This window comes from Hypanus sabinus, chromosome 4, assembly GCF_030144855.1.
Source record: "Hypanus sabinus isolate sHypSab1 chromosome 4, sHypSab1.hap1, whole genome shotgun sequence".
NCBI classification, from domain to species: domain Eukaryota; kingdom Metazoa; phylum Chordata; class Chondrichthyes; order Myliobatiformes; family Dasyatidae; genus Hypanus; species Hypanus sabinus.
The window spans coordinates 167895847-168022823 of NC_082709.1; the positions used below are offsets into that span (position 1 = coordinate 167895847).

Genomic DNA, 126977 nt, shown 5'->3' on the forward strand with positions numbered 1-126977 from the left:
CAGCATGGCTTTGTGAAGGGCAGATCGTGCCTAACAAGCCTGATAGAGTCCTTTGAGGAGGTGACCAGGCATATAGATGAGGGTAGTGCAGGGGATGTGATCTACATGGACTTTAGTAAGTCATTTGACAAGGTTCCACATGATAAGCTTATTCAGAAAGTCAGAAGGCATGAGATCCAGGGAAGTTTGGCCAGGTGGATTCAGAATTGGCTTGCCTGCAGAAGGCAGAGGTTCGTGGTGGAGGGAGTACATTCAGATTGGAGGGTTGTGACTAGTGGTGTCCCACCAGGATCTGTTCTGGGACCTCTAATTTTTGAGATTTTTATTAACGACCTGGATGTGGGTGTAGAAGGGTGGGTTGGCAAGTTTGCAGATGACACAAAGGTTGGTGATGTTGTAGACAGTGTAGAGGACTGTCGAAGATAGCAGAGAGACATTGCTAGGATGCAGAAGTGGGCTGAGAAGTGGCAGATGGAGTTCAACCCGGAGAAATGTGAGGTGGTACACTTTGGAAGGACAAACTCCAAGGCAGAGTACAAAATAAATGACAGGATACTTGGTAGTGTGGAGGAGCAGAGGGATCTGGGGGTACATGTCCACGGATCCCTGAAAGTTGCCTCACAGGTAGATAGGGTAGTTAAGAAAGCTTATGGGGTGTTAGCTTTCAGAAGTCGAGGGATAGAGTTTAAGAGACGTGATGTAATGATGCAGCTCTATAAAACTCTAGTCAGGCCACACTTGGAGTACTGTGTCCAGTTCTGGTCGCCTCACTATAGGAAGGATGTGGAAGCCTTGGAAAGGGTACAGAGGAGAATTACCAGGATGCTGCCTGGTTTAGAGAGTATGGATTATGATCGGAGATTAAGGGAGCTAGGGCTTTACTCTTTGGAGAGAAGGAGGATGAGAGGACACATGATAGAGGTGTACAAGATATTAAGAGGAATAGACAGAATGGACAGCCAGCGCCTCTTCCCTAGGGCACCACTGCTTAGTACAAGAGGACATGGCTTTAAGTTAAGGGGAGGGAAGTTCAAGGGGGATATTAGAGGAAGGTTTTTCACTCAGAGAGTGGTTGGTGCATGGAATGCACTGCCTGAGTCAGTGGTGGAGGCAGACACACTAGTGTTGTTTAAAAGACTACTAGACAAGCAAATGGAGGAATTTATGGGGGGTTATATGTGAGGCAGGGTTTGAGGGTCAGCACAACATTGTGGGCTGAAGGGTCTGTAATGTGCTGTACTATTCTATGTTCTAATCCTCCAATTTAATCCTAGCCTAATGACCAATTAATCTCCAACCGGTACATCGTTGGGTTGTGGGAGGAAACCAGGGCACCAGGAGGAAATCCACATGGTCACACGGAGAATATGCAAATTGCTCACTGGCAGCATTAGGAACTGAACCCGGCTCACCTGTACTGCAAAGTTTTGTCCTAACTTCTACACTGCTGTGACACCCCATCACCTTTAAATGAACAGGAATTAATCTAGAGAATAATATTTCCAGGGATAAGGGATTGTAATATCTGAGCGACCATTGCAAAAGGACATTTGATACACTTTTTTATGGCATCAGTAACTACAAGGTGGGGATTAATGTTACCTGGAGGGAGGAAGAATTCTTCCAGTGGGGTAGCCTCCTGACGCAGGGAACTGCTGTTGCTTATTTTAAGGGAGATGCACCAATGAATGGATTTAGAAGTTCAGCTTATTTTACAATGAGTTGAAGGAGGGTGAAGGCACGACTGCCAAGGGTGAAGCAAGGAAAATAAGTCGGCACTGTACACAAGGCCAGGATTGCAGGAGTACGGTACAGAAATCCAATAAAGCAGTAGTGACGGGGAGAGGGAAGGTTTGTCTGAATCGCTTTGACCAAAACCACACGGAAAGAGGAGGATAACTGATAGGGTTTTCTACGACAATCCTGGTCATGGTGTCCTTCCCGCATCATCCGGGTTACTGTTCCTACTTCATCAGTAGTTGTCGAAAGGCTGGTAGTCCGGGCCAGTGGGCTGAGCAGAGAGGCTGCGGCCCCATCGGGTGTACACAGTCATCAGAACCGCAGATATCACCACAAGCGTCAGGCAGAGGAGAATTCCGAGGCCCACCACTGCCTTCAGTGCCATGATATTTTCATCCAATTCCACCACGGGCCTACCTTCTGTTAGAAAATAAAAGCACAGATATTTTCAGCAGTTCAATAACACGAATATCACTATGGACGAGAAAACTGTCCTTGAAGTAATAATGCATTCACTGGTGCTACAGCAATGTATGTATTAGTAGCACAAGACTGGTGAAATGCTGGCTTTATTCCTGTTTGGGTGATTTTGGGGTTTAGCTCATTTAGCAGATAACTTTGGCCACCAATCTTCACATCTGAACGTGGACTGTAGATTTGATTTTTAATGCAACTCTGAACAATAGGATCACAGACCAGGCAGACCAGGAAACAGGCATTTCACTGATCATCTGCATATGTACGAGTCCAATCAACATTCCATTGCATGGAATCGACACTTGGTTTGTGTGTGATAGTGGGAAGATTTTAAATAAGTATCTGTTTGAATGTCTTGAATTTTCTTTGATCTTTAGCACATAAAACATGTGTAGTGCTGGGCACAGGCAGACCTTTCCACCAAAATGATGCCTGCCGTACCTTGTTTTGTCAAATGCTTCATTTCTACCAGTACTGTTCTCTGGTAACTTCATTCACACAACAATTCCAATAAAATGTTTTTCCTCTTTTTCCCCATATAACAGCAATAAACCAATTCCAGTGGAAGCTCCTGCAGTTCCAGTCCAAACGCATTATTGCTGTGTCATGTCTGCATATTGTTTGACAGCAGCTCTTGCACATCGAGCCTGATATAATTGAATGGAGTTAGATGGAATCCTGCTGAAGAAATACGTACTCCCTCAACTACGCCAAACAGTGTACGTCTCAGTTTCTGACTGGTATTGGTGGCAGATGCCTTGGACTATTTTAGCAGCATTAAGTGTCTAACTTGATCTGACAGCAAAGGTCATCGTTGTCCCCCACTGTGTCCTGCCTTTGACTGGAATGTTTGCTTTGGGCAAGACAGCTCCTGACTCTTGGGAATCCACCGTCACTTACCATTGCTATATCTGCGATGCAGGGGCCCAAGTGACACAGTCCTCTTTGCAACAACTTCAGCATCCTTGATCAAATGAGAGCCGGTGCATGACTGGTTAAAAAAGACAAACAAAAAATTAATGAGAAGCAGCTCAGCTCCATTTGGGGAGTTTACCTCTGTCCAGGACAGGCAGCATATTCCCTCCCCCACAGATGTACCATGGCCAAAGTATCTACAAATACACTGCAGCCATTTGCCACGACAGCTCCTCCCAGACTCATAATCCTATCCACATTAGCATAGCACGAATACAGTGCCAGCAACACAGATTAAATCCTGCCGCTGTCTATAAGGAGATTTTACATTCTCCCTATGACTGCATGTGTTTCCTTTGACTGTGTCGATTTCCTCCCACATTCCAAAGATGTGCAGGTTAGGTTTAGTGAGATGTGGGGCATGTTATGTTGGTGACAGAAGTGTAGTTGATATTTGCTGGCTGCCCAGCACAATTCTTGCCGATTGGATTTGAGACAAATGATGCACTTCACTGTATATTTCCAAGTACATTCGACAAATAAAGCTAATCTTTAAAAAGGTTAGATAGATAAATAAATACATTGATAAAAATAAATGCAAACATACATAAATAAATGAACAAACAATCAGGCACAAGGACAAGGACAGCAGGTATCTACGGCCTTACCTGTGGTTTCTTCCAAAGCCCCCTACCACCCTGACTGGAAATATATAATGAAAAGGGTAGATGGGTGGGATTAGCGTGTTTTTTCAGAGCCTCTGGAGGTTTGTTGGACAGACTGCCCTGCAAAATTCTTTGACAATGATTGGCATCCATTTCACTAGTTTAACGCTTCACATTTCAACTTAGGTGCAAGAAGAAAAATAATGCACTGCAGCAACGCCCCAAGCTGGCTTCAACAGCGCCTCTAAACCTCCTGCTTTTCCCAATTGCAAGCATTTCTGGGGTCTGGAGCTGGACATAATGAGGAGAATCCAACACTTTCCTTGAAGAATATGAATGAAAAGGTATGAATTTAAAAGTGCAAGCTGCCTGCCAAGTCAAATTTATTGTCATGTGTACAACTACACATACGCACAGGAGCAGTGAAATACTTTCCTGCTGCAGCAGTACAGCGACCGAGCATTAAAAGCAAAACATTCAGAAAAGAAACACAAATTAAACAAGGACTGTACAAGAAAGAACACAACTTGAACCAAAGATTGTTCCTTGAAGTACAAATTGTTGCTATACTTGTGCAGTGATAAGGTTGTGCAGGTTGGTTCAAGAATCAAATGGCTAAAGGGAATTAATCGGTCCTGAAACATGGTGGTGTGGGATCTCAGACTTCTGTACCTCTAGACTGAATGCTGCTGCAATAAGACAGCATGACCCAGATGTTGGGGGATAGAAACTTCAGATGTTGCTGTTTTGAGGCAGTGCCTCATGTAGATACTTTCAATGGTGGCGAGGGATTGGGCTGTGAGGGACTGGGTTGAGTCCACTACTCTCTACAGTTTCTTATGCTGCTATCTATTCAAATTGCCATTCCCGATCATGATGCAACCAGTCAGGATTCTTCCAACATTCATCTGTAGAAGTTTGTTAGAACGTCCAGTGACATGTCAAATCTCAATTTTCATTTTTGTTCCTCATTTGGGAGACCAGCCATCTTAGTCCCAGACTGCTTAAATAATCTAAATTGAATTCTATGAATGCAGTGGGACTTAAATTCATATCTTTAGTTTCTTTAGTCCAGACCTCTGAATTAATTGTCCATGTATTTAACTGCTCTGCTGCCACTCCCAAGTATGAAGATTTTCATGTGGAGATGAACTTGCTTTTGGATAGTAACTTTTATATCCCAAAGCACTTCAGAGCCATTGACTTACTTTTGAAATCTGACCACATTTATACAGCTGCCAATTTACACCCAGGGCCCCTCGAGTAATGAGTGCATTACAGTCTAGAAAATCAGCTGCTCAGGGTAAGATTTGTACAGGATCACTATGAGGAATGACTTTGTTATTGGTTCTCTGAAACAAATTCAGTACCACCCAAGACTCAAATGGGCCAAAATTGTCCAAATGACTGGTATGGTTTCAAAACAATCAAGCCCCAGTCTACGATAGCAACTGAGCCGAAAACATCAACTAATTGTGGTCTAACTTGGAGGCAAGATTGTGTATATCGTTCAAATGCAAGTAAAAGGCAATTCGACATTTTCGGAAGGTGATCCCATGCAAAGAAGTGGCCCAAGGAAACAAGGAACTAGACTTACCGGCCGGCAAATAGATCCATTTGCTTCCAAGCAGACTTGAGTATGGCAGTGTATATAGACAAAAGGCATGCTAATGAATGAAAATACTTTCAGAGTAAAATTTGCACTAGTGGAGTTTCCGTTTTCAGACATTTTTATCTGTGATCCTGGAACTGGGCATCTGAAATAGGAAAAGGCAAGAGAATGTATTCAGAATTAAGCAATTAAAATTTATTAAATAAGACTCAGTGCTGGGCCTGGACTTCAGCTATTTAGCAAATTCATAAGTTCTGCAATGGTGAAGAGGAGGAATTACATCTTGTTATTGAAGAATAGATCACCTTGACATACAGGGATAAGAAAAGTCTTATCCACACCACCTGGTATATGCCTAGTGGACTGATTACTGTGGCTATAAAATGAACCTATTTGCCCTCATTGCATGGAAGGAAAATAATAGTTATTCCATCCCATCAACATTATACTGATGATGTTCCCTGAACAGATGACCTGGATGGATGATTTAGTCAAAAAAGGGATCTTTGAGGGTCTTCCCTCAAAGGAGAAATATTGGCAGTTCTCTCTCTCTCTCACACACACACACACACACACACACACACACACACACACACACACACACCAGGCAAAATGCCCAACAGTCCAGCTGCCCATCTGAACAATGTTGCAAGGACTGCCTTCAAGCTAGAAGAAGATGACTAAATCAGAACACAATAAATAAATTATATTTCAGTACATGAGTTCAAACCTTGATTTAATAGATAAAAGATAATCTTTGGTTTAATGTGGTCTTTCACGTTAATATATAAAACAAGCTACCTGGCATAATTTGAGCATTTCCCCATCTCCTGTCCCAAACCTCAGCCAATATCATCCAATAATATCCATCTCTCTCCATCCCCTATGTGCTTTTTGGCATCTGTCTCTTACCCGTTTTTGATAATACTGTGCAAAGAGTCGCTAGTTGCATTGTTGCTTAGCGTTGCCCAGCACTCCGCGAGGACCAACTTGGCTCTGTTGTCTGATGTATCAATCGAAATTTGTATGGACACTTCATCATCAGGATCTAGAAGAGGGTTCTCCAATAATGTTTGGTTTCCATTGAAGGTTTCAATGCTGGCTGTGTAGTTTCCAGTTCCTTCCAGGCTTATGCTATTTCTCCTTGAAGCAGAAAGTAAATTGTTAGGAGTCTACAAGGGAATTTGAACTTTTAAAAAAGTGTTCGGGTTCTAAATTAATGTATGAAGTCAGCTATATTTCAAAAGGACCACCAGTTAAAGAGGGTAAAGTCAAATTGACGCAAATCAAACTTGGCCTTAATTCAGGAGCATTTTCTTCAAATGCCTTCAGTGACATTCTTACAATAATAAATAGATGGAACTAAATACAAAAAGGTGGAAATTCAACCTGATTGAATATTGCTAAACATGGAGTTTATGAAAGTCTGCTTTGAAATTTGAAGTCCGTTGAACAAATACCATTGATATTACATTGAGCCATAGAGTCAGAGAATTTGAGAACATGGAGAACAGACACTTCAACCCAACTCAAACATGCCAAATAAGTTGTCCAACTGAGAGAGCACCAATTACAGTACCTATATTTGGTCTATAGCATGTTCTATCCATGTACCTATCTAATTGTCTTTTGAACATTGTAAGTGCTTACTAGAGATGATAAGGTTCTACTTTGGCTATTTTGAGGATCTTTCACAGCTACTTATTGACTGCAGCTTTGTCTGCAAGGCCATAATTCCAAGCAAACTCGATTCCTAACCACCAAACCTGACACTCAACAACTCCTTTGAAACTAGATCCTTAATTTCCCAACCAATAGATCAGAATATATAAGGATTAGTAGCAACACCTCCACTACGATTATCCTCTACACTTATGCCCCACAGGACTATGTCTTCTGCTCTACTACCTGTACACTTACATTAAAAATCCAAAATAAAAACAAAGTTCTAGAAACACTCAAGAAGTCAGGCATAATTTTTGTAAAGAAAAACATAGGGTTAATAGCTTAGGTTTGTGATTTCCAATTTTACTCTACAGGTAGTGCATGACCTGTTGAGTATTTCTACCACTTTGTTTCAATTAGGAAGATTTCATTATGGACCATGTGCAAATAACTAGGAGTAGTATCGATCACACTGCTACAATGACAGGCATGTGCTATAATGAGAGATTGGACAAAGCTGGGTTGTTCTCTCTGGAGCAGCAGGGGCGAAAGGGAGATCTGATAGAAGTTTGCCAGATTATGAGAGGCATAGAAAGAGGAGATAGACAATATCTTTGTCCCAGCATTGTAACACCTAATACGGGTTGAATACCTCTTATGCGAAATGCTTAGGGTTGGAAGTCTTTCCAATTTCAGATTTTGGAATATATAATGAGAATAGATTGGGATCACCATCATTTCCAACTCTGAATTTATGTGCTACCTGTCTTACACTTGTTCATCACGCATATGTACTGATTCAGCTGTTTGGTGTGTTAGATTTTCATGGCAACTGCCTTGGCAAACTCATCAATGAATCTCCCTGCTGCTTTTTGATCAGTAGATCCATTATCACCACCGATCTGTGCCTTTTCCTAAATTTCTGCAATCAGCCTGCTGAATATTCACCATTCCTTTCAGTTTTCAGTTTCTTGTGATAGATCTTAGCTTGTTTTATGATCAGCATAGGTTCATTCTGATGTTGATGAATCCATTCTTTTAATTCATGATTCAGATTGTCATTTTTTGTTTTATGGAGTGATTTTCTATTTCTGATTAACTTCTGTTTATTACATATGTGAGCGCTTCGAAGAATTTCATATTTCAGAGGTTTTTGGATTTTGAAATTTCGGCTAAGGTGTACTCAACCTGTACCAAAGGATATGTACTCACGGTGAGAGGCAGTAAGATCAAAGAGATGTAAGGAGTAAGTTTTTTTTTAAACACAGAGTGGTGGATGCCTTGAAATCACTCCCTGGGGTGCAGATAATGGCAGATACATTCATGAGTTTTCAGAGACCTTCAGATAGTCACATTAATGTGAGGGAAATGGAAGGGTATTTACATTGTTATTAGTTTAGCTGATATTTGACTACTAATTTATTGAATTGAATTGATGATACTTCTAACATCCTTCACATACATGAAGAATATAATCTTTATGTTATATCTCTGTCTAAATGTGCAAAGTGCACATCATAGTAATTTATAATAAATAGAATTGTCAATTTACTATAGAGTACATTCAGATCAGCATGAGTTAATCAGTCTGATGGCCTGGTGGAAGAAGCTGTCCTGGAGCCTGTTGGTCCTGGCTTTTATGCTGTGGTACTGTTTCCCAGATGCTAGCAGCTGGAGTAGATTGTGGTTGGGGTGACTTGGGTCTCCATTGATCCTACAGGACCTTTATACACGCCTGTCCTTGTGAATGTCCTGAATCATGGGAAGTACGCAACTACAGATGCACTGGGCTGTCCATACCACTCTCTGCAGAGGCCTGCGATTAAGGGATGATTAAGGATTTAATTGGTTCAGCAGGACATTGTGGAACGAAGGACCTGTCCCTGTGCTGTACTGTTCTATCTTATCAGTATGGGTAGGGTGGGTTAAAGAACCTGCTTCCGAGCTTTGTGACTCTGCAGGCCTAAAAGTCTCTATCTTAGCAGCCAGTTATTTAATTCTAATGGGTAAAGCAGCAAGAGCAAAACTGGAGACTACTTTAACAAAACAGCCGAGTTGGGTAAACTGAAAGGTAAACTCAGTTGGAGTAATTAGCCTACGTCATTCACAAATGTCCTGGCATGCTGTAATGTCTTCTTCTGTGTGTCCAACTAGTTTGGATTAGATGGGATGCCAGGGCAGAAAATACTGTAAGTTACAAACTGTGTGCCAAGTCAAATTTTGGATTACTGTGGCTCTTGACACCATAAGTGAAAGATTCAGTCATAAGGATGGGATGCAACTAATGGCATGGAGTCATAGAACACTACTGCACTGATACAGGCCCTTTAGCCCATCTAGTCTGTGACAAACTATTATTCTGCCTAGTCCCAACAACCTGCACCCAGACTTCTTTCATCCTTTCATCCATCTACCTATCCAAATTTCTCTTTAATATTGAAATTAAATTTGCTAGCAGTTCATTCCACATTCTCACCACTCTCTAAGTGATTACTTTAAATGAAGTTTGTGCAATTCAGCATTTCCGACATGACTTAATAAGATGTTAAGCAATCTAATGGACTTGTCACAATGGTTCTGGGGATTTTCTAGATAATCCCAACTCTCAAAGAAAAAAAAATATTGAATGAATACAGCTACTCCTGGAAATACTCAGCAGGTCAGGTCACATCTATGAAACAAAGTCAGCATCTCAGGAGGGGAGCCTTTTGATAGATTTGGAAAGCAGACAAAAGAAGCTTGTTGAGCTCCAGGGAAGGAGGACGTCTCTGACTGGATGAAAACATGGTAGCCATGGAGATAAACTATAAACAGTTACCTGATCAACGAGTGAAAGATAACAGAGATTGGGAACACATGCAAAGGAATGTGGGAGTTGCAAAATGTAGAGCAGGAGAAAAAGCCCAGCAGGTCATGAACTAAATTCCATTTTCTATCTGGACACGCAGCAACCTCTTCACTCCATTTTGAATTGTAAAACTTCAGGTATTTGACTTTTTCAGTCTAAATCTGTAATATTAACTGACTTTTTTCACCCCCCCCCCCACCACACTTTTTCCATTTGTTTTCTTTCTGGGAGAGGAAGACATGCCGGGCCTAACCTGGTGATCTACATTTCACAGCTCCATTCTGTTATCTGGGTGCCAATTCTCCGAGTGTTGCAGTTCTCTCACCCCCAAGTAATCTGTTTACAGTTTATCCCCATGGTCATCCCAGTTTCACACTATAAGAGACATCATGCCCTATCAGAGGCCGTGGGCTGGATGGTGGGGGTTAGGGCTCAGTCTTCCTGGTCCCAGAAAGTGGTGGATTCAGCCCAGTCCATCACAGACAAAACCCTCACCACCAGTGAGTACACTTACATGTATATTTACAGTGATTGAATGGCGCTTTGACCAATCAGCTAGTAAGGATGCTGTGTTAGTCCAGCCTACCAGTGACGTGGCTGAAGTCACACTGCCTGATAGGATAGGGACACCTGGAGGGGTGGGACCATGGCCAGGCCATATCTTTAGAGAAGGGGGGAATGCTGCTGAGGGTGAAGACTTCAAAGACCAGTTCTGCGAAGTTGGGGAAAGGAGTTGTCTGAGGTGAAAGGTCTAGTGGACCCTGCAGTTGTTGAGTTAAGTTCTGAGCTGGTTTTGGCTTTTACATCACTGGCTGATCAATGCCAAGGTGTACCTGTGGAGAGCCACAGTTATCATAGGCTGAGAGTGTTCTCTGGAGTCAAGCTCACTCCCAATGGGGAAGAAGAATATGAGGCTTGGGATAAGCAGATATCTCAGCTACTGGATAAATAGAGTGCTCAGATAATATGAAAAAACAGATAGTGGTAGAGAGTTTACAGGGTCTGGTGGCTGATACAGTGAGGTTCCTGAACGTAGAAAGTTCGTTAGCCATGTCATTGACACAAACAATGCATTTCCCTTTATGTTTCAAAGTACTGTACATGTGACAAATATAAAATCTTTATTAATTGGAGACGTGACAGTTTTTACCTGCCAGCATGTACTCATCCCCTCCCCCTTCCTCTTTATTCTGGCTTCTGACCTCTCTCCTTCTGGTCTTGATGAAGGGTTTCAGCCCAAAACGTTAAGTGTTTCTCCCCTCCTTAGACACTGCCTCACCTGCTGAGTTCCTCCAGCACTTGGGTGTGATGAATAATATTAAAGCAATTTATGACGTGTCGTCTTTTCATTTAAGCCTCATGGAATTAAAGCCAATAAGCAAACCTAAGTTTAATACGAGTCCCTCAAATCAGATTGAAATGGGACACCTTACCCATTTGGAGCATAGCCATCAGGAAGCAAGAGGCTGTTGTCAAACGTGCAATTTACAGGGACCGCAAGATTATCACCAGCAGAGACTGTACTTGAGGAAACAATGTTCTGTAGTGTCGTTTTCACCACTGTGTGAGTGTCATTCTGGAATAAGTGAACACAGTAATCAAACAGTTGTGCAGAAATTAAAGAACGTCACTTCATTTAACACATTTGCGGAAATTAAATGTCATAAGGCATTTAATGGGGGAATTGTCACATGGAAATTGATACCAATTTTTATAAGTGGAACGGATGTTCAACAGTTCAATCAAAAGGACATAATATAATATGAAGAAGCAGGGAATTTTAGGGAATGGATTCTGGCATGTAGATTCTAAAGATCTGCAGCATGGACATTGGTGGTGGAACTAGGAAAGTGCTAAATACCAGAATTATAGAAATCACAGGTTTTATAGGCATTTTTAGGCTGATAGGAGTCTATTAGCTGAACCGCTTGAAGAACAGAACAATGATAAGAAACTTGTTGAATGTCACACACATCCCAAGCCAGCAACAATACAATCCTACGCTTAGTCCCACAGATAAAGAGGGTGCTGTAGTAGTCTGGTGGACTGTCTTCTACCTTACTGAGGCCCATCAACAACCGACAGACACCTCCTCCTACTTACCCCTCGAACAGGACCCACTAAGGAGCAGCAGGCCCCTGTCTCCTACACCATCACTGACCTTATTAGCTCTTGGGATCTCCCATCCACTGCCACCGACCCCATAGTTCCTGCACTCCACACCTCCAGTTTCTACCTCGTACCCAAGATCCACAAACCTGTTTGCCCAGATAGACCCATTCTTTCAGGTTTTTCCTACCCCACTGAACTCATATCTGCAGACCTCAGCTCCGTTTTATACCCCCGGTTCAGTCCGTTCCTACCTACATCCATGACATTTCACACGTTCTGGATCTTTACAATGATTTCAGGTTCCCTAGCCACCATCATCTTATTTTCACAACTGATGTCCAGTCCCTATACACCTCCATCCCCCACCAGGAAGGCCTCAAAGCTCTCCATTTCTTTCTGGACACCAGACCCAAACAGTTCCCCTCTACCATCTGCCTAGCTGAACTTGTTCTCACTCTTAATAATTTCTCTTTTGTCTCCTCCCACTTTCTGCAAATGAAAATTGTAATCATGAGCACTCACATGGATCCCAGCTATGCCTGCCTGTGTGTCGGCAATGTGGAACAGTCTATGTTCCAAGCCTCCATTTTCCCTACGCTACATCGACGACTCCATTGGTGCTGCTTCCTGCACCCATGTGGAGCTCGTCGACTTCACCAACTTTGCCTCCAACTTCCACCCTGCCCTCAAATTTACCTGATCTACTTCCAACCCTCTCCTTTCTCAATCTCACTATCTCTCTCTCTGGAGACAGCTTATCCACTGATGTCTGTTATAAACCCATGGACTCATAGCTACCTGGACTATACCTCTTCCCACCCTGTTACTCGTAAAAACGTCATCTCCTTCTCTCAATTTCGTTGTCTCCGCCAAATCTGCTCTCAGGATGAGGCTTTTCATTTTAGAACAAAGGTGATATCTTCCTTTGTCATAGAAAGGGGCTTCCTTTCCTCTATCATCAAGACTGCCCTCAACCACATCTCTTCCATTTCATGCACATCTGCTCTTATCCCATCCTCCTGCTACCCTACCAGGGATAGGACTCCTCTTGTCCACACCTACTATCCCACCAGCCTCCGCATCCAGCACATATTTTTCCACAACTTCCACCATCTCCAACGGGGTCTCACCACCAAGCATGTCTTTCCCTCCTCCCCATTCTCTGCTTTCTGCAGGGATCGTTCCCTATGCGACTCCTTTGTCCATTCATCCCTCCCCACTGCTCTCCCTCCTGGCACTTCTCTTTGCAAGAAGAATAAGTGCTACACCTGCCCCTACACCTCCACCCGCACTACCATTCAGGGCCCCAAATAGTCCTTCCAAATGAGGTGACACTTTATCTGTGAGTCAGTTGGGGTCATGTACAGTATCCAGTGCTCCCGGTGTGGCCTACTGTATATTGGAGATACCCGACATAGATTCGGAGATCATTTTGCCCAGCACCTACAATCCGTCCACCACAAAAAATAGGATCTCCCAACGGCCACCCATTTTAATTCCACTTTCCATACTCATTCTGATAGGTCAATTCATGGCCTCCTCTACTGTCACGATGAGGCCACACTCAGGTTGGAGGAGCACCATCTTATATTCCGTTTGGGTAGCCTCCAACCTGTTAATATCGATTTCTCAAACTTCTGGTAATGGCACCCCTGCCCCTTTCCTTCACCATTCCACTTCCCTTTTCCCTCTCGCATCTTATCTTCTTGCCTGCCCATTACCTCCCTCTGGTGCTACTCCCCACTTTTCTCTTTTCCATGGCCCTCTGTTCTCTCCTATCAGACTCCCCCCTTCTCCAGAGCCCTGTATCTCTTTCACTAATCAACTTCCCACCTCTTTACTTCATCCCTCCCCCTCTAGGTTTCACCTATCACCTTGTATTTCTCACTCCCCGCCCCCAACTTTTAAATCTACTCCTCATCTTTTTTCTCCAGTCCTTCCAAAGGCTCTCGGCCCAAAATGTCGACTGTATGTTTTTTCCATGGATGCTGCCTGGCCTGCTGAGTTCCTCCAGCATTTTGTTTGTGTTGCTTGGATTTCCAGCATCTGCAGATTTTCTCTTGTTTGTGATTTGACTACTCTAGTCTTATTCTCTCCCATTGTTTCATCCGTTATGAATGAAGGTTTTTAGTTCTGCCCATTTCTGAATCCGTGGGAAAATTAACATTAGCAGCTGTCAAAGAGAAGTTGAACCTTTAAAGAGCAAACATGAGAAAATCTGCAGATGCTGGAAATTCAAACAACACACACAAAATGCTGGAGGAACACAGCAGGCCAGGCAGTATCCTGACAAAGGGTCTCGGCCCAAAACATCGACAGTGCTTCTCCTTATAGATGCTGCATTTCACCAGCATTTTGTGTGTGTTGCTTGAACCTTTAAATCTCCTTTTGGTACCTTGACCAGTGAGTACTAGACTAATGATGCCTTCTGTTCAAGTTGAGGTTGTAAGCCTGATTATGAATTTTAGATCATAATCAAGGATCAAATTTATCCACTAGATGCATTCTCGTGTTAGGAATTGTTACAGTATGTTGACGTGACATGCAACAAAAATAACAGTATTCAACAATTATAAAGAATAAAGAATCATATCAAAATAATTATGCATAAAATAGTCAATAAAGTTTGAGTTTAAAGGACAGATATGGAATAAAGTATACATAAATAAATAAACACCAGCATGTGTTTAAAATGTAAACATCATTATAAAAAGTGGCTTAAGGTGTCTACAGTACAGTATAGTCACTAAAATGGTTGATCAGATTTTTAAGCTGCCATTAAGTTTTTGTTTTAATAGTGCTCTAATACTTTCCAGAAGGGAATTTTTGGATAAGGCAGTTTGCATGGTGCGTAGTGTCCGCAATGATTTTTCTCACCTGTTTCTTTGTCCTGGTCATATAAAAGTCCTGCAGTGATGGTAGACTGCAGACAAAGACCTTTTCTAACAACCTAAGTTTCCATGTATTGTGAGTGGTTGCTGGACCAGAGTAGACAGTAATGGCTGATGTGAGGATATTCAGCAGGATGGCAGAAAAATATTTCTCAATGTTGAGATTACTTTGTGAAACTGGGAGGGACTACTAGACTTCTGTGCATATTCAGGTTAACGTCAAATTCCCAAGCTGCTCCTGTGAATCGTTCATTGCAATGTCAACATTATCAGACATGATATAAATTATTGATTAAACCTGCAGCTAAATTCTTTGAAGATCTTGTTTGTAATTCCATAAAGATCCAAATGACTATTTAAGTGTTCTAAACCATAAGTACTGCTTAGAAAACTGTAATTGCCAGAAAGTCTATATTACAAAACTGGAAAGAAGTAAATCCTCCTACCACATCTCAGTGGTTTTCTCAAACTATTTCTTATCTGAGTTTGGAAAAAATTAGAAGCACTATTTTTGATTCATCAATTAAATTTGAAGAAACCTGGGGACCGTTCATTCGACATTTTCATATGAATTAATTTGACCTTTTTCAGACCTTCTTTCTGCTTATTCTTGTTCAGGTATGGAGTTCCGGAGTTTTTTCTTGACACTATCACATACTTATAAACTGTTATTATTGCCCATGTTAGTTTAGTTTAGTATTTTTTTTCAATATATATTTTCTTTTATGTATTTTCAAATTTTTTTTCTTTTGATGATTATTTTTGGTTTTTTTTCATATATATTTATATAGACTTGATTGATTAATGTACCTTTTGTTTGTTGATGTTTAATAGGATATTATTATCCTATTACTAATGTAATTTCAAGTCTATTGAATTTATAACCTATTCATTATTATGTTATGTTTTTTCTTATATATATATGAAACTTAATAAAAAGATTGAAAAAGAAAGAAAGAAAAGAAAGAAAACTGTATAGCCCTAAGCAAAATGTACTTTACTGCATGTTCTTTGTAATTTCAAAAAATGGAATATTCCAAAATAAAGGGAATTATGTCTTAAATGTTTGCTTTTGATACTTCACTTTCTAGTTAGATTGAATGTACGTTTTATCTGTAGTTAATACACTATCAAAAGATTTTGAAAGTAAGTTTAAAACTACTTGTCCTTCCTATTGTCCATCTGAGAATTCTTCACTGTGGTTGGACAATAGATAATAGACAATAGACAATAGGTGCAGAAGTAGACCATTCGGCCCCTCGAGTCTGCACCGCCATTCTGAGATCATGGCTGATCATTCACCATCAATACCGTCCCTGCCTTGTCCCCATATCCCTTGATTCCCCTATCCATCAGATATCTATCTAGCTCCTTCTTGAAAGCATCCAGAGAATTGGCCTCCACCGTCTTCCGAGGCAGTGCATTCCACACCTCCACAACTCTCTGGGAGAAGAGGTTTTTCCTCAACTCTGTTTTAAATAACTGACCTCTTATTCTCAATCCATGCCCTTTGGTACTGGACTCTCCCAACATCTGGAACATATTTCCTGCCTCAATCCTATCAAATCCTTTAATTATCTTAAACGTTTCAATCAGATCCCCTCTCAATCTCCTCAATTCCAGTGTGTACAAGCCCAATCTCTCCAATCTCTCTGCGTAAGACAGCCCTGCCATCCCAGGAATCAACCTAGTGAATCTACGCTGCACTTCCTCAATTGCCAGAATGTCCTTCCTTAAACCTGGAGACCAAAACTGTACACAATATTCCAGGTGTGGTCTCACCAGGGCCTGTACAAATGCAAAAGGACATCCTTGCTCTTGTACTCAATTCCCCTTGTAATAAAGGCCAACATTCCATTTGCCCTCTTCACTGCCTGTTGCACTTGCTCATTCACCTTCATTGACTGATGAACTAGGACTCCTAGGTCTCTTTGCATTTCTCCTTTACCTAACTCTACACCGTTCAGACAATACTCTGCCCTCCTGTTCCTGCTTCCAAAGTGGATAACTTCACATTTATTCACATTGAATGACATCTGCCAAGTATCTGCCCACTCACCCAGCCTATCCAAGTCTCCCTGTATTCTCCTAACGTCCTCTTCGCATGTCACACTGCCACCCAGTTTAGTATCGTCAGCAAACTTGCTGATATAGTTTTCAATGCCCTCATCTAAATCATTGACATAAATCGTAAAGAGCTGTGGTCCCAATACAGAGCCCTGTGGTACCCCACTAGTCACCTCCAGCCAGTCCGAGAAACACCCATTCACTGCTACCCTTTGCTTTCTATCTGCCAACCAGTTTTCTATCCATGTTGAAACCCTGCCCCCAATGCCATGAACTCTGATTTTACTCACCATTCTCCTATGTGGCACCTTATCGAATGCCTTCTGAAAAATGCCTTCTTGATACTTGTAGAGTGGGATGTCACAACAGTCAAGCATTTTCTTGAATTTTGATAATTCTAACAGGCATTTCAGAAAGGGGAAATTCTCAATTTGATATCTTAGGGCCAGGAGGTTTTCTAGGCAGTATTTATGGCTTAAAAATGATTCAATATTTAGACCATAAGACTAAGGAGCAGAATTAGGCCATTTGGCCCATTGAGTCTGCTCCACCATTCAATCATGCCTGATCCTTTTGCTTTACTTACTTGGATCTCAGGTCATCAATAATAAAATTTTCAGTTACAGAGATAAACAGACCTTGTCAAAAGACTTTCATCAAGAACCACCAGCAAGGGATATTACTTTACCACTTAAATCAGTTCCTTAGCTCTTGTTGACACATAAGGTCTGATTTTCAGCAAATACCAAGGGAAAACTGTCTTTAGCACTTACATTTGAAATTTGAGTTCCACACTCAGTCCATCCGACCTTCAGGGCAACGTGGGTCAAGTTTCCAAAGCTCCCATTGCAGTGTGTGTTGCCCAGGTAGAGTGACGAGACCGGTATGTGCCTTGCTTCCAAAAATGATCGCTCCATTGTGACAGAGATCTCATGGAGGTTACAGTCTACCAGGATTGATTCAGCAGCTGCTACAGTAATGACGGGGCTGGCCACGATGGGTTCTAGGTTGAACGTTGGAAGGAGACATAGAAAATTAAAGATGCTTATCAGAAGTATTTACACAGATATCATGCCAGCTTCAGGGCTGGTTATATTGTATGGAAATAGGTTGGCGATGTAAATATTTATATAAATAATTTGGATAATGATGAGTTTGCAAATGACACCAGTATCAGACGTGTAGTGAACACTGAAGCTTGTCTAGGGTTTCTACTACAAAGGAGGGCAAGGGCCTGGCAGACAACTGCGAAGTGATATATTTTGGGATCGTGGACTTTGGGAAGGATAAGGTGAAGAAACACATACCAGTCCTCATAGAGGGGTCAGAAGTGGAGAGACTAAGCAGTTTCAAGTTCCTGGGTGTCAATATCTCTGAAGATTTAACCTGGTCCTAACATATTGTTGTAGTTATAAAGGCAAGACAGCGGCTATACATTAGGAGTTTGAAGATACACTCAAAAACTTCTATGGAGAGTATTCTGACAGGCTACCTCACTGTCTGGTATGGAGGGACTACTGCACAGGAGCGAAAGAAGCTGCAGAGGCTTGTAAATCTAGTCAGCTCCATCTTGGGTACTAGCCTACAAAGTACCCAGGACATCTTCAGGGAGCGGTGTCTCAGAAAGGCAGCATCCATTATTAAGGACCTCCAGCACCCAGGACATGCCCTTTTCTCACTGTTACCATCAGGTAGGAGGTACAGAAGTCTGAAGACACACATTCAGTGATTCAGGAACAGCTTCTTCCCCTCTGCCATCTGATTCCTAAATGCACATTGAATCCTTGGACACTACCTCCCTTTTTTTTAAATATACAGTATTTCTGTTTTTTGCACTTTTTCAAAAATCTATTCAATATACATATACTGTAATTGATTTACCAGTTTATTTATCATTTTTTTTTCTCTTCCATATTATGGATTGCATTGAACTGCTGCTGCTAAATTAACAAATTTCACATCACATGCCAGTGATAATAAACCTGATTCTGAAGTTAAAAGGACCTGGTACAAGACCGAGAAGGAGATGCAGGGAATTTTAGAGAAAAATTTCCGGAGTGCAGACTGGAGAGGTCTGCAGCAGGAGACCAGTGGTGGGACTAGGAATGAGTTAAATATCAGAATTATAAAAATCACAGGTTTTATAAGACGTTTTTAAGATGGTAGGAGCCTATTGGGTGAACTGCTTGTGGGCCAGAACAATGACTTCCCACACAATTCAAGCCAGCAGCAAAGTGCTTCAAAGCTGTTTCACTCTCTCCCATTGTCTCACCAGGGCACAGTGAATAGCAGGGCCCTGGGAGTTTCACACAGAGGCCTTGGAGCTCAAGTACGTTGTTTCTTGTAAACAGGGGTGGTGAATAAGGTGGGCAGCATGCTTGCCTTCATTGGCCAAGGCACTGACATCGATCCCAAGTTTGGATGCTGTTGTTGTGGAACTTGCCTGTTCTCACTGTGACCACACAGATCTCCCCTCACATTCCAGCATTTTTGCTAGTACATTAATTAAACGTTGGAAATTAGCCTTAATGTTTAGATGCGTAATGGATCCCATTAGAAATCCATCTGGGTCAATAACTTCCACCAAGGGAGGAAGGAAGTTATTAAGAATAACTTGCAGACAAATTAATGGTATGGATTGCTCTGAACTAACCTATTAAACTTGATTGGATGAAATATATATCCTTATTCCAGAGACAAGTGTTAGTGGCATTGGAAAGGACTATACAAATTGGACAGATTTTAACAACCATGATCCTAGGATATCTAAACCACAGAGATTTTCTAGTATTTAAAAGACAACCCTAATGGTGCTGCAGATGAGTTCAAAGATGGACCATATTGTAACACAAAAGTATCAAAAAAGATCATCTCAAATTAGAGAGAACCTGATCATTTGTGCTTGATATTTCATGATATTAACATCACTAACCAATGTCCTGAAGGTTACCATTCATCAAAAACTCGATTGCACCATCCACCTTAATACTGTGGCTGTGAGAACAGGACAAAGGCAGGGTGTTCGATATTGACTGACTCACCTCCTGACATCCTATAGCATTTACATGAGCCAGAAGTCAGGAGCCAGACTGAATGACCTCCAAATGCCAGGATGTGTGCGGGCCAACAACACTCGAGAAACTTGCCGCCATCCAAGGCAAGGTAGCTTGCCTGGTCGCCACCCCGTGCCACCCACCCCCGCCCCAGCACCCTAGGCATCTCCATTCTCATTCCCTTCACCGTCAACCCATCACAGTCACCCTGCACTGATTTTGGTCACCCAAACTGCCCATAACACCATAAGACATAGGAGCAGAATTAGGCTATTTGGCCCATCAAATCCGCTCCATCATTTCATCCTGGCTGAACTATTTCCCTCTCAGCCCCAATCTCCCTGCGCCACCTTCCAAATGGTGACTTCTATCCCCAAAAGCTATGGTAGCTGCACTGGGAAGCACTGCTAATGGTAGTTTCCTCCCTACTCTGTTCCATGTTATGGCTTAGAAATCATAGGATAATACAAGCTGGAAACAGGCCCTTCAGACAACCACAGCATCTTCTCTGCTAGTTCCAGCTGCCCCTTTCATTCCATTATACTCCAAGCACCTCTCTTCCAACTACCTATCCAACTGCCTCTTAAATGTTGCAAAAGTACCCACCTTGACCTCTTCCAGGTACACACCATCCTCTGCGCAAAGAATTCATCTCTCATGTCTCCTTTACATCTCTCCCCTCTTCTTTTGTATCTGCGTCCTAGAGAGATGGGCTTCAAAACTCTGGGGGAGAAGATGATGACCATCCAACTTATCCATACTCTACGTGGTTTCATAAACTTCGTTGAGATCACCCTTCATTCTCCTGTGCTCCGGAGAATGAAGATCCAGTGTGGCCAAGTTCTCCCTATATCTCAGGCCCTCTAGTCCAGGCCACATCCTCATAAATCTATTCTGCATCCTCTCCAGTCTGCATCCTCTCCAGTTGACAGTGTCTTTTCTAAACCAGAGTGACCTAAACTCAAAACAATACTCCAAATGTGGCCTCACCAATGATTTATAACTGCTATCCTTTCATGAACTAAAGCCTTGTAACTTCCTGTTTAAAAGCACTGTGGGTGCAGCTCCCCACCCATTTCTTTCAGGCACATTCAGGGATGGAAAATAAAAGCTGTTCTTGCCAATGATGCTCAGGTACTGAAAAGAATATTGATCTTTAAAATAAAACACAAGGCAGAAACTGATGAACCATTTCCCCTCTCACAGCTGAGTAGTCAACTTCAGTTGAAAGTGGTGATCAATTACAGGGAAATTAAAATAAAACCATATGTTTTAATAAACTTCTTTGAGGTCTCCCCTTGTTCCCCTATGCTCCAGGGAATGAAGATAGAGTATGGCCAACCTCTCCCAATAAATCAGGCTCTCTAATCCAGGGAACTTCCCGTAAATGCATCAGATGGACTTCCTGAAAGTTTTTAAACCTGATGGATATTCAATGCCAATATTTGAGCTTCATGGATGCCATTTCCAATACAAGCATTTAATTGCTGATTTAATTAATCACTAGGGGAAAGCGTAGCACCTGCTCAGCTCCCAACCACCCAATCAGGTTCACGTGAAGACATGGGAGCAGGTGCAGGATGGTTGTGTGAGCTGCTGGTGCACATCACAAGTCCTGGTTATGCAACCACTGATGCCAGGTAGACAGTCTCTGAAGAGGTTTGATAATGGCTGGGGTCACCAGTCTTGTAAAGATACTGCCCAGATGAAGGCAATGGCAAATCACTTCTACAGAAAAAATTGCCAAGTACAATCACAGTCATGATCATCTACATGACATGACATGGCATAGCACTTGATGATGATGGTGATGGTAATGACTTAATCACATAAATTATGTGTCAACCATCATGTGGGATGTGGGATGTTGTTACATCAATGGACTTCTGTGTACTGGTCAAAGTGTAGTCTGCCTGCAATTATAAACAAAATGAAATGGCCATTTAGCCGTTAGAGAATCTCACTGTTTCTGGATTAAAAGATTTACCTCCACAGATTCTACCAGGGTGAGCAGGATTGGCATCCACAAAACCATCAGAGCAACTACAAGTGTAGGACCCCTCCGTGTTGATACACTTGGCATTGAATGAACAGTCGTTGTCTTCCAGTGAGGCACATTCATTGTAATCTATGATAAAAAGAAGCAAAAGGAAAATGGTTACCAGTCGTGATCTTACACCTATAAAGTTATAGAAGTGAATCTCTAGTCACAAGAATGGTGCAAATATGGTGGAATTACATAGATTGTACTGAAATCAAGCTTAATCTGAGGGAAATTCATACCTCTGTGGATAGATCCTTAAATTGACCTCTCTGTTCCCTATCGGGGGAGCAAAATGATTTCTAAATCATTTCCAGGTCTCCTTCTTCAAAGAACAGGTTTTCCCTTCCTCCACCATTGATGCTACTCTCACCTGCATCTCCTCCACTTCCAAGACTTCTGCACTGACCCTATCTTCTAGCTGCCTTAACAGTGATAGAGTTCTCTTGTCCTTACCTACCATCCCATGAGCCTCCACATCCAACACATCATTCTCCACAACTTCCATCTTCTCCATACACATCATTAATCTCCCCACTCTCCACTTTCCACAAAGATCGCTCACTCCATGATTCCCTTGTCCATTTATCCCTACCAGCACTTCCAAGCAAGCAGCCAAGGAATTATACTGCCCACTCACCCCCCTTCAGAGCCCCAGAGAGTCCTTTCAGGTGAGGCACCATTTCACCTGCAAACCTGCTAAAGTTGTCTATATTGTCCAATGTTTGCAACATGGCCTCCTCTACAGGTAAGATCCATTGTAAATTGGCTGGTTGCTTTGTCAAGCACCTCCGCTACAGCCACCAAAAGTGGAACTTCTCAGAGACCCAACGTTTAACTAGGTTTCCCATTCCTGTTCCACATGGGCAGTCAATCGCCTCCTGTGTGTCACGATGTGGTCACTCTCAGTTTTGAGGATCAGCACCTCCATCTGTTAGCCATCTAGTAGCATTTCTCCTTCCAGTAAAAAAAAATCCTTCCCCCTTCCCTCTTTTCCTATTCCCCAGTCTGGCCTCTTACCTCTTCACTACCCGCATATCATCTTCTCTTTATGCCCCTTTCTCCTATGATCCACTCTCCTCTCCTCTCAGATTCCTTCAACCTTTTTACCTTTCCCACCCACCAGGCTTCACCATCTAGCTCTCCTTCTTCCCCTCCCCCCCCCCTTCTTATTCTGGCATCTTTCCCCATCCGTCCCAGTCCTAAAGAGGGATCTTGGCCTGAGACATCAAAAGTTTGTTCATTTCCATGAACCTTGCCTAACCTGCTAAGCTCTTCCAGCATTTTATGTATGTCATTTCAAATCCTAGGTCAAAATGCCTTCAAAGAAGCACTTCAGCTGTCTAGATTCTCACAGAGGGAATGGTTTTCATTCCTGGAAAACCAAAAAAAAAGTGGATAGATAGTGGCAAAAAGTGGGAATAAAGGGATCCTTTTCTGGTTGGTTGCTGGAGACTAGTGGTGTTCCACAGGGGTCTGTGTTGTGACTGATTCCTTTTATGTTAAATGTTGATGATTTAGATGATGGAATTGATGGCTTTGTTGCAAAGTTGCAGAAGATAGGAAGATAGGTGGAGGAACAGATAGGTTTGAAGAAGTATAGAGACTACAGAAGGACTTAGACAGATTAGGAGAATAGGCAATGAAATGTCTGATACAATACAGTGTTGGGAAGTGTATGGTTATGCACTGTGGCAGAAGAAATAAAAGGATTAACTAGTTTCTAAATAGTTCAATAAACTGAGGTGCAAACGGCCTTGGGAGTCCTTGTGCAGGATTCCCTAAAGGCTAATTTTCAGGTTGAGCCTGTAGTGAAGAAGGCAAGTGCAATGTCAGCATTCATTTCAAGAGGACTAGAATATAAAAGCAAGGATGTAATGTTGAGACTTTATAAAGCACTGGTGTATTGTGAATGGTTTTGGGCCCCTTATTGTAGAAAAATGTGCTGAAGCTGGAAAAGGTTCAAAGAAATTGCACAAAAGTGATTCCAGAATTGAACGCCTTGTCATTTGAAGAGCATTTGATGGCTCTAGGCCTGTCTTCGCTAGAATTCAGAAGAAGGAGGGGTGAACCCATTGAAACCTTACGAACTGTGAAAGTCCTTGATAGAGTGGATGTGCAGAAAATGAGTCTTATGGTAGGAGAGCCTAAGACCAGAGATCACAACCTCAGAGTAGAGAGACGTCCTTTTAGAACGGAGATGAGGGGGAACTTCTTTAGCTAGAGTGGCGAATCTGTGGAATTACTTGCCACAGGCAGCTGTGCAGGTCAAGTCTCTATGTATATTTACGGCAGAGGTTAATAGATTCTTGACTGATTGGGACATGAAGGGATACAGGGAGAAGGCAGTAGATTGGGGCTGAGGCGAATTTTGGATCAGCCATGATGAAATGGCACAGCAAACTCAATGGACCAAATGGCCTAATTCTGCTCCTATATTTTATGGTCTTATGGTACGTAATTTCTTCATTAGTTGGGAGATTAAGTTCAAGAGACATGATGGAGTGCTACAGCTCTCTATAATCCTGGATAGACCACACTTGGAGTGTTATGTTCAGCTACAGTCATCTCATTGTAACTTTAAAGAGGATGCAGAGGAGATTCACTAGGACACTGCCTGGAACAGAGAGCTTGCCTTACGAGGATAGGCTGAGTGAGCTGGGGCCTTTCTCTGTGGAGGGAAGGAAGATGAGAGGTAACTTGATAGAGGCGTATGTTGATAACAGGCATAGATAGAATGGATAGGCAGTGACTTTATCCCAGAGTAGACATTTCTATACAAGATGGCATAAAGTATAGGTGGGGGATGTTAGAGGTTTTTTTTTTACACAGAGAGTGGTCGGTCCATGGAATGTGCTGCCAGGAATAGTGGTGGAGGCAGATACATTACAACATTTAAGAGAACCATACATAGATAAAAGAAAAGTAGAGTGCTGTTTGGGAGGGAACAGTTGATTGCAACATCCTGAGAGATGTCCTAATGTCACAACATAAAATGTAAAAAAACAACAGAACTTTCTTTCCTTTCTGTTGCAGTGAATGCTGTGGAGGCAAGCTGGATCTTGCTTTGAGCATTCCAGATACACAAAACAAAATCCAGTATTTGACTGGTCCATCATAAAAATGACTCACCTACAATAATAAAAATTGCTTCACGTAACAGGAGATGAATTAATGAAGGTACAAATGGAATAGAGAGGTAGTGATTGAGTTCTAGGCACAAGTAATTGATACCAAACATGCATCAGGTTAAGATTCTGTGTCCCAATTTGGCACCTGATGCTCACTGTTTAATGAAATGTTATCTCACCGTAGGTGTTGTCTGACACACAGGGTATTTTCTGTTTTCTTTCTAATTTCCAACATTTACTATTTTCTGCTTTTCAATTACCTGAAATCCCTGTGCCGTCAGGGTCAAAAATAAAGTCTGTGTCATCCTCTAACGAAGCCACAAGTTCCGAGACAATTTTGGAAATATTTGCTGCCAGCTCTTCATCAAGGACAACTTGAAACGCTACATTCACACTTCCTTCTTGAAGAGATTTAATCACAATCTTCAATTTTTCAGAAGTTAAAAGGTTGGCAGTGTATTTGGGCAAAGATTTCAAGATCTGCAATCATAGATAAAATACTTTTATCACAAAATCAATATTTTCTGCACTCCTAGAAGTATAGAATGTGGCCAATACAAATTCAAGTTCAAGTTTAATTGACATTCAACTATACACAAATACCCACAAATACAGCCAAATGAAACAGTGTAACTCTGGGGCCAAGATACAAAACTCAATACCTACAGTCATACACAGCACAAAGCACATACTGTACAGTATAGCACATACAAGATACAAATAAAATACAGTCAGACAAAAATATATCATCCAAGACCCTATGAATGCTGCAGAAATCTGAAGTGAAACACAATACAGCTTGTTGTCTGCTGAGTGAGCTTTGTTGGGCAGCACTGTCTCCTGCTTGGATGCTGCCACACCACCTCCGGTGGGCTGCTCTGACTCCAGTGCCTCTTTCCTGGCTGTAAATAGGTGACACTGTGCCTCGAGGCCTAGTTCTTGCTACGACCGACGCCACACACCTCCCCTGCCATCTGCCCCAGCTGTCCGCCAATACATCAGTGAATCGCACTTGTAGCATTCCACCTTAACAATGCCCAGCAGGACCTTGCAATCACAAGAAAAGCAACTCATGGGATGGTTCTTAATGTCCAGTAAGGTCATGCAATTATAGAAAATACGTTTTAAAAAGGCAGTAACTCCTTTAGCTGACCCCATAGAAGCCATTGTGTCTGAGCACACCACCATGTTACTGGAATCCCAATGAGACTGTGCTAAATTGTTTGACTTATCATCTTCGCTTTTTGGTCTGCATTTATTATTCAACCAATTGATTATCTCATCATTACAACCTTGTGAAAGCTTGCTAAATACAGATTGCCAATCTTACTTATTCAGTACATGTGATTAACTTTCTTACCCCCTTTGAAGTGATTGGACTTCATTCTCTGTAAAGCCCTTCGAGAAGTCCTGAGGCTATCGGTCCAAACTCTTCCATCACTGCAACTGGGAACAGAGCTGTTCTTGTTCAGTCTGTTATCTGAGGCTACATCCACACTGGACCGGATAATTTTGAAAACGCCAGTTTCGTGGAAAAGCGATAGGCATCCACACTATGCGTTTTTGAAAATATCTCTATCCACACTGAAACTGAGATTTCGGTGAACCTCCTCCTCCTGCACATGCGCAGGACACATCTACCAAAAGCAGGCAACATGTTTGGTGTCGAATCTGGCCGTAAAATTGCACGTTTGTGTAGTTACAGACTAGAAAAACTTAAAACGACGGACAACTGTTGGCTCTCGCGCAGGAGAACTTAAAGCTAAAAAACACAAATACTGGAGCGTACGGCGGCAACTGACAGGGAGTTCACGGACTGTATGACCCGGCTGACGACGAGCATTGAAAAACTGACTCATTCTGTTGCATTAATAAAGCACCTTGTTAAATGTATAAAACATGTCTGCATCAGTGTTACCTTGCATTTCCATACAATGTTACATTAGGCTGTTACACATTTGTTGTCAGAGAAGTACTTGCATAAATAGGTAAATCATCTTCATACGAGCAAGGACAGAAAATGTCAAAGTGAGTACAGTATACTTATTTATTCAGTAAATTATGGGTCAAAGTATTTGGTGAGAACATTTCTAACTCTTCTGGCTTCAGTCTCGTTGCCGTCTGTTCTGAAATTGTAAGGTTGCATTCAAGAAAACAATGAAATAATGCACTGCCGTCTGATAGCATTTTCGGAAGTCTCCAGTTACGCTGTCCACACTGATCTGCCCGAGCAGCATTTTCAAAAATATCCACCTTGGAAAGCGTTTCTGAAAAGCTCTGGTTTTGGGGGATGAAAACGCCATTTTAGTGTAGACGGAGGGTAAAAACGAAGAGAAAAAGCTTCAGTTACGGATTTATCCAGCGTAGTGTGGATGTAGCCCGAAATAGTCTTTGCCAGTGAGGCCCAGCATGACAGTGAATGGATTCAAGTTCAAATTTATTGTCTTTCAACCATATACAGATATAGCACCAAATGAAACAATATTCCTCTGGACCAAGATGAACAACACAGTATATATAACACATAAAGTAAAATTACCACAAATAAATTAACAAATAATAAAATATATTCCTGGAGACTGACATTTAGCATAAGGTCCATTTATGACACTTCATATGAAATGAGACCTAGGTGGTGGCAGGGAGTTCAGTAGTCTTACGGCCTGAGGAAGAGGCTGTTTTCTACTCTAGCAGTCTTTGCCTTAATGCTATGGTACCTCCTGTCTGATGGTAGGGTGTCAAAGAGACTGTGGGACGAACTAGAGGGATCCTTCACGATGCTAAGGGCCCTGCATATGCGGTACTCCTGATAAATAACTCAGATGGGTGGTGCCCAATTTCAACTCATACCAATACAATCTATTCACCCTGTATCCTCTGTTCAACCTTCTACAGAGAGTGCTAATTGGTATCAAGCTACCTGTAACAGAAGCTTCATCTCACTAATTATCCTTCTTTTTAAGTTAAACCTATAGAGTATTCAGAATATGGAACAAAAAGAAAATTCTTATTTCATACAGGATCCTTCATAACTTCAAGATGATAAAGTACAAGTACAACAATTGCAGTACTATTGCAATGAGGTAAATTAATTATGGTCTCAAAAAGACCAGAAATCCAATGAGTGATCATAATAGTTTCAGTGATTTTGCTTGAGGGATAAATTGGAAAATCCACATTGCATTTAACTCAGAAAGTGCCAAGAGATCTTTTAGATCGATAAGAGAAGAAGGAACAAGGCATCAGTCTGAGCCCAACTACAGAAACCTTTGGCCTGTCACAACTGCAGCGAACATTCATCCACATTAATCCCACTTTCCTTTCCTCTTGCATCCCCATTAACTTCACCCCACTCCCAGTCTTCTGCCACCCACCTTCACCAGAGAGAATTTGCAGTAATCAAACAGCACACCTTTAGGAAGTGGGAGGAAAATAGATCTCCAGGGTTGTGGTCATAGAGAGAACATGCAAACTCCACACAGACAGTAAAAAGCAAATCCAGTACCAACAGACAACTCTGCTGCAAATTGTCAGCATACCTGTGCAATGAATTGCTCCGTAAAGGCCTTGAACTGGTCACTGCTGCTGTTTCTCAATCCTTCGTTGAATAGTAAGTTTATTATTTTTGCTCTTCCTTCCAAGACATGTGCAGCTGTCATTTGGTACAAAAGTCAGTAAGTGCAGGCTCTCAGTTTACACTGGTTAGTTAAATAGAACATTCAGTATGGTGAAGAGTGAGGGAATGGACTTGGGGAACACAAACAAGTTAAAGGGAACTAGAGGATCCTCAAAAGCAGGCCCATAGGCTCAGAATCAGAATCAGGCTCATTATCACTGTCCTACTGTACACGATGTGAAATGTGGTGTTTTGTGGCAGCAATACAGAGCAAAGACATAAAATTACTGTAACTTACAGAATAAATACATAGTGCAAATGAAATGGAATAACAGGGTAGCATTCATGGAGCATACAGAAATCTAGTGGTGAGGGGAAGAAGCTGTTTCTGAATCATTTAGTCTGAGTTATCAAGCTTCTGTGCCTCCTCCCTGATGGTAGAATGAGGAGAGGGTCCTTAATGATGGATAGAGCCTTCTTGAGGCACCTCCTCCTCAATGGTAGGGAGGGTTGTGTCTGTGTTGGAGGTGCCTGCGTCTACAACACTGTGCAGCCTCATGCAGTCCTGTGCACCACAGGCTCCTTACCAGGCTCTGATCCCACCAGTCGGAATGCCTGCCACAGAACATCTATAGAAATTTGCAGGTATTTTTGCTGTCATACCAAATCTCCTCAAACTTGTAATAAAGTAGAGCCACTGGTATGTCCTTGGTATGTCTAGGTGGTGGTATGACTGTATCATTATGTTGTGTCCTGGACAGATTCTTGGGGATGTTGACAGCCAGAAACTTAAATCTGTTCATCCTTTCTATCTCATCAGGATAGGTCGATGAAGTCATTCAGAAAGAAAATAACTGGGCTAAGATCAGGGAAAATCACATGGAACTGTGTGGCACTAATTCAGCCAGTTAGAGAGAGAAACTTGTGCACTTCGGGTCTCAACAGTACAAAAGCGATGCGATAGAACTAGAGAAAACACAATGAAGAAAGATGCAAGCAAAGATTTACTCGATTCTGGTTTCCTTTTTTTAGAGCAGAAAAGGCTGAGGGGGAAATTAATTGAGATATATCTAATTATGATAAGTTCAGATTGCATCAATGGAAATTACTTATTCCTCCAAGGGAAGTGGAGGGGCAGGTACTTTTGAGGAAACAGGGAGGCTGCGCAAGGGCTTAGTCAGATTAGAAGAATGGGTAAAGAGGTGGCAGATGGAATACTGTGTCAGAAAGAGTATGGTCATGCACTTTGGTAAAAGGATTAAAAGCATAGAGTATTTCCTAAATGGGAGAAAATTCAAAAATCTGACATGCAAAAGGACTTGGGAGTCCTCGTGCAGGATACCCTAAAGGTTAATTTGCAGGTTGAGGTGGTGGTAAGAAAAGTAAGAGCAATGTTAGCATTCATTTTGAGAGGACTAGAATATAAAAGCAAGGATGTAATGTTGAGGCTTCATATTGTACTGGTGCGGCCTCACTTGGAGTATTGTGAGCAGTTTTGGGCCCCTTATCTAAGAAAGGATGCACTGACATTGGAGACGGTTCACAGGAGGTTCTCAAGAAAAGAAATACTTATGAGGAGCATTTGATGACTCTGGGCCTGTTGTTGTTGTCCCTTTTCACATCTGATGGCGCATCAGGTGGCATTATTTTGCCATTTCCTTAGCATTTGCCTTGCACAGATAGAAAGTGTGCAAGGAGCCAGCTGGATTCAAACCTGGGACCATTACCTGGCCTCTGTCCAGTGCTGATGCCACTACACCACCAGCCAGCCGATCTAGGCTGTACCCAATTCAATTTAGAAAAATGAGGGGAGATGGATTTCATTGAAACCTATCCAATGTTGAAAGGCCTTGATCGAGTGGATGTGAAGAGGATGAAGAGGATGTTTCCTATGGTGGGGGTGTCTACGACCAGAGAGCACAGTCTCAGAATAGAGAGATGTCCATCTATAATGAGATGAGGAGGAATGTCTTTAGGTAGAGGGTAGTGAATCTGTGGAATTTGCTGCCACAGATGGCTGTAAAGACCAGGTCACTGGGTGTACTTAAGTTGAGGTTGATAGGTTCTTAGATTAGTCAATGTGAGAAAGGGTACAGGGTGAAAGCAAAAGAATGGGGTTGAGAGGGCAATGGCTCAGGCATGAAGAAATGGTGGAGCAAACTCAATGGGCCGAATGGCCTAATTCTGCTGCAGTTTTATGGTCTTAAGAATGGAAGTTAGTGACAATTGGGTTTAGATTTACAGTGATTGAGGGAAGGGATTTATGGAGAATTAATGGAGAGATATCCAAAGGACCTTTGAAACAGCAATCTCCTGGAATAATTTGGCATCCTGATGTAGGGTTCTGACCTGAAAGGTCAACAATTCCTTTCCCCCCAAAGATACTACTCAACCCATTGAGTCCTTCCAGCAGATTCCAGCATTTGCAGTCTCATGTCTCCAAAGTATCATTGGATTCTGTACAAAAGAGTGGTGAAGAGGGAAGCCACCATATTTGAAATCTACCCATCACTGATTCTCAATACGACTTTGCCTTTAGAGCAGCAGGTTGAATGTCTCAATGGGTTTCTCGAACTATGATGGCCACAATGTGCCAAATTGCCCCTTTCTGTGGCACAAATTTCTATATGATTAAATCTGCCAAGGTGTGGAAACCGAAGTGTTCTGATCAAATGGAGTTAAAACTTTTGGTTTAATTTATTGGAACGAAGTCAGCCTAAAGTGAGACTGAACAAAAGCAAAGCTATTTGTGAACCAAAGGACTGTTTCCAAACCTACACAATTTCTCCCAAGTATGAAGGAACTAGAATTGAAAATATTAAAAAATGCAGACATTGGGTTGTATCTTTGGCAAACAAAAGAATAAAGATCTGGAATAGCAAACCACCCTCACTAGACGAGTCTTCTGCTCTTACATTGAGTATCAGAACACAATCAGAAAAGATATTTAAGGAATTGGAAGGACAAGAAAATAATAACCGAGAAAACAATTCTATAGGAACATAACACTTTATACCTGTTTTGATTTCTTGTACTTTGGCTTTGCCCTCTGTCCCACAGAGCCAAGAGACAACCCTCACAGTGTACAGCATTCCTGCCTCCAAGTCTGACACAGTCCAGCTTTGTTCCTTGGTTTTTGCTTCAACCACTAGCTGCTCATCCTTCCACAGTTGTACAAGAAACTCTTGATCGATTGCAGCATCGGCTTCCCAAATGACCTTTAGACTGTTGCTCGTGACATTAAGAACAATGACGCTTTTGATCAATGAAGGAACTAGAGGAAAAGTGGTAAGTGCTTTATTATTATCACAGGTTCTGAGATACAGTAAAAAGCTTTAGTTTAGATGTCTTCCAGACAGATCACTCTATACATACAAGTACATTGAGTTAGTACAAAATGAATCATAACTGATCAATCATGCAGTGGATCAGCTGGACCTCCTATGTGCAGAGGACTCTCTCTCTCTCTCTTTAGGGTGCAGACTTTAGAATGAGCATGTTTCTCCATCTTGGTGTGCCCAATTCATCACTCCTGCATTGTATGTTGACCAGTTTGTACTGTTACTAATATAACACAATAAAAACATGTAATCATACTATTCTGTTGTTGTTCTTGCTCCACACAAAAGGGGAAAGAAAGCAGAATGCAGAACATAGTTTTACAGTAACAGAAAAAGTGAAGTGCAGGTAGACAAAGTACATGGGCCATGGATGACAAGGTAGTCTAGGAGATCAAAAGTTCTTTATTATCAGACAAAGAGGCAGGCTCAGGACTCAGGATAGAAATATCCTTGAGCCTGGTGGTTTGTGTTCTCAAGCTTTTGTGGCTTCTGCCGATCGGAGAGGGGAAAAGAGTGAATGACCGGATGGGAGTGGTCCTTGATTGTGATGGCATCTTTCTCGAGGCAGTGGGAAGGAGAGAAGACTGGCTTGTGTGACGGCAGAGCATGTCTACTGGTTAAAATTTAAAGTTGAAGATTTTTTTAAAATTCTCTAATAATTTATCTTAAGTTACAGCACCATGAAGCATATTTAAATCTAAGTAAAGGAAAAGAGCTGAGCTTACCACAAGTTGGAGGTCTTTGTGTGGAAGGTGAAGTAAATGTTTGCACAGTGCTGGACATGAACATATCCAAGTCATCAGATAAAGACATTCCTGTCACAGTCTTGGTTGAACTAAGAGCTGAAAAACCAGGATGGTGATTAGTTCTGCAACTCTTACATACAATTAGAGTCATAGAGGATGGATAGAACATGTCTCCCAGATACCTAATTTGTGCTCCCCCCCCCAAACAGATCCTTTACTCCCAATGAAAGGAAGGTCAGCAAGCCCAAAGAGAACATCAGAACCGGCCTGAAGAAATTCAACTTTACATCTAAGACTGGGGGAGACATTGCACTCAATAGATACACCGGGAGAAAATCCATTCAAGAGGGAGCAGCACCAAATGAGAACTTCCACTGTGCTACAGAGAATAAGCAGCTGCTGTGTAACCAAAAGACCCAATTACTTACTACAGCCACCAAGTACCCTTGCCCACACTGCCCCAGAATACCCCAGGTTGGTCTCTACAGCCACCTAAGGACCCCACAATGAACAATCCCTGAGGAGAACATCATACTTGACGAATGATCGCACTATTACTACCCCACAGAGAAAGACCCTTCAGCCCAGCTGGTCCCCAGTCCTAACTAGACTAGTCCAAATTAACTAGCTCCATGCATATACCATTTGGAAGCTTTCACCTGATCTGCTATCTATTGGCCTCTAGTAAAATGGTGGCACTATGGTTAAGTAACTGTACTAATGTTCCAAAGGCTCTCAGTCAAATCCACCATGGCAACCGTGGAATGTAAATTTCATTAGTGATCTGGTACTCATAAAAATGAATTAATCACAGAAATGAAAACCAAACACTGCAGGTGGTGGGGTTTGAAGAAGAATTACTGAAAGCACGAAGCAGGTCTGGCAGCATCTATGGAAGGTGAAACGCAGTTAACGTATCAGGTCAAAAAACTGCTTCGAATTGCCTTCTGCCCAACATTCTGCAGCATTGACATTCCTTTGCTTTATATTTTCTCTCCAGCTATCCACACCACATTACAAGTTCAATCCTTTGCTTGTGGAGCTTTTAATTTCCCTCCATTGATCTATCAACCAAATTGCCTCTAAAGATTATCCCTGAGCACAGTAAGATCAAGACAAGAGCAGCCCTGAGCACAGTGGATCAGAGATGCTCACTTTATCCCACATCACCTCCTCTCTGCAGCTTAAAACTAACTTGTTTTCTCACTTCTCCAGTCCAGGTTTAGAACATTAACTCAGTATTTCTCCCCCAAACATGCTGCCTGTACATTTTCAGAACTGCATTTTGCTCATTTCAAAATGATGACCATTGAATCAATTAGATTTCTTCTTTGGTCTGTATGTGGTTCGAGACAAAATGTTGTTGATGGTCTCATACCCTCTAACCTAATAGACCATTCAGTTTAGCAATGGCCATCAGGTTGAAACAGAAGGACCACCTGGTATTGACCTTGGCACTTGTAAAACTCCTCTTCAAAAACATCAGCAAACAGGTATCAAATCCATATTCACCACACCACCTTCATCAATGTGCTTTGACACATCCTCAAAGAATTCATTCAGAATCATGAGGCATGACCTGCCCCTCACAAATCTACGCTAATCAGACTATGCTCCTCCAAATACTCATAAATCCTGTCTCTAAGAATCCTCCCCAAGAATTTACCCACCACTGAAGTATGACTCTCTGGTTTATAATTTCCAGGGTTATCCCTACTCCCTCTCTTGAACAAAGGACTAACATTTGCCACCCTCCAATCATCTGGTACTGCTCCTATGGCCAACGAGAATGCAAAGCTATGGCACACTAATCTCTTCCCTCATTTTCTGTAGCAATACGGGGTATATCCCATCAGGCCCTGGGGACATATCTATCTTAATGTTATAAATGTTCCAGTATATCCTCTTTCTTAGCATCCACATGTCCAAGCATATCAGCCTGTTTTACGCTGACCTCATGATCTCACAGATGAACAATGAAGCAAAGCATTCATTGAGGACCTCCCCTACCTCCTCTGACTCCTGGCAGATGCTTCCTTCACTATTGCTGATCAGTCCTACACTCACTCTGGCCGCCCTCCAGTTGGTTTTTCCTTAATCCTACTCACCAAGGCCTTCTCATGCCTACTAGCCCTTCGAAATCCATTCTTCAGCTCCTTCCTGGCTACACTGTAACTCTCTAGAGCCCTACCTGATCCTTGCTTCTGAAACAGTAAGTAAGATTTTTTTCTTCCTCTTGACTAGATGTTCCACATCTCTTGTCAACCATGGTTCCTTCACCGTTCCATCCTTTCCCATCCTCAGAGGGATAAAGCTAACCAGAACTGCCAGAAAATGTTCCCTAAACAAGCTTTGCATTGTCCATTTTCCTGAGGACAACTATTCCCAATTTATGCTCCCCAATTCTTAGTTAATCCTATTATGGTTCACCTCCCTTAATTAAATGCTTTTCCATACCATCTGCTCCTATCTCTCCCCAAGGCTACATGTGAAACGACTTTACTTTCCTTACCAAAGGGCTACAGCTGTTCTAGATGTCAACTCAGTTCTTCTATAAAGCAGTAGGGAATAGGAAACGAACCAGCAATACTCAAGTCATTAAGAAAATTAATAAAAATATATTTTAAAAAGTCCATGACCAAGTTATTTGTGACAAAACCTGTGCTGCCAATGTGAGCTCCCCTGCTTAATGATACGTATCAGGTTTAAAACCAATATTTTTTAAAGGCTGAGCAAGCACTTTGACATTGTTGGTTATCAATAAGAACAGTCTCACTTTGTCACCTATGACACAAAGCTGCTCAGCATTGAACTGACCAAGCCCTGAAGATCTGGGTCAGTAATGAAGGGTGACTGTGACACCATTGCAGATAATCAAACAATCAATGTCTTGGCTCTCAAAACTTGACTGTTTGCAAGTTACATTTGTTTTAATGAGGTTGATTCATATCCAGCTTCTGAGATGGCCTAGCCAAGCAGTTTTGTTTGAAGGTGATTACTGCTGGCCTTAGGTGAATGATTAAAATGAATCACAATCCAGTGTCATTACCTGTTCTCACATTCATCTCTGCAGTAATGCTCTCTTGCTCACACACTCTGGACACCACAGTTACGATGTACTCAGTCCCAGACTCTAGTCCTGATGCGGTCCACTCCAGTTCCTGTGTCTCTGTCTCACGCACAATGATATTACCCTTCCACACCTGCACCACATACGCCTGCTCTTCACTTGTGTCCGTTGTCCAAGTGACTCGAAAGCCACCACTGGTGATGCTGGACACAGCCAATTTGGTGACCGCAGATGGAGCTGCAAATTGAAGAACTGGTTAACGTAGTGCCTTATTGGAACAACATTTATTGCCCATTCCTGACTGTTAGGATGCAGTAAGACCATAAGACATGGAACCCATAGAGTCTACTCTACCATTCCATCATGGCTGATTAATATCCATCTCAATCCCATTCTCCTGCCTTCTCTGCATAACCTTTGATGCCTTGACTAATCAAGAACCCATCAACCTCCACTTTAAATATACCCGATGGTTTGGCCTCCACAGATGTCTGTGGCAATGAATTCCACAGATTCACCACCCTCTGGTTAAAGAAATTCCTCTATGTCTCTGTTCTTTAGGATGCCCTTCTATGCTGAGTCTGTGCCCTCTGGTGCTAGACTCCACCACTCAAGGAAGCAGCCTCTTCACATCCACTCCATCCCAGGCTTTCATTATTGAATAGGTTTCAATGAGATCCCCTCATCCCCCACCCATTCTCCTTAACCCAAGTACAGGCACAGAGCCACCAAATGGTCTCATACATTAACCCTGGGATCATCCTCATGAACCTCCTCTGGACCCACTCCAATGCCAGCACATCCTTTCTAAGATAAGGGGCCTAGAACTGCTCACAGCACTCCAAGCAACACACACACAAAATTCAGGAAGAACTAAGCAAGCCAGGCAACATCTATAGAAATGAATAAAGAGTCGATGCTTTGGGTCGAGACCCTTCATCCGGACTGGAGAAAAAAGATGAGAAGACAAAGTAGGAAGGTGGGGGAGGGGAGAAAGAAATACGAGGTAGTAGGTGACATGCTGGAATGGGAAAGGGAAGTGGAATTAAAATGGGTGACTGCTGGGAGATCCCGCTTGTTCTGGTGAACGGAGCATAGGTGCTCAAGAAATGGTCTTCCAATCTACATCAGGTCTCACTGATATACAGGAGGCCACACCGGGAGCACTGGACACAGTGTATGACCCCCCAACAGACTCACAGGTGAAGTGTCACCTCAACTGAAAGGACTGTTTGGGGCCCTGAATGATAGTGAGGAAGGAGGTGTAGGGGCAGGTGTAGAACTTGTCCCACTTGAAAGAGTAAGTGTCAGAAGGGAGATCAGCGGGGAGGGATGAATGGACAAGAGTGTTGCATAGGGAGCAATGTCCGTACAAATGTTTTTAGGTAGCCTCTTGTTCTCACCCACCACCCCACTAGCCTACATATCTAACTCCACTAAGTTCTGCCATTTCCAACAGGATCCCACCTCCAAGCACATCTTTCCATCCCCCCCCCCCCACCGACTTTCCACTTTCCACAACCATCACTCCCTACACAATTCCCTTGTCCACTCATTCCTCCCCACTGATCTTCCTCCTGCCACTTATCCTTGCAAGCACAACAAGTGCTTCTCCTGCCCCTACACCTCCTCCCTCACCACCATTCAGGGTCCCAAACAGTCCTTCCAGGTGAGACCACACTTAACCTGTGAGTCTGCCGGGGTCATATACTGTATCCAGTGCTCCTGGTGTGGCCTCCTGGTCAGTCCATGGCCTCCCCTACTGCCACAATGAGGCCACACTCAAGTTGGAGGAGCATCACCTTATTTTCTGTCTAGGTTCCCTCCAACTTGATGACATGAACATCAGTTTCTTGAACTTCCGGTAAAGGCTCCTGCCTTCACCATTCCCCATTCCCATATCCCTCTCTCATCTTATCTCCTCACCTGACCGTCATCTCCCTCTGGTGCTCCTCCCCCTTCCCTTCCTTCCATGGCCTTCTGCCCTCTTCTAGCAGATTCCCCCTTTTCCAACCCTTTATCTCTTTCACACATTGACTTGCCAGCTCTTTATTTCACCCCACTCCCTCCCAGTTCCACCTGTCACCTGCCATTTTGTATTTCTTCCTCCCCTCCGTCCAGCTTCTTACGCTGATCTTATCTGTTTTCTCCAGCCCTGACAAAGGATCTCGGCCTGAAGCACCAACTGTTTACTCTTTTCCGTAGATGCTGCCTGGCCTGCTGAGCTCCTCCAGCAGTTTGTGTGTGTTGCTTGGATTTCCAGCATCTGCAGATTTTCTCTTGTTCACTCCAAGTGCAGTCTGGCCAATGCTTTATAAAACCTCAGCATTACCTCCTTGCCCTCTTGAAATGAATTGTGTTTGCCTTCCTTAGCGCCCACTCGACCTGCAAGTTACCCTTTAGGGAATTCTGCACAAGGACTCCCAAGTCCCTTTGCAGTAGTAAAGTGAGTTAGTTTCCTTAATTTGTTTACGAGAAGGCCAGATTTGTTGCCAATTCCAATTTAACGTGAGACAATGGGGACACAGTCCTTTAAGTATCGATAAGGCATTCCTATTGAAGACAAAAGAAGGCCAGTAGAAGTCCAATGCAAACAGCATTGACGGATGCAGAAATTTAATCCGATGGTGATGAGTAAATAGATTTATCTCAGAACATAGAAAGACTTAAGCTTTCTAAGAACAACAAATGACTGACAGCAACCTTGAAATAAAAAACCACAACTTGCATAGCAACATTTTGGTATTGCATAGAAAGTTGTTCGCTCTGGAATGCACTGCCAGTGGAAGCATTTGCCAGTACTCAAAGGGGGGCTGGATAAATACTCAAAGGAAAATAAAAAATAACAAGTCTATGGGGAGAGGGCAGGAGAATGGGTTTCATTAATTGCTCTTGCTTAGAACCAAAACTCAAATTGGGTTTGCCAAATGGCCTCTTTGCATGCTGTAACTTTCCTGTGATACCTGTGAATTATGCAGGTTTCTTAAGATTGTCATGACCGTGGGAGTTAATGGGGATAAACTCCCACTACCTATTAAATACTCCCAACGGCGTGCATCTCAAATAGCCTCTGACAACCAAGTCCAGTTTCTGGCCTTCATGTGTGGCTTAGTACCAAGCCTGGCGGAACAGTTTCTACTGACAGGAGATGGGACAAAGGTGGGTTACTGATGCCTTAAAACCTGTCACTTCGGGCAGATGGGGCTCCTGAGCCGAGCCTGGTAGCTCAACTAGGAGAACGAAAAATCTGATCTCAAACCTCCACTGCCTTCCGGCTATACCCACACATGGGGAAGGCATCAGGAGTAAACCCCAAGGAAAAGTCCAAAGCTGGAGTCCCTAAAGCAATCCTACATTGAATTTATTGGGTGACTAGCCTGTGCCTACAACACTGCAGGTGCCAAACCGTATTGGCCTCTGCCATTTCTTTGCACTCATCATTAGCATGGAGAGGGGGAGCCTGTTGCATGGGCAACATCTTGCTCTCCGTATTGTACTGCCCTGGCTTGTATATCTAGACAGCTAGGATGCAACATCCAGGGTTGACCTCTTCCAATGGAGGCCCCAAAAAATGTGAATTATGCAGGCACGGAATTCCTAAAGCTGCCTCCAGGCAGTCACGGCAAATACTGTGCAGGCAACTTCACGAACATTACCACTGCAAATACCAACATAAACACAAGAGATTCCACAGATACTAGAAAACCAGAGCAACACACACAAAATGCTGGAGGAACTCAGCAGGTCAGAAGGCATCTGTGGAGAGGAAAATACAGTTGATATTTCAGGTTGTGACCCTTCATGTCTTCCTGAGTTCCTCCAGCATTTTGTGTGTGCTATTCTACAGCAACAATTATTATTATCGAAACTAGCAAATGTTACCACATCAGCACACACTCAGAATGCTGGAGAAATTCAGCAGGCTAGGCAGTACAGTGCAGTTGATGTTTCGGGCTGAGACCGTTCAGCAGGGCTGTTATCACATGACATCTTGAAGTTACTCTGTTCACATCTCAAAATCTAATAACACGGAAACACACACACACTCCAGCACACTGTTACACACTCAAAAAGAATCCATGAATCAGTGAAATTGATATGAAGAGACATACAGCATAAAGGCATGTCCGGATATGGAAAGTCCGCTGCAAATCCCGGCCTATTCAAATAGACAGTCATTGAAGAGACAAAATCCACGGAAGACCGTTTTGATCTGACGTTTGTGGTTTCTGCTGAGCAAAAACATGAAGAATTCCCATTCATTCCAAGGCAGGTAAGGGCAGACAAGGAGATTGGAATCAACCACCTTAATATTTATTGGGCTTGCACCCAATTCTTGACCACGGCATATTTATGAGCATTCACACTCTTACCACCAGGCTACTTCAAGGGTTGTGCAAAAATACGCAAGTCCCATAAGTATGTACGAAAACCTTCATTTTAGCCGTTCTATTATATTATGCATAACTACGAATTTTACCCACCCCAGCTGGAACATAATTGCTCAAAATGTAAAACAATCAACTACAGCTGAAGTGAGAAGAAGCAGGCTGGTGCAGATTAGATTGCCCTCTCACTGACTTTGTGGACATTTGGGCATTGTGTTCTGTGGGCAGCCAGTTCAAAGATCCATTTTGTTATCAAGGTATGCATGTAGAATACAACTCTCAGATCCGTCTTCTCCAGCTAGCCATGAAATGCATAAAAACTATGACTTTCCTCTTTGGAGTGAAGTAGGATGAGTGGTGACTTGATAAAGGTGTACATTATGATAAGAGGCACAGTTCAAGTGGATAGACAAAGATTGTTCCCCCCCCCCAGGAGGGAAATAACTAATATGAGGGAGCAAAATTTGAGGGAAATTTTGAGGAAAGATGGGAGTGTTGTTAGAGGCAAGGTTTTTTTAAGAGTGTGGTGGGTGCATGGAACATACTGCAAGGGTTGATGCAGATACATTAGGGACAGATAAGAAGCACATGGTCTCTGTAGGATGAAAGGGTCAGCTTGATCTTGGAGAATGTTATAAGGCTAGCACAACATTGTGGACCGAAGGGTCTGTACTGTGCTGTAATAGAAACATGGAAACATAGAAAACTTACAGCACAGTACAGGCCCTTCAGCCCACAAAGTTGTGCCGAACATGTCCCTACCTCAGAAATTACTAGGCTCACCTATAGCCCTCTATTTTACTAAGCTCCATGTACCTATCGAAAAGTTTCTTAAGGGACCCTATCGTATCCGCCTCCACCACCATTGCCGGCAGCCCATTCCATGCACTCACCACTCTCTGAGTAAAAAATTTACCCCTGACACCTCCTCTGTACCTACTCCTCAGCACCTTAAATCTGTGTCCTCTGTGGCAACCATTTCAGTCCTGGAAAAAAGCCTCTGACTAACCACATGATCAATGCTTCTCATCATCTTATAAACCTCTACTAGGTCACCTCTCACCCTCCTTCGCTCCAAGGAGAAAAGGCTGAGTTCACTCAACCTATTCGCATAAGGCATGCTCCCCAATCCAGGCAACATCCTTGTAAATCTCCTCTACACCCTTTCTATGGCTTCCACATCCTTCCTGTAGTGAGGAAACCAGATATTCTAAGTTCTATGTTCAAAGACTTTGCATGTTTGTGCAGCTGTTTTGCTCCTTGCACCTTGTGATTTGTTTGTTTCAGATGAGAAGTGCTAGTGCAGGGAGAAGGGAGGTTTTGTTTGAGCTAGGCAGTACAATAGAAATGTTAGCACAAAAATCCATGATACTAAAAGAGGTGCTCAACCTATTTGTGGGCCGGCTGCTTCAAAATGAAATTTAAAGTAATCCCACTCCCTAGTTCTTGGTGCATAACACTGCAAATTATAATGCACCAAATACTCACACTTGTGTTTTTTTTTTGAATCACAAGAAAGTCTGCAGATTCCAAAGCAACACAAAATGTTGGAGGAACTCAGCAAGTCAGGCAGCATCTATGGAAATAAATAAACAGTCTGCCCAAGTTACTGAGTTCCTCTAGCATTTTGTGTGTGTTGATTTTTTTTTAAATGTTGTAAGAGCTTCTCCCAGCACTTTTTTCAGTCATCTTTTCCCATTGCTATAGTTCTCTCATCCTCAAATTATAGCTCCTCAAATAATCAGAAAGATACATTTTAAAAAGGTGGTAAGAGTTCCTTCCACCTCCACCCTTTCAGGCAACCTTATCAAGTTATCTCATCATGACAGCATTCTCATAATGTACAATCTCCGCTCTTGTGCTATCAAAACAACAAATGGTTGCTTAGTTAAACACCTTGTCAACATGACTCAGCCCAGCAATAACTCACCACATGCTCATAAACAGAAATTGTGAATTAGCACATTGAAGGCTTTGACAATGGGATTGCCAATCTGAGATTAACAGCAAATTATGGTGAACTAAATTCCATTTAGTGTCAATACCTGTTTTTACGTTCAGTTCAGAGGCAATGCCATCTTGCTCACAAGACCTCGAGGCAATGCTCACAGTGTATTCAGTTCCAGGTTCCAGCTCTGATATTGTTAAACCCAGCTCCAGAGTTTCTATTTCCTTCACAACACCGTCATCCTTTAACAACTGGACAATAAATATCTGCTCTTCGTAGTTGTCTGTTGTCCAGGTAATGTGAAAGCTCTTTGTGGTGACATTAAAAACTGTCAAGTTTATAATGGGCGATGGAGTAGCTGAAAAGATAAATGGAAAGTTATTCCATGACATTAACGAGTACCTGCTTGTCGGGAACAGAATGCATTTGAAAGGACACTATGAAAGTATCTGATGCCTGTAACTTTCCCTTAGAGAACAGGTGGATAATTGCATCTCAAGTTATCATAACTACACTAATTGACAGCTTGTCAAAAATTACACTGTGGAGAATACCAAAAAATATAACTTTGCAACAATAAATCAGCAAGTATAAATTAACTCCTTATGTAGGGTGACTAATATTGGAGTAGCTAGATCTGACTAAAGAAAGGTCGGCAAGTGGTATAGTAGTATTGTGAACATATTGAGCAAATGATATACAGGAGCTACAGGGAGATAGTCACTCCTAAATTGCAGGAGCCATGTGGTTGGGTGACTGTCAGGAAAGGGAAATAGGATAAGAAACCAGTGCAGAGTACCCCTGTGCCATTCCCCTCAAGAACAGGTATACAGCTTGGGATATTGCTCCGGGGGGGTGGGGTGAAGTGACCTACTGGGGAAAGCCACACCAACCAGTTCTCTGGTACTGCATCTGGTTCTGTAGCTCAGAAGAGCAGGGGGAAGAAGAGGAATAGGGGATTCACTATTTCAGGGAGCAGACAGGAGATTCTGTGGATGTGAAAGGGACACCCAAATGGTATGTTGTCTCCCAGATTCCAGGATCAGAGGTCTCAGATCTGGTCCACAGCATTCTAAACAGGGAGGGTGAGCAGCCAAAGGTCATGGTACATATTGATTCCCTTTGACATGGGCAGGAAAAGCTGTGAGGTTCCTGACACAGAATGCCAGGGTTTAGGTAGAAAGCTGAAAAGCAGCACCTTAAGGGTTGTAATCTCCTGAATTGCTGCCCGTGCCATGCACCAGTGAGGTAAGCATAGGATGATTTGGAAGATGAATGTGTGGCTGAGGAATTGATTGAGGGTGCAGGGAAAGAAGACCAGTGCCTCTGCTTCCTCAGAAGGTTAAGTTAATTCTGCATCTCCCCATTGATCCTCAACAATTTGCTAAGGTTTACCGGATCTCCCAAAGAAGAAATGTAACATATATATGCACATACACACACAGAGATAGAGAGAGAGAGGGAGAGATTCAATTTCAAGTTGTCATTCAATTATGCACATGTATACAGCTAAATGAAACAATATTCTTCTGGAGCCAAGGTGAAAAACACAATACATATATCCCATATAGCCCATAAAATAATATTATACAATAATATTAACAGAAAATAATTCTGTAAATGCACAGATTAACATATTGACATAATGTACACATACAACATATAGTTAAGTATAGTTTTGTACATATGTTATAAATAGTATGTATGTGTGTGTGTAGAAACATATATTGTATAATTAAGTTTTACACACACACACACACACACACACACACACACATTCTTCTTCTTCGGTTGTCCATCGGAATCTGATGACGATGTCCACTCCTTTAACGGTGAAATCTTTGATGACTATCCAGTCCTATCCTCGACCCACAAGTTCTATTGCAGGTGGGACATCTATATGTGGTAGTGGTGGTGGTAGTGATGGCAATCATGGCTACATCTCTCTTGGCTCTCTTCTACTGTCTTCTGGTTGTTCTTTCCATCTCCAGAATACGAACTCCATCCCTACACAGCTGTTGCCAAGTGTTACGGTCAGCAGCAACATCCTCCAGGTCCTCAGGTCTGATCTTGCACTTCCTTAAAGCATTCTTTATCTGATCCTTATAGCGCTTCTTCAGTCCTCCAGCTGAGCGTCAACCATGATGTAGCTGGCCGTATAACACTCTGCGGGGTAGCCGACATGGGGGTATCCTTATCACGTCCCCCAGCCACTGCAGCTGACGCTGGGTGATCATGGCCTCAATACTTCTGCAGTTGGTCTTTACAAGTATTTCAGTGTGAGGCACCCACTCACACCAGGTAATTCCCAGGATGTGCTGATGTCAACCTGAAATTATTAACCTGCTCAGTTGAGGAAAAACACCAGAGACGCGAAATTACCCCTGAAACGGTTTTTATTCAGAGAGGAGTTTGCAGCCCCACGTACTTTGGGCATACGGTACCCAACTCCCAATTTCTCGGTTTACAAAGGTCATACTTATACCCAAAAGCAGGGTACTACATTCGCAAATATGGTTACCAATTCAAATTCATCGATTGATTGGCTATTGCATAGCTAAGCACGCGAAATACTCGAAATAAGCATAGACACAAGCAAAACACTCGGAATAGGTATATAGCTCAGATAGTTTGCTGAACACATTGTCTTGTGGTCGCAAGGTTCCTCTTCTTTGTGGTTGCCACATCTATTTTAGTTACTTGTACCCTGTCCTCCTACACTTCCCCAATGATATATCCTCTTCCTGGTCCTGTCTACATATTTTGCTACACTTACCCCTCGTCCACTCCTCTACACGTACCCCTTACCCTCTTCACATTCTCATTCCCTCCTGTGATCATGAAATGATCACTCTGGAGGCAGCTTATGTGGAAGTGCTCCAAGATTACCCAGGCTTCACAGCTATAAAGGAGGGTGGATACACAGACCGCTTGGTATACAGTGACCTTTGTGGAGGGACGAAGGCTCCTGTTCTGAAAGACTCTACGCTGAAGTCCCCCGAAGGCAGCTGATGCCTGTTTAATGCGACTCTGGATGCAGTTGTCAACGCGGCTATCCTCAGAGAGAATGCTCCCCAGATATCTGAAAGATGGCACTTCCGACAGCTTTTCATCACCAACAGTGACGGCAGGTAGGGTGGGTGGGTCACTGGTACTCCACTGGCAAACCACTTCTGTCTTGGTGGTATTGACGGTCAGCCCCATCCTGCTGTACGCTCTCACCGCCACAGCAAGGACAGTCTGAAGATCCTCCGGAGTATGGGCCACAAGAGCACAGTCGTCTGCATCCTGCAGCTCCAGGACCCGTTCTCTATGGAGTTTGGTGGTTGCGTGGAGCCTCCTGATGTTAAAAAGGTTGCCATCTAATCTGACGTCCACTGCCACACCGCTGCTGTCCTCAATCTTGGTGTGGCGAAGCTTGGTAACACACAAGAGGAAGATGTTAAAAAGCACTGGCGCTAGCACACACCCCTGCCTCACCCCTGTGAGTACAAAGAAGGGCTCGGACTCTTGTCCTCCTATGGTCATCCCAGCAGTCATCCCATCGTGGAACTGGCGGAGAATGTTAACAAATTTATTGGGACAGCCAAACCTGAGGAGGACATCCTGTAAGAGCTCACTTTGCACAGTGTTGAATACATACACACACGCATCCATCTTCAAATTTATGCAGTACAATCTTATTCCTTGATTTAATTATGTCAAGCATTCAACTCTCCAGCATTTGATTGATTGGGAGAAACCTGTTGGATTTGGGTTAGCACGCAATTCCTTTATTTTTATACCAGAGTGTTATGTTAGTTTTGTGGAAGGCAGATTGTTGACTGAGGGTAGGTTAAGTTCTGGGAGTGGTGGCTAGGTAGTCAATCAATGAGCACACAGAGAGCAAATTTCTGTGGAAAGATAAACAGCTTTCTTGTGAACTTCAATGGCTTCAGATTACACTGACGTTTTTATATTCAATATCACTGCACCACCCCAAAGGTAAGGCAAATTAAGAAACTAGATTTCTACTGAAGATCTCTGAAACAAAAATAGCTCTGACCTTTAAAAAATCAATTCTCCACATTTCCACATTTCTGTTGAACACAGTCATTTTCAAAGGTTGAGCCAGGTACACCCCTGAGATTCATTTACTTTGTGCATACTCAATAGATCCACAATACAATGATAAACATAATGGAATCCATGAGACACTGCACCAACTTGGGCATTCAACCAATGTGCAAAAGACAACAAACTGTGCAAGTACAAATGGAAAGAAAAAAATAATAAATGCATATCGAGAACATGAGATGAAGCATCCTTAAAAATAAGTTGTGAGCATCCACTGTCAGGAACAATTGGTATGTAAGCTCAGGCGAGGATTATGGACGAGAACTCCCTATGTAAATAGAATGGACGGCATTTGATCATCACGTGTTTAAGGTTGGGGGAACACAAGTTTGACAAAACTACCACATTGGAGCACCACCGAGAGTTTATCACAAAACACATATTTCCAACTTTTGCCATAACTAAATCAGCAGTTCGGTCTAACCTGTGCATTGGGAAGCTTTCAGGTCTGATTGCCGCATCTGGTGCACTGGGAGTAAACCATGTCTCGGTCAAATATAGAACAGAGTGATCTCTGAATACAGCAAGCTTGCCCTCAGGTGCTCAGAGACTGCCCGTTTGTTAACAAGACGCTGGGTGGAGGGGGTCTTATTCCTCAGTGTTTCAACCTGGCTTAGAGTACCCCACACCACCTAGTCTTGCTTCTGGTCATGGCGATGAACTTTCGTCCACTTAAAGGTGCTGTACCCACTTGCTCGAGAGTTAAGTCTGCCGAGTCCTTCAGAAGATTGTGAAATCTGTAGTTCATTAAGTTGATTTAAAAGACCATAGTTTAAAGGGAAATTACATGCTGCAGATTACAGTGAGAGTAATTCAAAAGAGGTATGTTTAGAAGTATTGTATGTACCCTGCAGAATGTCACCTTGATTCATGTGAAAAATAAAGGAAAATACAGGGTTGGTATTTGAGGTGATAGTGTTAAATACAGCTCGGACTAGAAGTTGGATGTAAAAAGTGCATTACCGAGAGACTGGAGCAAAAACAGAAGGTGCAAAAAACACACACTATCTGTGAAAATTGAAGCAACTCAGGCTAACCACGGACTCTCAGAAGCAGAAACTGGATTGTATCCACCTTTGCCATGTTATATTTACTGCATGCTAATGTCGAATTAGATCTCCTGCACACAAAAAATTACAGAATTGAATAAAATCCACTATGAAATTATTAGGATGGCTTACACCTACAGTTAAGCATGAAATTGGAGGAATTCAGTCAGGCAGCTTCTATGGAGGGAAGTGGACAATTGGTGTTGTGGGTCAAGACCCTTCACAAGAAAAAGGATATAGGAGTAAATGGAGTTCAGAGCCAGATATTGCAGCCGGCAGCACCAGAGGTGACAGGCTCAAAACTAAACTTCAGTTAATGAAGAGATAAAAGGGAGTACAGAAAGTTCAAAGAAAATTTATTATCAAAGTACACATATGTCATCATATACAAACCTAAGATTCATTTTCTTGTGGGCATTCACAGCAAAGAAACTAAGAAGAAGAAGAAGAAGAAGAAGAAGAAGTAAGCAATAAACATTGAAAACATGAAATGAAGAGACTTCAGAAGTGAGTCCATAGGCTGTGGGAACAGTTCAGAATTTGGGTGAGTGCAGTTCTGTTCAACAGCCTGATGACTGAGCAGTAATAACTGGTGGTGTGAGTCCTGAGTCTCCTGTACCTTCCTCCTCTTGACAGCAGCAAGAAGAGAGCATGGCCTGGATGGTGGGAGACCTTGATGATGGGTGCTGCTTTCCTGCAACAGTATAGATGTGCTCAATGGTGGGGAGGATTTTACTCATGATAGACTGGGCCATATCCACTATTTTTTGCAGGCTTTTCCATACGAGGGCATTGGTGTTTCCATACCAAGCCATGATGCGACTGGTCAATATACTCTTCACATGCATCTATAGCAGTCTGTCAGAGATTTAGATGAGATGCGAAATCTTCGCAGACTTCTAAAGAAGCAGAGGCACTGCCGTGCTCTCTTTGCAATGGCACGTATGTGCTGGACTTCGGACAGGTCCTCTGAAATAATAACATCAAGGAATTTAAAGTTGCTGACCCTCGCCAACCCTAAACCCCCCCCCCCCCCCCCCAGTGAGGACTGGCTCATGAACCCCTGGTTTCCTCTTCCTGAATTCAATAATCATCCCCTTGGTCTTGCTGAGTGAGAGGTTGCTGTTGTGGCACCACTCAGCCGGATTTCCAATCCCCCTCCTATATGCTGAGTCGTCACCATCTTGGATTCGGCCAACGATAGTGGTGTTGTAAGAAAAACTAAAGATGGCGTGGGAGCTGTGCTTAGCCTCACAGTCACAACTACAAAGCGATCAGAAAAGGAGCTAAGTACACCACTTCATGGTGCACCTCAGCTGATGGAGATTGTGGAGGAAATGTTAATGCCAATCTGAACTGACTGGTGTTTGCAGGTTAAGGCAACTAGAGATGTTTACCCTGAAGATATTCATAATAATTTATGCCCAAAGATCGTCCAAGGGACAAATGCATCAGAAGAAAACTGAGGCATAAAGAAACCTAAAGTGCAATAACAGAAACTTTCAATGTAGGTCCACCTTGTGGCTGCAGCTCCAGCATCAGTAGCAAACGTTTACAGCAGACTTCTTCCAGTGTCTTTATTAGCATCACAATCATCTTGACTCAGAGTTTACAAAACACAGATTGTGCTCAGGAAGCCCATTTAAGCTATACCACTGATCCGGTATCTGAAACAATTTTTACAGCACATTGAAGTTGTTTGGAGTCACAAGAGGCTGTAGATTCCAGAAGGAAGGGGGAAGAAGCTGCAGGGGGATCTCAGCTGGTCAAACAGCACCCAGGGAGACAAAATTTCAGGTCAGTCCTGACGGAGGTTCTCAACCCGAAAAGTCAAGCATTCCTTTGCCTTCACAAAAGTCCCTTGACCCACTGGGTTCTTCTGAGTTTGTCTTTTTTCCCCACTCTGAAATTATTCAGTTACAACGAATTATCTGAATCCCAATAATTTCCAATGCTCTTGTTCTCAGGTGAACTGGATTGCTGAGAATACCCATTACGAAACCTTATAACACATTGTATTGTTAATGTCTGCTGTTCCATTAAGCCTCCCATCAATATCCAAAAGTTATCTTGACTACAGTGTCAATATAAGAAAATACTTAAGTATTGTCAGAATAGAAAGTGTTTAACACTTACAGCATGGGGGATCTTCTGCATATGCAAAGCCCAGGGGGAATCCAGAGGTGTTTGGATAGATAGTCATTGTAGATACAACAGAAGTACTAGTCTGTTGTGAACTAGATGTGTAGCTGAGAGCATCCAAGAGGGCCTCTGTCAATGAAAATAAATAGGTACATTTGAGTTACACACACTAGCCTAATAGAGGTTTACCATCAAGTACTTTCATTAGCGACATATGATTTACTAAAATTAGCATATAGCATTCTGGCACTAATATGAATTTCATCCCAAAGATAAAACTTCAGGTCTCTAAAGATAATTATTCTTGATTGTTGATTTACATTCACTGGTCCATTTGGTACACTAGCCCTCAGATAAAGCAACCTCAGTAAGTCTTCCACTTCATTTCCTCACCACCCCAGCTTCTCTGAAGTACCTCCACTGTGGAAGGCATGTAATCCCATGGAATACATAAGGAAGATTGACATACCTCAGCTGCCATCTCCAATGAATATTTCATCCACATCCATGCATCTCAAACCTATGCCATCTTAATCAAGTTTCAAAGCACATTTATTATCAAAGAATGTATAAATTATAGACCTTGAAATTTGTCTGCTTACAGGCAGCAACAAAGCGAGTAACTCAAAACACCCACTTTTAAAAAAGAACAAAAACCACTGCTCAGAGAAAGAGAGAGAAAAAACACATCTTGCAAACAATAGAAGCATTCCAAACCAGACTGAGTCCAGATCCACTCCCAGAGCAGTAGGCCCACGCCAAGACTCAGTCCCCAGTGGGGCAGTAACACACAGTTGCTGGATTAGTTCACAACTCAATGACGCAGAGAAGGAATGCTCATTTGCAGGAGAGCAAGTGAAATCAGCCCAACCTTCACCTCCGACCCTGATGCTCAGGCTTCCTGTCTACCTGGGCCAACACTTAAACTGTCCAGTCACCAAGTCACCACATTCAAGGACCTGGATCCAGGCATCCCGATACACCTGGGTCACCCCGGCCAAAGCCACTCTCAATCTCACCAAATCTCCTCAGTGCTTGGAGCAATCCAACTTCACATCCGGATTAGGTGGGGGGGCATCAACTCCTCTCCAAATCACTCACTCTACCTCCAGCAGCGATACGAACTCCATCTTTGTCCGCAGCTCGAGCACGTTGCATCTCGCAATGCCCCATCGTGGCTCGTCCCCTGAAACAGCTTCACCTCCACCTGCCTCCTCACTGTCTACAGCAACATTTCACCACAATACACTTTATCAAAGATGTTATAGTAATGGTTTTAGTTGAATCTCTTGCCTTTTGATTTACCGGTAAACTGTCACACATCTTCCGTAGCCCCAAGTTAAGCCAGAAGCACGTGGGAGACTTCTTCCAGTTCGTCTCCTCTTCTCATGTCTCTTTTTTTTCGTTTTCAAGGTGGCTGGGGTCCTGTCAGAGTCCATGATCTACACCTGTGCTCAAACAGCGTTCTTCACAGGCAGTGGGTTCTCACTCCCGGAACTTGCCAAACAGCCTGGTGTTTCGGTATCTCAAGGAAGAGCCTGGAAGCCGTGTGCCTTTGGAGTGCGTTCCCGTGGACGAGCCGATCCCTCACCAATGTCACCAAACAAAGCGTCACAGGAGACTGAAACATCGAGACAGCGGGCACAGCTGTTGGAGGCCTCTGCCTCGAGTGACCCCCCCCCCCCGATGGTGAGAGTATCTGCTGGTTCTCGAGTCAGGGGAGCTTGAATAAGTGATGCTGCAAAACTGTAGCATTGAAACAGCGAGCTGTTGGTCTCCCCTCTCGCTGCTACAGGAGTGATGTCTCTCTCCCTTGTTAGAGAGAGAGAGAGAGAGAGAGAGAGAGAGAGAGAGAGAGAGGGAGGGATGTCAAAGTGTTCGGATGGACAACAGTATTTGACAGACTCTAGACCGCGATCTTTGTAGGCTTTACTATTGCTTGCATGGTGGTTGGTGGGGGGGGAGGGGTTAGTTGATGCTTTTTCTGCTGCTTGTGTGTGAGAGGGGAGAGGGCTTTGAGGCTGTAATGATTTCTCATACATTATTTGGGCTTTTTGTTCTGTTCTGTGGATGTCTGTGAAGAGTAAGGATTTCAGGTTGTGTGCTGGATACATTCTCTGGCATTACATTGAACCATTAAGTTCCATATTTAAAGTTTTAAATACCTGTATCAAGCTCATCCCACAATTTCCTTTATCCAATGAAGAGCAATTTGGCTCGTACTGTCTCCCATCACAACTACACTACCCTACAATTTTCACTCTGATCTGAATTTTCTCCAGCACAAGGTCCATTTAAAAGTACAGAGCTCAAGTTGATATATATGTCATAACTTAAATCCGTGAAGACTTTTCCCTTGTTGGGTTATTTCTTTTAATGTTTTTAAATGACTATAATGCTCCTCAAACAAATACCAGGGGAAAATCATTACGGAGATTTTCCGTTAAAGGGGACATGTGTCCGTCCATGCATTACAAGGGAATCCCAGTAAGGAATCCCGAATCCGGACAGTTGAGCCTGTATCCCAGTATGGTGCATTTCCAATTGAATTAAGCTTCTCCATTGAAAAATACTGCTCCAAGATTCCATTCTCTTCGGTAAGGGTGCAATTTTCTAATTTCATGTAATATTTCTTTTGAAAATGGATATACACTGCATGATTATGGGAGTGAGCGACCAGAAAACACTGATGGTTGTTAAATATACAGTGCGCAGCAATTTCCCCCCCCCCCCCCCCCCCCCCCCGCTGGTGAGCTGTCGGACTGCAGAGGACTCGACAGCTCGGGCTTATTGCGCACACCATTGCCTGCTACAGACCTCTGTAGGAAGAGATGCGCAAAAGAAACAAAAAGTGGGGTGAAGTTCTGGAATCCGGGAACAACTTAGGCTGGTTCTCCCCTCGTTCTTGCTGAAACATTATTCTATGAAATTATTCTATGAAATTCAAGGGAAATCTCCTATCCCACAGAGTGGTGACTAGTTGCAACCTGTCATATCAGGGAGAGTGAGAGGGAAACGGCAGGGGTAGATTTTCATAAACTGATATGGAACAGAAACATGGGTAAGGATCAGATGGGTTGAGTGGCCTCTCTAGTGTGCCAGAGACTGAACCGAATCATGGCTTCGTGAACCCACCCGAGACGCGGCCATCCAGCTGCCCGCTGGAGGGTTTCGGGGCTAACCAGAATCCAGGGCCGCGATGCTGCTTTTAGATCGGGAGATGTGACTGCAGTCAGGGAAGCAAGAATTGTGTTTTCCTGCTCCATCAGGAAGGCAAAATGGCAGCATTCTAGGAGCACTTACAGCCACTTCTGTGATACCAGAGACACGAGGCGCCTGTAGCCCTGACTGGAGTCAACCCCCGCAAAGCTGCAGAGCCAAGTAATGTACCAGGACCGGTTCTGAAAGACTGCACAGCCCAGCAGAGGTGCTGACAGATATATTCAATGTTTCTCTGGGACAATCCATTGTCGCCTTGGTTTAAAAGGCAGCAATCATCATTCCAATGCCAAAGAAGGTGACGGTGACCTGTCTAAATGACTATTGTCAGCTGGCATTAACAACAACCATTATGAAATGCTTTGAGCCACCATTCGTAGAGCACATTAAAGCCTTTGTCCCAGCTACACTGGACCCTTCCCAGTGTCCTTATGGCTCAGATCCATCCACAAGTGATGCAATAGCCCCTGCCCTCCACTCTGTCCTGCCCCACCTAGAAAATGGGGTCTCATGTGCCAGACTGATGTTTCAGTTCAGCATACAAGACCATCACACCCCAGAAAATGATGGGGAAACTGTCCTCACTGGGTCTCAACACCTTCCACTGCATTTGGATACTGGACTTCTTAACAGTAAGGCCACAGTCAGCCCCAACACCAACCACTGTGGAACAGCACAAGTCACCAGTAGTCAACCAGAAAAGACTCCCTTTATTCCCACTCTTTCCCTCCTGCCAACTGGCCAATCTTCTATCCATGCTAGTATCTTTCCTGCAATGCCATAGGCCTTTATTGTGCTAAGCAGCCTCATGTGCAGCACCTTGTCAAAGACCTTCTGAAAATCCAAGTTACTGTACACACCATCCACTGCTCCTCCTTTAAGTATCCTGCTTGTTATTTCCTCAAAGAGTTCCAACAGATTTATCAGACACGATTTACCTTCAAGGAAACCATGCTGACTTTGCCCTATTTTATATGTGCCTCCAAGTACCCTGAAACCTCATACTTAACAATCAACTCCAACATCTTCCCAACCACTGAGCCAGTCTAACAGTCTAACTTCTTGAAGAGTAGAACGACATTTGCAATTTTGCAGTCCCCAAAAACTGTGCCAGAATATAGTGATTCTTGAAAGATCATTACTAATGCCTCCACGTGGCTCTTGAAATTAATCCCTGACTAATGAAGGTCATCACAACAAATGTCTTCTTAACCACCCTATCAACTAGCACTGTAACTTTTGATGTGGGCTCCAGTATCCCTCTGTATCTCCACACTGCTGAGAATCCTGCCATCAACCCTGTACGCTGCTTCCAAGTTCAACCTTCTGAAGGAAATCGCTTCACACTTTTCCAGATTGAACTTTATCTGCCCAGCTCTGTATCTTACTAACGTCGTGTTGTAACCTATGATGTCCTTCTACCCAATTCACATCACCACCAACCTTTGTGTCATCTGCAAATTTACTAATACAACCCACTCTTCCACTCCCCCATCCAAGTCATTTATCAAAATCACAAAGGGCAGGGGTCCCTGTGGATCGTCACTGGTCACCAACCTCCATGTTGAATACTAATATATTCTTTGTGACGGGGTCCAGAATTGACGCTATGAACTGTGCTGCTATTGAGAGAGAGGGAGGTGTCCAATGCAGAGACCCTGTTATTTAAAGAGAGAGAGAGAGACAGACAGAGAGACAGAGATTGCTCGAAAGTTTGATGTTATGGTTTCTCTACAAGCTCGTTTACCTTTCCACGAGGACACTTGCCTGCTTGTAAAGTTCCTGCAGAGAGGAGGGCAGAGCAGGTTGATGTACAGCTGGTGTCCAACATGTGGTGATAAAAACCAGGTCTGCTGGGACACAGAGAGACACACGGTTCAGACACTGAACGAGCTTTGTTGCACCCACAAGAAGGTGGGGTTTTTGGAGGATCGATTCAGGGAAATCGATCAGTTGCTCTCACAGTGTGAACAGGTGTGACCCGTGGGGAATTATTTGTGTGTCCACCCTTGCCTGGGTGATAATTCCACCACTGAAGAATGGTCATATGTATCATGGCCATAGTCGGTGACCACAACGGGAATTCAGAAGACAACGGGAAGATTGACGGCACCAGCTCACTTCTCTCTCTCTCTCTCTCTCTCTCTCTCTCCAACGCTACTCAAATAACTACCTCAAACTGAACTGACCTCTCTTCATCATCATAAGACTCTATTCATTCACCCCTAGGTTTGAAAGAGCCTAGTTTTGTTCCTATTTCCACATTTATGTACATATATATCATTGCTAACCTGTTTGATATATCTGCATTTATAGTACTGTATTGCATAGTTACTAATAAACACTATTAGTTTATAGCAATACCAGACTCCAGAGTGTTTTCCATTTCTGCTGGTTCTTTAACCCGGTCACAGGGTATGTTACATCTTCCTTGAGTGTGGCACCAGAAAGGTACATTTTGCTACAGGAGTGGTTTAACCAGATTTTGTATGGCTGTAATATTATTCCCACACACCCTGTACTCAGTAGGCGTTTCCCAATTCTTTTGCCTCTACCTGTTTTTACTGTCACTTCTGTGGCAGCACTCTCCTCTTCGCAGGCTCGGGAAGCTACGCCTACAGTGTACTCGGTCTCAGGCTCCAAACCCAACACTGTCCATTCCAAATCCATAGTCTCCATTTTCTTTACAATGCTCTCATTCTTCAACACCTGAATATGAAATGTCTGATCTTCGTAAGTGTCTGTCGTCCATGTCAGGTGGAAACTGCCAGTGGTCACATTGGAAACAGTTAAGTTTATCACCGGTGTAGGATCTATTGGAAATGTGTTATTTAAAAAAAAGTCAATAGCAAACAATTGCATATTTATCCAAGTGAGAACTCCAAGACACTTATACATGACATGGATTCAATCAAGCATTCATACCACAGCATTACTGGTTTATATTAGTATTCATATAAAATTACTTTATCTATTGTTTTTTTCTGGCATGCATTACAATTGTGCAAGAGGGTTATTAAACAAAAGGAAAGAGATTACTGAAAATTGGCAAAGGGCAAGAATAAGATGAAGAAAACTTTTTGCAGTTTAAAAGGGTGCAATGATGTGGATTCCAATGTCATAACTGAGAAAGAATGAAGTTCTCTGCTTGAAACAGAAGGTATTTCACAGATTTGATTTTCTCATGAAATGGTTCATATATCAGATTAGGTGAATAGACTAATCAAATGGAGAAAGGGAGGAAGGGATGTAAGTGACCAGTAACGTTCCAGCCAGTTTAACAGAATAAATTTACAGAAACTTTTATTGAGACTGCTACATAAGAGAATGCTTGACCAACGTTTAAATAAATAAAGTCAATAGCTCTTGCTCTTGTCGACCCCTGAAACCCGGATTCTAATGAAAATCCAGTTAGCAGCTGTACTTTACAGCCACCAACAATTGCTTGTGCTGGGAGATTTGGGGCAAAGTTTTACAACTTGAGAAAAGAACTAAGAGAGTAGCTTACATTTACTGATATAGTTCAAAATTTAAAGGGGTAAGTGTCAGTACATACTTCATATGAATGGACTTTAGGATGAATATTGCCATTGATACCCTTGTACTGCTTTGAATGGGCTTGAAGTTTGGTGTACATTAGATTTTTTGGGGAGTTCTCTTCATTAATTGTTGCAACTTTGGTGACATTTCTGGAAAAATGTTTTTTGTGTGTGTGGTGGAAAACCAAGAGAAGCCCAAGTAAATTAAACTGTCAGTTATTTCAGCCACTGTGTGACCAGGTACTGACTTGCATAAAAATTCTAATACACAGAATTTGGACATTTGCCATATCCTAAACAGTCTTTTCAAAAAAGCACAATCCAGTTAGTTCTGTCCGTCCCCCAAAACCCCACAAAATTACTTTCCTTTCTTGATATTGCATCCAAGTCCCTGTTGTCATATTAACAAATCGGCTTTTGATATCTTTTTCAGGGAATGCACCCCACAGGACAGATATAGTACACGAGCACAGTAAATATACGGAGACATAAGAGACAACGAATACTGGAACTGGAGCTAAAAGCAAGCTAATGGAGGAACTCATTGGATAAAAGTACAACAATTACATACAGCATGGAGGAATGTCCGAATAGGGAAAGCCAGGTGAGAACGTAGAGTTGTTCAGATAGATGGCTACTGTAGAAATAACTCCAATGCTGGAATGAATTGAACTCTCTATAGAAGCTGGTCCATTAACGATGGTACCTGTTTGGAAATAACAAATACTGTAATCTAACGGTAACAAATAATGAAAGCCTACTCAACTCCAAACTTAAGCATTCCAACATATTCCGAGCCACAGTTTTGTTTTACTCTCTTGAAACCAAGTCATCCAAACCTCTTCAGTCATTGTATTACTTCAAACATTGATTACTCCTGTACTTGCTAACCTGAAGTATGTGGACTTACTTAGTTACTTACTTACTAAGGAAAATCTCAAATTAAAACCCCCAGTGCTCTCATTTCTTCCAATCTCTTGTCACCATCAGAAATATCACCTCTTTGAATGGAATTGCTTTCAGATAGCATGTCCCAAGTTCTAGAACAGTCTTCCCAAAAGGCATCTTTTTACTTCTCCTTTCTCCTTCTAGTCAACCCTAATACTTTCTCTTTGCCCAAGCCTACAGTAATTTCCCTAATGTGACCTGGAAGCTATTGATGATACCATCACGAGGCATGAAGAAACATTTTGCTACGTTAAAAATTCTTTTGAAATAAATGGAAGCTGTTGAGATTATGGAGGAGCTATATATATTCAAACGGTTCAGTGTAATATCAGAGAATGTATACAGTATACAATCTGAAATTCTTGATCTTCACAGAAATCCAGGAAACTCCATAGAATGAATGATAGAAACATCCGAACACAAAAGCACCATCACATATGCAGGGGCCTGTTTACTTATACATGGTAGTAGGAGATTTAAGCCCTTCTAGTTTATGCTAGTTTACCCATTCCCCCACAAATTTTCCCATATTCTAATTAACACCTCAGATTCTACCACTCACCTACACGCAAGAGTCAATGGACAGTGAACAATCAGTCTACAAGCCTGTGACAGCATGATAGCATCCATTAAGAAGGTCACCATCACCATCTGGAACATGCCCGCTTTTCATTACTGCAATCAGGGACGAGGTGCAGGAGCCTGAAGACCCATGCTCAACATTTCAGGAACAGCTTCTTCCCTCCGCCACCAGATTTCTGTACGGCCCTGGAACTCATGAAAACTAACTCGCTATTCCTCATTTGCATGGTTTATTTATTGTTTTAACTTATTGTAATTTGTCATGCCTGCATTGTACTGCTACCACAAACCAAACTTCACAACTTTCTGTATGTCAATGGCAATCAACCTGAACTGATTTTTGAGATGTGGGAGGGATATGTAGTGGTCACAGTTAGAAGGTGCAGATTCCCACTGGGACTGTAGCAGGAATCTGGTTTGAACCTTTCTCACTAGAGCGGTGTGCTTGGATAATCTATAAAGAAACTGGATTGTGACTTAAAATAACTTCGGCTGAAAATACTTCAGATGTATTTAACCTTTAGCATATCTACAAAGGTAAACTGTTCTCAAGGGCAATTAAATGCTGTTCACACCCTTGAGTGAGTACAGAAGTCTGTTACCCAGATGGAAAGTGGAGATCTTACAATTTTGACTACAAAAGACAGTTTTAAAATCTAAATAAAATTCAATGGAAGTGAAAGCAATTGTTATTTATCAGATTATACACTTAGTGGCCACTTTATTAGGCACACCTGTATACCTGTTGTTAATGCAAATACTTAATGAACCAATCATGTAGCAGCAACTCTGCATAGAAGCATGCAGACATGGCCAAGAGGTTCAGTGGTTGCTCAGACCAAACATCAGAATGGGGGAAGAAGTGTGATCTAAGTGACTTTGACCACAGAATGATTGTTGGTGCCAGACCGGGTGGTTTGAGTACCTCAGAACTGACTTGGATGTGAGAGTTGAACCTGGATCTCTTGAGCTATGAATGAGGCAGCACCACTAAACACTGACTATTGTACCACTACCCCCTAACCTACACCCAACTGGGCTGTCGTAATCTTTGTCCAATATCTCATTTATAACCACAACTCCGGTGGTCTTGCTCTGAAGGTTCAGCCAAAATTCTGGCAGCACTGTGGTATAGTGGTTAGTGCAATGCGTCACAGTACAAAAAATGTGGTTTAGAATGTTTACAGTGCAGTGACAGACGTATAGATAGAGGAATGTGAGATTGTTTGGAATCTGGTTGATCAGTTTAACAACTGGGGGAAGAAATTTTCAAAGTGGCATGATGATTTTGTTTTAGTAGCTCCCTAGCACTTTCCAGAATGGAGCTTTTGGAAAAGGCAGTTTGCTGGGTGGGAGGTGTCCACAATGATGTTTCCTGTCCACTTCTTTGTCCTGGGTGGCAGACTGCAGCCAATGACCTTCTCTGCTGACCTGAGAGTTTGCTGTAGTTTTCATATATTGGGAGAGGACGCTGTATCAGATTGTGTTACATTTCCACAGAGCTCCATTACAACTACCCAGAAACACTTTCCAGCCATTGTACTTTTACCTGTTTTCACTCTGAGCTTCGTGGCAGTGCTGTCTTCTTCATGGGCTCTGCACACAATGCTCAAGGTGTACTCAGTCTCTGGCTCCAGCCCTGACACGCTCCACTCCATTTCCGAGGTCTCTGCCTTGCTCACAATGCTGTCATTTCTCAGGAGTTGCACAATAAACGTCTGCCCGTAGGAGACCTCCGTCGCCCAAGTCACCAGGAGACTGGTGCCAGTGACCTCAGAGACAGTCAGGTTACTTACTGGAGAAGGGGCTGTCAGGGAGACAAATTAGAGAATGGCCGTCAGTATAACCCAGCTAAATGATCAATAAGACCATAAGATACAGAAGCAGAACTCAGCCCATCACTCCTGATTTATCAAACCCCTCAACCAAATCCTCCTGCCTCTTCCTCATAACCTTTGACTCATTTACTAATCAGAACCTATCAACCACCCAATGACTTGTGGTCCACAGCTGTTTGTGGCAATGAATTCCACAGATTCACCTCCCTCTGCCTTAAGAAATTCCTCCTCATCTCTGTTCTAAAGGGACAGAGATATCTTTGCATTCTGAGTCTGTGCCTTCTGGTCCTAGGCTCCCCTGCTATAGGAATGCAAGGCTTCCATATCCTCCATTTTAATAATTGCCATTGGGAGCTTATGTTCACAAAAACGTACCTGGAAAAGTATGGAGCTTAATGGGAGTAAGATTCCCTCAAGCAGATATGACAAGAAGCAAACATGCCTCCCAACCCCACCTTAAAAAATGGAATTTAATTACTTCCCAATTCACACACAATAAGGAATATCTAGCACCCTGTAGGTGCTCAGATTATTAGTGGTTTTACCTGTAATTACTTTCAGCTCATTGGGTGTGCTTTCTTGTCCACAGCCTCTGGACACGACGCTAATGATGTACTCAGTGCTGGGTTCCAGTCCCAAAGTGCTCCATTCCATTTCTTGTGTCTCAGTCTCATTCACTACATTCTTGCCTTTTAACACCTGAACAATATATACCTGCTCCTTCGCAGTATCTGTGCTCCAGGTCCCTTGAAAGCCTCTGCTGGTAACATTGGAAATGGTCAAATTGACAGCTGGGTAAGGACCTGTTCAAAAATATGTTAATGCATTAGTGCATGACCAAAGCAAACCCGCAAAATTATCCCAGATAAAAAAAAATGACACACTCCTCTGTATGTTTCAATATATAAATGATAAATGAATCTTGAGTCTTGTAGGGAGGTAATTTATTATGAAAAAATGCGGACATTATTATATGGAATCTTAGTAGTTTCAAGTGACCATTGGAGAAATAGTTTTAAATTGTGGTATGAATCTGTGGCTGAAGCCATCAAGACCTGGAAAACTCCCCATTTCTGTGACATTTTAGGGTTTGCGAGCCTTCAGTACTGCTCACACTCTCTCCTCAGTTGGTCCGATGCCTTTCGGTGCAAGAGAATTCCCATGAAAACTAGTCTGTCTATTTTGAGCTGACATTTCTCCGGGTTCAGTGTCAGTCCACACTCTGGGAGACACTCTATGACAGCATGCAGTCTCTTATCCTGCAGTTTTTAGTTATGTTCATGTACAATCACATATCTGAGATGGTCTCAGCTCCTTCAATTCCAGCTAAGGCATTTGCTGTCTCATCTGGTACTGCTCGCTGGCTGATGACATCCCAACTATCAGACTCTTGTACCCGCACACCACATGATGCACAGCAAGTGTGGTTATCTCTCTAGATTCTGGAGTTCGTTCTAGCTGGTAATAGCTGCAATCCAAGCTAGTTTGCTGAACACTGCAGCTCCATTCATACCCTATAGTATCTCATCTACAGATGGAATGGGATGTCTCTTCCTCACAATTGCTTCATTTGCCTTTCTCATGTCTCGGCACATTCTGATGTCCTTGTCAGGTTTTGGTAAAATGACTACCAGGTTAACCCAAGGAGTTAGGCCTTAATAATGTCCATTTTCATTAGCTGTTCATTTGTTTTTCTCAAAAGCCTCCGTTAAGTTGCATCTGAGTGGCTGGGCCACAGGTTTTACCTTTGGATCAACATACAAACTGATCTGCTTAGCGTTCAGCTTTCCTACCCTGTCAGACACTTACAGGTACAGCAGCTTGAGTGACTCTTTAACTTTTGTCACTACTGACACATTTTCTTCAATCTTTAACACACCCAATTTTGTAGCTGTCTCTCTACCTCGGAGTGGTTCACCATTGCCTTTTATCACGATGAACTCCTCCTGGTCTGTCCTGTTTCCAGTACTTATTTCACATTCAAACACCCCTTCATCCTCCGGTGATGTGCTGGATGAATATGGATACAGCTTTCTCTTCTGCTTAGGAATATATGAATGGCACTTTTTCTTCTCTGACAAGCTTTTCCCGCACATTTTCACACAGGGCTCCTGAATCTACTAATATCCTAGGTTCACATCCCCTACACAAAAATTTTCAGATGACTCTGTTTCATTAACAACAAATGCAAAGTCTTTCTGTTCATCCTCAATATTGTTCATTTTTTGAATCTTTAATCCTTTTGTCCAGCACATTTTTGTAAAGTAGTCCTTTTCGTTAACACGTACAACATGCTAGAGGAACTCAACAGGTCAGGCAGCATCTCTGGAAATGAGCAGTCAACGTTTCAGGCTGAGACCCTTCAGTGTATTTTCTGCATGTCTGTCTACAAGCTGTGCACTTTGGATCTCTGCCCAGGTGATCTGTGCTTCTACGTCTGTAGCAACTCCTTTCATTTGTATTGGTAGACTTTCTTTTTCCCTCTGTCTTTTTGCCGTGTGTTGTGCTCTCAGTGTGAAACATGGCACACGGTCTCTGACCAGCTCCCTTGGAGTGCCAAGGCTGACAATTGTTCCTCTACTTTCTCACATTGTGCCGCTATTTCCAGTGTGAGGGCAAGCATTAGACCCTGCATATTCTCCAGTGCTTTTCTCCGCACATAGACTGAGTTACATTTTCCCACCACGGCATTCTTGATTTGGTTGTCTGTCTCCAATTGAAAATTACAGTCTTTTGCTGCCTGCCGAACTGTAGAACCAGCTCATCTTGTTTTTGGGCAGCTAATGAAAATACTGCCGGGCAAATGTAGTGTTGACCAGGGGAACAAAGTAAGCATTCTGCACATCCACTGCTGCCGTGTAGTCTGTGACTTGTCCCGTGTTTGGTAGTGTTGAGAATATATCCTGCACATCTGGTTCCACAAGGTGCAACAATATTGTCTTTGTTTTGTAATATCTGTTGCATTACCATTCATTACCATTGGCATAAAGTTCAAATGAGTTGAGCCACCATGTCTATCTCGGACCTAGTGCAGCTGGCTTCATAAAACATTGGAAGTATTGAATCCCAGATTTCTCCATTCTCATCAACTAATGTTAAACCTACTTTCAAAATCCCATTCAATTAGGTAGCACATATATCATGTGACTCAACGTTTCGTGCTCTGAATGTGTCTTTATTTCTCATTCTCTCTTTCATGCTCCCACACATCACATGTTGTTCTGCCCCAGACTGGTGACAACATTACCATACTTGACAAGTGTCAAACTACATGAACTGACCTTACCACTTCAATACATCACAATTGATAGGACAGACAACCACCAGTAGTATTGCTAGTGTTCACATTTGTTCTGTTTTCATTTAAATACATAATAGGTAATTAGTAGTTTCTCTTTCTTATAACTTCTTAACTATTTCCATGAAACTTCGACTAATTAGGGCAGCCACCTAATTGGGCCAAAATGTACTAGTCATGATGTGTCCTATTTAACCAGAATCCACTGTGCATGTATATATTATGTGTGTGTGTGTGTGTGTGTGTGTATATGGACACACACACATTTATTTATTTATACATATATGCGTGTGTGTGAGTGTGTGTGTGTGTATTTCTTACTGTAATTTATAGTATTCTTTATCATGTAATACACTTTACTGCTGCCACCGAACAACAAATTTCACAACTTATCTCAGTAATAGGAAACCTGATTCTGATCTGCCTTTTCCACCTTCCCCGGTACATTGCATGGCCCTTGAAGACTCTGTTACATAAATGCAGGTCTCTTTCTTTTGCATGAGAAATGAAGCAAGTTTGAATGACAGGGAGCATGGGGTGTGATGCAGACCAACAATGCTCCCAACCCACGCAGCGAGCCAACAGTGAAAGACTTACTGCCAAGGCACGTAGAAGTGCTTTGAGTAACAGGACAGAAACGTCTCCAGGCCATTCTTGCACTGGAGTGGACCCATCTGCCTGGCTGATCCAGTGAGAGGAAGAGCAGAGTTTCTTCCCCAAGGATACAGAGATCAGTGACAAGACGAGGATAGAGTTGCTGTTCGAGGGCAGGTGGTGGTAAGCAAGCTTTTCAATTGCTGCACTCTAGAGGATTCCCAAAGAACTCCTAGAAAGGGAATTGCTGGATATTTGAATTGACTTTCTTTCTTCCAACCTTCAAATACATGAGGAGCAAAAATCTTTACCTTACGTCTCTGTCTAAATGTGCAATGTGCAATTTATAGTAATTTGTAATAAATAATGCATACAAAGGACATTCAATGTAGCATAGAAGTACAATTGTATCAGCGTGAATTAATCAGTCTGATGGCCTGGTGGAAGAAGCTGTCCTGGGGCCTGTTGGTTCTGGATTTTATGCTGCGGTACCGTTTCCTGGATGGTAGCAGCTGGAACAGTTTGTGGTTGGGCTGACTCAGGTGTGCACTTGCTACCATTCTCCTCAACACTTTAGAAGGTTCTTCTGCTGGGGGCTCACTTCTACCCACACAATAGAAAGCAGCATTCTACACCACCTCCCTCCAGCATCCCAATTTACACCGTGAGACCTTTCAATTTATGTTCAGTAACCAGCTGTAATCCTTTCTCCAGGCAACACGAGTGGATCTGCAGATGCTGGAAATAAATAAAAACACAAAATGCTGGCAGAACTCAGCAGGCCAGACAGCGTCTAAGGGAGGAGGTAGAGACGATGTTTCGGGCTGAAACCTCATGCCTGCACCACGTTCAACATTTGTAATGAGACTCTTCCACTTTCATGGACTGCGCAGCCCCACACCTCATTGTATCTGCCATTTTGTTTCGACTCTTCAGCATGGTTTTAAATTTACCTTTGTCAAAGCAGTTTGAAAACAATGAGTATTTTTCTGACAATACACTCAAACCATGATTGCAACCTTCAAATCTTTGCCAAAGAGCTAACTGTTGACAGCAAACAGTACCAATAAAACAATGGAGTATGTAGACACAATGAGGATCACATACCACAGTGAGAAGTTTCTGAATACGGAAAACTGGCTGGAAATTCAAGGCCATTCACGTAGGTGACCATTGCAGAGGGAAATACAGTAGAAGATTGTTCCTCAGCACTTGTAGGAGTTAGCACAGTGGTAGTACTTTCTGCCAGAAAGAGAAGTAATTTTTGTGTTTAGAATGTGACTATCTCACATCCATCATTGTGCCAGGAGGACAATGGTGGATTTTATTTTGAACTGCCATCTGCAGTTTAATACCTTGATGTGCAAATATAGACATATAAATACAATGGCCTATTAATATACACTCATTGGCCACTTTATCATGTACACCTGCTTGTTAATGCAAATATTTAACTCAATGCATAAAAGTGTGCAAACATAGTCAAAAGGTTTAGTTGTTGTGCAGACTAAACAGCAGAATGTGATGTAAGAGACTTAGTCTGTGGAATGAGTGTTGGTGCCAAAGGGGTGGTTTAAGAATCTCAGACGCTGCTGTCTCCTGAGTTTACAGAGATTGGTCGAGAAAACAAAAATATTCAGTTACTGGCATTTCTGTGGGCAAAAATGCCATGTTAAGGAGAGAGTTCAGAGTAGAATGGCCAGATTGTTTCAAACTGACAAGAAGGTGACAGTAACTCAGATAAACACATTTTACAACTATGGTGTGCAGATGACCATCTCTGAACACACAGGTCAAACTTTGAAGTGGATGGGCTACAGCAGCAGAAGACGACAATCTCTGTGGCCACTTTATTAGGTACAGGAAGTAAGTCCTAATCTTATGTTTAAAAGTAACTTGTGTTTGCAAATCATAATGTGGCCAGTGTGTGTCTATACATCATTTCACTGTAGTCATGATTGATCAGTCTAATAGGAAAATAAAACATCTGAAGTTTCGGACCCCATCATTATCAGATTAACCAACTGAACATTTGAAGACACTTGGATACATCTGTTTCATATCTAATCTGTGTACTGATTGTTGACTAAAGTTAATCTCTGTGAGCAAGTGTAGTTGAGTGTCTCTATCAGGGTGGATTCACAGCTTCCAGTCTAACCAGCCCTCAGTCTTGGCGCATGGGTAATGAAATAGTCACTTAGGTTCATTCCAGCAGAATTGGAAAAAAAAACAAATATGGACTGTTTAATAACAGGAAGATGGGTTTCAGTCTGTAGGACCCAATAACTAAGGAACAGGAATCCCAAATCCAAAGGCCAAAACTTGGTTTCTTGGGCTCTATTCATAAAGGTTGAAGGAAGAGAAATTGTGGGTGTACTAGAAGTGAGCCTTGATCAGTTCCTTCCTATTGCAAACAAATGTAATTGCGTGCCCTGGTCTACTTTTAAAATGATTCAAATCTGAGGAATACCTTCACAGAATCGACCAGGCCAGGCTGGGTCCATATCTCTGTAACTTGCGCTGCAGATACACGTATAGGATCCCACATTGTTCTTGCACATTGCATGAGGCGAGCAGTCATTGTAAATAGGAGAGGTGCATTCATTAACATCTGAAGAGACAGAAATGTGTTAGCAATGTAATACAATAGAATGTTAGTAATTAAATATGACTAGCAAATGCACACACGTAAAGTTAGGTATACACCACACACACAGTCAATCACGACCACCAGACGAGGACAGAGATCCTGGAGAGTATATAACAAAATAATCAGATTCTTAACATTGATTCCAGTAGAATTAAAAGAAATAAATCAAGATTGTTAATATAATAAAATCAAAAATCAGAACTCCTCTTTCTGTGCTATGACTGCAACACTAATTAGGCATGTGGTAGAATTGTACGTTGACTTTTGTGGGCAAGTGTCAGGCTTTATTGGAAGTTCACTGTTTATATTCATATTCATCTGAACCATCTTCTGCAACCAAACACCAGCACAGGACAAGCTCTCAGGCAAAAAATTGCATGGCTGAGGGATTGGAGCAGGGGGCAGGGATTCAGATTTCCGGATCATTGGGACCTGTATGAAAACGACGGGTTACACTTGAATGCAATGGGGAGCAATATCCTGGCGGGGAGGTTTGCTAAGGCTGTTGGGGAGAGTTTAAACTAGAATTGCTGGGGGGTGGGAACCGAACTGAAGTGATGGAAGAAGGGGAGGTTGGCTCACAAATAGAGAAAGCTTGGAGACAGTGCGAAAGGGAGGATAGCCAGCTGATAGAAAAGGGACGTGCTCAGACAGATGGTTTGAGATGTGTCTATTTTAATGCAAGGAGTATTATGAATAAAGTGGATGAGCTTTGAGCGTTGATCAGCACTTGGAGCTATGGTGTTGTGGCCACTACAGAGACTTGGATGGTGAAGGGGCAGGAATGGCTACTTCAAGTGCCAGGCTTTAGATGTTTCAAAAAGGATAGAGAGGGAGGCAAAAGAGGTGGGGCGTGGCACTGTTGATCAGGGATAGTGTCACAGCTACAGAAAAGGGGGAAGTCATGGCAGGGTTTCTACGGAATCTCTGTGGGTGGAAGTTAGGAATAGGAAGGGGTCAATAACTCTACTGGGTGTTTTTTATAGACCGCCCAATAGTAACAGGGACATCAAAAAGCAGATAGGGAGACAGATTCTGAAAAGATGTAATAATAATAACAGGGTTGTTGTGGTGAATTTCCCAAATATTGATTGGCATCTCCCTAGAGTGAGGGGTTTAGATAGGGTAGAGTTTGTTAGGTGTGCTCAGGAAGGTTTCTTGACACAGATGTAGATAAACCTACAAGAGGAGCAGCTGTACTTGATCTGGTATTGGGAAATGAACCTGGTCAAGTGCCAATTCTCTCAGTGAGAGAGCATTTTGGAGATAGTGATCCCAATTCTATCTCCTTTAGAATAGCACAGGAGAGAGATAGGAACAGACAAGTTATTGATACATTTAATTGAAGAAAGGAGAAACATGAGGCTATCAGGTAAGAACTTGGAAGCATAAATTAGAAACAGATATTCTCAGGGAAATGTACAGAAGAAATGTGGCAAATGTTCAGGGGATATTTGCGTGGGGTTTTGAGTAGGTACGTTCCAATGAGACATGGAAAGACTGGGAGGGTACAAGATCCGTGGTGCACAAAGGCTGTTGCCACAAATCTAGTCAAGAAGAAAAGAAGAGCTTATGAAAGGTTCAAAAACCTAGATAATGATAAGAATCTAGAAGATTATAAGGCTAGCAGGAAGGAGCTTAAAAATGAAATTAGGAGAGCCAGATGGGGCCATGAGAAGGCCTTGGTGGACGGGATTAAGGAAAACCCCAAAGCATTCTACACGTATGTGAAGACCAAGAGAATAAGACATGAGAGAATAGGACAAATCAACTGTGACAGTGGAAAAGCATGTATGGAACCGAAGGAAATAATGGAGGTACTTTATGAATACTTTGCTTCAGTATTCACTATGGAAAAGGATCTTGGCAATTGTAGTGATGACTTACAGCAGACTGAAAAGCTTCAGCATGCAGATATTAAGAAAGAAGAGGTGCTGGAGCTTTTGGAAAGTGTCAAGTTGGATAAGTCACCAGGACCACTCAGGATGTACCCCAGGCTACGGTGGGAAGCGAGGGAGGAGTTTTCTGAGCCTCTGGCAATGACTTTGCATCATCAGTGAGAACGGGAGAGGTTCCAGAGGATTGGAGGGTTGCAGATGTTGTTCCTTTATTCAAGAAAGGGAGTAGGGATAGCTCAAGAAATTATAGGCCAGTGAGTCTTACTTCAGTGGTTGGTAAGTTGATGGAGAAGATCCTGAGAGGCAGGATTTATGAACATTTGGAGAGGCATAATATGATTAGGAATAGTCAGCATGGCTTTGTCAAAGGCAGGTCATGCCTTAGAAGCCTGATTGAATTTTTTGAGGATGTGACTAAACACATTGATGGAGGTAGAGCCGTAGATGTAGTGTATATGGATTTCAGCAAGGCATTTGATGAAGTACCCCATGCAAGGCTTTTTGAGAAGGTAAGGAGGCATAGGATCCAAGGGGACATTGCTTTGTGGATCCAGAACTAGCTTGCCCACAGAAGGCAAAGAGCGGTTGTTATCGGCTCATATTCTGCATGGAGGTTGGTGACCAGTGGTGTGCCTCAGGGATCTGTTCTGGAACCCCTACTCTTTGTGATTTTTATAAATGACCTGGATGAGGAAGTGGAAGGATGGGTTATTAAATTTGCTGATGACACAAAGGTCGGGGGTGTTGTGAATAGTGTGGAGGGCTGTCAGAGGTTACAACAGGACATTGACAGGATGCAAAACTGGGCTGAGAAGTGGCAGATGGAGTTTAACCCAGATTAATGTGAGGTGGTTCATTTTGGTAGGTCAAATATGATGGAAGAATATAGCACTAATGGTAAGTCTCTTGGCAGTGTGCAGGAACAGAGGGCTCTTGGGGTCCGAGTCCATTGGACACTCAAAGCTACTATGCAGGTTGACTCTGTGGTTAAGAAGGCATACAGTGCATTGGCCTTCATCAATCATGGTATTGGTTTAAGAGCCAAGAGGTAATGTTGCAGCTATATAGGACCCTGGTCAAAACTCACTTAGAGTACTGTGCTCAGTTCTGGTCACTTCACTATAGGAAGGATGTGGAAACCATAGAAAAGGTGCAGAGGAGATTTACAAGGATGTTGCCTGGATTGCGGAGCATGCCTTATGAGAATAGGTTGAGTGAACTCGGCCTTTTCTCCTTGGAGCGATGGAGGATGAGAGGTGACCTGATAGAGGTGTTCAAGACAATGAGAGGCATTGATCATGTGGATAGTCAGAGGCTTTACCCCAGGGCTGAAATGGCCAGCATGAGAGGCCATAGTTTTAAGGTGCTTGGAAGTACTTACAGAGGGGATGTCAGGGGTATTTTTTTTAAACAGAGAGCATGGGTGTGTGGAGTGGGCTGCCAGCAGCAGTGGTGGAGGTGGAAACGATAGGGTCTTTTAAGAGACTCCTGGATGGCTACATGCAGCTTAGAAAAATAGAGGGCTATGAGTAAAGCCTAGGTAGTTCTAAGGTAGGGACATGTTTGGCACAGCTTTGTGGGCTGAAGGGCCTGTATTGTGCTGTAGGTTTTCTATGTTTCTATGTTCTAAGATTGACTTTCATTTTCCCTGAGAGAAAAGAAGGTGGCGGCACAAAATGGAAATTCAAGTGAAAATTAGGCTCAACCTGAAAGGAAATAGAAAATTCCAGAAATGCCCATCATATGAGGCAGAAAAAGAACAAATATAGTTAATGCTTTAAACAGAAATACATTTATTCATTAAATAATTAGCACTATACAGATGGGAATTACATTGACAACCTTGACTTCACCCAATGAAAGCTATTCCCTTTGTCCTCTTCATCATCCCCACCCACACACACGCACTTTCTCTGCGTTTTGCTCCCAGTTTGTTTACTCACTTTCCCAGTTACAATGAACAGTCTCTGATCCATAGCAATAATTCTGTTTTTCTTTGTACTGATGTTGCCCAACCAGTTTGCAGCAGGTTCTGCCTTCCTTTGAGACAATTCGGTTCTATCTTTATGAATTGAAACTTAAGGCATGGTGCACATAAAATGTGGCATTGCATTGAAAGACAAGGCTGCAATCCCCTGCCTTCCATCTTACAAATGCACCCAAGACAGACGAACAGCTGAGATTTTGCAAATTAGGTAACTGAAGGAAAATGCTTTAAATCTAAATTTTGGTTTTTAAAATGCAGCGCTTTGCAATCGCTTTCAGGTTTTCTAGGCTACCCACATGAGCTACAACTGAGAGAGCAGATACCCCAACCCATGCCCAGGGTTACTGAAAAATCAAGGAAACATCACAGTAAGAGCAATTGGTTCAGTGACTGTCATATTTGGACTAAGAGCTCAAGAGGCCAAGGTTACCAAGTCTGCATCCATGTTCAGCATACTTTCAAGAGATCAGTAACAGCAAGGCATTCCAAGCCATTCTGCACATACATGAAAAGCAAAGGGATAAGTAGGGAGAGGGTAGGGCCACTCAAGGATAAAATGGGGAACATGTTCTTGGAGGCAGGGGATGTGGGAGAGGTCATATATCATGGGTTCCCAACCTGAGGTCAACGGACCCCTCAGTTAATGGTAAGGGCCCATGGCATAAAAAAGGTCGGGAACCCCTGCCTAAATGAATACCATGTGACACTATTTACCACAGAGAAGCATGGAGTGGAATGTGTTAATATGTTAGGGCATCTTAAACTAAAAGAAGAGGTAATGTTGAGTCTCTTGAAGAATACTAGCCCCCAGGGCCTGATGGGATATAGCCTAGGTTGTTGACTGACTCAAGCGATGAGATAGCTGGGGACCAAGACCTTAACCCTAACCACAAGTGAGGTCTCCAAGGACTGGAGTGTGGTCAGTGTTGTTCCTTTGTTCAGTAAGGGATAGTTGTGGTAATTATAGACAGGTGTGCCTCATGCCAATGGCAGTTGTTAGAAAGGATTCATAGGGATACGATTTATGAATATTTGAAAGTCCACAACATAATTATAGAGAGTCAACATGGACAGGTCATGTCTTACTTACTTGATTAATTTTTTTGATGAGGTGATAAATACGATTGAAGATGGGGCTGTGGATGATGCTACATGAATTATATTAAGGCATTTGACAGGGTCCATCATGCTAGGTGTCCAGTTGATGAAAATGTATGGGATCCACGATGAGTTGGCCATTTGGATTCAGAATTTACTTGCCCACAGAAGACAGAGTATAGTGGCTGATGGGAGTTATTCTTGCTAGAGATCTGTGATTCGTGGTGCTCCACAGTTATCCATAACAGGATCACTACTGTTTGCGGTAATTTATAAGTGACTTGGATGAAAATATGGATGGGTAGGTTCATAAACTCACAGACAACATGAAGATTGGCAGCATTGTGGAGATTGCAAGAATTGCCAAAGGTACAATGGGATATACTGAGATCATTACAGCAGAAAAAATGTTTAATTTGTCAAGCATGATGTGTTGCACTTTGGCAGATCAAATCTAAGGGGATAGTACACAATTAATGGCAGGACCCTGATAGGATGTGAAAGAAGAATATGGCATATTTGCCATAACTACACGTGGTTTTAAGTTCCAGGATCAGGCAATTATGTTGTCGTTTTATAAAACTCTTGTTAGCTGGTTGAATACTGTGTTTTGTTCTGGTCTGCCCATTATAGGAAGGATGTGAAGGCTTTGGTGAGGGTTCAGAAGAGGTTTACCAAGCTGCATCCTAGATTAGGGGGAGTGGTTGGACAAACTTGAGTTGTTTTCTGTGGAGTAGCAGTGACTGATGGGAGACAGGATAGAAGTGTACAGGATAGATACTGTAAGACCATGAACAGTATAGAGAGATAGTTGGTATCTTTTTTCCATGGTCAAAATGTCTAATACTATGGTACATGCATTAAAGCTGAGAGGAATAAATTCAATGATCTGTTTTTGATGAAAGTACAACAGAGGCATTTAGGAGGATTTTAGGAAGCAAAATGAATGAGTATAGAATAGGGGAATTGGACATAGTGTAGACCACAGGGATTAGTTTAGTTAGGCATTTAAATACTAGTTAACAAAACAACATGGACTGAAGGACCTGTTCCTACACTGCACAGTACTATATTCTATGTACCATTGCTTATTTTAATGGGCATACATCAGTCTCAAGAAACCATGGATTTACGCCTTGGAAAGTTTCCAGGGTGCAGGTCTGGGCAGGGTTGTATGGGAGACCAGCAGTTGCCCATGCTGCAAGTCTCCCCTCTCCACAGCACCGATATTGTCCAAGGGAAGGGCAAGGGCCGATACAGCTTGGCACCGGTGTCGTCACAGAGCAATGTGTGGTTAAGTGCCTTGCTCAATGACACTGCCTTAGCTGAGGCTCGAACAAGCGACCTTCAGATCACTAGACCAACGCCTTAACCACTTGGCCACGCGCCAACACACATATAATATTTTAATATTACATTATAAAAATGCCTTTTACCTCCAAGGAACTTGGGCTTCAAGTTCAATTATGTGAGAATGGACTTCACCCACCTGAAATGGAGGTGTTATTGTGATTGAATTCAAAGACAGAGCTGTTGTAAAGAGAGGAGATCAAAGCAGAGGATGCATTCCAAATATTCAGCTGAATTCCTGGATCAATAACGATTTCAAAGTTCACCACAATACTCCCATTGCTGAGAGACTTGACACGGGCCAGAATTTTCCTACTTTTGTACCATTGACGAATTGTTGGCGGAAGGGATCGTTCAATCTGAAATGAAAAGAAGGTTATAAAATCTTTCATGGCTAGTCACTACTTCATTGTACGGAGTTGGATGGCATTTCAGCACGCCGTCCCCATTGATACACAGTTTGGAGAAGGTACTTTAATATTCGAGGTAACTCTGAGTTTCAAATAGTTCAAGTTGCATTGTGGATTCAGTTAGTCAGTGATTATCAGGATACCATCATGAAAACTATTAAAGGTTTTGTGAAATCCTTTATAGTTCATGGAAGGAACCTTCTCCAGTTTTCAATGTGACTCTGGTCATTACTCGGAATTGAATATAAATACTGAATTTCTACTGTCACCCACATTTCAACAAACTAGATCTCTTTTTATGCTTTTATTTACAAGGCGTGGTTTTCATGTTTAAATTCCCCCTGAACTGTGCAGATTGCTGTGAGTCAAGCAAACGTGAGTGGGCCTAGTCACAAATAATCAAAAAACCTCTTCACTTCAGTGAATGCGTGTCAGAGTAGCCTAACATTTTACACTGCCAACTGTAAAGCCGGGGTTCAATTCCCATTGCCGTCTGTAAAGGATTTGTACATTCTCTGTGTGATGGGTTTCTGTGTTAGTTTTCTTCAGGTGCTTTAGTTAACTCCCACATTCTGAAGACGTGCCGGTTAGGGTCAGTGAGTTTCTAGGGATGCTACGTTGGCGCCAGAAACACGGTGACACTTGCAGGCTGCCCAGCACAATCCACGCTGATTGGATTTGATGCAAGCGACACATTTCACTGTATGTATTGATGTACACATGACAAATAAAGCTAATCTTTAGATAAATAATCAATTTTGTTAAATTGTTTAATGAAAAGAAACAAAATATGTGGCAGCTTTAACGTTTCTTCCACGATGAAAGAAGAGGGTCGAGAAGACAGGATATTAATTCTGAACACTGCTGGGCAAATTTGAAGAAAAAAAACATTAATGCTGCAATTTAACTCAAATCTCTAGATTATAATTCCAGTATTGCATGATTTTTCACTCTCATGCACATATCAGCCAACAGAAAAGGAATTCAGACTCATTTTCACAATATTAACATGGTTTTTTCTTCCTGAAATCCAAAGTGACTTGAGACACATTTCCCTCAGTTGAAGGATCAGTGAACCCCACCTCATTCCACAACTCCATCCACTCCCACAAAGCATTATAGCTCATATCGAGCTATCTTACCTCTTGATGCCACAGCTGTAGGAACGTCCTAAACTGGCCGCTGCTGGTGTTGCTGAGAGCTTCGCTGAAATTGTGGTTCTGGATTCTCACCTGGCCATTCAATAACAGTGCAGCTGCAAAGCATTGAAAAAGGGCAGACCTGTCACAATTACTTCCAGCATCAAATACCATTTACTTTGTCCATGATTGACGAGTAGTCCCCTCCATCTTGGAACCAGGGTTTTCTACTTTTAATCCCACCTGAATTATCTGGATAATTCTGTTTTATCTCAGGTTAAACAGTTGTGAAAAGTCCCAATTGATAAACATGGATTAAAAGATGATTCCTGATGCTAACAGGAGAGTTTGGAGACACCGCTGGTCACTCAGTGAGTTGTACTGAGCAGTTAGCCAATCAGTCAGAGTGCCACTCCATCAGCCAATGAGCTGCCTTACATCGATCTGCCCTGTTGTCAGCAATGGGCTTTGCTATAATCCAAAGATTTCCACATTGTACTTGTACATTGTACGTCCTGAGCAGCTGCATCACTGCCTGGTTCGGAAATTGCACCATCTCGGATCGCAAGACCCTGCAGTGGATAGTGAGGTCAGCTGAGAAGATCATCGGGGTCGCTCTTCGCGCCATCACGGACATTTACACTACACGCTGCATCCGCAAAGGAAACAGCATTATGAAGGGCCCTATGCACCCCTCATACAATCTCTTCTCCCTCCTGCCATCTGGGAAAAGGCACCAAACCATTCAGGCTCTTACGACCAGACTATGTAATAGTTTCTTCGCCCAAGCTATCAGACTCCTCAATACCCAACGCCTGGACTGACACCTTACTGCCCTATTGTCCTGTTAATTATTTATTGTAATGCCTGCACTGTTTTGTGCATGTTATGCAGTCCTGGATAGGTCTGTAGTCTAGTGTAGTTGTTGTGTGTTTTTTTTCTCTGTGTTGTTTTTTGACATAGTTCAGCCTAGTTTTTGTACAGTGTCATGTAACACCATGGTCCTGAAAAACATTGTCTCATTTTTACTATGTACTGTACCAGCAGTTATGGTCGAAATGACAATAAAAGTGACTTGACTTGACTTTACTTCTGTCAGCTGGGAACTGCGTCACCAAGTTGCAGTGTGTCAAGCACATTAGGCCATAAGATCATGAGACATATGAGGAGAATTAGGGCATTTGACCCATCGAGTGTGCGCCACCATTCCGTCATGGCTGAAGTTCCACCAGGCAAAGAGTTGGAGGGACTTGTGGTAAACAAAAATTTGCATCAGGGAATGCAAGAGAAGCAATGTTTATATTCAGCGTCAATTCGAGGTATCACAAGCAACTGCAACAAACCAAATTCAGCATTACCGACTATACTAAAATTTACCTAGCAGTCAATTCAGCCAGTACTCGTCAAAATAGGGCGAATGGAAATCCAGCTAAGTGGTACCACAACAACCTCTTACTCAGTCTCAGCAAAACCAAAGGAGGAGAAAGCTGGAAGTCCATGAGCCAGCCCTCTTTAGGGGATTGGAGGTGGAGAGGGTCAGCAACTTCCAATTCATTGGCATTTACAGGTCAGAGGCTATGTCCTGGGATCAGCACATAAGTGTCATCATAAATAAGACACTTTCTTACTGTAGAAGTTTGTGTAAAGTCGGCTTGTCACCAAAAACTTCGACAAATTTCTATAGAAGCACAATGGAGACTAGTTGCATCGCAGCCTGGTATGGAAATGGCAATGCCCAGAATGAAACAGGCTACAGAAAGTGCTGAATACAACTCATTCCACCACAGCTGAAGCTCCTCCCCGCCAATGAGTACATTTATTTGGACTGCTGCAACAAGAAATCAACATCTTCTTCCTTGAGTTTTTACGGCAGTTGGGAAGTAACGTCATCATCAAAGACCCTCCCCATCCAGGTCCTGCTTTCTTCTCATTGTTACCGCTTGGCACAAGGTCCCACACCTTCAGGTTCATGAACACTTATTAACCTAAACCATCAGTCTCCTGCACTGGCATGGATAACTTCAATCACCATCACTCTGATCTGATTCTATGACTTTCAAACTCACTTTAAAGGACTCTTTACAACTCAAGTTCTCAGTATTATTTTGATTTTTATTTGCACTTGCCTTTGTAGTATCCAGGACATCTTCAAAGAGCAGTGCTTCAAAAAAAGCAACATTCATCATTAACAATCCATATTACCCATGAGAAAGCCCTCTTCTCATTGCTACCATCAGGGAGGAGGTACAGAAGCCTGAAAGCACTGTGGTAAACTATGTATACCCGTCTGGACACGTCCCTCTGCTGACTGCTCCTGTGGTTCCTCCCACAGACCCCGGTATTGGGGCACTGCTCCTCCCTCAGTCTTCGAGATGTCCTGCTCCCTTTTGCTGCTAATAAAAGCCTATCGTTCACTTCCAGTCTCCTAGAGTTATTGATGGTGGATCAAGCAAATACTCAACAACTTAGGAACAGCTTCTTCCCCTCTGCCATCCAATTTCTGAATGGACTCTGAACCCATGAATGCTATCTCACTACTTTTTAAATTTTTTTATTTTTGCACTATTTATTTAATATATGTGCTTACTGTAAATCACCCTTTTCTCTATAATTTTGTTTTGCATTATACCGCTGCCACAAAGTTAGCAAATTTCATGACATCTGCTTATGATATTAAACCTGATTCTGATTCTGATTTTTCTGCACATAGTTTTTTTTTGGCCAGTCTTTATTTATATAAAGTTTTAATTTGTGCTTTTTAAATGTGTGAAGCTTTGCTCTGGGTGGATTCAGTCGTTGTTCTATTACAGTTGTTAATCAAACTGGCCTGTATTTGTATCATTATATCAAAGGTATCACACTTGAAATCATCCAATTCTCTGGCACTTCTGCAGTCAGGAACAACTGAAAAGAAATATTCAGAACCTCTATAATCCCTTTCCTTACTTCTTCCAACAGCCTGATTTGTATTTCTTCTGGGTCTGGTAATTAATCCATTTTCAAAGTTGTGGAGTATCCTTATTACTATTACACTTCTATTACTAGAGGTATATATTGTACATCTTCATACTTCCTCTCCTCTCATTAAAAGCAAGGTAACGTCCCCAGCAAGGTGCACTGTGGGAATGTAATCGTAGATAAATGGGGCAAAATCAGCCCCAGTCATTTACAGCAGTGCAGTCTTTAGGTCTGAATGAGATGGGGCTAATGACTTAGCTCCATTCTGCCTGCCGAGGGTGGTATAAATACCTTCAGCCAATTCTAATTGTGATACACTGAGACTTTTTGGAAAGTTGTATGTGAAGGCGTTTGATGAGGACAAGAATAGCCCTCCGAGGACACTCTCCAGGATAAAATGTTCTACTTGATACACTACAGAACCGCCATCACTTGAGGTGATGCAGCAGAGGCTGCTTGAGTCAGAGACAAAACTCAGTCTTTTACAGACAGGAGGGCACCAGAGAAAGAACATCTGGAAGCCTGGAGATAATTGTAGTGACCAAGCCTATAAATGTCTCCCAGAGAGTATGCTTACCTGTTTTTACTTTAATCTCTTTGGTAAGGCTGTTTCCACAAGATTGCCAGTAGATTTCCACGGTGTATAAGACCGCAGGCTCCAAACCCGGCACTGTCCAATTCATTTCTTGTGTCTCTGTTTCGATCACCATGCTGTCCTCCCTCAGCACCCGCACTGTGACTGTTCGGTTCTTGCTAGTATCTCGTGCCCAAATGACTGTGAAGCTGACGCCGGTGACATTGACGATGGTCAGGTTTGTAACTGGATCAGGAGCTGTTGAGAACATGGCTGGTTAGCACAGCAAGAACACAACTGTGTTCCACTCGCCTTTACTATCATAAGACATAGGAGCAGAATTAGGCCATTTGGCCATCAAATCTGTTCCATCATTCCATCATGGCTGATTACCATGGGATCGCTACACTGCTTAGACATAACTCAAGATGAATGAAGTATAAGAGACGATTACTAAGCACATGAAGGTAGAGGTGTGTGTTGGGAGCAGTCAGCACCTATTTCTATAAACTTTATAAAACTTACAAAAGAAATCCTAGGGTACTAAAGGAGGTGGCCCTGGAAATTGCAGATGCATTGGTAATCATTTTCCAATGTTCCTTGGATTCAGGATCAGTTCCTGAGGATTGGAGAATTGGAGGATTGGAATGTTATCCCACTTTTTAAGAAAGGAGAGAGGGAGAAAACAGAGAACTATCGTCCTGTCAGCCTAACATCAGTAGTGGGGAAGATGCTAGAGTCCATTATTAAAGGTGAAATAGTGGCATATCTAGATATCAGTGATAGGATTGGGCCGAGCCAGCATGGATTTACCAAGGGCAAAACATGCTTGACTAATCTATTGGAGTTTTTCGAGGATGTAACCAGGAAGTTAGACAAGGGAGATCCAGTGGATGTAGTGTACCTCGATTTTCAGAAGGCATTTGATAAGGTCCCACATAGGAGATTGGTGGGTAAAATAAGAGCTCATGGCATTGGGGGGAAGATATTGACATGGATAGAAAACTGGTTGGCAGATAGAAAGCAAAGGGTAGCAGTGAATGGGTGTTTCTCGGACTGGCAGGTGGTGACTAGTGGGGTGCCGCAGGGCTCGGTATTGGGACCACAGCTGTTTACGATTTACATAAACGATTTAGATGAAGGCATTGAGAATAACATCAGCAAGTTTGCTGATGATACTAAGCTGGGTGGCAAGTGTGACGTGTGATGAGGATGTTAGGAGAATTCAGGGTGACTTGGATAGGCTGGGTGAGTGGGCAGATACTTGGCAGATGACGTTTAATGTGAAGAAGTGTGAGGTTATCCACTTTGGGAGTAAGAACAGGAAGGCAGATTATTATCTGAACGGTGTAGAGTTAGGCAAGGGAGAAATACAAAGAGATCTAGGAGTACTTGTTCATCAGTCACTGAAGGTGAATGAGCAAGTGCAGCAGGCAGTGAAGAAGACTAACAGAATGTTGGCCTTTATTACAAAGGGAATTGAGTACAAGAGCAAGGAAATTCTTTTGCATTTGTACAGAGCCCTGGTGAGAACACACCTGGAGTATTGTGTACAGTTTTGGTCTCCAGGGTTAAGGAAGGACATCCTGGCTATAGAGGAAGTGCAGCGTAGATTCACGAGGTTAATTCCTGGGATGTCTGGACTGTCTTACGCAGAGAGGTTAGAGAGACTGGGGTTGTACACGTTGGAATTAAGGAGTTTGAGAGGGGATCTGATTGCAACATTTAAGATTATTAAGGGATTGGACAAGATAAAGGCAGGAAATATGTTCCAGATGCTGGGAGAGTCCAGTACCAGAGGGCATGGTTTGAGAATAAGGGGTAGGTCATTTAGGACAGAGTTAAGGAAAAACTTCTTCTCCCAGAGAGTTGTGGGGGTCTGGAATGCACTGCCTTGGAAGGCAGTGGAGGCCATTTCTCTGGATGCTTTCAAGAAGGAGCTAGATAGGTATCTTATGGATAGGGGAATCAAGGGTTATGGGGACAAGGCAGGAACCAGGTATTTATAGTAGATGATCAGCCATGATCTCAGAATGGCGGTGCAGGCTCAAAGGGCCGAATGGTCTGCTTCTGCACCTATTGTCTATTGTCTAAATAGTAGATAATGGAGACAATAACAAGTAGAAATGGCTGCTTTAGGTTTTTAGAACTTTACCATAGATGTTTATATGCGCCTTAAATTTAGTAAAATGCTACCAGAGTACGTCTAACTTTGTTTGACCAAGTCAAATCAAAAGATATTGAATGAGCAAAGTGATAGATCATAAGGAATGAAGGAGAGCTGAGATGTTTAGGGGATATACCAAATTATGAGGGATATCGATAGGGCAAATACAAGCACACTCTTGCTACCGAGGTTGGGTGAGACTGGGACTAACGGTCATAGGTTAAGGGTGAAAGGTTGAGAAATATTAACGGGGATCTGAGGGGGAATCTTCTTCACTCAGCGGCTGGTACAAGTGTAGAACTACAGAGAGTATAGCGTGCCAGTGTAAGTGGTAGACTTGAGTTCAATTGCAACATTTAAGAAAAGTTTGGATAAATGAAGAATAGGAGGAGTATGGTGGACTGGGGTCCAGGTGCTGGTCAATGGGACCAATGGGACTAGGCAGAATAACAGTTTGGCACAAACTAGGTAAGTCAAAAGGCTTGTTTTTGTGCTGCAGTGCACTATGGCTCTGACTTTAAGGGAATAACTGAAGAGTTTAAAATCTGAGAAGCTGCAGAAACGACGTATCATTTGAAATGAAGGGGCTAGGACCGAAGGAACACAGAAATTTCAGAGGACGGGTAAGATTTTCACTGCAACTGTGCATACATATACTTGTGCATATGACAATAAACTCAGCTTTGATGTCGGACAGCTAGAAAAGGTTACCTGGACAGAAAGGTGCAGAGCGTGTGCCAAAATTCATGATAACCTTCAAAAAATTTCACTCATGTAGTAGCACAAACAAGAGAAAATCTGTAGTTGCTGGAAATCCAAGCAACACACAAAAAATGTTGGAGGACCTCAGCAGGCCAAAACATCAACTCTTTTCCTAGATGCTGCTTGGCCTGCTGAGTTCCTCCAGCATTCTGTGTGTGTTGCACTCATGTGTCATGATAATTTTGAGTAGAGATTATCATTGATTAACAAATTAGTGACAACAATTATGGGGTTTTATAAGGATAAAGGTTGAGTCTACTGCTTATTTACATGTATTGGTTGCTTTACTATTATGTAATAAAAGTATAACAGAGATAGATTGACATAAATGAAGCATTTTAGAAAACCTGTTCAGAAATTAATATTGATATTTTAAAAGGACATTTGAAAAATAATGTCATTTCTAAATAGTGTTGTTATTGTAACCATTCACTGTCCAATTACTGATGTGTGCGCCAGGTCTGCAAAGATTTCAAATGAATCATCTAATGTCACATGTTCCTGCAACCACCTAATTGGCGCCAGGTCAGCGTGAGCTGTTTTCTGCTCTTGTGTTGTAGTAAAATTATTCACTCCTTCATTTGGTAGTAAAGATAATCCTTAAGTATCCCCTCATTATGGGTGGAGTTAAAAGAACTGAGCACTTACCAGCAACATTTTTGCACATGCCATTTTGGACATGCTTGTCAAAGGTTTGTCACCCTGCCCTGGGTAGTGGGTAAAAAGGACACGGGGCAACTTTCAATCCTTGCATAGTTTTACACTAGCTCAGATTTGTAAAGGGCACATAACCCATGGGAGAAACGTGACGTATTTCCATAAAATAAAGTTAATCGGCAGAATGAAAATAGACTTCCGGGGACAAGTCCAAACCTACAGACTTCATTGCAGGAACAGCTACTGACTGGAGCAGCAACTGCAGCAAAAATGCACTCGTTTCCATGGTGCTTGTTAAGTTACCATGTAAAAAGCAATAACAAAGATCTTTTCAGAGACACTCAAGAAAATTTTAAGGCTAGCATCAGACATAGTGACCTAACAAAATAAATTTATTTATTGAAATATAGTGCAGAATGTGTCCTTCCAGCCCTTTGAGCTGCACTGCCCAACAATCCCCAACTTAACCCTAGCCTAATCACAGGACAATTCACAATGACCAATCAACCTACCGACCAGTACGTCTCTGGACACTGGGAGGAAACCGGTGAAAACTCATGCTGTCTTGGAGGGAACATATAAACTTCGTACAGACCGTGGCCGGAATTGAACCCAGGTCAGTGGTACTGCATTATGCTCACCACTATGCTATCGTGCTGCCCCAAATAGTGGTAATCATGCCTAGAGGTCAGTCGGATAATAATGGGAAAGCACAATTTAGTAGTAATCTTTTTTTAAAAATTCCAAGTAAGCTTAGAAATGTGGAGTTCTTCACCTCAAGTATTGGCTCAAGAAAATAAGAAGAAGCTAGAGAGTATCTTAAAAATGTTGAAGTTTGGATGAAGCACAAATTCAATTAATATGAAGAAGAAGTTAGTGCAATTTGATAAGCTGTGTGACATGGTTTCACACTGAAGCTTTCAATTACTCTGATTTACTATGAAGACATCATATTATGATCAACGGCAACACGAGTGAATCAGCAGATGCTGGAAATAAATAAAAACACAAAATGCTGGCAGAACTCAGCAGGCCAGACAGCATCTATGGGAGGAGGTAGTGACGACGTTTCGGGCCGAAACCCTTCATCAGGAGTGAAGTAACATGGGATGGTCGAGGGGAGTAAGAAGTGGGGGGAGGGAGGAAGTAGAGAGCTGGGAAGTGATAGGCTGAAGGGAAATGGGCTGGGGGAAGGTGGAGAATTATGGGAAATAAACGAGAAAGAAAGGTAGGGCTGGGGGAAGATTATAGTGAGGGGGGAGAAAGAGAGAGAAAGAGAACCAGACTAAAATTATAGATAGGGATGGGGTAAGGGGGGGCAGGGGTATCAATGGAGGTCTGTGAGTTGAATGTTCATGCCGGCAGGTAGGAGGCTACCTAGGCGGGAGATAAGGTATTGCTCCATCGACCTGCGTGTGGCCTCATCTTGATGGTAGAGGAGGCCATGGACAGACATGTTGGAGTGGGAGTGGTCTGTGGAATTGAAGTGTGTGGCCACAGAGACACCCCGCCACTGCTGGAGGACTGAGCGCCAATCAACATTGGGCATGGAACAACAGCAGAAGTTTACCATTGCTCGCTCTATTCAGAGAAAATATCCTATTCCGGTAAAGCAGTACCAAAGGCAAAGGCATTTATAGTGGTGACACAAGAGTAACTTTCTTACTTTTAATTATCTAACCTAAGGCACTGGATAAATCTATACCTCTCAGCAATTATGCAGAAGTTACAATGTGGATGATTACGGCATTTGAACTGGATGGATCAGTTCATGCCAGTCATCATGAATCAATAAATGCCAGTCTTTAAACAACAGAGGCATGCACCGCAGATAGTTCTGCTAACTCACTGATTCAATGACTCAGATTCATACCTGGCCTCTGGCAATGTCTGGGAGGAGCTGCAAGTTCATTCGTGTGTGCATGAATTTCCTTGGGCTGCTGCAATCTCCTCCCACCTTACCAAAAGGTTGTGAATTGTTTGATAACTGCAAATTGTCCCTTTAGTGCAGAATAATTGGGAAACCCGGGGGAGATGGTTGGGGGGGGGGGGGGGGGTAATGAGGTAGATTGGTTTATGTGGATGGAGTTAATCTTCCAAGAGGATCAAACCTTGTCGTAGGGTTTGGAGGCTTGTGTGCCTCAATTGACCCGGAGATCTATGCTGGCTGGAGTCAGGACTTTATGCTTTGGCCCACGGTAGGGTCACCCATGCCAAACAGGTACAAGGGTTGAAGCCAGACAAATAGCAGTTCACCAGTCCTCCAGGTTCGAGAGTTCAGCTCAAGACTAGAAGCCCTGACTGGTAAAACAAAATTGTTGGGGAGACAGCAATGAAGAATCCTTCTACATCTGAGTGCAACGGAATTCCTGAGTCTCCACTCAGGACTTGCATGACTGACAGTAGGGAAAACTGAGAGGAAGCTACTGACATGATGAAGGAAGCCCTGACCACTGCCAGAGATTGAAGGACCTTCATTGCTGCCCTAAGCACCAGCAGCGTAATGGGCAGGAAGTAGTAGTAGGAGGGTGGAGTTAACAGGAATGTGGACATGATAAAAAGGGCGACAAAAGGATTAAGGTAAAAATGGATAGTTGATGGCAAGAGCCTTTTTTCCATTCTGTCTCTCCCCATGACTCAGGACTCCACGAGGAATTGGATACACTGGTAGCCTTGAGTAATGATACATGAGGAGCCCTCGCAGTGCTGTTTGCCATATCAAGCCACGACCCGCCACTGACACCAGAGATGTGATACAGTAGGTTAATGCTATCAATCATGTTAGATGGATGAACCCTGAGAGGCATTACAGATAGGTGACAATATAGAGAAAGAACCAAATTAACAAAGTGTGGCTCATTGTGTTCAGATGTTCAATGCAGCTGGAAAATTAAGAGCAGTGGACTGAAACATGGACTGCCATTCCTTCCAAGGGCCACTCTGCCAGACTTAGAATTGTGAGTGTGCTTTGAAACAAATATGGGAAAAATCTTGAGGGAAGAGAAGTACATACAACACGATGGAGATTCAGTCGATGGGGTGTTATGGGTTGACCTTTCTGGATCCATTACGATCGGAGCTGCAGTACTTGACATGGATTCAGGAATCAGAACTGCTGTGGTCACTTCTGCAAAAATAACAGGGATTTGTGAAAGATTAATATTTATATTTGCTGTGAAATGATGAAAAACAGCATCCAACGCATCGTTAAAAAAATTAGCAGAGACTACAGAGCAAGGATCAGTTTAATCCAGCTCAGTTCTGAGCCCATAAAGTACAGGAGCAGAGTCAGGCCATTTGGCCCATCGAGTCTGATAGATAGAAACTTGATTGATCTTAAAGGAAAGTACAATGTCACAGTAGCATTTACAGTGCACAGATATAAATATTAGAAGAGAAGTAGAAAGAATAAAAAAAAAGTTACCTCAGACAGTCTAACAGGAGGGGATCATCACTTCCCCTGGCTATAGGTTGACTCATTACAGAGCCTAATGGCCAAGGGTAAGAATGACCTCATACAGCACTCTTTGGAGCAGCGCAGTTGTCTTAGTCCATTACTAAAAGCGCTCCTCTGTTCACTCAAGGCGGCATGCAGAGGGTGAGAGACATTGTCCAGAATTGCCAGGATTTTCCATAGCATCCTTTGTTCTACCACAGCCTCCAGTTTGTCCAATTTGACTATAACAGAGCCAGCCTTTCTAACTAGTTTATTGAGCCTGTTAACATCACCCGTGTTGATACCATTGCCCCAGCACACCACTGCAAAGAAGATTGTACTGGTGACAACAGACTTGTAGAACATGGTAGAACTGGTAACATTTAATATCCCTCTCAACTTATTTTCCTGCCCTCTTCCCATAATCTTCGATAACCTTACTAATGAAGAACCTATCAACCTCTGCCTTAAGTATACCCAATGACTTGACCTCCAAGGTTATGAATTCCACAGATTCATCACCCTCTGGCTAAAGAAATTTCTCCTCATCTCAGTTCTATAGGGGCGTCCTTCTATTCTGAGACTGTGCCCTCTGGTCCGAGACTCCCACTATAGGAAAAGTCCTCTGTACTTCCACTCTATCTAGGCCTTTCAATATTTGATAGATTTCAATGAATTCCCCTTCATTCTTCTAAACTGCGGTGAGTACAGGCTCAGAGCCATCAAACACTCCTCATACATTAACCCTTTGGGTCAATGGGTTGTAGATCCCCATACTCCAAGGCAACATTCTACTGTAGGACCAATGTGATGACTGTGAAGAGCTTCCCAGTATACATCCTCTCCTCCAATATAGACCACCTAATCTCATTTCTGAAACCTCACCCATCTCTACCCCTGCTCCTGTTCGTCTGCTGCTAAATCTCTCACCAATGACTCTGTTAATTAATTGTTCTCTCAGCTCACCTCCCACTTTCTAACGTCCCTTCATCTGAATTAATTTAAAACCAACTTCTTCAAGAGCACCCAGCATGTTGACAAACTCTGGCTATTGGCCTAGCAGCCAATTAATTTTTAAATTCATCTTCAGGATATCAACTGCCATTCCACTCCCACTCCTTAATCAAACTATAAATCATCACTGCTCCCCAACAGCCTGAACTCCTCCAGTCCTACGTCACCTCTGAGATCTCAACACTAATTTTCTGGTCTCTTGTGATGCCTCATTTTAAACCTTTCTCCATTGTGGCAATGTCTTCAGCTGCCTTGAATCTAACCCCTGGAATTCCCTCTATCTCTTGGATCAACTTTCTAACGTCTCCACATCTGGCTCAGAAACGTATTATTCAATAAAAAAGTAAATCTGTTGCTAGACTGTAGATGATTTCTGGACATTAAGTCCAATTTTTTGATGTTTCAGATTCTATGCTAGCCAGACTCTAGGGAATTTAAGACCCCATTAATTTATCAACAAAATTCTGCAGGAACTCAGCAGGTTAGGTAGCAATTAATTCATCCTCTGAAGGGTCTTGGTCTGAAACGCTGATTGTTTATTTCCCTCCATCGATGCTGCCTGACTTGCTGAGTTCCTCCAGCATTTCATGTGTGTTGTTCAAGATTTCCAGCACCTTCAGAATTGCTTGTGACTTCATTAATTTTATATTTGACAGCAAGTAATCTATTTTGCTATTTGCGACCTTTTTGGTGGAAGCCCTGAATATTTCCTCCTGACTTTTACAGAGTTCAGTAGCTGCAGTGTGTGTCATCATAGAAATCCACAGCAAAGACTAAGGCCATTCAGCCCATTATTTCCATGTACTGCAATTTCTCAGTTTTCATCAGCCTTGGTCTGTGCTATCTGGAAGGACAAGAGGTGAAGTTGCATGGGAACAATATTACCGGCAGATTCTTCTACAAGACACACTATCCTGACTTTGGAACATATTCGGATTCCTTCATTGTCAGTGGGGCAGAGAGGAGTGAGTTTCCCCTTATAGTCTGTGAGGGTTTCATGAAGATAGCTCAACGCCACCTTCTCTACCCAATAAGGAGAAGGCAATAAAGTTGTCTATGCCATTATTACTCATATCAGAGGCACGATTAAAAAAAATCCTTAACACACTCTGACCTTGGTTAGACATAAAGGAGAAACATTTTCACTCCGCAATTAACTGGAGGTACCATTACCTCTACAGTCTCTGCCTTGTCCAGAAGGATCTCTGTCAGTGAAGCCACTCTGACATTTGCAGTTGTGAGACCCATCTGTGTTTGAACAGGCGGCCCTTAGAGAACAGGAATTCAGCTCCTCGTGCTCACATTCATTGATATCTGCAGAGAGATTATGAAACATAGAACATTACAGCACAGCACGGGATCACTGGCCCATGATGCTGTGCATTATGTTAGGACTATGTTAAACAACTGCAAGAAATTAGTACATAAAAGACCAAAACTCTTTTTTAAAAAGGTGTTTTCATGTCTCACTGCTTTTATTGCAACTGAAATGCTCATTCCAGTCAGAGAAGCTAACAATAGAAATACCCACAGTTGATAGAACAAGATTTCCTCTGCCAATTGTCATTCTTGTTCAGGCATTGGTTTCTTACCTACATCACCTTTCCATGTACAGGACAGAGAGGATCTAGAGCTGTCATATCTAAAAAGCTCAGGAGACTGGGAATGAAATAGAAGTTCTAAACATAGAATGAGGCATTACTGAAAAAAAAGCAATAGAAAGCACTGAAGATAATCAGCAGGTCAGTCAGCATCTGTGGTGAGAAAAACAGAAGTAATATTTCAATGTTTTGATGATCCTTTATCGGGGAACCAAACGATTTTGTACAAGGAACCCAAGTGGAGCCAAATGGACAAGTGGTATGGACCAGCAGTGACCTAACTGAAAGCAAACAAAACATCAGCTAATGTAAATTATACCACTTATTTATTTACTAAAGCATCACAGGAGGTAATTCAGCCCATCATATCCATGGCAGCTCCCAGAATTACAACCCAAAATTAACTTTATGTGATAGTTGCATTTTTAATGTTTTTCTGTAGCACTACAGTTTTATTCTATCTCACATGCCCATCATTTTCCTTTTTATAGCTTTACGATTTACCTACATAAAAGGTAATTTACATTCACCAATCAACCTGTCAGTATGGCTTTGGTATATTGGAGAAAATAGAAACAGGAAGAAGATGCAGGCAGTAGACACCATGCTCAGGGAAGAACACAGGCATCTCCACATCCTCAGAAATCTAAGGAAATTTGTCATGTCCTCGTTGATCCTCAACAACTTTATAAGTGCCAACAAAGAAGTGTTTTATCTAGATACATCACTGTGATTACTCTGCTCACCAGACCACCAGAAACTGCAGAGAGTTCTGGACACAGCTCAATCCATCACTAACATCAACTCCATAGATTGTGTCTTTTCCTCTTGAGAAAGCAATCATCACATCAAAGATCCCGCCTACTCCAGACATTCTCTCTTCTTCCTTCTGCCATCAGGAAGAAGACACCAAAGCTGGAAACGCGCAGCACAAAGCTCAAGGACAGCTTCTATCACACTGCTAGAAGACTCTTTTTGTAGGATAAAGATGAACTCTTGGCCTCACAGAGATCCACAACCATCACAGACGTTGCACCTTATTGTCTGCCTGTGTTGCATTTTCTCTCAAGCTGTAACTGGAACCCCATGTCATGCAATCTGTTACTGCTCCTCCTTTTGCAATACCTTGATGTACTCACATTTTGGAATAATCTATATCGAAGGCATTCAAATCAAGTTTTTCCCCTGTATCTCTGCACATATGACAGTAATAGACCAATCTGCCATTCACCAGCTACATGGATCACTGTGTCTATGAGGTAATCAGATATTTGTGTAAGATTGTGTAGCACCGGGGCTTTACAATGCATTTGTCAAACTGCACTTGGAACATGCTGAGCAGTTTTGGGTTCCTTATCTAAAAAAGGGTGTGAGAGAATAAGAGTTTGTGGAGACACTGCTAAGAAGTGGATAAGATACATTCTAGATTTAAGATTTAATATTCAAGTTTGTTTATTGTCATTCTTCAGTACATGATTGTAAAGGAGAATGAAATGTCTGTTAATCTGGACCCAATGCAGCATAGGAAAAACATAATAAGCATGAAGAACACAATAAAAACACAAACATAAATACAAAACCAATTGTCTATGGTTATGTACTGAACCAAGTACTTCACCATTGAGGAAGACCTAGCTCATCACTATCGTTAGAACGTCCTCCAATCCTGAAAGCCTTTTAGATCACAAGAGTTTTCTATTTATGGCTTCTTGTACATCCTCTTATTCTATTTTACCATCATTCGCATCTAAAATCTTAGCTTTGGAATCCTGTCCTTAAAACCTTGTTAAAACATAATTTTAACCAATCATTTTGTTACCTGCCTGTATAATTCTTTCTCTTGCTCTGTTGTTGTTTTGTTGAATGACACATCTGAAAATTACCTTTTGCAAATGTTTCTTCAAAAAATGAAGAATTGTGATCAAAATTTGGCTATGCTGCAGTTTTTCTCTTTCCTTACATTTGGAAACAGCCTCAGAATAAAGGGATATCTCTCCAGAATAGAGGGGGAAGGTCAGAGGGTGATGAATACATGGAATTCATCACCAGAGAGGTCAGTGTATTTAACACAGACATTGATGTGTTCTTGATTGATAAGTTGGTTATGGGTTTTGGGGAAAATGTGGGAGAATAGGGTTAATAGAACATAGAACAATACAGCACAGTACAGGCCCTTCGGCCCACAATGCTGTGCCGACCCTTAAACCCTGTCTCCCATATAACTCACCACCTTAAATTACTCCATATATCGTTTGCAAGAAAATCAATCAGTAATGACTGAATGGCAGAGCAGACTCAATAGGCTCTATGGTTTCACAACAGTTAAGATTTTTTTTTAAATACATAAAAAATAGGAGCAGGAGTTAAGCATTCAGCCCTTTAATCTTGCTGACATTCTGTATGATCTTTGTTAATCATCCAGTTTTCTGTATTTTTCTCTATCCCCCTTGATTCCTCTAGCCCAAGAACAATATCTAACACCTTGTTCAACATACCTACTGATATCTCCTTAACTATACACTGTGATCGCTTTATTAGGTACCTCCTGTACCTAATAAAGTGGCCACTGAGTGTATACTTGCAGTCTTCTGCTGCTGTAGCTCATCCACTTCAAGCTTTGACACGTTGTGCCTTCAGAGATGATCTTCTGCACACCATTGTTGCAACATGCAGTTACTGTCACCTTTCTGTCAACTTGAACCAAACTGGTTATTCTCCTCTGACCTCTCCTGTTAACAAGGTGTTTTTGCCCACAGAACTGTAACTCACTGTATGTTTTTTCTTGCTTTTCACACCATTCTCTATAAACTCTAGAGACTGGTGTGAATGAAAGCACTGGGAGATCAGCAGTTTCTAAGTTTTGGTCTCAGCCCAAAATGTCAACTGCTTACTCTTTTCCATAGATGCTGTCTGGCCTGCTGAGTTCCTCCACTATTTTGCTTTGCATGGCCATTGTCTGCAGATTTTCTTGTGTTTGTGATTTCATGGTCAAATTTGTTATGCCTTGTAATTCCAAAGATTAATTGAAGAAGAACAAGGGAGCCAGGGTTTTCATTCATGGGGCGCTCACATCTTCCACCTCCATCTGTAGGTAGGCTTTAGCTAAGTCCACTTTGCTGAAGTACTTTCCTCCAGAAAGGTTTGCAAAGATATCCTCTATCCTGCACAGTGGGTATTGATCTACTTTCAGTACTGGATTGATGGTGATCTTAAAATCACCGTAGACCCAGGAAGATCCATTCTTCTTGGCTATGAGGACCACTGGTGTTGCCCATGGCCTCCACTTAACCTTGGAAACAATTCTTTTAGCCTCCATATGATCTAGCTCACCGGCTACTTTATCACAGATGGTATAAGGAACCAAACGGGCTTTGTAAAACTTGGGTGTAGCATTTTCATTTAATAGCATTTTACCTTTGAAATGTCAGTTTTCTAATGCCATCCTTGAACACTGCTTTGGCATCATCCAGTACATTCCTTAATTCACTTTAAGTTGACTCTATTGCAAGGGATGTATCATGCAAATGGTGGATGGATCTCCAAACAAGTTGTAGTTGTCTCGGCCAGTTAAGACCCCACAATGCTGGTCCTGTTTTTATCACATACAAGCCCAATGTGGCTTGTTGGTTGTTGTATTGCACAGTTATGAATATCATTCCCATAGGATTTATCTTTTCTCTGGTATAAGGTGGTATAAGCTCTTAGTTGGATATTGGCATTTCAATATCTTTGAAATGCCATTCAAACTCATGTTAGGAAAAGACTGAAACAACCAAGCCAGCATCAAATTCCATTTTCATTACTTTGCCATTCATTTCTGGTGTAAGCTTGTCTATTGTTAGTTTTTACATTGTAAATGTCAACGCTACCCAGCCACGTGTCATTCTCATTATTATCATCTTTTTCAACACCATGCAGATTAATGTTCTTTTTGAAACTACAGCTTTACTTTTTATCTTATTCCCTTCCCTATGCAGTCCATTTATTTTTGTCTCTCTGACATGCTCTTTGTACGTGTCCTACTTTGATGCACTTACTGCAAGTTCCTCCCTTAAATCTGCATTGGCCTGATGTGTGTGAGCCCTTGCCACAATAGTAACAAAATTTGTTTGGCCCAGCAGGTTTCTGTAACTCAGTCGTGTCTATGGCTGCTGTTTCCATTGATACAGTAATTTCAATTGCTCTTTTAAATGTGAGGTGTGCTTCAGTTAAAAGCCATTTTTGAATGCTTTCTTGTAAGATTCCACAATCTAACAATCTCTCAGTGCCTCATTGAGTCCATCACTGAACTGACAATGCTCAGACAATTCCTTCAATTCAGCCGCATAAGCTGAAACTCCCCTTCCTTTTGATTCTACTTAAGAAACATAAGCATTTGCAATCAACAATAGTTTTGGTTCTAAATGTTCACTGCTTTGGCATCATCCAGTACATTTCTTAATTCACTTTAAGTTGCCCCTTTTGCAGGGGATGTGGCATGCAAATAGTGGATGAATCTCCAAACAAGTTAATTTCAAGAACACCAAAGCTCATTTCAGCTGGTTTGGTTGGAATACAGTCGTCCCTCCTCATCCGCGAGTTCCGCATGCGCGAATTTCAACCAACCATGAATCGAGAAAACCGGGAAGTGCTCTTCCAGCACTTGTTGTTCGAGCATGTACAGACTTCTTTTTCTTGTCATTATTCCCTAAACAATGCAGTATAATAACTATTTTACATAGCATTTACATTGTATTAGGTATTATAAGTAATCTAGAGATGATTTAAAGTACACGGGAGGATGTGTGTGGGTTACCGTGCATCGGGATCAAAAAAAAATCAGAAGTTCTCTTACTAAGTAAGTCGAAACAGCTACATCCAATATTATTTAGCTTCAGTTAGTTAAACGTTTGTCTTAATATATAGTATATATTTTACCTTTCTATGCATATAAAACACGTAAGAATGTATGTTTCAGCACTGGGCTCAGGAACAGAAGTTCCCTAGTTCGATCCAGTGACAGACCGCTCCCGAGTGGGCTCTCCACCTTGCCAGGTTGATGTGGAGGATCAAAAACCCAAAACCCCAAAACCCAATAATTAAACCACTGCGTTGCTTAGTAATAATTGTAGCTTTCATGGGGGCAGGGCCTTTCTCACTTTATCCTTCAAAATTGTTCCGATCGTTGACCGACTGTAGCCTAATAATTTCCAATGACCAATGGCATTTCACTTCTTTCCGATCGTTTTATTATTTCCACTTTGTTTTCAATTGTGATCGTGATTACTTTCGTGAACAGAAACACTGCGCGTTCAGAGCTCTGGCGCCAGGTCCTAATGTTCTGTGCACTGAGACAGGTTAAATAAGGTCTGGGGTTCCACTGGGTCCTAAGGTCCACTGCATTGCGACAGGTTGAATAAGGGACTTGAGCATCCACGTGTTTTGGTATCCGCGGGGGGTCCCGGAACCAATCCCTCGCAGATAAGGAGGGCCTCCTGTACTCAAACTGCTATATAAGTTGTATGCTTTCCCTCATGACACTCAGTAACACTGGCATTCACTTTTCTTTGCCTATTTCATTTGCTTCAAGATACTGCTCAATTCACTCAGGATACAGCATCCAACTGTCTGTTGTGCAATCAAGTGTGTCTTTCTGATATAGCCAACCACTTCTGCTTTATTTATTTATTATTATTATTTCCCCAGTGCTCTTGTTTATGACCCCATTAATTTCATCCATTTTCTGCCATTTTTCTTAACTCAGCCATCTCTCTCCCCTCCTGAAGAGACATATGCTGCACTTTTATTTTAACTTAAAAGTCTTTCTTCTCTTCCGAAGTAATAAAAAATGCTGCACTTCAACAGGTGGGTAGTCATCTCTGTTCCACCTTAAAACTATCTCATTGACACTGTTATGTTTTGTAACTCCAGAAATTAAAAGAAAAACAATGGAGTTGGGGATGTGTGCGTATTTAGTTTCTTTTCTTTAGTGAGGTGTTCACATATAGCGTGATGGTGAAATGACGTATGCCATTCACGTACTTCTTACATATAACCTGCAATGAATTATGTAAACAAAGAAAGCTTAATCAAACAATATATTTACAATATCACTCAAATATTACTGAAATATTAAATACACAACAACATTCAGTTAGATCATATTTCTTCCCCACTCTGATGTTTGCTCTGAAGAACAACCGAAGTTCCTGACACTGTCTGCATGCTTTCAGGCATTGAGTTGCATGTGTTGGCTGGTTAGATAGTTGCATTAATGAGCAGGTGTCCAGATGTACCTAATAAAGTGGCCACTGAGTGTATATACTGTGGTGGAGAATTCCACAGGTTCCCCTTCACCATTTTTTAGAAGTAATTTCTCCTCATCTGTCTTAAATGTTTTACCCCTTATCTTCAGACTGTGGATCCTCATCTTGGACTCCTTGCCATCTGGAACATCCTTTCTGCAACTACTTTGTCCAGTCCCATTAGAACTTTGTGCACTTCCTCTAAGTTCTAACAAAGATAAATTTAATCGTCTCATCGCCCCATTCCAAAAATCAGTATGCACTCTATTTCCTCCAAAGCAAGACTAACCCCCTCAATAGCAAGCACTACATAAAACTGTCAATGTACTGTATGTCAACATAAATGTATAGAAATTTACCTTTGGTTTCCAAGTGACAAATTTCATCAATGTTTATCAAAACCTTCTGTAACTCTTTAGACACGTTCCCCAATGTTGCCGGAGGACTGGTGCCCAGTAGGAGCTTTGACAGGATCTTGCTCCCTCCATCTGGCTGGGTGTGGAGGTGATAGATTGAACAGTTCATGGAATGGAGAGCACCGGTCACCTGTCAGAAATGCAGATGTGTCAGTAGTAGCTGTAATTCATTAAGAACTTGAAGGGAGTCACTACGTCACCATAAACCCTTACCAAAATCATTAGATGTATGGTGGAGAGCATCCTGACTGGTTGTTTCACTGCTGGGTACCAAGGCTCCAATATGAAACATTGTAAGAGGCTGCAGACGGTTGTAGACTCAGCCAACACCATTAAGGGTAAAACCCTATCCCATCATCAAGGATACCTTCAAGAGGCGCTGCCTCGAGAAGGAGGATCTTTCACTATGGATCTTCATCTGGGACATGCCCTCTTCTCCTTGCTACTATCGGGTAGGGGATATAGCAGCCAGAAGACCCGCACTCAACAATTCAGAAACAGCTTCTTCCCGTCAATCACCATGAACCCTATGTCACTGTAGCTTTTTTTTTGTACTGTTGATTTATCTTTGTAATTTATACTCTTTGCTCTGAGCTGCTGCTGCAAAACAACAGATGATGTGTTTTATAAGTCAGTGATATTAAATCTGGTTCTGGGAGAATAGCTGCTTTAACACCACTTCATGTTTACTCTCTCTACTATATTGAAGGATAATTGATGAAGTCAGGCAATGCCTTACATAGTTTGAATTTTCCTTTAGCATTCAGACACAACCATGTGTTAGTAATAGGTCTCACTCACTGATCTATATGATATGAATTTGGTAACGCCCTCCCCTCGATTGAGCAAATCTACTGTCGCAGGAAAGCAGCATCCATCGTCAGGGACTCCCACCACCTTGGTCCTGCTCTCTTCTCACTGCTGTCATCAGGAAGAAGATACAGAAGCCTCGGGACTCATGCTAGCAATGTTCAGGAACAGTTATTACCCTGCAAATTTCAGGTTCTTGAATCAGTGGGGATAACTTCATCCAACTTCACTTGCACCATCATTGAACTTTTCCCACAACCTATGGACTCACTTTCAAGGACTCGTCATCTCACGTTCATGATATATATCGCTAATTTTCCCCTCTTTTGTATTTGTACAGTTTGTTGTCTTTTGTACATTGGTTGTTCGTCCACACATATTGGGTGTGGTCTTTCATTGATTCGATTATGGTTCCTGGATTTACTGAGAATGCCCACGAGAAAACAAATCTCAGAGTTGTACATGGTGACATGTATGTACTTTGCTATTTGTGTTTTGAACTTGACACTTTGAAGTTGATTAAAAAAATACAGCTCTGTCTGAAACTAGGAATGTCAATTCTAGCACAGAGTTACACAGGTTCAGTTCTGTGAAGCTCTCACGCCTTCTTCAGGGGTAGCTAATGTCGTTGCTTCACAGTTTTTTTGTGAAATTTAAAAACCTTGATGAAGCAATTCCTAAAAACATGGAGCACTGCATTTTTGAGTTTTCACATTGTTCCATAGGGAATTGTTCTGCAATCCTGCCCCCTGCAGTCGGATTTTAGACTTTATTCATTTGATTCTAAGAATAGAGATCGGCAGGAAAGCTTTGGAGCTTTTTACTTATTTTAGTTATTTCTTATTATTCCAACAATTTCAATAAATTTGATTTGTTTCCATTTTAAATGCTACAATTTTAATTAATTCCAGCAATGTAATAGTTTTTAAATTCTATTAGAGTGGGAAAAGAGCATCACAGATCATGATGGATGTTCTGGCTCTGGAGATGTAGTGGACAACCTCTGAGACCTACTCGTTACCATGGCCACACTTTCTCTCGCGGTAACCCACTGCTGATGTCTTTCAGCAGACTGACCTGTCAATCACTTCGATGAACTTTCACAAACTGCAAACCGAAAAGCAGAAAGCTCCAATTTTCAAAGAACATTGCGTGAGATAAAGAGATAGAAACTGAAATAGAAGATACCCTTCCTAAAATAAAATAAATATCTTAATTATTTAAAAATAGGCAAATCATCAGGGAAATAAAATATATACATCTTTTAAGGCCAGAGAGTATATTTTGGAGTTTTCAGACATCAATGCGCTGCTAATATCTAACAATGCTATGTTTCCTGAGCTTTTACAATTTAGTGCATAAAAATTAAAGTTCAATTCAATTATTTGAAAGGATTTTCATCAACAAACCTTCAGCACTGTGCAAAATTAAGTTATCACTGACAGTAGCTTGTGGATTTCCAGTTCAAGTTCAAGTCAAATTGTCATTCAACCATACACATGTATGCAGTAAATTAAGCATCGTTCCTCAAAACCAGTTTTGCTGTTAATTACACTTGAGTTTACTCTTGAATTTTTTGGAACATTTTGTCTAAGTGTTGGAAGTTACTCTATCATTAACACTAAAATCAGGACTAATAGTTTTTGTTCTTTTAGTAGGTATACCTCAGATGCCAAGGTATCTTAGCCTAAATTGTTTGTTTTGTGGAAAGTAGAGATATATATGTGGGAATTGAAATGTATTAAGATATACAATATATATATGCAGAACTAGTCTTAGGCACATATAGCTAGGGTGTGTTTGTCAACATAGAGCAGGGAGCAAGTTTGTAAATCTGGCAGGGGGCAAAGGATGCTGGGAAGTGCTGAGGGTAGAGTGCCGCAAGATGGGCGTGCAGAGAAGGAATGCCGAGGTGAGGGGTGGCGTAGGAGCAGATGCACCCAGCCCTGAGACACCAGGCAAGTTCATTTGCTTCCAAACAATTGTTTTTTTTTGATCATTACAAAATGTCTTTCTCTAGCTTCCCACTCCCTCCCCTCTCCCTTCCTCTTTTTCCAACAATGATTCCCCACTCCCTGCCCCCTTCCCACTCGCTGTCCACAATGCAGACGCGTATCAGAATCAGGTTTATCAATTAATTAATTGTGTTAAAATAGTGATTAATAGAGAATTAACATACCACTGAATGCAAAAATCTCAAATGATTCATCAGATCCCACTCAGCCTGCTCGAAGTCCTTTTTCACTTCAATCAACAAATTGAAGTATCCTTCATCCACTGTAATGAGACAAAGCAAGAAACGTCATAAGCTGCACACAGTCAGTGAATCAGCAACAATTTGGTAAAGAATGTCAAGTGACAGAGCAAAACCACTACCTCATGAACTTTATTTTGATGTTTAGCCCTTTATTTACATGTTGTTTTAGTTTTCCTTTTGCCTTGCTATAAACAGTATATTCTGTAAGAATTATGTTGTATGTGTGGTGTGAATCTGCAAAGTTCAAAGTAAATTTCATGATAAACATATTATCAAAGTACAAAAATGTCAGTATACATTACCCCACGGGCATTTACAGTAGAAACAAAGAAACAATAGCATCTATTAAAAACTGCAAACAACAAAGACAGACAAACAATGTGCAAGTGATGACAAACCATACAAATATAAAATAGAAAGACTAATAACTATAATAAATAAGTAATATGCCATATTGAGAACGTGAGTTGTAGAGTCCTTAAAGTGAGTCTTTAGGTTGTGGAATCACTGTTGAGGTGAGTGAAGTTAACCACTCTGATTCAGGACCTTGATGGTATCTGCTAATCTTTGTATCTGCTAATTTGTTTGAACCTGGGGAAAGTTGCTTTAAAAATTCTGGGAAGTTAAGGGGATCTGAACATGCGCAGCACCTATTCACAAAAACTGCTATTCCACGTCAGTTTTAAGCCACTAGGAGATTTGTGCTGAACTATTTGTCATTGGATCAATTCAGAAGACTGCAGGATGGGGTCTCATTGCTGCTGAAATTTATATCTGTGTAATTGTAGTCATGAGTATTTTCTTATGTTATAGGATTTTACTGAAGTGTAAAACAATTTCTTAGGAAAACCTGTAAGCTAATGTCCATTCATAGAATGAGTTAATCTCTGCTGGCTGTGGATTTAGAGTAATACGGCCTGACATCTGCAGATCATCTGCATGTTTCTAAGATCTAACCCTATTTAGCCAAAATCCCACTGGGTTACTGCATTCACCATGAATGCTGCTATGTATTAGATCACTGGAAATTTATCCTGTCCCGTGGACTGGGGATATCTTGGGTATGATCATCAATGAGCTAAACTCAGCCTGGATGGTAGCATGCAGTCCATAAATAAACCAAGGATGGGAGAAATCAGCGTGGCCCTGATCACCGGTCAGAATGGTTCCTTTAGAGATAAGCAAGATTATAGTCCTACAACAAGGAAAGAAAATATTCATCCCAATTTGCTTGTTTCAGTTCTGTGTAGGAGCTGTCAAATTAATTCTCCTCCTGCTACTCTTTCGCTCAGGCCAAGCAATGTGTTTCCTTTTCAAGCACACTTACAATTGCATTTCAGCTGTTGCTGTTTAACGTAGCTTAATGTCCTTAGTGTGTTTGCAGGTTCTCTGAGAGTAGATAGGAATTACATTGTTTTTGTCCTGATGTTATATGATTGTTGCTCAGAATTTCAACCCAGAGAGGAAGGAAGTTCTGAACTGGTGACACGTTTGAAGGGTTCCATATTATTAAAATATTGTAAGCATTGCCTTTATATTTTCAGAAGGCATTTGATAAGGTCCCACATAGGAGATTGGTGGGTAAAATAAGAGCTCATGGCATTGGGGGGAAGACATTGACATGGATAGAAAACTGGTTGGCAGATAGAAAGCAAAGGGTAGCAGTGAATGGGTGTTTCTCGGACTGGCAGGTGGTGACTAGTGGGGTGCCGCAGGGCTCGGTATTGGGACCACAGCTGTTTACAATTTATGTCAACGATTTAGATGAAGGCATTGAGAATAACATCAGCAAATTTGCTGATGATACTAAGCTGGGTAGCAGTGTGACATGTGATGAGGATGTTAGGAGAATTCAGGGTGACTTGGATAGGCTGGGTGAGTGGGCAGATACTTGGCAGATGACGTTTAATGTGAATAAGTGTGAGGTTATCCACTTTGGGAGTAAGAACAGGAAGGCAGATTATTATCTGAATGGTGTAGAGTTAGGTAAGGGAGAAATACAAAGAGATCTAGGAGTCCTTGTTCATCAGTCACTGAAGGTGAATGAGCAAGGGCAGCAGGCAGTGAAGAAGGCTAATGGAATGTTAGCCTTTATTACAAAGGAAATTGAGTACAAGAGCAAGGAAATCCTCTTGCATTTGTACAGAGCCCTGGTGAGACCACACCTGGAGTATTGTGTACAGTTTTGGTCTCCAGGGCTAAGGAAGGACATCCTGGCTGTAGAGGAAGTGCAGCGTAGATTCACAAGGTTAATTCCTGGGATGTCTGGACTGTCTTACGCAGACAAGTTAGAGAGACTGGGCTTATACATGCTGGAATTAAGGAGATTGAGAGGGGATCTGATTGAAACATTTAAGATTATTAAGGGATTGGACAAGATAGAGGCAGGAAATATGTTCCAGATGCTGGGAGGGTCCAGTACCAGAGGGCATGGTTTGAGAATAAGGGGTAGGTCATTTAGGACAGAGTTAAGGAAAAACTTCTTCTTCCAGAGAGTTGTGGGGGTCGGGAATGCACTGCCTTGGAAGGTAGTGGAGGCCAATTCTCTGGATGCTTTCAAGAAGGAGCTAGATAGGTATCTTATGGATAGGGGAATCAAGGGATATGGGGACAAGGCAGGAACCAGGTATTGATAGTAGATGATCAGCCATGATCTCAAAATGGTGGTGCAGGCTCGAAGGGCCGAATGGTCTACTTCTGCACCTATTGTCTATATTATGTGTGCATGGAACTTCAAGTTCAATTTATCATCATGTGCACAAGGATGATTAGATATGTGTACAATGAAACATTTGCTTACAGCAGCGTCCCAGGCATGGAGGTACGGACAACAACTTAGAATATAAATTAAACAAGAATAATTGAAGATTGACAGGAAAAAAAGATATACAAAGCAAGACCAGAGTGCAAAAAGAAGCCATAATTGGAGACAAGTCCATGGCAGTGCAAGGGGTGGTCTGTGGTGTTCCATTACGACGTAGTGCTGAGGTTGTGTAAGTTTGGCATCACATGGCCCTGCCACTGGAACAGTTCCCATGGCAAGCTGACAGTGTTGAGGTTGACCTCTTCTGGATGTACAGGAAACTAAAGCGTAATCATAGTTCACCAACCTCCCTCAGTCCCTCCTCCCTGAGCCTCTGAACCTCAGGCTTCGGAGCCTGAACATCAGCCTGTCAAGTGTGTTGGAAGTCAAGAACGAGGCACAAAGTTTTTGATTACCACTGTTCTGTTGGATATTCATTATTAGGAAATAAGAGTGGTTTGTAACATACTGATCAACTGTAACCAATTCACTCTAACGAAGAACCTACTTCCTGGTCTGTCTTTATACTGAAAACTGGTTCAAGCTGGACAGATAAAGGAAGACTCATTGATAAGAACAGATTGTGAGGCAGCGAGGACAGTCTTGACTTATGCTGCAATGACATCTCAGGCTTATAGACATAGAAACTACAAAAGTGCTGAACAGAACTAGATGTATACTGCAAATCACTCAAAATCAGCTGAGCATTTCCATAAATACAGGTATGTATATATACAAACATATACACAAACGACACATTTCCCTGCAAGTTTTGATGCACATGTAATGAATAAGTGAATCTGAACCTGAATATATAAGCAAACATAAAGAGAGTTAAATTGTAATAAAAATAAAGATTTAGACCAGGGTTTTCAAACCTGGGGTCCACAGACCCCTTGGCTAATGGCAAGGGTCAATGGCATAAAAAGGTTGGGACCCCTGATTTAGACCTTAATCCAACAGGTGTCAGGGTGCATGAGATTCAGAAGTTCCCAATTATGTCACAACTAAAGAAAGACCAAGTTGAAAAGCTCAGTTAAAGCAGCCAAGTCTTTCCAAAAACATTGGCTTATTATGTTCAACAAGAAAGCATACACCAGCACTACAGGGATATTTTCACATTGTATGAACGACACCATATGTTTAGACACCACCCCCTGGTACCAACAGAATGAATAATGAAAATAATTTGCCAAGATGTTTAAATAAAGAGAGCATTCTCCATGGGTGTTACATGGAACCTTACTGTGTTTACTGCATTCTCAATTCCCTCTGACGACTGAGTGACTAAGTCATGGGGCAGATTCCACTGAGACGGTGTCTGATCTCAGTTAATTAGCAGAGCTGACTATCTTTGTGAGTAATTAGTTCAGTTGACTGGTGCAACATTTTCTTGTGATACAAAGTGCAATGAAATGCACTCCATACAGATTTAAAGACTGGCCCAGAATTTAAAGGCTTGTGTTTTTTTTAATGAAACCATTGTTGCCAAACATTTTTTACCCAGCGAAGAAGGCCCAAGCAGCATTCTGCATGGCTGTGGTATCTATTCACAGAACATCATAGTGGAAAGCTGATAAATTTGAAATGGATAATTGCCTTCATTATTTCACTTAAATGCATGAGATACTCATCATCTTTTTACCATGCACTTCAAGGCACAGTAAATATGTCAACACAATGAGCAGGTTTGAGCCAGCAGCACTTTATCAGCTTTTTCTCAGCACTGTCAAAAACTCACTTCCACTCACTTGCTCTTTTTCCTGCAAATCTTATCCAGTTCCGTTTGGCAGATACTATTGAGAACAACTCCAAGTCACACCTTGTTGTAAACCACTCTCCCGTCTTTCCAATGGCCCCATTGCCAATTACACTGAATACTGTGCAATCACATAGAAGATTCACACTCCTGAAATATCATAAAACAGTTTCGGAGAACACCCCACCTGAAGATGATTGGGGAGAATAGAGGCGGCACAGTAGCATATGCATCTCTTTATTGATTGATTTATATGCAGCACAGAATAAGCCCTAAAAACCCTTTGAGCCACACCACCCAGCAACCCCCTGCTCTTTAATCCTAGCCTAATCACAGGTCAATTTACAATGACCAACTAAACTACCAACCAGAGCGTCTTTGGACTGTGGGAAGAAACTGAAGCACCCAGAGGAAACCCACAGGGTCACAGGGAAAACACACAAACTCCCTACAGGCAATGGCGGGAATTGAACTCAGCTCGCCTGTACTGTTGTGCTCACCACTATGCTGCTCTGCCACCCATGGCACAGGAGTGTAGTGGTTAGCGTAATGCTAACTGGTAACCCATTAACTGGGTTCAATTCTTACTGTTGTCTGTAAGGAGCTTGTATGTTCTCCCAGTGAATGTGTGGGTTTCCTCCCACATTCCAAAAATGTATGGTTTAGGGTCAGTAAGTTATGGGCATGTTATGTTAGCACTGGAAGCTTGGCGACTCTTGTGGACTGCCCCAGCACATTCTCGGGGTGTGTTGATCGTTGTCGCAAACAACATGCATCACTGCATGTTTTGATATTCATGGGACAAATAAATCTCATCTTTTAAATCTTATAACGTCAAGATCATTTGAGATAACGTGGAGAAAAAGCAGAATGAATGAGAGAGGAACAATACAATGAATGTATCCATATAGTGCCATACCTGCTGGAATTGGTGAGGCGCACACGGATTCTCCGTTGATGACGCAGCATTTCTGCAGCCCTGGACAGTCAGTGTCCCATCTACAAGTGTGGTTCCCTGTAGTGTTCTGTTTGGTGGGGCATGTTCCCGGATGTGAAGCAAACTCCTCGGTCGCATTTGGAGCTGGGGAAATGAAACAGGCAGTCATCATTAATTTAAGTCCTTCAGGCCTAAGGTTACACTATGTAACTTTTACAGCATAAACACAAGGTCCACTCATGATAAATTTTGACATCCGCAAGATGAAAGAGGTTGCTAAACCATTAATTTCAAATAGATTAATGCCTTAAATAAAATAATGAAATAAAGAATTTTGTCCAAATGTATGAGGTTCTCCTAATTTAATTCAATTTAAATGCCAACCCTGTTAAAAGGCAGTGTGTTGCCTTTCTCCACGATCTTGAGGTTGTTGGACTGCCCCGGCTGCCGTACTTTGAGTCTGCAAGTTTTGCATAGACTTGTATAAGATTTGCTAATATAAACAACTGAGACCAAGGCTTTGGACCTACCCGGGGTTGCTCTGAGGATTCGGATCTTAGGACTCAATTTTGTTCGCAATTGGGTTATTTCAGGTTTCTTGCTTCGTGGCTGGTTGTAAGCAGAAAAATCTCTATATTCCAAGGGGGGAAGCATAACCCAAATTGACACCTTCTTGAATTCTCTAGAGTTACCCACTTTAAGCGAAGAACAAAATAGAATGATGACTGCTGACATAACTAAAGTTGAATTAAAAGCTGCAATTAGTAGGCTTAAATTAAGCATGTCAGCAAGGTCAGATGGGTATATGGCAGAGTGGTACAAAGAATTTAAAAATGAGTTAATTCCTGTTTTACTCCCCACACTGAACTGGGCTCTAAAGAAGGCACAAATGCCACCCAGTTGGAAGGAAGCGATAATCTCAGCTATACTGAAAGAAGGCAAGGATAAAATAGAATGCGGGTCACTTAGACCAATATCCGTTCTTAATGTAGATTATAGGTTATTTACCTCCATCATGGCCAAACGATTAGAGGAGTTTCTACCCATACTGATACATAACGATCAGACAGGTTTTATACGACAACACCAGACACAAGACAATATATGAAGGACACTTCACATTTTGGATCATATACAAAAAAATTAAATCGAGCAACAGTGATTAGCATGGACGCTGAAAAAGCATTTGATTCGAATAATTGGAATTTTCTTTACAGAGTTTTACGTAGATTTGGTTTCCAAGACACAATTATTAAAACTATACAGACACTATATGACAATCCTACTGCTAGGATTAAAATCAATGGATATTTATCAAATAGTCTTACCCTAGAAAGGGACATGAGACAGGGTTGTGCATGGTCACCGCTACTCTTCGTGTTATATCTGGAACCATTAGCTCAATACATCAGACAAAATGGAGATATCAGGGGAATTACTATTAATGGGGCAGAGCATAAATTGGCTTGTTGTGCGGATGACATTTTGATCTATCTAGGGCAACCAACATACTCTTTACCTAAATTGATGCAATCCTTTGAACAATATGGTCAATTATCAGGATACAAGATCAACTTAGATAAAACCCAATTATTTTCATATTACTGTAGCCCACCAAGAGAAATTGAAAGTCGATACCCCTGGGCATGACATACAGAGTCTTTCAAATATTTGGGCACCATTATGCCAAAAGATTTGGCAAAATTATCAGAATGTAATTATCAGCCTTTATATAAAAAAATTAAGGAAGATATGACAAGAATGAACCTGATTCCTTTTTTTGGTCTCAGTTCAAGGATCGAGTCTATTAAAATGAATATACTGCCCAGACTGTTATATCTCTTTCAGACCCTACCAATAGAGATTAATCAAAATCAATTCAATGAATAGAACAAGATGCTATCAAGGTATATTTGGCAGGGTAAAAGGCCTAGAGTTCATCTCAAAACTTTGCAAATTAGCAAAGGAAAAGGGGGAATGGGGCCTACCTGCTCTTAGAGATTATTATTTTACAGCACAGTTGAGAGCTGTGATATGTTGGTGCAACCCATCATATGACGCTCAATGAAAAAACATTGAGGAGCGGGTACTTCCCATCCCCATCCAAGCAATTTTGGCTGATAACAACCTGCAAAGGTACATAAATACTATTGATAACCCATGGGTGAAATTGACTCTTAAAATATGGAAAACTACAATGAAAGAATATAACCTAGAGGGAGATATTGCAATTCTTAAATGGTGTGCATATGACTCAGATTTTACACCAAATAAATTGGATGCTAGATTTAAGGACTGGACAGCTAAAGGAATAACAGTTCTTTGTAACATAATGAAAGAAGGAACACTGTTCAGTTTTGAAATGCTTAAAGAGAAACAATTATTAGAAAAACAAGATTTTTATCTGTATTTACAGATGCGACAATATGTTAATAAGACGCTTAAAAATGTAACCAAGGCAAATACATACTTGATAGAGCTCTTTAGAAAAGCATATAATTCAGATAATGGTAGTAGAATAATTTCAAGCATTGTATAAGGGGTTGCCAAATCTTAAAACACATTCGACTTCATACATTAAAACAAAATGGGAGAAGGAAGGAGGGATAATTATATCTGAGGAAGAATGGACAACAATATGGAGATATCAATGGAAGTGTACAGTTCACAGAAATTGAGGGAGTTGGGATGGAAAAACTTGATAAGATATTTTATTACACCTTCTCAGAAATCCCATTATGATAGTAACCTCCCTGTTTGCTGGAGAAATTGTGGAAATCAAAATGCAAATCATTATCATATTTTTTGGGACTGCTCTGTTATCAAAAACTATACACAATGCCCTACAAGACATCTTTAAATGTGAAATACCCTTGGAGAGTAAGAGCATATATTTTGGATATATACCTCAAGAATGGTTGAAAAGAGATAAATATTTAATGAATATACTGTTGGTGGCTGGTAAAAATACATGGATGAAAATTACAATGGACATTTACAAAATGGAGAAGATAACAGCATCTGTTAATCATAAGCTGGAACAATTTGATTCATACTGGGAAAAATGGTTTAACTACATAATGCCTCATAGGCCTGATTTTATTCTCACAAATCAATGAATCCGTTGTAAGATCAGGGAAAACAGACCAAGGATTAGTCAGGAAACATAGAGGGGGCTTGACCCAAATGCAGAGCTGTTGCAATGAGCAGCTGGAAGGAATTGGACCCAAGTGCAGGACACAGGCACGGAGACTCGACATGGAGGTGGACTTGGACGTGAAGCCTGGACTGGGACTTGGAGACAAAAACACCAAACAACGACAGATGATTCGATCTTGGCTCGGAGGAGCAGCAAACGGCCAGCTAGACACAAAGAGACAGAATTCCCTACTTGGAGTAGCGGCAAACAGCTGGACCTACTCAGCTGGGAACGAGATGACAGAAACCAAACAATGACAGTCCATTCGTGTCTAGACACGGAGAAGCTCACGAAGATGGCCCCTTATTCTTGGCGGCTTGGAGTGGTGGCAATTGGCTAGCAAATCTCAGCCGTACATGAAAACAACAGAATTCGCATCTTAACTTGGAGTAGCAGCAAAACTGCTGGCAACTCAGCTGGTCATGAAAACGACTTTGCAACTAGAGTCCATGATTCTCGGCAGTCCCGGGACGAGCATAGCCACACTGGCTATGGTGACAGACCAGCCCCGAATAGATGTAAGCCGGCATTTTTATCCTGCTGGTTCGGATGACAATCAGATACCTTAATCAAGGAGCCAGGTAAAACTCAGGGAAAAGGTAATTAATAGAATTAAGGAGTCAATGGACCAGACTGTGACAAGAGCAGCAGAGACTATTCCATGGTGAACAATAACTTTAATAATAAACTGCAAAATAGCAAGCCATGAGGGGGCACAAGATAAGAGTGAACAGACTCTTAACAGGACAAGGCAACAAAGGCTAACTGAAGGCTAGGAGCAACTGATTGAGACCGCCTGATTTCTATGAGTGAAGAAAGATTGTGGATGAGAGCTGGGTTTAAATAGGCTGCAGGTGATGAGTTGGAAATGAGTGGCAGGTGACTCTTATTACCTGGGTCACGACTTGGGTGTGCATACCTGTGCACACCAGACAGGATTCCTAGCAGACGGGGGATGTTGGGATTTTTCCAGGAGGATCTGAGGATATTCCTTCTTCTGCCCACCAGGAGATCTCTTCCCATTGCAAAACTTTGTTCCTCTTTTGGAGTGTGACATTAGGCATGCTGACGATATGTCTAGCCCGACATTAGTGAATGAGTGGCGACTAGTTTTGCAACATTGAGAATATCGGCCTGGGAGAGGACATTGACATTGGTTTGTTAATCTTCCAGTAGGTTTGGAGGATTTTGCTGTGACGACACTGATGCTTTGAGGTGCCTACTCTCAGTAGTCCCAGAACTAGAAGCACATAAAAAGGCCTGAGTCACGGCTGTTCAGTAAGCCATGTGTTTTATACAGGGTTAGAATAGGAATTTAGCCTCTACAAATGTGTGGCACTGAAAGCACTGGCAGCATCACTCCACAAGGAACATTCGATTGTGTTCATCAGCCAGGTTTCCAGTAGTGGAAATTTAGGACCCATCCACAGACCTGCTTCATGCAGAAGATGATACGAATATGGAACAAGCTGCCAACAGAAGCGGTAGATGCAGCTTCAGTAGAGAGATGTTTGGATAGGTATGGAGATGAGAGGAGTCCGGATGCAGATAGATAGGACCAAGCTGAATATCGGGTTTGCATGGACCAGATGGACTGAAGGGCCTGTTGCTGTACTGTAGTAATCTCACTCTGTGGCCTCCCTAATAGCCCTCTGACAGCCTGCACAACTAGAAGGTTCACTCACTGCTTCCAAATGTCTCTTGTGATCAGAAGAACTTAGAAACTATTGACAAAAATTAATTACAAGTAGTTCTGCTATAATGCATCATTCCATAATGCATATTGATCAGAATGCAATTGGTGGATTATGGGACACTATCTGCATTACATGGGGCACACTGGTTATAGCGAGATTGCAGTCTGAAACCTTGTCCACGTCTGTCTAAATCATTCCTATCCATGTATCTATTCAAATATCCTGTAAACATTTTGATTGTACCCAACTCTATTACTCCTTCTGACAGCTTGTTCCATATGCCAAGCACCCTCTGTATGTAAAATTTGCTCCTCAGATCCCCTCTCACCTTGAACCAATGGCCTCAAGTTTTAAACTTGGTAATTTGGCATTCCGTTTCCCATGTTTGTCATCCAGTGTATTAACCGGAAAAATATTTATGCTTGATGAAATAAGTGGATTTTCAAAGTGCAATACTAGTTATCAATCCTTCTGAGTGTTTGCCACAGAAACCTTTGCCTCTGTGTGGTCGGAAGAAGAAAGGAATGATCATATAACATTTAATTCAGAACAGGTATGAAGTTGCTGTTCACCTTATCCATGGCCCTTGCAATTCTATAAATTTCAGTAAGTTCATCTATCAGCCTTTCACTCCAAGCAAAACTCTCCCAGCCTGTCTAATCCCTCCTTATAACACAAGCTCTCCATCTGGGCAACATCCTTGTGAATCGCTTCTGTTCTCTAGCTTATTCATTTCCTTCTGTTAGCATGCCGATTAGAATTGCATGTGGTACTGCAAATGTGGTCTCACCAATGTTCTGTACATCTGTAACATTATGTCCTATGCTCAATGCCACGGCCAGTGAAGACAAACATGTCAAATATCTTCTTCACCACCCTAGCTGTGCTGCCACTTTCAGGGAACTCAGTCCACTATGTTTCTCTGTTCCACAGCACTCCCTCAGGAACCTATTTGCTCACTATTAGAGTCCTGCACTGACTTAACCTCCAAAAATGCATCACTTTACACTTGTCTAAGTTACATTCCATCTGGCAATCTCCCACCCACTTTCCGAACTGATCGATATCCTATAGATATCGTTAGACAACCTTCTTCACTGCCCACTATGCCATCAATACCAGTGCCACCAGCAATGAGACCATTGGTCACATAGGGAGAAAATACTACTTACAGGTTCCCTTCAAAGACAGGTGATTCCAGTAATGGGATTCATCAAACACTGAAGATCCACACTCAATGTCACTGTGCAAATAACTTCAACACAAACAGCTCAATAAGATAACTCAACTCCACCACAATGTCATGATTAACAAAGCCTTACATTAAATATTGGCCCTGTCTGTGACATCCACAGCTAAAGAAAACGTGAAAGAAACAGCTGAAGGCATTGAGCAACACAAGCAAAATGCTGGAGTAATTCAGCGAGACAGGCAGCATCTGTAACGGGAATTAACAGTCGATGTTTCAGGCAGAGACTCTTCATCAGGAATGAAGCCATTGGATAGGATCCTTACAGGTAGCATACATATTAAGAGTTTTACCTCATCTCTGTAAACTTGAGACAATGTCCCTGAGATACACTACATTACGTTACATAAATAGACAGCACTTATTTTGTACTTACGTAGCACACAATAATGCCCCTGTTGCTCAAATCCCTGGCAGCAGCCAATCCGAGTTTCAGTTGTTTCCACAATGGTGGTACGATACAGTGTTTTAAAGATCTGTTTCGGGCAAACCTTCCATGGCTGCGAGCCGCCACAGGGTTCATGTGTGGTGAATGATTTTACGTAGGACACAGTCTTGGACACATTCCGCTTCACCGAGTACGGACACAGGTTGTATGAAGATTGAGAAAGTCCATTGTCTGGAAGAGAAAACAGAAACCAAGGAGGGTGAAGACTCTCATTAGATATCAGTGAATGGAACATCTTTCAGAAACATAAAGTTTGTAATTGAATGCAAGATTCAAGATTGTTTACAGTCTTTCTTCAGTATGCCAGTGTAAAGGAGAAAAAAATGATGGTACTCCAGTTGAAATGCCGCATGAATAAACACAAGAAGCATAATGAAAACAATTAAGAACGCAATAAATCCTATAAAATCCTATAAAACACAAAGCACAAGTAACTGGTTGAGTGTAGGCATTTATACATTGGATTATTCTCCTTCCCAGTGAAGCAGAGAATTACTTTCAGTTCTTCCAAATTAGTGCATTTGCATCAGAACTCTTTGGCCAAACCCAGTGCAGAGTGAGTGAACACTTTGCAGCAACCCATGAGATCTGGCAGGTGCTGGAAATCCTGAGCAATACACACAAAATGGTAGAGGAACTCAGGAGGATAGGTGTCCCTCTGTCTCTCCTACCCTTTTCCTTCTGGCTTCTGCCCTTTTCCTTTCCAGTCCTGATGATGGGTCTCAGCCCAGAATGTCAACTGTTCCTTCCCCTCCTGTGATGTAAGGTGGGGACACACTAGGGAAACATATCCTCTGACCTGCTGAGTTCCTCCAGTACGTGTGAGCACTTTCACCTTTCTGGCAACTTCCTGTCATAAGTCCCAACTCCTTAAAATGTAATATCCTGGCAATGGAGGCAGACCAGTAGAGTTTTGTCAACTAATCCCTTGTATGAGGAGGTTGTTTAATCATGATTGGTTAACAGAGATGCACCTGTATCTTTTTGGAGCTTAGAAGAAAATGGAGTGATCTTATTGAAACATAACAAGTACCTAAATATTTCTCCCAGTGGGAGAGCCTTGAAGCAGGAGACATCATTATAAGATAATAAGTTGGTTATTTAATACTAGGGTACACTGGAACATCTATCAGAGAATGGCAAATCTTTGGAATTTTTCCCACAGTAGAAGTTCTTAAAAAGGAGGTGGAAAAATTTTGACAGTTTAGGAAAATGAGGGCTATCTGGTACTGGAAAAGGAGATTAGTTGAGACCTGGGACAGATCATCTAAGATTAAACTGTATGACATGGCCAACTTAAGGGGTCAGATGGCCCACTTCTGCTTTTAGTTTCTCTTGTATTATTGTGTTATTTGTCAGCAGTCTTTCTCTGCTTCTTGCTACACTTTTCAGATTCAGATTTACTTATCACGTGTACATTGAAACGTGCAGTGAATTGCATTGTCTGTGTTAACAGCCAGCACACCTGAAGATGTGCTGAGAACAGTCCACTAGCATCGACACACATTCTGGCACCAACGTAGCATTTTAAATGTGATGAACCATCAAACCACTTCCATTTTTGCCAGGTTTCTTCTGACATTTTGGTCACTTGATGTTGAGAAAGATCTTGCAAAAAAAGCTTTGAACATACATTAAATTCATTAAATATATGGATGCATTTGCATTTACATTGATATAAATTGATATAAATTATAACAGTCCCATGGGAAGATCTCTTGGAAGAGGCCTTTGAAAGGAAGCTATCTAAGTATGCAGGACTGGTCAGCAACTGCCATCAGGCTGGATAGAGAGCGAGGTGTCTCCCAGTGGAAGTTGGTTGTAGGGGATTCGCAGCTCGTTCCTTAGCCAGAGCCTTCAGCAATTTGGGCATCGAGGGAGAGCCATCCGCAGTACCACCGATGCAGCAGAGAGGGCCTCAAGGTGGCTGTGGCTCAAGAGAGGGGAGCCATGGAGTCATGTGTAGCTAGCTGTCTGGACACAAGCTGGGGTCTGACCAGCCCCGGCTGGGTCACCTGGAGGAGGGTGTATGACGTTGAAAGATCCGAAACACCCGATGATTCCAGGAACATCACTGATGATGTGTCCAGAAGCATCAGTAGATGTATGCACACAGATTATATGATAGCCCAGTACCCACAAAATCTGTTGTCCTCGGACAAGAGATTATCATTTCCACGATGAAAAAGTGTGAAAAAATCATTTAAAATGTATAATATATTGTTTTTACATAGCTCAGTCTAGTTTTTGTACTGTGTCATGAAACACCATGGTCCTGAAAAAACGTTGTCTCATTTTTACTATGTACTGTACCAGCAGTTATGATCGAAATGACAATAAAAAGTGTCTTGACTTGACTTGAATATATATGTCAGATGAAAGAGTAGAGTAAAAAATCTCTTTAAAACTAAAAGCAGTGAATTTTCAACAATATTTACTCTTATTTTGTGGTTGCTCAAAATGTGTCCCAAGTTTTTGTCAACAGCGTCAATAAAAAAAAAGCAATAAAATCAGGCAACCACATGGTCAACTATATTGCTGAGGACCCCCCCCCCCCCCCCCCCTTTCCACCCTCCATATCTGCTAAATGCAATAAGGTCAAACAAGCACCTGTAAGTTTGCTATTTTTTCAACAATTTTTACATATTTATTGATGTTGCTACTGTCACAACCATGATGTGTCAACACTGTTTCTTTTGTATGGAAAGAATTATTTTAAATTATGACATAAATTCATGCATTTTAAGTAGAGGCCAGAGGCAGCAAGCAACCGAGGGAAAACAAGATGGTTCCTGTATACAGTTCATGTATGTCGTGTAAAAAAAGTGTGGTTTTGTCACCACCATCAGACATCAACACAGTCAGGTTTTCTGTCTGACGACGGTGACGCATAGATTGATGGTGTTGATAATAACGTCCAAATCATCCTCAATGGAGGCTTCAATATATTTTATGATCACAATAAATAGTAATATGGCTTGTAATATTTCATTAACCTCTTTATCTATAATATACATAATTTCCCCTTTACTTCTTCCACACACAGGCCTACAATATTTCCTTACTATGTGTATTCCCAATGACTAAAACCATAAATGAATTTAGTCGCACCATTTCATTATCATTTTATAAAATTTCTCCAAATTAAACATAATTAAATTCATAGTAATTTTGCACAATTTCATAGTAATTCCATTGAATTCTGACCTTCCTTTTATGTACTTTAGGAAGTTATGGCTAGGCAGCAGCTTTCAGTGGAGGAGTGAAAGTGAAGAAACAGGGAATACCAAAAAAAAAGCAGAGAGAGAAAATATATCGTGAGCCAGAGTTAAAGGAGGAATACCTGAGAAAGGAAAAGCGAAGATGGAAGAAGAGAGTAGAAGATGGGAAGATAAAAACTACCAGTGATTTGAATGAAAGAGAAAAGAGGAGTAAGAGAAAGGTGTGGAAGCGTAGACAGTAGACAGATTTGTGCTTCGTACCAGTTGGATATTCTGGTCAAACTGATGGAGCAATCATCACCGGGTCGTGCAAGCAGGACGAGGGAGATCTACCACCTGTCTGCTGAGGTCATGGACTTCATAGAGGAGGAGCATATTAATTGTCTACTTCCTGATAAAGCTAACTGAACGTTTTCGAAGATTTTCAAGCCCAGAAATGGATGGAATTTTTTTTTGTTCCTGGTGTGTTTTCTGATGTTTATGCTTAAACATTGCAGTTGTACTGTAGTTTTTATTTTGCTGTTTACCATTGTTGTTAATATTTACAGAAGGATAAAATGTACATGACAAATTGTTATTTGTTGTACCAAATTGTTAAATAAAGTTGTTAAGCAAGGAAGCATTGACTTGAGTGGTGAAAAGGTTGGAATTGTTTGTTGTAATTAGGTCTCGGTCACCACCGTCAGATGGAACTTTCTTTGTTTTAAATTAATATGCTTACAATCTGTTCCTTCAAAACAGTTGATTTATTAAAGTAATTGTCTCTTTAAAATAAAAAAATGTTTTTATGTCCAAATTTGTTATTTTGTATATTTAATGCTAACAATAAAGGTTACATGATGTAAGAGTTTTTAAAGGAGTACACGCGAAATAGTACAAAAAATAAACAAAAGTGAATATTCAACATTTAACAGCATATATGTGTACTTATGGTATAGACACGATGATTTAAAAGCTCTAAATCTATATAAGACTAAATAGATAGAAATAATTAGCTTTTTATTATGTTAACAAAAACTAAGTAATAACAGGAAAAACACATATTTTATGAAAAAATTACAAAATCGGGAGATTGCACTGAAATATTGCTTGATTGCTGAGACTTTGTTCTTAGATTTCTTAACATTTAAAATCTTTTCTTTTCAAAACTAAAATCTGTTTTATTCAAGTTCTCAAGAATCAGTGATATATGGAACCATTATGGATTTTACAGAAGGCAGTGATCAGATGAATTCAAATTCTAATTTACCTCCACCATTCCAGTGAGAGAGAAAAAGTCATATCGTCAGTGAAGATGGGCTTGAACTCTCCTGAGACGTGTCTGAAATGATTGTTGAACAGCTTACTGAAAGACAGTTTAATGATTATAACTTTCTGCTTCCCCAAGTCCCCTGCTCCTCAGAGGTGAAGAAAGAGAAAGTTGATACAGGGAGCTGAATCTTCAGGGACCCAAGCTGTACCAGTATGGGCATCAAGGACTTTATTCATCCTAATTACATAAGCAACTCAAAGTTAAATATGCCGTTCAGTTAATTAACATTTGCATTGGTAGATCTCAAATACTTTGATGTAATTGCAGAAAATGTTAGCTGCTTATTAATGGAAAGTCCTTGCCAACATTACATTGGAGACCCAGTTCTGAAGCAAGCTCTCAGTTAAGACAGGTATTCCTGACACACAAGGGAAATTAGAAGCAAGAGCTCCTACTTGAGGAGCTGATGGCTTGAATGCTCAAAACGTGCAACCACACCCACCTGCGCAAAAGCTGAACTTATATTTTTATATACAGTATTCCCTAATGATGGTCTTACATGTACCAGTGTAAGTTTTGCCTCCAGAAGCTGGGAAAGTATCTTTTTTTAATTTTCCCTCACACTCCCAAGTATCAGCTGATTAGTCAAATTCCCAATCAAAGTGAATGCCAGTGATCACATTGGCAATTTAAAATCCATCGGCTCCAAAAGCTTCATCCATCCTTAACATCTCATTACGTTTTAATTCCATTGCCACTCTCTACCCTTCACCATGAGAATTGCCAATGGTGTTGGAATTGAAGTCAGGGAAAAGCAATTGCCTTCTGCCAAAAAACACAAGAGATTCTACAGATGCTGGAAATCCAGAGGCACACACGCACAAAATGCTGGAGGGGTTCAGCAGGTCAAGCAGCATCAATGGAGAGGAAGCAACAATAAACGTTTTGGGCCAAGACCCTTCATTCGGACTGGTTGAAGGGTCCTGATGAAAGGTCTAGGATCCAAGTGGCAACTGTTAATTGTTTTTCCTATGTGCTGTCTGACCTGCATGATTCCTCCAGCATTTTGTGTGTGTTGCAAAGCACTTTAAAAGACAAGATTTTGCATCATTTACAAATGTGTGAAAATAACACTGGATCTACTTACAGCTATAAAATTCAGCCTCCTGTCCCAAAGCTGCTGTTACAAATAGAGCCAAGGTCACGGTTAATATCCTACCCATTACATGTACTGCAATATTCCACAGTTCCTCAGACTGTCCAGGTTTCTGTTTGGTGTCACACTGTCGTGGAAGGAGATCGCAGACCTTTTCTGCTTCTTTTCTTGTTTTCTTGGGCTGCTCCTCTCTCTGCTCTTACTGACATCCAAGGATGAACTGCGAGTCGCTCACCTGGGAGGCTTCCACCTGCGCTCTCTCTCATTACTCACTGATTTGCCTTTTTCCCTTCCTGCTCTGATACACACACAGGCTCCTCCCACTGCCTCCCATATCTCCAAAAGCATTGTATGTTCCAGTCATTGCCACCAACATTTTTTTGGTCCTCAGTTAAAGCTGTGCATGGCTGGAATTTCCCCTCTGAGGGACTTCTAGTACAGGAAAATTAACTGTAACTTTGCACATTAAATAAATTCAATATAGTAAATTAAGCACTGTACTTAGCATGTTGGATTTGTCCCAGATTTCCTTGTAGCCTCCTGCAATTTGAGCAGTGGTTGGACAGACACTTCATCAAATCCTGGATGGCACAATTAGCTTTGAAAGAAAACAGGTGGCACAGTGACACTGTTAGTAGATCTGAGCTCAATCCTGACCTTGTATGCTGTCTGTGTGGAGTTTCTACATTCTCCCTGTGACCACATGGGTCTGGTTTCCTCCTTCATGCAAAAGATTTGCAGGTCTGTAGATTAATTTCATAAATTGACCTTAATGTGGTAGAACTTGACGGGAGTTGACGGAAATAAAAATACGATATTAATGTAAGATTAGTGTTAATGGTTGGAATGGATTTATGGGCTGAATGGCCTTTTTCATGTTATATCCCTCTATGACAATGAAGTAACATGCTGTAAAAATGAACTTAAAATTACACACTGTAGTTCTTTATACAAAGAATGTTGATAGTTTTTTTATTACACGGAGAGTGGGAAGTGCATGGAATGGACGGCCAAGGGTGGTGGGAGAGGTTGCATGTTAGGAACATACAAGAGACTCAGATGTGCCTATGGATGAAAGAAAAATGGAGGATTATGGGCTGTGTGGGAGGGAAGGGATAGGTTGATCTTGGAGTAGGTTAAAAGGTCAACACAACATTATGGGCCATAGAGTCAGGTACTCTGCTGAACTGTTCTGTGTTTTATGTTCTTTTGGCTGTATTGAAACACGCTGAAGATTCCTCCCAATCTCAGCAGAATGGGTATAAGCTCAAGGAAGTGTCATCCCCATGGCAGTTTACTTCTTCCAGCCTTAAAAAATGAAGTGTAGTTCAATCAATCCTGATCCTATTAAATGCTGGAACAAGCGTGAGTCTCAATTGATCTCTTCCTGCTTCTGACGTCTCTCTTCGTATAATCAGCCATCATTATTTTACCTCAGGTTCAGGAAACTACTCTTGCAGTCGTCACTTCTTAATGAGATGTTTATTTGTGAAGTAGTTTTCAAAGCTCAAAATTCAAAGTAAATCTATTATCAAAGCACGTATATGCCAGCATATACTACCACAAGATTAATTTTCATGCAGGCATTCACAATAGAATAAATACAATAGAAACAATGAAAAAACTACACAAAAAGCTGTGCAAATACAAAAAAAATAAATATCATCTCCACATCCACTCTCTCTGGATATTTGATAAGTTTCAGTGCAATTTCCCCTCATTCCTCTCAGCTCCAGCAAGTACAGGCCCAGGGCCGTCAAACACTCCTTTTCACTCCCAAAATCATTCTCGTAAACCTCCTCTGGACCCTCTTCAAAGCCAGCAGATCCATTTCAAATATATTCATTTCATTTCACATATAATCTTACCCCTGAAAAATATAAACTTACATTTTGGTTTAATTCTTTTAAGCAATATCATTCTACACTCCCTGAAAAGGATATTACACAGTCAGGAAGTCAGATTTGTCTTTGTTCGCAGCCCTGAAGCCTTGTATTCAACGTCAGTAAGACCAAGGAATTGATTCTTCTTCTTCGGCCGTCCATCGATTTCGATGTTGACTGAGGCCCAGGCAAAGTTGAATGGAAGACCGGCAGCTGCCCAAGCTGCAAGTCTCCCCTCTCCACGCCACCGATGTTGTCCAAGGGAAGGGCACTAGGCCGATACAGCTTGGCACCGGTGTCATCGCAGAGCAATGTGTGGTTAAGTGCCTTGCTCAATGACACTGCCTTAGCTGAGGCTCGAACTAGCAACCTTCAGATCACTAGACCAACACCTTAGTCGCTTGGCCACACGCTAACACAAGGACTTGATTGTTGACCTCAGGAAGGGTAAATCAGGAGAACAGAGAGCAGTTCTCATTAAGAGCTCAGCATGGGAAAGAGTGAGCAGATTCAACTTTCTGGGTGTCAATATCTCAGAAGTTCTATCCTAGGCCCAACAGATTGATTCGATTACAAAGAAGATATGGTCAGTGCAATATTTCATTAGGAGTTTGAGGAGATTTGGTATATCATCAAAACGTCTAGCAAATTTCTACAGATGTACCATGGAGAACATTCTGACTGGTTGCATCACCACCTGCCAATGCACAGGATCAAAAAAAGCTTCAGGGGGTTGTAAACTCAGCCAGCTCCATCATAGGCACTAGTCTCCCCATGGTCAAGGTCATCTTCAAAAGGCAATGCCACCCATCATGAAGGACCTTCACCATGCAGGAAATGACCTCTTCTCACTACTACTGTCATGGAGGAGGTGCAGAAGTCTGAAGACATACAGTCAACATCTTGGGAACAGCTTTTTCCCCTTCCCTATCAGATTCCTGAATGGTCCATGAACTCATAAACAGCATTTTGTTCTTTTTACTCAATTTATTATTATTTTTATGCATGTCACTGTTCAGATTTCACCACATATATCAGTGCTAATAAACCTGATTGTGATTCTGATCTCCAATCGCCCTTGAGGTGATGGGGCCACTCCTGTCCCTCTGGTGACAAAACATCTCAGTGCTGTCAGCTCAGCATCTCAAGGGGATCAATCCAACAACAAAGGATGGGTCACAGAATCAGGCCCTTTGGCCCAACAAGTCCATACTGGCCTTTGTATTTGAGTCAGCAATTAAGGGCACTCTAAGTTCTGAAAAATGAAATTTCTTGAAACTCTGCTTTGTTCATGTTATGACCTTTAGTTTAGGCTCTGGAATGAAGACCAGGTCTTGGCATTGATCAACCTTTAAGAGAACATTTATATTTTAAGGTGTAGTTGCAGTTTTCACAGATGAGTGTCATTACCATCACATCATCAAAATACTGAATTTAATTGAAAATGAAATGACAAATATTTCAAAGTCAATTCTGCAAATAAATACCATCCCTTTTAATAAATATAACTCATTTTAGTACATTCAGAACATATTTTTGACACAGATTTTCTTGTGTGTCAATTATTTCCTTGGCTAAACAACAAAATGCTGTTTACTAATTTGACCATTGGAATTTTACCCTCTTTGACAGAATATTGATTTTGGCATCAAAGCACTTGACTTCCCCCAAATGAGTTCAGACCAATATTACTAACCAAAACTTTATTTCCCATCAAAATATGCACTGTGATGGTAATGACAAAATACTTTTGATATTGACAAACAATGGTTTTAGTTTAAAGTTAACTCTGACAAAACATCTGTCCAACTAGAAGAAACACAATTAAAAACACACCCTTGCAGTCAATACTACTCATCAAAATTCCATAAGAGATCATAATTTTTAAGGCAGGCAGCTTTAGAACTTTTTTAAAAACGTCCATGTGACACATGAACAGAGGCAGCCCAGCTGAACTAGGCATTGTCTAGTCTTGTGAAAAAAACAATAATGCTTACTGAACCCTCCCCAACTCTAGAATAAGCAGCAATTCAAATTTCAAACAGATGGTAGAGATCATTGTTTTGCAACTGTCCCTAACTAGAGAACACGTTTTTAACACTGACAAAACATTTACTCAACCCTCTACACACTTGTTTTAACAGTAAGACTTATGAAATATTCACAGAAATCTCAACAACTCTGAAAAAAGCAACATTTGAAATTTAAAGCAGTTTCTTATAGTCTCCATTAATCCATAGGTGAAGCCTCAGAAGGAAGGAGGCAGTTCTGTTTTAGTTGCTGGCCTACTGGAGATTCTGACAGGGTATATACCCTGCTATAGAACTTTCTACTGCCTGACTTTTCTCATCAGCAGCGCTTTTGTTTCTTTGATTAACTCTCCACTGTCATCTCTTCAGTCTCTGCTTGGTAATTGATCTTAAACTTTCCTGTCTCCCTACTTTTTTTGTTTGTATGTCTTTCTCTTTCAAGGTACTGCTGCTATTTCACTGGGTCTTTAATTGTGTCTCTGTATTTTCTTTGATCGAACTGCTGATTATTTTGGAGCCATCTTGAGAAACTCACTGCCAGTTGTATGATGGTAATGACATTTCTCACATTTTAAAGAAAAAGTAGGCTCACACTTTATAACTCAATTGGATAGCTAGCTTGTAAATAGGCAGTTGTTTGAAAAAACTTGATTAGTCTTTAAATGTGTTGCATATCAGTAAAGACAGAAGTGTTGAGGACAGCAGTTCTTTGTCATAAAAAAATTGCACAAATTGTACAAAAAAATAATCCACATGAATTTGACATGTTCTTTGAAAATTCTTGTGAGAGAATGCAAACTAAAAGTTTCATGAATTTCACAAAGTTACAGTCTGGGTAGGGTACAACCCCAAAATAATGAAATTCTGACACATTCAGGTTTTTAAGTCACTTAAGAATTAAGAAAATATTATTTGTAAAGCATACTGAAAAAAAGTTTAGAGTTATTATTACCTAATGTTTAAAACTACAGTATGTGTTTTCGTAAAAATTATTCTTTTCTTGAAAATCTACCCAAGGGACAGAAACTTTACCCTAATTAAAGAATCATCCATGTATCTACATTGAACACAATTACCCACTTTTGACTCTTAGCTTTCTTTGCCTTGGAGATTCAAATGCTAGTTTAAATGCTTCACAAATGTTGTAAGAACATCTGCTTCCTCAGACAGCAAGTTCCAGATTCCAACCACTTTCTGTGTGAAAAATACCCCTCAACAACAATATATTCCCATGTTAATGTAGTGTGTGTCTTGGACAGGACCTTAGGTTGTTATGCATCTATTGACCTAATCCTTCTCAGCAGCAGAGATGGCAGGTCCAAGAGTGATTGTTAAAGATTATTTTTATCCCAACCTTTGATCCAAATATTTTTAGAATTGATGATGTCACAGTCTCTCCACATCAGCACTCAATCAACCCAAAAGCCAACTAATGAGCTTGCCCTTCACGCCCCTGGGGTATACAGTGCATGCGGTCTCATTAAATCCTGGTCTCTAAGCTCAGCAACGTAGGCTGACTGTTAACACAGGAGAATGCAAACGAATGCCATGGTAACACTTCACGTGGGAATTGGGATAGGAGTGGTGGCAGAAGTGAAGTCGCCAAAAGAGAAAGACCAGAAAAAGAATGTGAAATCAGCAAATAGAGGTTTGCGACCTATTAACTGATGACATTTTCTCTTCTTAGTGCTAACGGTTGATCCCTTATCCAAAAATGTTTAGTTTAACTAAATTATGAAGAGAATACGCATCGGTGCAATGTGCAGTGAATGTTAGAATTCTGTGGTTGAATGCCAAACCTCTGCACCCTACCGTTTCTGCAGACTTCATCAACATTGGTATACACCTGTATAAAGAACCTACATAGAGACACTATACAGTACTGTGCAAAAGTCTTGGGCAAATATATGTAGCTAGGATGCCTGAGATTTTTGGACAGTGCTGTATTTGTCAACATGGAGCAGACAACAAGTTTGTAAATCTGGGAGGAACAAAGAATGTTGGGAATGGTGAGGGTGGAGCATGATGGGAGGGGTGTGGGACAGGTGGCAGAAAAGGAGTGCCGGGGCACGGGGTGGCACGGGTACAGACACAATGTGGTGAACTATGTGCCTGTCGGGACACGCCCCCTGCTGACTGCTCCTGTGGCTCCTCCCACAGGCCCCTGTATAAAGGAGATCTGAGGCCTGACGCTCGGCCTCAGTCTCCAGGACATTGTATGATAGACACTCACTCCTGGTTCCTTCTTCCAGTCAATAAAAGCCGATATCTCGCCTTACGTCTCAGTGTGAGTTATTGATGGTGCATCACACAACCAACCCTGGGACACCAGGCAAGGTCATTTCATTTCAAACAACTGGTTTATTGATCATTACAGAATGTCTCTGGCTGAGTGGAGCAATGTCTCTGCAAAAGAGGTATAAGGTTCTCCTTCCCTCCACTAGCTTCAGGGCACCCTTGGACATGGTGCAGCACCGGCCTGGCAACCCACCCCCCACCCCCAGATCAGAGTCAGGTGAAGCCATGAGAGCAGGTGGTGAATGGTCATGTGAGCAGCTGGTGCATATCACAAGTCCTGGTTATGTGACCGCTGATGCCAGCCAGAAAATCTCTGAAGGGTATTGATAATGGCTGGGGTCACCCATCTTGTAAAGACACTTCCCATAAGAACACAATGGCAAACCACTTTTGTAGAAAAATTTGCCAAGGATGATCATGGTCCAAGACCCTGATCACATTTGTCATACAACACAGCACATAATAATGATGATGATAATGATATGATGATGAATATCTATAAATTTATCAATTTCTATCTTGAATATGCTCAAGACCAAACTCCCCCAAGTATATCTTATGGTCTATGGTCATATAGTCTTGGGGACTCTGCTGGGTAGGTGAACCTCCCTGGCTCTTTGAGGTAGAGAATAACAATGACCCTAAGTGGCCAACCTCTTACTATGAAACCATGATCCTTGGTTCTAGACACCTCACCCAGAGGAAATGTCAATTCCATGTCCACATATCAAACACACTACATAGATTCTTCGCATCTCAGTCCACAACAGCCAATCCCTAATCCTGACATATATTTTGCATACCAATATCACACACTCTGAGCAGCTCCTGTCCTTCAAAATATTCTCAGGTATTCTTCTTGGCTTCGTGCCACACACTACTATGCTTTCCCTATTTTAGTGGTTTAGGATCAGCATCTGTGTATGATGAGCAATCTGGTAAGCACACCTTCATTTATTAACAGGCCTTTCTTTCCCATACTGTTCATCTCCCCTTTGACAGGGTTAACCTGGATCAATCAGAGGTTATAGGTATTAGATAGTAATTAGATGCTAAGCTAAGATCAGCACATTGCCCGTGAGATTATTGATTGTAGGAGCAGGATCAAGGGATTCATTCACCTACCTCTCTCCTATTTCTTCTACACTTACAAGAATTGATCTATCTCAGCTTTGGGTTGAAAAAGATTCAAATAAGGTTTCAGAAATATATAATCGCTTCCCAAACAAGCCTGTACATGCTCATTCTAGAAAGGACAGGTCCCACTGCACCTTATTAAGTTGTTTGTGAAGTAATTTATTATTAGAGTTCAGGGCAGCAGAAATTTCAGAGCCACTAGTGTTGAACTGACTTGAAGCAATGATTAAAATTTCACAAAATAATGCAGACAACAGATAAATATAACCACAGTAAATATTTGGAGGGTGATAAAATTAGACTAAATGACCAAGGGTTCTGTAAACTACCTATAAAGCTGGATTACACTTGTTTTAGTTTGTGTGTCAGTTAGCTGGCAATTTGCTTTCACCACCTTCAATGGCAAAGTAATCTCCAGATTTGTCCATCCAATTCCCCTTCAGTTCTAAAATCTTAAATACTACCAGGCAAGTCTACATTTGTAGAGTCCCTCTTCGATTCTCTCCTTCTTCATTTCCATAAATTCCCTCCTAAAGCTAATCTCTTGAAATAGGTGGTTCTGTGTCAGATTCAGTTCTCCAACAATCCCATTAAGTATTTTCAATTACAGGAGCCATCAAGTCATAGAGTCCTACAATACAGATACAGACCCATCAGAACATTGTGTTCATCCATACTAATCCCATAGTTCCAGTACTCGATTTGTTGCCTTCTATGCCTTCACAATTCTAACTTATCCCACACCAGGAAGCATGCTCTCCACACACATCCTCTCGGAATTCCTTGGGATCTTACACACTCAAGTAAAGTTACCACTCACTCTTCTGAACTTCAGCAAATAAATGCCTAGTCTGTCTTACTCTGTCAATTCTCATACTGCCTGTAAAGAGTTTGTACATTCTCCCCGTGACCACGTGGGTTTCCTCCCTCATTCCACACATGTACAGTTAGGGTTAGTGAACTGTTGGCATGCTATGTTGCACTGGCAGCACGGCAACATGTGTGGGCTGGCCCTAGCACATCGATGGACTCTGTTGGTCATTGACATAAAACAGCACTTTTCACTATATCTTTCAATGTATCTAATACAATTCAACTGCTCATGCAGATATTAAACTATTCTGAGAATACCTGCTCCCATCAGCCATACAGTCAGGGTGCTGTATTGTGTAGATATGGTTTGCATTGTTGGCCAGACAGCTGCAGAGTATTTGGAACCTGACATTGCTATGTGTATAAGCTAATGTTACGGAAGCTAATATTTTTCCATTGTTGTTCCTGAAATTAATCAAAACCTAGCTTTCAGCTGCTCCACTATTTAATGAGATCATAACTGACTCTATCTGTCCAATCCAGTTTACTATCTGACCCCCCTCAAGCTATGAGCACCCATGCATTCAAAGGTCTCTCATTCACAGTCACAAAAAGCATAAGAGATGATCCCTGTGGGGTAGAGATCTCCAAAGGCAGAGGTTTAAAAGAAAGGATAAGAGGATTTTGGGGATTTGGAACAGATTTATTTTCACCCATAGGACACTTGGAGTCTGCAACACATTGATTAAGTGAGTGGTGTAAGCTGAAGATCTCATAACGTTTAAGCAGTGTCTGGATGAGCACTTGAACTGCCAAAGTTTGGAGGTCTCTAAAGCTAGGTGCTGGAAATTGCCATTGGTATGCCCAGGTGCTTACTGGTTACATGTACTTGGTGGGGGTGAAGAGACTACATTTGTGCTCAATCATTTACCCTGAGTGAAGGTTCATAATTTCTAGTTTGTGGAAGCCAGAGGAGTGATGGCTTTTGTGGGGTCCCTTCAGCATAAACATCAGACTGCGTTGGTTGCTGATCCAATGCAGCGCATTTCACTGTACATTCCAACGTTCTGATGCACATGGGACATATAAAGCTCACCTAACCTTTAACTAAACTCCACCCGGGATGGCCTCAAGCCCGCCTGGAGAAGGATTGGACATGGGGCTAGCAACTGGATCCCATAAAAACCCAGAGCTACATAAGTGTCAACAGAAGCTCTAAAGACATTATCCCTGGAAGAGGAAGGATCTTCGAAGATTAGCTGGGCCTGGGGACATCTGGAGAAGACTGGCTCAGGATAGAGGACTCTGGCGAGCTGCTGTTGGTGACCCATGCCCCACTGGGGGTGATGGGGCTTATGTAAGTAAGTCATTTTTAATCGATAGGCTGGCAAGTAGGTTTTGGCATCTGCACTACTGAAATTTCTCAGGTTTCATACATCTAAATGAGATCACCTATAACAGCTGCTGTACCTAGAATGGGTGGACAATCCTATAAGGAAAGATAATACAGATTAGGCATATACTGGATTTGCTGATGTTTAAATGAGAGAGGGAGCTGACTTGATTGGAATATATATGATCCCAATGGGTTCTGAGATAATAAGTGTAAAGATCATATTGTGAGATATGTTAGAATTAAGGAATACTGCTTAAAAATAGTGGTTGTCCATTACAATAGATGAAATAAAACTTTCAAAAGGTCGTGAGTATCTGGGGCTCTGTTCCTCAAAGACAGTAGAAGGGGACTTTTTAAATCATTTTAAGACAGAAATAGTCATAAAAACATGGACAATAGGAGCAGGAGTATAGAGCTTTGCTGCCACTCAGTGACTCATTATCCAAATTCAGTATCCTGTTCCAATTTTCTCCACATCTTACTCTAGCTCTAAGAACATAATCTAACTCCTTTAATTATATTGGCTTTAATTACTTGGCTTCAACTGTCTTCTGTGATAAGGAATTCCACAGGTCCACTACTTGGCGAGAGAAGACATCTTTCCTTTGCTCTGTGTTTAATGGTGGCTTGGTAACATAATGGTTACTGTAACACTATTACAGCACCAGTGACCCGGGTTCAATTCTGCCACTGTCTGTAAGGGTTAGTACATTCTCCCCATGACCACGCAGGTTTCCTCCAGGTGCTCCAGTTCCCTCCCACATTCCGAAGACGTACAGTATAGTGCAAAATGCTTAGGCACATACGGTATATACAACCGGGGTGCCTAAGACTTTTGCACAGTACTACATTTGTCATCGTTGAGCAAAGAGCAGGTTTGTAGATCTGATGGGAGCAAAGGATGTTGGGAATGGTGAGAGTGCACTGCCATGGGAGGGGTGTGGGGCTGGTGGCAGAGAAGGAGTGCCAGGGGCAGGGAGTGGCACAGGTGCATGCACTGAGACACAAGGCAAGGCCATTTGATTCCAAACAATTGGTTCATTGATCATTACAGAATGTCTCTCTGGTGCTTCCCACTCCCTCCTGTCTCCCTTCCCCTTTTCCCAACTATGATTTCCCCTTCCCACTCTCAAACCACAAGAGACCCACATCAGAATCAGGTTTATCATTGCTCACATATGTCATGAAATTTGGGGTTTTTTTGCAGCAGCAGCAGTACAGCGCAATACATAAAATTACTACAGTACTGTGCAAAAGTTAGGCTCCCTAGCTATATATCTGTGGCTAAGACACGTACTGTAGAAGGCACAGTGCTGTATGGATTAGGGTTAGTAAGTTGTGGGCACGTTATGTTGGTGCCAGAAGCAGGGCGACACTTATAGGCAGTGCCCAGTATGTCCTCAGTCTGTTGGCTATTGATGCAAACTACTCATGTCTGTTGATGTAGGTTTCATTGTACATGCAACAAGTAAAGCTAATCTCTCTTTACCCCTGGACAGGTAATGCTTTGCTGATAAGCATGTAGACAGGAATGCCGTCGAGATTCCATTCAATCAGTCATTAAAAAGTGAAGCAGGCTAGAAGGCTAAATGGCCTATTCCTGCCTCTAATTCACATGTTGGAATATCAGAGTCAGAATCACTTTATTGCCAGTATATGATCAGTGCCAAGCTTAAAACGCAAGTCAATACCATAATAGGCAACACAATAGCAACCCACAATTTACAACAGTGCAAACAGCCATGAGCAATCAACAATTAGCAGAACGGTCACATGGATAAACGTCAATAATCAAACTTAAGTAAATGTGAACATATGAACAAATTAAATAATTATCAACAGGAGAGCAGGAGAAACCATTTAATGGATGTTGTATAGGGATAATTAGGGTATTTCAGGGTTGACCATTTTCTAAATGGAGAGAAAATACAATAAACTGAGATGAAAAGGGGCTTGGGAGTCCTTGTGCAGGAATCCCTAAAGGTTAATTTGCAGGTTGAGTCTATGGTGAAGAAGGCAAATGCAATGCTAGCATTCATTTCAAAACAACAAAAATATAAAAGCAAGGATGTAATGTTGAGTACTGTGAACAATTCTGGGCCCCTTATCTTGGAAAGGATGTGCTGAAACTGGAGAGGGTTTAAAGGAGGTTCACAAAAATGATTCCAGGATTGAATGGCTTGTCATATCAAGAACGTTTGATGGCTCCGGACCTGTGTTCACTAATGAGGGGAGACATCATTGAAACCTATCAAATGGTGAAAGGCCTTGATAGAGTGGATGTGGAGAGGATATTTCCTATGGTGGGAGAGTCTAAGACCAGAGGACATAGCCTCAGCATAGAGGGACATCCTTTTAGAACAGAGATGAGGAGGAATTTCTTTAGCCAGAGAGTGGTGAATCTTTGGAATTCTTTGGCACAGGCAGCTGTAGAGGCCAAGTTTTTATGTATATTTAAGGCGGAAGTTGATAAATTCTTGATTGGTCAGAGCATGAAGGGATATGGGGAGCAGGCTGGAGATTGGAGCTGAGAGGAAAATTGGACCAGCCATGGTGAAATAGCGGAGCAGACTCAATGGG

At 41.8% G+C, this 126977-nt stretch overlaps 1 protein-coding gene across 1 annotated transcript; it reads right to left on the reverse strand.

The window, feature by feature from the left end:
* Nucleotides 1–1960: 1960 nt before the first annotated feature.
* LOC132392189 (uromodulin-like 1) lies at nucleotides 1961–115106 on the reverse strand. Its single transcript, XM_059966034.1, has 31 exons — nucleotides 115076–115106; nucleotides 109140–109382; nucleotides 102601–102762; nucleotides 97042–97139; nucleotides 93996–94182; nucleotides 86925–87065; nucleotides 84315–84428; nucleotides 77719–77973; nucleotides 74187–74299; nucleotides 72774–72993; nucleotides 66122–66262; nucleotides 64759–64893; nucleotides 60305–60562; nucleotides 59471–59728; nucleotides 56963–57097; nucleotides 55408–55665; nucleotides 49628–49762; nucleotides 42424–42684; nucleotides 40103–40222; nucleotides 35970–36227; nucleotides 32900–33016; nucleotides 31850–32107; nucleotides 28757–28869; nucleotides 25478–25697; nucleotides 22033–22173; nucleotides 17766–17995; nucleotides 11356–11498; nucleotides 6322–6552; nucleotides 5395–5554; nucleotides 3118–3208; nucleotides 1961–2160 (listed from the first exon to the last, which is right to left on the reverse strand). The coding sequence occupies exons 1-31, from the start codon at nucleotides 115104–115106 to the stop codon at nucleotides 1973–1975; spliced, it is 5415 nt and encodes a 1804-aa protein (XP_059822017.1). The 3' UTR covers nucleotides 1961–1972.
* Nucleotides 115107–126977: the final 11871 nt, after the last annotated feature.

Coding starts and splice junctions, on each gene's coding strand:
- LOC132392189 (XM_059966034.1), bottom strand. CDS start 115,106: ATGAGAGAGAGCGCAGGTGGAAGCCTCCCAG. Junction 49,763..55,407: donor AGAAGTGACAGTAAAAACAG/GTAGAGGCAAAA, acceptor TTTCATTGACAG/AGGCCCTCTTGGATGCTCTC. Junction 3,209..5,394: donor ATGGATCTATTTGCCGGCCG/GTAAGTCTAGTT, acceptor TTTTTTAACCAG/TCATGCACCGGCTCTCATTT.